This window comes from Strongylocentrotus purpuratus, unplaced genomic scaffold, assembly GCF_000002235.5.
Source record: "Strongylocentrotus purpuratus isolate Spur 01 unplaced genomic scaffold, Spur_5.0 spur5_scaffold_20, whole genome shotgun sequence".
In the NCBI taxonomy this organism is placed as follows: domain Eukaryota; kingdom Metazoa; phylum Echinodermata; class Echinoidea; order Camarodonta; family Strongylocentrotidae; genus Strongylocentrotus; species Strongylocentrotus purpuratus.
Window position 1 is genome coordinate 40302329 of NW_022145606.1, and position 144179 is coordinate 40446507.

Sequence of the window (144179 nt, forward strand, 5' to 3'; positions counted from 1 at the left end):
GCCGTTTCATTTCTTTAATTTTGCTTTATCAATTAAAAAAAACAACATCTGGATTTGTTCTTAAGAAGATGGATTTTTTAGGTAGTAAGGAGTATGAAAGTGTTTATATTCATCATTTGGTAAACGTCTCAAAACAACTGGTATAGACACGATCATATGAAAAAAATTAAGCACGATCAAGAAAACAAATTGACAAAACCATAGCTACAGCCGTCTTTCATTTTCACAACAAAATTTTGAGTGTCTAACTTTAGATAATTCTCGCTACACGTTTAATTCGATGCAGGGCGCAGGATCGGAAGATGTAAAGAGAGCTAAGCCTCTAGATCTACCTGCGATCAGCAGAGGTGAACAATTTTACAAAAAACCGTTCGTGTATATTTCAAAACTGTTGAGAGTACTTTTGCAGTACCGTGTTGACAAATTATTATGCTATAGTGTTAAACCAACTCGAAGTTTGTGACTCGGTTACTCAAAACCTTCGGGTAAGTACAGAATCTTCGTGCCTTACATGAAATTCCACATGTGGGACGGGTCGCAAAAAAAAGTTTCGTTGCATTTGGGTGGAGACTACAGTGACTTTAACAACAATTGTATAAAATCTCTGTTACGTGAATTTGATTTCAGTAACCCTGATATATATCCGTAAGCCATTTAATTGATCTAGATTAGTCATCTAAATATTTTTTGGTATAAGGTTGAGAAAATTATGATTCTTCCGAGAGTTAATGGGGGAAATTGCGGTGCCATCGCAGCCGATACGCCAGTCGGCTATCGCTCCGCGGGTGCTGGGCTAGCTGCAGACGGTAGACGGACGCCATAGCAACGACAGGGCTATTTTTTTTGTAAATCGAGACTTGAAAGAACTTATTTAAAAAGTTCATTTATGGATAAAAGATCTCGAATTAAGGCATATATCTACCGAAATGGGGTTTTGCCTCATGAACACTGTACTGGGTATATATTTTAAGGAATGACTATTGGCAAAAATGTGTGATTTTCTTGCCAATTCAACCATGAAAAGTGAAATGATCACATTTAACATAATTAATAGGGCCTACAGGATTTAAAGTCTAAGATTGGATCATATTCATGCCATAAAAACATTTAAAAAATGAATAAATACCTCGTCCCGGAGCTCGCCGAGGGCTAGAGCGACTCTCCGCACCGTTCTAGATGTAGTAGAGATGTGGATGCCATGGATGCAGCTAGTGCAGTCCATCACAGAGCCGGTGGCGAAAAAACGAAGAGCGACGAAAACCTGCAAGCTTGGTGGTAATGCGTGGTTTCTCCGGGTACTATGTTGGATCCTTCTGGATAGTCTGTTGATCAGGTGGAGGCATCCCTGCCTGCTGAACCTATACAACTTGAACATTTGTTCGTCGTCGTATAGGTCCAAGGGATGCCTCCGATCGCGAAATACCCTCTCTCTCCGGAGAGCAGCGGCGTGCTGTATGGCATGTAGTAAGGCTGCCATCTTGGAATGAAGGCTTACCGTAATTGATTGATGGTAGTTAACGCTACCTTCATAGCTGTAGTAAAGTTACCGCTGTTTCTGAAGTGCTTACCGCTAAAAAACTACGTTAACTCTTTATGCAATGGAAAGTTAACGCTAACTTTAAATTTAACGCTGTTTCTGGACTTACCGCTAAATTAGGGGCTTAACGCTACGTTAAAAGTTTTATGCAACGGGGCCCAGGTGATTTTGACAAGTTTTGAGACTGAAATTTGCATATCAAAATATATGCAAATTTATGACGTCATTAATAATTGAAGACAATAAAATGAAATAAAATAATTTTGTCTACCTATTTTTGTATAGTTTACGAAGATTATAAATTTGTTGATAAATTTGGTGGAGATTAGAGTTATATCTGCTGAGAAACAGGGTAAAATGTAAGCACATAATTCACAAAACCTAAGAAAGTGTGCAAAAAAAAGAAAAACTGACATTTCTACATATCTTCAAATAAGGAGCAAAAAACTGTGTCCAAATTAGTTTTTTTCTTGGGAACATCTTTTTTCTGATATTGAATTACTTGACTTATGCCGTCCACGCAGGCCAAGGGCCTCGTGATGGCTTCTGTATGGTGATGGTATGCCAGGTTTTTCTGTCTGCAGCCAGTCTTGATGCATCTGTCAGCCTTCTTATGGATCTTGCTTTACGGTCCTCTAAGATGCAGTCAAGCCATCTTTTGGGTGGACGGCCTCTGGGTCGGTTTCCTGTGACGTTTCCTTCAAAAGCAATTTTGGGGTATCTTGTGGGTTTCATTCGTAGGACGTGACCAAAATATTTGAGTCTTTTAGTCGAGACTTTGTCCATGACATCTTGTTCGAGGTTGAGGGATTCTTTGATGTGGGTGTTTCGGAGCTTGTCTAGTCTTGTCACCCCCATGATGCGACGGAGGCATTCCATTTCAAATACTTGAAGCCTGTTGCTATCTTCTTTCCTTACTGTCCAGGATTCTGCCCCATAAAGCAGTATTGAGAGGATAAGTGTTTGGTACAGTTGCATCTTTGTGTGGCTACTAATGCTTCTTGATGTCCAGATGTTGTTTAATCTTTGGAAAGCTCCCCCCTGCTTTCTTGATACGGTTTTTGATGCCATTTGAACTCGAGCCGCTTTTAGCTATTTTTGCCCCCAGGTACACAAAATCTTCCACCTGTTTCAGTCTGTCGTTGGCTATGTCAATGTTAAGGTTGCATTTCCTTTTGCTGATAACTTGCATTTCTGTCTTAGCTATGTTTATCTTGAGACCAAGGTCACAGCTTGCCTTGTAGACTTCGTCCACCAGTGTCTGCAGTTCCTCTGGTGTCTCTGCTATTAGGACGATGTCGTCTGCAAAACGTAGATTGTTTATGCAGGTTCCTTGGGTTTTGGCTCCTATTTGGACTTCTTCCATTGCCAGGATCATTACTAGCTCGAGGAGTATATTGAAAAGTTGTGGGGAGATGGCACACCCTTGCCTGACTCCAACGGTTGTCTTGAACCATTCTGTCAGCTCTCCATTTACTCTGACCGCACTCTGGGATTGTTCATACAGTGCTTATGGATCCCCCCCCCCCCAAAAAAAAAAAAAAAAATGACAACCAAAAAGTAGGATCATAGGGGGGTGCACGGTAGCCCCCTCTGGCCCACGGACTAATAGTACATGGGTGGAAACCATATTACTCTGAATAGATGTTGATTTTGGTATCGCCTGCGTAGAAAAAAGCGAAACATAGGCGCCGCTTTTCCGGTGACGGCGGCGGCGACAGCGTCAACATAAAAAACAATAGGGTTATCAAGTATTCCCAATCATGTGAGTAGAGTTTCAGGTCACAAAGTCAAGGTCAAAGGTCATTTCAGGTCAACAGACTTGGATTATGTTTTCACAACTTAATGTGAGAATTAATAAATCAATTTGTTTTATTAATTTGTTCATATTTCATTCAAGTTATCGATCGTGGTACAATTAATGGTAAATAATTCTTTTGATGATTCTTAGTCAGTATTCACTTCAAAATGCTGATTATATTCAGAGAATTTCATTTTTTGGACCCTACTATTTAATGGGCCACCCTGCCAATACCGTCCAACCTCAATTTTCATCATATCGAATTGCGTAATGCAGGCGAGACCGCCGACAGCGTTTCCCTTGTTAATGTTCTAAAAGAAATGTTGTATATAATCAAAAATGAATTATTGTACAATATTTTGAATGATATGGTCGGGCTGATGTAAGTAGAGGTGTCATGGTATATTGGTTCATTCACTGGAGTTTCAATCCAAGGTTTGATGGTACGGATCCCGACCTGTTACATGTACTCGCATCCTTTGGCATGACATTAATCCACCTGGCAACTGCTCGGGTAATACTACTGCATTGCCCTCGGAAAGAACCACATTAATGGTAATGAGGCTTCATTGTGTACAAAATAATAATTGTTATTATAAAGCTCTACCACAATAATAAGGACTAAAAATTATAATGTCTCATCGTCTTTGAGTAGGACATACAAATATAACACCAATTAACGTCAAGTACAGGTACATTCCTTTTTCAGTGGTTTTGTGTAGAAAAGAAATTTGAATATTGACATTTCCATCTCAATTTTCAAATACTTAGTACATGGAGGAAAGAATAGGTCACGTACTACATGACCAATTTGATGAGGTCATGGTGGGTGGATTTTTGAAACTGAATTGAACATAATTGCACTTAAACAAAAACCTATTGTCATAGACCTTTGCAATGAACAAAAGTGATTTGTTATAACTTCCATTTTTGTTAATGTTTCTGAAGATGAAATATAGGCCTACTACATAAATATAATATTGCCATGATGTGTACACTCTATTTGTGTCTATTATAAGAATTCCAATGCAGTTCAACATTTATCATTATGGATGTGTTAGAACTTAAATTTAATTGACTTTACCAACATTATGATTGTATTTCCCACTGCCTATTTCATATGTGGTATATATGGTTATATGTTATTGATCTAGCTTTAACATCCCTTGTATCGCTTCGTTGAGGTGACGTGTCGAGTGGTTATGTCACCAGACTGTGGATCACAAGGTCCGCGGTTCAGGTCATCTACATTTGCCACACTCTATAGGTGAGGTAAATTGGTACATTGTAGGATTATTACTTGAAATGCACTGTGCGCTGATAACGGCTGCTGGAGCTAAGGCTAGGGTAATAATTTCCAAAGCTCTTAGGAAGCGCATATGGACGTTATAATGTGGTATACGCTATACAAGAACGGAATATCATTTTTATCATTTCATGCAAGCAGTTGTTTGAGCCCCTATCATGACTAAAGTAATCTTTGTATTGTATTTATGCGTATAATATTGATTGTTGCTCAATAATCTTAACATTCCATATTCTATAGTGTTGGAACAAAAATTGAGTACTTCCCTGTATTTCCCGTTTTTGTCAACATTTGCTTGGCGGTATTTACTGGTATTTACCGCCTGGATTTCCCTGTCCACTTTGCGTATAGTATTCATTTCAAATATCTTCTTACCTGGACACCTGATTTTCTATCGTAGTGTAATGACCCACAATCAAGGGACCTATAGTAATTGAAAAGGAGAAATGAATGGGGAAGAAGAAACGTTGGAAATATCTATATTGTAATTATTAAATAATATTCATGACATACCATTGATATGGTTCTATTTCAATTGCCCCCCTGGGTACCTGGGGGATTTCTGGGGGGGGGGGGGGAATTGTCATCAGGGGGGACGATTGTCTATGGGGTATTTGTCCGGGATGCAGAAATTGGTAGTAGACTTAAGATTTTGAGTATAGGTTATATCATGTTAAATGCCAAGCCTTGAAAAACACATATAGTCTCAATTTGTAAACGTTTCACTTCGTTCATCATCGGAAGGGATCTATTTTAGTAGGGCTACAGGAAAAAAAAAAGTACAATGGTAGCGGCACCCCCTTCTGCGATAGGACACAGAGCGGGCTCGAGATGGCGGGTCAGAAGATGCTAAAAGGAACATTACTACATCGATTCTTTTATGTTTATTGCCCCATCGTTCCTCTAATTCATTTCACTTTCTTTTCTAGCAGGTTATATTTTACTCACGTTACTAATCTTGAATTCATATTTATTCTTTAATACTCTTTCTGCCCTGATAACCAAATTTATTTTAAAAAAAGAATGAGTTCACAATAATTTTGGTTATATTTCTTTATACCCAAACTCACTGTAAATGCAGACTATCCAATGAATTTAAAGATGCTGACGACTCAACAAGTTCAACCAAGTCTACTTCGTCCAAGCACTTTATCCCGGACAGACTTAGCCGCTGCAGGTTCTTGGTTTGTTGTCTGATTAGAAGGCCCAGTCCTCTCATCGTCTCTCTCGATACACTTTTTTTCTCTGAGGGGTGTGATGCTGCTGCTTCAAGTCTGATTGATGTGAGCTGCCTTCCTTCAGTCCGACGGAGACCAGCTGTGATCTGAGCTATCTCTCTCTCCGCATCATCGATAGTGATATCGACATCTCTCACGCCAGGAAACGATGAGAGCAGACCTGCATAGCTTTGTGACGTCACTCTCTTGGTTGATAGCTTTTTGACGGATGGAAGCTCCGAAGGAGTTGGGGAGAAACTGACAGAGGAGTTTGCTATGCTGAGCTGTTTCAGTGACGTGAAGGATCTGAGGCAGGACCACAACTTCTCGGTCATCTCAGTAGATAGCTGACAGTGCTGTATCTGAAGCCTAGTATTCTGCAATGAAATTCAAACAGACGAACTTGTCACTTGCATATGCATCAATTTAAATATTGAGACTAAACATGTTGAGGTATATAGAATTCCGTACCACTGAAGCTTAAAATACAAGGCTTGAAATAATTATTTCATAAAACAAGATTTTCTTTAATAATTCAATTCAGAGGATATCCCTTTCTTGAATATTTTAAAGCAAAACGCATGCACATGTATTGAATGATTTTACTCACCTGGATGGAGTAATTTTCGTATGGAGCACCACCTCCACTCCTACATAGAATATTTGAAAATGAATGAGGGAAAGAACATGATTCAAGCAAGTCTTGGGAAATTATTTTACACTAATAAAGAAAGCAAGTGAATTCTACATAAAGGTAATACAAAGTTTTGGGAAATATTGAAAACTGGGTAGATAGTGATTCTTTACAATTTTGATGTATTTGGATGCCCCAGTGGATGAGTTATAAGCACTAGTAAATTTAGCCCCTAAAACACTTCTGCTTTCGAGAAAAATTTAATATAAAATTTTACCGGTGCTCCCGGTAAATTTTGATAAATTTCAAATAGCGTCTACGGCCGTACAATGGTAACTGTGACCATGGCAATCTTAGAATTTGTAGTTGTGTTATATAATTTCTAAACGGGGAGAGCTAATCGGTCGATTTTAGTCGAACCACATTGTTTTATAGATTAATCAGCCATAATGTACAACTGAGCGGATGTGTCTTGGCGGAGCTCTGTCTTGTTTTTGCAATGTATTTGCCAGTTATATGCACTATTGAGGATTCATTTTTGATTTTGTACTGTGCTGTTACATTTGGAATACCTGTATCTTTGAATATTTCTGACGATCAATTTCCTGGATTGCAAAGTGGTTGTTTTGCTTTAATGTTATCTTGCATTCATCGCGTGATTCACCGTTATCATTACTGGATTAGATCGAAGTATTGTTGTATATTTGCGGATTAAACACCACTACTTTGATACAGCACAGATTAAATCTCAGAGGTCTTCAGCATATGGACGCAGATAAGGTACGACTGATTCATATGTGTATTCTTATTCTTATCTCGCCTAAATTTTGAATTGATATTGTACATTTCCAAGATGGCGGCGACCAATGCAATTTTGGCGCCAACTGATTCTGAAAGGACTAATGATGATCTGATGGAGAAGATTACCTCCAACAATGTCTTTCTAAAAGCTATAAATGACATCGTCAAAAGGAATTTGTATCCCTCCTAGACACAATTGAAAAGCTAGAAGGTCGTTTGCTTGAGCTTGAGTCATCCATTGTTGATAAAGACCTAAAGATCAATCACCTCACTCTGAAAGCTGAACAAAAATCATCACAGATCAGTGCCCTGATGCGGACCTGCAACGATCAAGAACAATACTCGCGGAGGAATTGTGTTCGCTTGTTCGGCGTTCCTGAGAATATGAACGAAGATACTACGGCTATTGTGTGCAAGACCGCAGAGGAAAAGCTTGGAATTCAGCTTCATCCTAGCGCAATTGACAGATCTCACCGAGTAGGAGCCCCAATCAAAGACCAAGCATCGGTCCGTGACCAAGAAACCTTCCACGATACCGGGAACGCGAAACCTAGTAGTCTTGACAACGACAAGAAAATGCGCAAAAAGCGATCTCGTCTAATAATTTTCAAGTTTGAGTCGTACCAAGCTAGAAAATCGGCGTTACTACAACAACGCAAGATGAAAGACACTGGTATATCGATCCATGAAGATCTCACCAAACACAGCCAGCGTTTGCTTTATGAAACGAGGAATCATAGCAAAGTTCTCAAAACATGCACATCAGATGGACATGTCGTTACACTCCTTCCTGCCACCGGTGAGAAGACAGTGACTAAGGGATTCAGAGACTTTGAGGACTTAAGAACACTTTGATATTTATTTTCAATCAATATTATGAATAAATTTGTACCGGCTCTTTTTTATGGTTAACTATCCATGCAGTAAAATGTAATAAAGCAGTAAGGAAAAACCAAAAAGCTCTTTGATGGACTTCGTGTACAAAATGGGCACATAAAGTATGTGAAGGAAGTCCTAAATGCAAATACGATGATACGAATGAATCTTTTTGTAAATTGGCAATGTACTGTATGTACTCTAAAACATTTTCCCTTTTGGGAACCAAAAGATATCTTTCCCGTAGAAACTCGTATTGGATGTTCTCATCTTGCGAATATTATACAAGATTCTACCTCGAATGCAGATAATAGATCGAATACACTTTGTGATTTTCCAAAGGAAAAGGGCATTAAATTGGCACACTTTAACTTCAGAAGTTTAAGAAATAAAGTTACATATGTAAAAAAAATTCTTATGTCAAACTCCTTCGACATTTTTGGACTATCCGAGACATGATTGAATGAGGATTTTTCAAATCATATGATTTCTATCGATGGTTCCAAAATTGAAAGAAATGACAGGGATGCCACTGGTGGTGGTGGTGGTGTAGGATGTTACATTAACGAGAAATTTAATTACTTAAGAAGAACAGATCTTGAAACAAAGGAGCTTGACCTCATGTGGCTAGAAACATTCACGCCTAGATACATTTTTTTACCGTCCTTGAATGGTTTTAGTGACCAATGTTTAATATCTTTAGTCGTAAAAGGCAAAAATCCAATGCTTCATTCGAAAATATGTAAATTTAGATCTTTTCGGAACTTTAACGAAAGCAAATTTCAAGAGGACTTGAGAAATCAAAATTGGGCTGAGTTTAATGAAGGAAATGTTGAAGTTGATAAAATGTGGTCTATTATCAAATCTGTGTTCACAATAAGGGAGTTTACAGATACAATCTGCGCATGGGCAGATAAAGGTCATTTGTACCAAAAAGTTAAAACCCACAGAGATGAATACTGGATACGCGCTCATGAAAGTTATGTAACATTATTCATTTATGCACCAACGGTACATTCTATGATACGCACAGCCAGGTGGAAGTATTCTGTTTAAGAGGGCAAACAAAAGGTATTCATGAAGCACATCTAGAACTTTGGCAGTTATTATTCTAATATGCTCAAAGTGGAACTTCTCCATGTGTAACAGATCTGTGGATATTTGGGGTCATTTGTACCATGTGCTATCTGTAAACTCCCTTTTATATTAAGTGATAAACATGCACTTTTTATTTCTGTCAGAAGAAAGCGAAATGGGGTGCCTTGGATTACAGATGAATATATTACTTTGGCACGTGACCGTGATTACTATAAGAAAAGGTATAAAAGACAAAGTGTGATTTTTGCTGGGAAAAGTTCAAGTTTTATAGAACAAAGCAAATAACCTAAACAAACATCTTGAAAAAGCGTATTACCAAAATGAGTTCTCAGAATGCAGAAATGATTTGAGCAAAAATAGGAAGGTTTTGAAAAAAAACTCTTGCCTTCAAAGCAAAAGGAGGTAAACAACACAATCTTAATTGATGATGAAATATTAACTAACAAAGTAAAGGTGGCAAGTTTATTGAATGAAACTTTTAATAATGTGAGTTCAAATCTACAAACTGGTACATGTTCTAGCATTGTAGATGATAATTTTAATTCTTTACAAACGTTATCTCAAACCGATTTTTCTTTTGAATTTCAAGAAATTAAATCAGAATTTGTTAGAAATGAACTACGCAATATTGATTGTAAAAAGGCTATAGGAATTGATGGTCTACATCCCAAGTTACGCAAATTATCTGCAGATATCATTGCAAAACCATTGACTATATTATTTAATCAATCATTAAAAACTTCACGATTTCCATTTGATTTCAAGATTGCAAAAATCACTCCGATACACAAAGGAGGAACGTTTAGTGTGGATAATTTCAGGCCCATTTCAATACTGCCCTATTTGTCAAAAATTCTACAGAAAGCCGTACATAAACATTTGTATTCTGACCTTAACCAAATAATCTGTTATCAGAACGTCAGTCTGGATTTAGACAGCTTCATTCCACAACCACATGTCTCACAGAAATTACTGATTACCTTCTTGATAATATGAACTCAGGTCAGATTACTGGAACAATATGTTACGATCTTAGGAAAGCGTTTGACGTTATTACACATAAAATAATATATACTTGATAAACTAATTTTTTATGGCATGAGTAATAAGGTGTATGAATGGTTTAAATCTTACTTAATACTATAGATAATCATTGTAGCGAGTATTTAACTGTTTAATCCGGGATGTCACAAAGGTTCTAGGCCCCTTGATTTTTTGTTTGTACATTAATGATATTAATAATTTAAAATCTCTTAATAATTCCAAAATATCACTTTATGCTTACGATACTGTCATTTTTAATAATTCTAACGTTTTTTCTAAAGTTCAAGAACATTTACAGAATGACTTTATTTTAATATGTTAATGGTTTGATATAAATAAGATGTAAATACAACTTCAGAAAACTATGGTGATGTCCTTTGGATCAAAAAGAAAGTTGGAGAACAATGGTCTCGCAATTAAATTAAATTGGAAAAACTTAAGATAATTACTCGCCTTAATCATGGAAAATAGATGTGCAGTTCTGGCTTATGATCGCAAATTGTTGTTCCGTGTATACTGTACATGTATTTTTTTTTTTTTAAACATGTTGATATTACCAGATAGAGGCTATTTTTGGATTTTTTGGTTGTGATTTAAAATCCCGTTTCCCCTTATTTCCTCATAATATTCCAGAGTTACAACGCACAGGGCTGATACAGATCATGGCCTTCTAATTTTGTTTTAAGGTCATAGGTGTGTGTGAAAGTTTGCGAATCAGTAATCATACATTTCATATCACCAAAATCGTCTACTTTTCAACTTTGCTGCTCCCCATTAAGGATGCTTTTATTTAAGACACACTCTTACAGAGCACACCATCCAAAGAAAACCCAAGAGAGGGAAACTGCTCCTTTGTCAATGACCGAAAATGCTTACGCATAATCAGAAGGCGGCGACTATGGTTGGATCAAAGAAAGAATCACGTTGAATGTCCATCCGTATTAAGGCCATGGTCTATCCATCCATCGAAGAACCCGTCAACACAACAGTGTGCGGGCCGAAGTGCCATACAATTTGTTTCTTATATTTACAGTAAATTACAAGAAAGCATTAAATAAGGTTATGAATTGTATATTTGCATATTAATAGTTCAATATCAACCAGACAGAAGCATGTGAATTCATGCATTGCAAAACAGTCAGTTGCGTAATGAGTAAAATTGTTTGGAGGGAGGGGGGGGGGGTGCAGAAAAAAATCTGCATCACCATGCACCATTCTTGCATGTTACATGAAGGTTCCAAGAAACGTTTTTCAAAGTGGGGGGGGGGGGGGGGGTCAGTTAGATCGCAGCGGGTTGAGTGTATATAGGCGTGGGGTCCACGGGTTTCAAGGGGCTATAAACCCCCGAAAGCTCAGGGGTTTTAGGCATTTAATTAGGGTTAGATGAGCATATTTTTAATACTTTATTTGTGACACTGGCAGGTCACTAATTGGCGTGGGGTCCATACGAAGATTTGCGTAGTGTTGCGTACCAACTACGCTGGCCTACGTTACTATATGCTGAGGGACGCAAAAGGGTACGCAAGATGGACGCAAACAATTCAACAACAAAAAATCGCGTACTTTCGGCGTAGAAACTTGACACAGAAAATACGCCTTTTTACGCAACACTACGCTACTGTACGCCATGCCTACGCAACAGTGCGCTACCCTACGCCAGATCGACAGAGCAGTAAAAGCTTTCCACACAGTAAGCAATCGTAAGCAACCATAAGCAAACCTGTACGCCAGCCTACGCATAACCTACGCAAGGACTACTGTAAATAGTGAAGCAACATTTTTTTCCATTAATACGCAGCCTAATTTATGCGTAGTCGGTACGCCACACTACGCAACTATACGCAGTTCCAGTGTGAAAGAGGCCTAAAGAATAACTACCGGTAGAGTTTTGTTTTTTATGAATGGCAAATAAAGTTCTTGGTGGTTTTAATTTATAGAGTCTCTATATCTATTTACATTCCTCGCCCCCCTCTAGAATCCCGCGGGTCCTGCTAGTTATAGTATAATCTCCGTTCTTATTTCCCTTTACCGGTATACTTATTTTTCTTATGTTATATAGGGTAGGTGCAAGGAATTGGAGACCGCAGGGAATTGGAGATTACCAAGCTTGAACCAATCACTGTCTGTCCGTGTTGGCTCCAATGTTGCTATAGCGCAATTTGTGGCCTTTAACAACACTACTGCATATATCCAATTCATTTCGAAGACTGGGCTGTTTCTCCGAGAAAATTGGCAACATTAACCAAGGTAACTAATTTTGATCGAAAAATTTAGCTTTGATATAAAAAACACAATTTTCACTGAATGTTGTGGTGTATGCATATATTTAGGGGTGGTTCTTAAAAAGTAGTGCTAAAATGAAGTGTATGAAGTGTGCCAACCATCACAGAAAACTTATGGCCATTGGATGTTTTGAATGGGTTTTGCACAGCACATTATGAATGGTGTCTGATCAGAAATGTGTGCAGGTAATGGGGACACCAGGTCCCAGATTTTATTATTATTATTATTATTATTATTCATTTATTGGTATATAATGATCAACCAGCAGCAAAAGGCTGAAAGGGTCAATTTACAAAGGTGCAGTGATGTAAATTATATACATGTACAATAGTATTACGAAATCTGTAACATAATGACAATACAGCAGAATTATTTTGCGTTCGTTTATGTTCCATACGTGAAAGGATGTAATAGCAGAAGATATACAAGAGCAGAGGAAGGTATATAGCTCAAGAAGCTCAAGAGCTATATAGCTCAGAGTGATCAAGCGAGTGGAGTAGAGAGAGAGAGAGGATGGGAGAAAAGAGGAGGTACAAAAAGAGAAAGGAAGAGAGAAAGAGCAGGGAATGGAATGATCATAATTAAATAAACATATTATTTATAGTAACATGTAATACATTAATGAAATTTAAGAGAGTCCGATTTCGGCGAGACAACAATAATCATCATACAACTACATGCTAGAAGAGAGAAAAGGGAAGGTTAATAGAAAACAATGAAGGAGAGAAGTTTGAGGAGAGAGAGAGATGGGGTCGTTTGTTGTGAATGTCGAGTATGCCGAGGATAGGCAATGACCCGATGTTGGTTGGTTAATTGTCCATGCACAGAAATATTTTGGGCCACATTGTTTTAAAATCGTTTCAAAATTACAGTAAATTCATTGGCTGCATATCTTTCTTTCAAAAAGTGTTTGAACTAACCATAACATTCCCATTTTAATTCAAATTGTATTTAAAATGTCTTGATTTGTAACTGTCCCTTATTACCTGCACATGTAGTTAACGAGAGACCTTTGGAGCTGACGTCATTAATCATTGTTATCTTTTTAATCAGTTACATCATGCCCACACTTTTGTTACCAAACAAAGAGAAGAAGTTACTGATGAGAATACAAAACTTTCTGTATGTGTAACATTTTTCATGTTTATGTAAATTATGTAAATGTGCTTAAGGGTCTCCAATTCCCTGCACCTACCCTATGTTTGTACTCTATATTATGTCAAATATGTCAATGTTAAGTTTTGATGAATGTTATATTTTTATATATTCCTTGTATTTGTGTATATCACAAACTTGTTATGTCGTTCTAGAGGGCGTACTTGGAAAGCAGTTTTGTTAAACTGAATGTACCTACCCTCTATTTTAAATAAAACCTGAACAAATCATAAATAAATTAATTAATATCTTGACCTTCAGAGGGAGCTATACAACATAAAGAGTTTATTATTTACAATTTCATAACTTTAGACTCGATTTCAACCGCGACAACGATCAATGAATATTGTAGGATCGCATATGCTTCCAATATGTTCATTTGAACCAAATTCATGACCATACCGAAACTTTGTATAACCTTTAACATAGGTAAATTGATATAATGCTACAATGGCAATAATGGTAATAATCATATCATAATAATGGTAATATAATAACAAATAAGAATATCCATATATGGAAATGTTAATTTATTATTTTGTGTTCATGTAGTCTTAAAAAGCGACATAAAAACACAAGATCTGAACATGAATTAAGATTTAGATCTAGATCTACTTACTCCGAATTCAAGTACGTTAGTTGTTTAGTCTTGACAAACATGTCAACCAAGGCTTCTTCGTCTCTGCCCTTCAACCCGGACACATGCAGCCGCTGCTGTTTTTTGGTTTGGTCCTCAAATAGAAGACTGAGCCCTCCAATTGACTCTCCTGAATCAATCTTCCTGTCGGTGGTGAGTCCTTGCCAGGCGTGTAGTTTGATATGAACGAAGATCTGTTTATCCCTAAGCCCGCTCTGACCATTTGGCCTGGATGTGGTGGTGATCTGAACAGAGTTGTTCGTCTCTGCATTATCGATAGAGATTTCGATCTCTCTCACACCTGGTACCGATGAGAGCACTGCTTCGTAGCTTTGCGGCGTTACTCTCTCGGCTAATAGCTTCTTGACGGATGGAAGCTCTGGAGGAGATGGAGGGAAACTGATAGAGGAGTCTGCGATGCTCAGCTGTTTTAGTGACGTGAAGAATCTGAGGCAGGACCACAACTTCTCGGTCATCTCAGTAGATAGCTGACAGTGCTGTATCTGAAGCCGAGTATTCTGCAATGAAATTCAAACAGACGAACTTGTCACTTGCATGTGCATCAATTTAAATATTGAGACTAAATGTGTTGAGGTATATATAATTCTGTACCACTGAAGCTTAAAATACAAGGCTTGAATTAATTATTTCATGAAACAAAATTTTCTTTAATAATTCAATTCAGAGGATATCCCTTTCTTGAATATTTTAAAGCAAAACGCATGCACATGTATCGAATGATTTTACTCACCTGGATGGAGTAATTTTTGTTTAGAGAACCACCTCCACTCCTACAAAGAATATATGAAATGGACAGAACGTAATTCAAGCAAGTCTTGGGAAATGATATTACATTTTATTAATGATAAAACAGCAAGTGAATTGTACAACCCCTCTTTACATAGTTATTATGAAAACAACAAATCAAACGCAATAAAGATAATAATCTTATTTTAATAATGGTAGTGATAACAAGAAATATAATCATGATTATGTTATCAATTATGATACGAATGTCCACATAATAAAATGTTAATATATAATTTTGTGTTTATATTGTCTTAAAAAGCGACATATAAACACTAGATCTGAACATGAATTAAGATTTAGATCTAGATCTGCTTACTCCGAATTCAAGTACGTTAGTTGTTTAGTCTTGACAAACATGTCAACCAAGGCTTCTTCGTCTCTGCCCTTCAACCCGGACACATGCAGCCGCTGCTGTTTTTTGGTTTGGTCCTCAAATAGAAGACTAAGCCCTCCCATTGACTCTCCTGAATCAATCTTCCTGTCGGTGGTGAGTCCTTGCCAGGCGTGTAGTTTGATATGAACGAAGATCTGTTTATCCCTAAGCCCGCTCTGACCATTTGGCCTGGATGCGGTGGTGATCTGAAGAGAGTTGTTCGTCTCTGCATTATCGATAGAGATTTCGATCTCTCTCACACCTGGTACCGATGAGAGCACTGCTTCGTAGCTTTGCGGCGTTACTCTCTCGGCTAATAGCTTCTTGACGAATGGAAGCTCTGGAGGAGATGGAGGGAAACTGATAGAGGAGTCTGCGATGCTCAGCTGTTTTAGTGACGTGAAGAATCTGAGGCAGGACCACAACTTTTCGGTCATCTCAGTAGATAGCTGACAGTGCTGTATCTGAAGCCGAGTATTCTGCAATGAAATTCAAACAGACGAACTTGTCACTTGCATATGCATCAATTTAAATATTGAGACTAAACGTGTTAAGGTATATAGAATTCCGTACCACTGAAGCTTAAAATACAAGGCTTGAAATAATTATTTCATGAAACAAAATTTTCTTTAATAATTCAATTCAGAGGATATCCCTTTCTTGAATATTTTAAAGCAAAACGCATGCACATGTATCGAATGATTTTACTCACCTGGATGGAGTAATTTTTGTTTAGAGAACCACCTCCACTCCTACAAAGAATATATGAAATGGACAGAACGTAATTCAAGCAAGTCTTGGGAAATGATATTACATTTTATTAATGATAAAACAGCAAGTGAATTGTACATCCCCTCTTTACATAGTTATTATGAAAACAACATTTCTAACGCAATAAAGATAATATTCTTATTTTAATAATGGTAGTGATAACAAGAAATATAATCATGATTATGTTATCAATTATGATACGAATGTCCACATAATAAAATGTTAAGATATAATTTTGTGTTCATATTGTCTTAAAAAGCGACATATAAACACTAGATCTGAACATGAATTAAGATATAGATCTAGATCTGCTCACTCCGAATTCAAGTACGTTAGTTGTTTAGTCTTGACAAACATGTCAACCAAGGCTTCTTCGTCTCTGCCCTTCACCCCGGACACATGCAGCCGCTGCTGTTTTTTGGTTTGGTCCTCAAATAGAAGACTAAGCCCTCCAATTGACTCTCCTGAATCAATCTTCCTGTCGGTGGTGAGTCCTTGCCAGGCGTGTAGTTTGATATGAACGAAGATCTGTTTATCCCTAAGCCCGCTCTGACCATTTGGCCTGGATGCGGTGGTGATCTGAAAAGAGTTGTTCGTCTCTGCATTATCGATAGAGATTTCGATCTCTCTCACACCTGGTACCGATGAGAGCACTGCTTCGTAGCTTTGCGGCGTTACTCTCTCGGCGGATAGCTTCGTAACGGATGGAAGCTCTGGAGGAGACGGAGGGAAACTGAGAGAGGAGTCTGCGATGCTGAGCTGTTTTAGTGACGTGAAGAATCTGAGGCAGGACCACAACTTCTCGGTCATCTCAGTAGATAGCTGACAGTGCTGTATCTGAAGCCTAGTATTCTGCAATGAAATTCAAACAGACGTACTTGTCACTTGCATATGCATCAATTTAAATATTGAGACTAAACGTGTTGAGGTATATAGAATTCCGTACCACTGAAGCTTAAAATACAAGGCTTGAAATAATTATTTCATAAAACAAAATTGTCTTTAATAATTCAATTCAGAGGATATCCCTTTCTTGAATATTTTAAAGCAAAAAGGCATGCACATATATCGAATGATTTTACTCACCTGGATGGAGTGATTTTTGTTTAGAGAACCACCTTCACTCCTACAAAGAATATATGAAATGGACAGAACGTAATTCAAGCAAGTCTTGGGAAATGATATTACATTTTATAAATAATAAAACAGCAAGTGAATTGTACATCCCCTCTTTACATAGTTATTATGAAAACAACAATTATAACAAAAGCAATAAAGATAATAATCATATTTTAATAATGGTAGTGATAACAACAAATATAATCATGATTATGTTATCAATTATGATACGAATATCCACATAATAAAATGTTAATATATAATTTTGTGTTAATGTTGTCTTAAAAAGCGACATAAAAGCACTCGATCTGAACATGAATTAAGATTTAGATCTAGATCTGCTTACTCCGAATTCAAGTACGTTAGTTGTTTAGTCTTGACAAACATGTCAACCAAGGCTTCTTCGTCTCTGCCCTTCAACCCGAACACATGCAGCCGCTGCTGTTTTTTGGTTTGGTCCTCAAATAGAAGACTGAGCCCTCCAATTGACCTTCCTGATTTAATCTCCATGTCTGTTGTGAGTGTAGACCAGGCGTGAAGTCTGATATGAACAAAGGACTGTTCACCCCTATCCCTGGTCTGACCCATAGGTCTGGAGGCGGTGGTGATCTGAGAAGTTTGGCTCGTCTCTGCAACGTCGATAGAGACATCGATATCGCTCACTCCAGGTATCGATGAGAGCACTCTTTCGTAGCTTTGTGGCGTCATTCTCTCGGCTGATAGCTTTGTGACGGATAGAAGCTGAGGAGGAGATGGAGGGAAACTGAGCGAGGTTTCTGAGATGTTGAGTGTTTCTAGCTTCGAAAATGATCCGAGGCAGGACCATAGTCCATTCGTCACGTCGGTCGTTAGAGTAGACCCCTCGATCTTTAATGTCTTCACCTGGTGTTCAGATAGAGATAGAGAGAGAAGGGACGATAGACAGAGAGAGAGAGAGAGGGGGAACGATAGACAGACAGAGAGAGAGAGAGAGAGGAGGAGTGAGTGAAAGAGAAAGAAAGAATTAAAGCCATATGGTAAAAAAGAAATCGATCGAGACGTTGGCATGACCTTATCCGAGAATATTCGCTAAGTAATGGAAGCTCCCTCGCCAACTCCTTTACATTCATAAATATTAGATTAATTTCTTCCATGTTAATTGTACAGATCCTTTATTTAACATAGGCTACATGACTGCGTCTCGTCATTTTCCCTAAATGAATAGGCATGCCCAATAACCTATCGTATTGTTGTTAATTTTTTTTATTGTTCTTCTTGTTTCTTGAATGCAGTACCTTGATTGAAGTCGTACTCGAGCAAACATGGAATGATAAAGATGAAGTTTCATACGTCTTGATCATTTTATCATGCAGTGTGATTTATCAATATGTCTTTAAAACTCTTTGAATTATAGCTGTGGCAGAGAAATGAAAACTTAAACAACCTCTATGAAATTAATATGTAAAGACATTTTGTGAAATGAAAATGTGCATACCTCATGTTTAAGTTGCTTCGGAAGATTTTGCATCCCAACGACGGTGTAGACAGTTGGTGATTTGAGAACAATACTATGTGCAGTCACGCATCTTTGAACCAACGAAGACACATTTCCTTCAGTACCCTTGGTCTCTGATGAGCAGTCAAGAAGAATGCGATATCGCTCGCTCTCATCCAAAAAGCGGTTGGAAAGGAGAGCCTCCATTATTCGTATGCAAAGGCTGTTGTCCGTGCCAGCAGTGAATCGGATAAGATTCTCGTAGTCACCGATGTTTGCTTTGATCTTGCGCAGTACTCTATCCAATTTGGAAATCTTCAATGGTAACAGAAAGCCGCTTGTTTGATCAGCGAGAAATTTCCCAGCCGAGTGTTCTTGGGCGAGTTTGTGATAAAACTCAATGGTAGTGGACGTGGTCTCGATGGACTGAGGAAGGCATGTGATGTTAACAGTCGTCTTGGATAATATTCCAAGCGTACATGCCCTATCAAGGGCTGCGGGAACTTTATGGAAATCATGAAGCGTGAAGACTAGTTTTTTAGCATCGTCGAGCAGTCCCGTAAGGGCAACTTCGCCTAATTGATTAATTATTTTCTTTAACTTTTCTGGTGTGATTTTCATACTTGAATTCGATCGTTCATTTGCATAGTGCATTAGAAAAACATTCACCTTGTCCAGCAATTTTGTTTGAGTTGTAGTATCACTGTCCAGTAGGCCCTCACTCCATACGTGGCATATCATGAGACAAAATAAGGGTGTCTTAACAAGTTCATCAATAAGTGGTTCTTCATGAAGGTAATCCTTCAGACTCTGTCCCTTACACGGATTCGAAGTCGAAGCAAAGAACTTGTTGATGTACTCGCATGAGCTCTCTGGCGAGAAGCCTTCGATCCACATCTTGGTGTATACCCTTGGAAGATCATCTTGATCGAAGAAGTTCTCTAGATGAGGGCGTGTTGTTACAAGGACTCGACAATCTGGAAATTCCTTTAAACAGACGACCTGCATAATATTGCTCCCTGAGCTTCGTTGTGAAGAAGAAATACCCGCATATTCATCTAGTCCGTCTAGAATAATGTGGCAGATGCCCTGATTCTTTCTGATGAAACTCTCCAGGCCCTCTGGGGTGAGATCATGAACATCACTCAAAAGCTGTGATTTGATGGCTTCTCCGATCGATGTAAGCTGACTTGTGTTTCGGAATTTCACAACAAACAGAAGTGGCAGGTGTTCTAATGCTGACCCCTTTTTTCTATGAACCCAGTCGTAAGCCATCTTAGCAACAGCCGTGGTCTTCCCTCTTCCAGCGGGGGCCGATATGAGAATTCGAGCTGGCAGTTTGCCTTTTACTTTCGTTGAAAATATTTCGGCAACAGAAACCTGGTGTATTTCCTCTTCTTTTTTTTCTTTTCCACGAGCGATCTTCTTCGGCAGCATTGTGACCACTGTATGCATATCTTCGATATCAGCATAGTCATTGCGATCCCATGGCGTCATTTGAATTTTGCACAGTTGATCCAGGTACTTGTTCTCCAACTTTTTGCGACATTGCTGAACAGTCATGGATTCCGAGATCTTCTCACTGTAGATATCTGAAACGATACAAGCATATAATACAAAATGTCTTATTGCACTCCTGCAATATCAGCCCCTTCCCTTTCCGACCTAGTAGGGTACCGTTAGTAATTAGTTCTTGTTCGAATACATCAATTTTCATTGTTCCGATGTTTTTCCTCTTCCCCATGATGAAACGGGCTGGAAACACGCTCAAAGGAAAACTCCAACATTAATGGCAAATTGCTCTGACATGAAGCAGAACACAAATAGAGAACCTGTCTGGCGAAATTTTAAACGAAATAGGATAAACAATAAAAGCTTTTTTAGTTTTGAAAAGTTGCAATCGCTATACGTTAATGACGAAAGGAAACTTCAAATTGGCTGAATCGGTAATGTTACCGGATGTATATTGGCGGACATCTCTCCCATTTGTTTTATCACACGGAATGACTAAAATGTCAATTTGTCGAAATGAGTTACTCGGGAGTCTCTTCCGTTTTAAAAGGAGATATAATATGATATCCATAATATATTTTGAGTAGTACACCAAGGGAAAATGCTCCTATGAGAGGTACTTGTGAGAAAAACATAAATTAATAGTATTGTTTAACGACAAACAGGAGAGTTGTCCGTAAACTACGTCACAATCCACTGATCAAATTGCCAATATGAGCTTCACAAATATATAATGTATAAGGTGATGACATGATTCAAAAATTCACATTTTCTGCTGTTGGTTCAATTTACAACTTTTGCAATTCAGTTTCTTTCATTGTATTCCGCTTTTAGACAAATTAACTCGTTTCAAAATGTGAATTGGCCTTAGTCGGGAAATATCTCTTCAAATCGATGTGAAAATTACAAAAAGTTTAAGATTCTTTTGAACTTGATTTTTTTACATTTATTTTCAAAAGATTGTTGCTTTCAAACAAAAAATCAATTTACAAGTATTTGTTTATATTTATTTATTAATTAATTAATTAAATTTATTTATTATTATTATTTATTTATATGTTTTATTTATTAGTTTTACGTGTTATTAATATAAAGATAAACCGGTGAGCAAATATAAGTACACGTTCACCTAAAATGTAAACGGAAGGCAGCACGGCCTTTCCCGGAGACAAATTATGATCAGATGAACAAAGTAAGAAACACCATTATATCATATACCGCCCAACGTGCTGCAGGAGACTCCTCTAAATAGAGACGAGAGGGAGACAGAGGATGAAGGAACTTAAAATGAACCGACCTTGTCCTTTAACAACCTCATACATAAACGAAAGAAAAGTTCGAGAGTTGACAAAAGTTTACGGATTAAATAAAGGAAGATGAAAACAGAAGGAGAAAGATATTAAGTGGAATAAAAACTGATTAGAAAGAGGCTGTTGACTGTGTATGTTACCTCCTTCATTCGTATGTCCTGAGGCCGATCTGTCTGATTGGTTGATAGACTGATTTTTAGTATCATGAACAGCGCCATCTCCGGCTACCAATCTCGTGGCGGCCACCACTTCAGGTGAAGCTTGGAAAAGAGACAAATTAGACTACGTATTACCTGATCATTTTATAATTTGTCATTTTTATGATCTATTTATATATGCATTTAATGATCAATCATGTACTCTCAATATGCCTTTTTTAATTCATGAAACTAACAAGAAAAATATACACATATTCAGGTTTCCAATAGGTAAAAGTGTTAAATATATTTTGACATATGATGATGCCGGGTCAGATTCCACTATAGCTCTTTAAGGACTGCAACCAAATTCAAAATTAGAATTCTAAGAGGATCGAGTCTTTATTTTTTAGTATAAATTTTGTTCCGAATGACGCTATTTTACTTTTGCGAAACCTGCGAACATTATAAAAGAAGTTTAATTTAATTTAATTTTAATTTAATATTCGCTTGATTTTCGCGTGAATTTGTTTGGTGGGAAGAAAGAGAAGATCAATAATTGACAGAAGTATACAAATTAAATAAAAGAAGAGGAAGACAGAAGCAGAAGCGAGAAAACCAAGTGTGTAATAAAAATTGATTAGAAAGAGGCTGTTGACTATGTATGTTACCTCCTTCATTCGTCTGTACTGAGTCCGATCGGTCTGATTGGTTGATAACCTGATTTGTAGTATCTTGAACATCGCTGGCTACCATTGGCATGGCGGCTACCATGCTACAGGAAGCTGTGAAAAGAGACCAAGTAGACCGCGTAGTACTTCATCATTTTGTAATGTGTCATTGTTATGATCTATCTATATATTTTACATACCTACATGTATTCTCACTATGCCTTTCTAATTCATGAAACAAACGAGAGAAATATACACATACTCAGGTTTTCGATATGTAAAAGTGTAAAATATATGCTGACATGTTAATTGCCAGGTCAGATTCTTCGACGACTCTTCGTGGTCTGCAACCAAAATCAAAATCAGAATTCTAAAAGGATCGAGTCTTCAATTTTGTGTATGGATTTTGTTCGTAATCACCCTATTTTACTTTTGCTGAACCTGCTAACAATATAAAACAAGGACAATTTTGCTGTGTTTATACTGCAAACGTAATTTAAAGCTTAAAGGTGTACCAAACACTGATGCATGTTTAAAACATATATAACTATATATTCATGTTGAAATAACAATTGTGTGATTAGTTCAACGTTGCATCCTTGCAAAATGACAATAGTATAATGTCCAGGTTATTTCATCAATCTATATAACTAAAGAAAATATTTCCGTGTTTCTGTGACGCGTTAAAAACTTCTTAAGAATTTGATTAGTTCGTTCGTGAAGATGTAATTTCATAACCGAACAAAAACAGGAGTATTAGGTTTGAAAACCATGGTCTCCAAAGCAGGGATAATCACGTTATTATAATGGCGATATAACAGTGACAATTGCGTGGTTTTATGTAAGTGTTTTTTAAGTGACATAGTGAAATAAATGAATTAACACACTCACGTAAATTTCAACTGTTTGAAGAACATAAATCACTTCAATTAATTCCCTTGATATTAACTTGATATCCACCTGAATTTTTTTATTGGGAAGAAAGAGAAATATCATGAATTGACAGAAGCATACATATTAAATAAAGGAAGTGAAGATTTAGAAGCAGAAGCTAGAAACAAAAGTAAAAACAAAACTTATTAAAAAGAGAGTGTTGACTTTGTATGTAATACCTTCTTTATTCGTATGTTCTGAGTCCGATTTTTCTGATTGGTTGATAACCTGATTTCTAGTATCTTTAACAGCGCCATCTCCGGCTATCAATCTCGTGGCGGCTATCACGTCGGTGGAATCTGCAAAAAGAGACCAAGTAGACTACGTATTACTTTATCATTTTATTATTTGTCATTGTTTTGGTCTATTTAAATATGCATTTTAAATGCCTTTCTAATTCATGAAACAAAAAAGAAAAATATACACATACTCGGTTTGCGATAGGTAAAAGTGTAATAAATATTTTGACATTATTCCAAGTCAGTTTCTTTGATAGCTCTTCATGAACTGCAACCAAAGTCAGTATTAGAATTCTAAGAGGATTGAGTTTTTTAATTTTTAGTATGGGTTTTGTTCCGAATCACGCTTTTTTTATACTTCTGCTCAACCTGCTAACAATATAAAGCAATTGCAATTTGGTTGTGTATACTGCAGACGTAATTTAAAGCTGAAAGTTGTACCAAACACTGCTGCATGTTTAGAATATATCTAACTTAATATTTATGTTGAAATCACAATGGTGTGATTAGTTCAAGTTTGCATCATCGCAAAATTTACACCGGTAAAATGAATAGGTTATTTTATTATTCTATGTAATTAAAAACAAATAGATCATATTAGGAATATCTGAATATTACCCTTTTCATAATGTTTTTTCACAATGGAACAGAGTCCACCGACATCTGCTCCGGCTAGGGCATCTTCAAGTTGTTTCCTGGTGACGCCCTCCATCCTTAGATCCCATTGAGATAGTAGTTCTCTCAGAGCCACGGTGGTATCCTCTTTAGACCTCTGCATGTTCGTAGCTATAGTGTAGCTTACGCCCATTTTATTGCAAAAGGTTGTATAATTTCCATATGGAAATTCTTTTGACAGTTCATCGAACAGAGCATCCTTGTCTACCATGATTATCCCTTAGATGTGTTACGATTTATAAAGAAAACGAAACCCTGTGAAAGCAAAACCGAACAATAATGAAGGTAATGTGCAAAAAGTAAAGGAAATAATATTCATTTGAAACAACAAATTGCCACAGGGTCTGACCCGATAACAAAAACAATTGTATGATTTCTCTAGTAAATCGTGTGCATATGACAAAATGAATAGCCTGTTTTTATAATTAAACATGCGTTAAACTGCTTATTAATAGTAATCTATCATTCCCTCCCAATGTGCTTTACAATATACAATTGATAATCAATGACAACACCTGTAAAATGATGAGCAGTTTATAGTGCTCTCTCAAAATACTTCGACATCTGTCATGGAGCGTTGCGATACTTGCAGCAACTGAAAGACCTCACAATGTAGAATCACTGAATTAAATAGGACGAACCCAACGTTTGTGTACGTGTTAAATCACAAGAAATCTGTACTTCGAGGCCATAACAATAAATCATACCATTCTATGCGTCTAGCGGAATGATTACCGTTTTGAATAGGTGACTCAATGAGCCAATATACATCAAACTCTGAGAGTATTTTTGTTAAAGGTACTATGTCCCATTTGCAGGCCAAACAAAATAATGAAAGGGTTAACTTTCACCTGCATTTATCTTCACACCATCATGCACGTTTACACACGCGATAAAAACCTAATCAACAAAGCCCGCAAAAGCCGTATTTAGCCTACGAAACATTTTCCTAAAGATCGAATATCCTTCATACCATACTTAACACTTTTCGATACCTGTATACAACCAATCCTCCATAACAATTCCGAAATATGGGGCTTATTGATAAAAGATACGAAAAAATTAGACAGATGCTACAAAACATTCATACCCGAATCCCTACGATTGACAATTTAAGAAGCTATCATTGATACCAATATATCAACAATGATTAGCGGCTTAGCGCCATCCTAGAGGAAACCGACGACCCCCCCCCCCCCCCTCGCACGGACAGCAGTAGCAGATGTTGTTTGCTGCTGGCATCACGTGATAAACCCCTCCGAAAAAGCTTAGTAAAGCAACCTTACCTTGAAAGCAAAATAAACTTACATCAAATATGGCATCCACATTAAATCTTGTTAAAACTTATTAGGATTCTCTCATATCTGGCAGAACAATTGTACATTTACTATCAATATGTTGAAGAAAGCTATACTGAACAAATTACAAGATAAATATATATAAGGCTGTAAGACAATCCACAAAATGAAAATAATACTTAATACTCTTCAAGATTTAGAACATGAAATCCTAAAAACAAATTACGAATTGGAAAACTATTTATTACTCGGTATTGATAAATCACATGAAGCTAAATACACACAAAAAGAATAAGCAATAGTAACTTCATGATTGAGGAAGGTTGGGGACAAAGAAAATATCACTAATATATAGAATATGCCCCATTTGTAAAACTGACATAGAAAATGAAATATAGTTTTTTAACAAAATGAACACACTTCAAAGAAACAATTTCTAAATATACTCTAAACTTAACAAATAGCACCGGACTTTCAAAACCTAAACGTCGATGAGAAATGCAAACTATTAATTTCCTATGACGAAACCAACATAAACTTAATACAAATATTTGGAATAAATCAACAGAATTACTGACAAATAGTTTTTTAACATACAAATATACAAACCCCTTCCTACCGTTAACAAAATAATCATTGTTTTTTGTTGTTGTTTTATTTTTGATGTTTTTCCCCCTTTTTTTTCCTATATGAAATATTAATTATTACCACATTAATAATTTCGCTAACATTTAGAATTGTAAAAAAAAAACATTATTGATTATCATCCCATGCTTACTTTTCCCTAAAGGGTTTTATTTTTTGGTTCATCTCCTCGTTTTACCATCATTTTCCTTTTTAATTGAAGATAAAAAGTTGCAATAAGTATTTTTAGTAATAAATGGTATTTTCATCTCTGTATTTTATTCCATGCAGTAATATGTTGATGTTTGCCTTTCCTGGTTGTTGTCATCTCGATTTCTGCTCTCAATTGTATATGTTACACTATAATTTTAAAATTGTTTATCCAATGTTATTCAACATTGAGAATGATCCTATTTGATTGGAATTTAATCAATAGCATTTGAATGGAATTTGATTTTTTGTGCAAGGGAAAGATGGGGAGAGAACAGAGGGAGGGTGGTGGTAGGGACGGGAGTACTAATTTTTTATTTATTTTATTTATTTATTTCTATTCTTTTGACAGGGTAGCCCATTCACCAACAAGTAGTGGTCTTCCATGGGGCCCTGAATGAACATATTTACATCGTTTATAACATTTATACAGAACAGTTACAAAAATAATACTCGTTTGCAAAATAAACATATATCATTAACCTAGTAAACAGTAATGTCAATAGGAAAATATCAATTAAGTCGCAGTTATGTGAATAAGTCATGTTAATATTACAGAACATGCACGTAGTGTATGTTCGGCTGAGCCATTCACAAATTACAACTTTGTTTAAACAATCTCTTAAATGAATTGACAGAGGAAGCCGTTCTCAGCGAATTATCTAGCTTATTCCATTCAAACATGGAAGAAACAATTGGGCTACACTTATAACAATCAGTGTGAAATCTAGGCACACGTAAACATCCACTGTCTATTTGCCTTGTATGATGCTCATGCACATCATTAGGATTGATTAAGCCTACCTGAAGGTAAGAAGGTGCTAAGTTATGAACGCATTTATATATCATCATAACGCGACTTAACTCAAACCGCTTGTCTAGTGTCATCCATTTCAGACTTGTGAACAAATCAGCCGACGGTGTGTCATATGTCTTGTTCAATATTATTCTTGCGGCCCTCTTTTGAATTTTTTGCAGCTTAGTTGTATGAGATTGAAATCTGTTCGACCATACAACAGAGCAGTAATCTAATCGTGGCAACACTAGACTGTTATAAAGTAACTTTAAGGATTTTTGAGGCAAACAACTCTTTGCTCTCTTTATCATGCTAATGTTTTTCTGGGTAAGTTTACTTACGTTTTCGATTTGTTTAGACCATTTCAATTCTTCATCTATCATCAATTCAGCTTTCATATTATAAAGCCTGGTACTGATGAATTTATCTGTCATGTGACTGCCATGTGACGATTCCTTATAAAAAGTACCGCAATGTCTATTGTCATCAACATATTCAATCCTTCAACCACAATACCCAAGTTCTTTTTGTAACTACCACAGCCAACACCATGGCTACCAATGACAATGATGACCAATTTGTTGCTGGGGCTCAGGGTCGAACTCATGGGTCCTTGTCAGGACCGGCCCTGAGTATCATCTCATCCAACATTGAAGGTCTTTCAGGCGCCAAACAAGAACTCTTGGCTGACCTATGCATAACAACCAGCTGTGACATTCTCTGCCTCCAGGAGACTCATCGCGGGCCTACACGAGTTCGCCCTCGTATCCCCGGAATGACCCTCATCGCAGAGAGACCACGCGACCAGTACGGAAGCGCAATTTTTGCCCGTAATGGTCTTGCTGTGGACAAATCTTCCCTATCAGATGACAATAACATTGAAGTCTTTTCTATTGACCTTATGGGAATCGCCATAAGCTCAGTGTACAAGCCACCTCTTGAGCCTTTCGACATGCCCGGCAGAGCTACTGACGATAGGGCTTAAAGGTAAAGACCAGTATTGGTAACGCCCCAATTTCAAAAAATGAAATGGAAGCTCTCATTACCAATCATGCGAAAGAATATGTTTTGACTAATACATGATGATAAAAAAATTGCCGGGAAACCGCCTACTAATTGATATATTTGGTAAATTAGAACTCTCTCGTGGTCCGGTGAGAGAGTTCCGACGGTTAGATTTCGAATTGTTTTAGGCTCTGAAATTTACCGCTCTGCCTCCCTCTCGTGGCCGCTAAATGCGCAGGCAAGCAACATTATTATTATCGATCCACGGTATTTCAGAGTACACACTTTGTTGCCTCCCTATCGTTCGCGTTCATCAGCTGTTGTTCATTGATTATATCGTCGTTGCTCGCACTCTGGTTCTACTTTTGCCATAATTATACTATCTCGATTTATTTAGAGAGTGACATTTTAACGGTTTTAAACGACTGGCTTTGCTAATACTTTTCGACATAAACATGGAAGGGAAGAAACGGGGACCGAAGCCTGCTTCTCCAGCGACGAGGAAGGCTAATATGCACACACCACTACACGTGTGTAAAAACCCAATACAAACACACACTAACACGATCCGCTCCGCTAGCCTCCCTCCGCTCGTCAAGTTGCGATTCTCAGAACGACCTGTACATTGTTTACCTAGCTACCCAAGAACGGCGGAACATAAACTCTAGGCATAAACTCCTTGGAATTAGTGGTCAACCGGTCAAGTACATGAATTGGTCATTTCATAGCTCAGATGATGGCGATAGCAATCACATTGTTGAAATACTAGTATCTGACCTATTATGTATATCAATGTCAGTCATGTATATCATAATTATAAGTCCTATATTGAATCTATAGACAATGTAGACTCTATATGTACGTGACTCAGTGCTCTGATTGCACAGCCTCCCCCCCCCCCCCCCCCCCACCACCACCACCGCTCTCATCAACGGTAACAATTAGGCTATTTTGCTAAATTACTTTTGTAGGCAGAACTGCCTCGATCGGCTCTGTTGATTGACCATAGACTGCATGCTAGAGTAAAAATGCAAGAGAGATGGTAATCACACTCGCACTGAAAAAGGTAAAAATGCACCTAAGCTGTTCATGAAATATAACGTCATCAACATTTCTACTCGGGCAAAGATCGGTCAATATATGGGGAAAATCAACTTTCAGTTTATTGAAGACATGCGTATCACAATTCACATGAATTGCTTGACCATGCATTTATCATGGAGATCTCTTCTTATATATCCATGCATTTATCCTCGTTTAGGATGTTTGGTAACTCATGGAGATATTATATCTCCATGCATAGCTGGAGTTGAACGATCGAGAGAGTCTGCCACTTCAAATTAGGGAAAACTTTATAACTATATAAACCATAACTATAAAAAAGCAGTACATTCATAAACACTGACAAGTGCAGTCTCTCATAGTACTAAGCGGAGAAGAAATAAGTGAATACATAACCCAAATCCAACTACAAAAAACACTGTGTAAAATTAAGTTCCCCAATTCGAGATAACAAAAATAAATAACTTCTTACATAATGATACAGCGCCAGGTTTCTAATCATAAACATACAGGCTAACGCCAACGGGATGAAGTAAGAGTAAATTAGTATTTGTAAATGGTCATCTAGTCAAGTCACATCGGATGACATTCATTAGTGAGCAATTAGACATCTATTTCATGGACACAAAATATAAGAACGAAACGGCACAACAAAGGCGCAAGCAGCATATTGGATTTCATTATAGATGCTAAAGCGCAGTGGATGAACGTTGATGATTGCAATCAACATGTAGTTCAAGTTGTATACACTATACCTCTCTCACATGGCGATCGTATGCCTCGTCAACGTCGGTTCCCTCGTCTGAAGAGAAGGTATATACATAATCTGAATCCATGATGGGTCAGAAAGTATAACGATATGTCAGTGAATTAGCGTAAAAACGAACGGCAATATTATGCAATAATAATATAAGTACAGGTGTCAGTGATAAAAGGGATGGTGATGAACATGTGGCATCTAGTCTAGTTCATGGTCAGCATGCCCCTTCAGTGATTTAGAGACAACAAGGTAACATGTAGATGGTAGCATATATTGTACAGCCATCAGACCCATTTCACCACTTTGCTCGTATGATATGTTATATAATTATATATTATAGGCCTATTTCATGTATTAGTGCGATCTCACCTAGTTGTATTCATTTGTATAAAACCATCAACATGGCACATAATAAATATTGTGCGTTTTATTGCAGTATTAGGAGTAAAAAATAAAGACACAGCCAAAAGGGGACTAAAGTATAGAAGACTAGTCTCACCAAGCATGGACCCTCGATGAAGTGACCTTCAGCGAATGGTCGAATCGCTCGGTTACGTAACGAAACTCCAATGAGGGTTCGCGGTTTCACCCCATCCCAGATGAACGTTCCTTGCAATATTCGTGTACACAGTCATGACAGTGTATGGTCTTCCTGGGCATACAATACTTTCAACATTACGCTAGATGTCATCGTTGAAAAAACAAGGAAAAAAACAGGTATAAATGACATCTCCCTGAACAATCTAACACACGACCGCTGTGCCATTCATACCATTACTGGATGAAGGGGCTCGTAATCTTTTCACCTCATACATACGTTTTGTGATCGGTCAGGGGAGGGCATGGAGGGGCTGCAGATAGCCCCAAACAAATTACCGTCTTCCTCATTTTCTAACTAGATTTCAATCGCCTTGAACAAAAATAGATGCATACAGTCATGAATACATATATTTGTGTGAATCACAAACAAGACAAAGTTTTATCCCTCTTTAGGAGTTTGTCTGAACATGCCATTTTTCGGCAAGGGCTGCAAATGAAGAATAAAGAGAAGAAGGAACTTGAGAGAAGGAGAAAAGAGGAGGAAAAGAAGAAGAAAAGAAGAAGGAAAAAGTCAGAACATGATGAAGAAGAAGGTGGAAATGAACAAGAAGAAGAATTAGGAGAAGTAGAAGAAGAAGAGGAAGAGGGAGAAAATGAAGAAGAAGGCTGGAGGACAAAAAGAACAAGAAGAAAAAAGTAGGAGGAAGAGGAGAAGAAGAAGAAGAAGAAGAAAAAACAAAAGGAGAACAAGAAAAAGAGGGCATAACGAGTCCCGATAAAGACCTTCGATGGTGACGACAAGTTGACATTTCCCTTGAAATATTATTGTAAATGTATACATAAAAGAAACGACGCAGCACGATTCGAGCGTTTTTTAATTCTGTGATCATGTTGTTGTTCTACTCACATACATGTTTATCCCGTCATGTTTCTAATTCCCGTTGAATTTGTCAAAATTATCTAAACGCCCCGCCCCCCAACTTCCTTATACAAGCCTGACCCCGTGTACGCACTACAAAAAATGAGAATAATCAAGATGGGCTCGTCTATAATTATTATACGCCCAGTATACAACCACTGTCTTCATACTTTGTAGGAGATTGTTCTAAACTGGGAATACGCGAGTCTTGAAACACGTCATCACAGGATGGAAACAAATATAAAAAAAATAATTCATGATCAACAGTATTTGCCCTAAACAGGAAATTATATATGGAAACCCCTCACAAAAAGTACCGCAATTCAAGTTTGCAATGAGCGTTCATTAAAAATGTTATTACTTTATAACCGTTCATTAATTTGGTACAGCTTGTTTTCTCCCCTTTTCATTGATATTTTATCGTGGAATTACATCTAAATAAATTATGTTGTAAAGTCAAACGCAACATGTTGTAAAATTCATAGATTATTGTGAACAGAATATCCTCCTTTTGTTTGGAGAATATAAAGTGTTCTGAACGATATTCAGTCTGTCATCTCATTTGGAAGATGACATGCGGGATGACAGTGGCGTAGCGTGGTCGGACTAATTGGGGGCACCTTATGTATTTATTTGTTGTTTTCCAAAAATATCCCCTATGGTCTCTATTTTTTTTTATTGGTGGGGGGGGGGGGGTCCCTCTCGCTAGCCACTGCGGGATGACATGTGTTTTTTCTCTGATTTTGAGGTGTTGCAGTAGCATTTTTGTATGTTGTTATAAGAATATTTTGTGTTTTATTGACTCATTGAGAAATTATCACTACATTTTGACTCGTACACAAAAAAGTCACAGATTATTGCAAAAACTTTCGCAATTCAAATTTTAGCTTTCACATCTCTCCTATATACTTTATTATTGTTCATACAGTTGGTATCATTGCAAAGCTTACATAAAAAATGAAATAATCTGTTGTTTGGACAATAAAAAATGCTGTTGTACTTTGTACTGTAATTGGAGTGGATATTGTGTGAACTTTCTTTGCTTTTCCTTTCAATGTAATTCCCCTCTTTTGCTTTTATAAAATGGAGAAATGGTTTATTCGGGCTTTATGTTTTTAGTACACAAAGAATTTGATATTTTGAATCTCAAATATCATAATAATGTACACCATAAGCGTACCATTACGGATTATCCAGAGGAAGGGGGGGGGGTTGCGCTGAGGTCTTTTCGCCTGGGCCAATTCTCCATTTTATAATGATATTGCAATCAACCTGAACAACAATGAATACAAATTTAATACATAATGCATGAAGAAAAGAGTTTTGCCAGTAAATCGTTAAAAAAAATTCTACTTGTAGCGGTTGTTTCTGAATAATGTCAGTTTTCAGTTTTCGGCACTCTTCAACACCAAAGTGACAACGCAGCACAATTTAATCGTTTTTTCATGCAGTTATAGTTCGTCTAGCTGAGAGCAAGGTGCTACTCACACGTCACTTTTTCATTTGCGATTGAATATGACAAAATTACCTCCCCCCCCCCCCCCCCCCCCCACCAACAGGCTCAATCATGCACCAAAAAAAAAAAGAATTATAAAAATGGGCTCTATATCACCTGATAGCTGGTTTGTTAAGAGGGTGATCTACTTGAAACGCGTCATCACAATTTATAATCACATCACATCACATCCATAATTAGCATTATTTTCCAAATTATTATAGTAAAAAAAGAAAAACACAGGGAAAATACCATTACGGCTTGTCGGGGGGAGGGGGGGGGGAGGTGCTGCGCTCTATTACGACGGGCAAATTATCGTCTACTAGATTTCAAACGCCTTGAACAAAATATAGAAGAAGAAGAAGGAGGAAATGAACAAGAAGAACAAAAGTAGGAGCAGGAGGAGGAGAAGAAGAAGAAACAAAATGAGAAAAAGAAAATGAGGGCATAATGGGTCCCGATAATGACCTTCGATGGTGACGACAATATGACGTCATAAAGTAACAACCCAGCACGATTCGAGCGTTTTTTAATTCTGTGATCATGTTGTTGGTTCTCCTCACATAAGTCATGTTTATCCCGCCATGTTTCTAATTCCCGTTGAATTTGTCAAAATTATCTAAACGCCCCGCCCCCCCCCCAACTTCCTTATAAACGCCAGACTCCGTGTACGCACTAAAAAAAAAAGTGAATAATCAAAATGGGCTCGTCTATAATTATCATACGCCCAGTATACAACTACTGTCTTCAAAGTTTGTTTATAGGAGATGGATCTAAACTTTAAAAAATGGAAGTTTGTCTTATAATCCTGTTTTATAATGTTGTAAATGGTGTAAATTTCCTTTTCGTGAGGTTTTGATCTGCGTTTTACTGATTTTTTGTAATGTTTTTATAATAACTTGTAAATATTGTGATTTAAAAAAAAAATATTATTGTTCAATAAAACACATAAAGAAAAAAAAAAACTGGGAATACGCGAGCCTTGGAACACGTCAGCACATGATAGAAAAATTTAAAAAAAAACAATCCATGATCAACAGTATTTGCCCAAAACAGGAAAGAAACCCCTAACAAAGGTACCGCAATTCAAGTTTGTTATTTCGTAAAGCTTGTTTTCTCCCCTTTTCATTGATATTTTATCGTGGAATTACATCTAAATATGTTGTATAAAGTTAGTCATACGCAACATGTTGCAAAATTCATCGATATTGTCAACAGAATATCCTCCTTTTGTTGGGAGAATAAAAAGTGTTCTGAACGATATTCAGTCTGTCATGCATTATTGCCAATGGCGTAATCATCTCATTTGGAAGGTGACATGCGGGATGACAGTGGCGGAGCGTGGTCGGACTGATTGAGGGGGCACGCCAAATTATGTATTTCTTTGTTGTTTCGAAAAATATATCCTGATGGTTTCTTTTGGTTTTTCGAAATTATCTGGGGGTTCCCCCCCCCCTCCCCCACACTACGCCGTTGCGGGATGACATGTGTCCTGCAGATTTTGAGGTGTTGCAATAAACTTTTTGTATGTGGTTATAGGAATATATATTATTGTTTTATTAACTCATTGAGGAATTATAATTACATTTGATCCTTACACAGATTATTGCAAATAGTTTTACAATTCAAATTTTAGCTTTCACGTCTCTCCTATAATATACGACTTTATACTGTAATTGAAGTGGATATTGTGTGAAATTTCTTTGTTTATCCTTCCAATGTAGTTTCCCTTTTCCTTTTTATAAAATGGAGCAATGGTTAATTTTCAGAGCGTTATGTTTTTAGTACACACAGAATTTGATATTTTGAATCTCAAATATCATAATAATATACACCATAAGCGTACCATTACGGATTATCCAGAGGAAGGGGGGGGGGAGGGGGGGGGGATGTGCTGAGGTCTTTTTGCCTGGGCCAATTCTCCATTTTATAATGATATTGCAATCAACCTGAACAACAATGAATACAAATTTAATACATAATGCATGAGTTGGTGCTGCGGTCTTTTGCCTCATTACGGGCAAACTATCATCTACTGGATTTCAATCGCCTTTGAACAAAAGTATTGTTATATAGAAGACGAAGAAATAGAAGAAGAAGAAGAAGAAGAAGAAGAAGAAGAAGAGACGGAACTGACAAAAGTAGCCAAGAGGAGGAGGTGAAGAAGAAGACGAAGAAGAAGATGAAGAAGATGTATAGGCCTTTTAGAAGAAAGTGAAGAAGAAGAAGAAGAAGAAGTAGAACTAGAAGAATTGAATTAGAAGAAGAAAGTACAAGAGTAGGAGCTAGAGGAGGAGAAGGAAAACAAGAAAAACACCGATAAAGACCCTCGATGATATAAGTCGATGGTAACGATAATATAGACAACATAGTTTTATGATGCACCTTCCCTCGCCCCCCCCCCCCCCCCCCCCCCCCCCCTCCCCCTTCCCCTCCCCCTCCCCCCCCCCCCCTTCCTATATATTCAGTGCGACGCGACCGATCGGCATGACGGTTGGGCCAAGGAGGAAAACGCGCGAAATTATAGGTGCACAATATAATTGAAAAAATACAAGGGGGGTTACTCAACAGGTACACGGGCACGTTGACGGGCTAGAATAGCCAGACACACTCATTTGGGTGCGAGATCATCGTACACAATGTGTCGTGTGTATTTCGTAATGGACAATTTGTAATGTATTTAGCGACAAATACGATGATCTAGAAATTTACGAGAAATTGCGCCGAAATTGAAGATCGCAGAACGTTTACATGAATTTTGTTCATCATGTTTGGTCTTTCCATACCTCTTTGTTGGCCTAGTTAGCCCCTTGCTGTGATTTGATTTTGACGGGGATCGACCTGGGAAAGTGGTATCACTAGTCATGCTAGTGGAATCCTATCCTTCCGATTTTCAATGCTAAATTATGATTTTTTTTTTTGGCACGGACAAAAAATACACGGAACACAGGTAAGTCCCTTTTCGTCAAATGCTAAGCCTAGTACTGCTGGTTTAATATTGTAAAGTTGTAGAATTTAGTGAACGAACTGACACGGCTCAGATCTCAACTGTGGTGGTGAATGCAGACAGCCCATGCGAGGGCCGGGCAATCCTTCCATACAATGTACAGCTGAGCCCGACGCAACACGGTTGATCACTGGCAGCTACCGCAGTCACTTTGCTAGTATACAAACCCAATGTTTATTTCAACTTGTAATCGATTCTCAAATCTCGCCATTGCAAGCAGACGACAGACATTAGCGCATGCGCAGTATAGTTACTCCTGATAGATGGCGCTGTTTGAATTTTAAAATTGTTCATCGAACGGCAAGCGACTGAACCGTTCATTCGGCCATTTCAACATTGAGCATTTGGGCATATATTTCTGCTTTTTTGAGAATTTAGGTTGAAGTATTGCGATCTAAACCTCTGAAGACAATATTCAAACAATATTGAATGGATATTTCGCACCCAAAACCCTTGAACTGCAATTTTACCATTACTGGTCTTTACCTTTAAGGTTAATGCAGTCATATTACACAAAAGAACAACAATTCATTAATGATAATTATAAGCATTGTATGATAATGGAGTCAAATAACATGGCAAAAACTGAATAGATAATGATAAAATCAACTATGAAAAATAAATTAAACATTATATGATAATGGAGTAAAGTAACATTTCAAAAACTGAATAGATAATGATAAAATCAACTATGAAAATAAATTAAACCAAAACATAGGAATACATTAACTGAATATAATTTTGCACAATAGAACAACAGTTTAGAATTAATGATAATAAAGCATTGTAAAATGGAGTCAAGTAAAAAATGAAAATGAAGTCAAGATAAAAATCAACTATGCAGAAGAACACCTTATCATGTGAGATTTTCTTTTAGAGCTCTCTTAAAGACAGCTAGGCTCTGTGCTGCTTTAAGTTCAAGTGGAAGATCATTCCAAATTTCACTCCCTGAATAAATGAATGACTTCCTGTAAAATTCTGTTTTACATTTTGGCAATCGCAACATTTTCTTATCTGTGTTGCAAGTTATTCGTTTTGAAACATCGTCGACGAGTATAAACCTGTCATAAACGATTCCGGGTGTTATTCTATTTACACATTTATACATTAAACAGCACATTGTTTTCCAGAACAATTTATCAAGAGTTGGTCAGCATAGTGACTGTAATACATCAAGGGACGGTATATCCCATGACTTATTTGATACTATGTAGGCAGCTCTTTTGTGTAATTTGTTTAAGGTATTGACATTCCCGACACTTCTGCGCGACCATACATTACAGCAGTAAAGAACATGTGGTATAATGTACCCCCAATATATATCAGATAATTGTTTAGTAGAAAAATATGTCTTTAATCTTCTTATTACACCTAGTTTTTGTTTCACCTTTAAAGACACTTTTTCAGTATGTAACTTAAAGTCAAGGCTAGAGTCTATGGTTACACCTAAACACCTATATTCATCAACACATTCAACAGATTTACCCTTTAATGTAACATGCAACTTTAGATTTGAAAATCGATGTAATTTTTGCCTTGAGCCTATTAGCATGACTTTGGTCTTCTCTGGATTGGGGCGTCGCTAGACCTTTTTCAGTGGGGGGGGGGGGGGGGTGTAGAGGCCAACGATTACCGACAAAACCAGCCACCAATTACCGACAAAATTAAATGTCCAATATCTACACATTTAACCCTATAAACCCGGGGCCGAAGGCTAAATTGTTTTTCCTATGGACTATCTGTAGTACTTGCGTATGCGAAAATGGTCATTTCCACGACGACACAAATATACGTATTATTTCGTCAACTTAGTCAGCATTCATAGCTATATATTTTAATGAAGGCGCAGATCTTATTTCAGGGAGGGGCGGTAGTGAGCAAGCGAATCGCGCTCATCAGGGAGGTGTGGGTGAAAGGCCTTCCGCGCGAAGCGCGGAACCTTAGACGTTTCCTTAAATTATTAGGAAAAGAAGACGATTTATTGTACCGTTCTCGACTGTTAATCCTTGTCTGAATGAAGTTGCCCCCCCCCCCTCCCGCGCGAAGCTCGGAAGTTTTGGCGTTTAATTAAATTATTAGAGACGGTAGTGATTCTTTGAACCGTGCTCCACTCTTATTCCTTGTCTGAATGCAGTTTCTCCCCCTCCCCCCGCGCGAAGCGCGGAAGATTTGACGTTTCATTCAATTATGAGAAAAAGCAGACGATTCGGTGCAATGTTCTCGACTCTTAATCCTTATCTGAATTCAGTTCTCCCCATCCGCGCGAAGCGCGGAAGTTTCTGACGTTTAATTTAATTATTAGAGAAAGTAGACGATTCGTTGAACCGTGCTCGACTCTTAATCTTTGTCTGAATGAAGCTTCCCCCTCCCACGCGAAGCGCGGAAATTTTGTTTGAAATATTAGAGAAAGAAGACGATTCGTTGTACCGTTCTCGGACTCTTAATAAGCCCTAATTGTCTGAATTCAGTCCCCCCCCCCCCCTTTAGCGCGAAGCGCGCAAGATGTGACGTTTCCTTAAATTTTTAGAGAAAGAAGACGATTCGTTGTACCGTTTTCGACTCTTAATAAGCCATATTTGTCAAAATTCAGTTTCCCCCTCTCGGGACGTTTCCTTAAATTATAAGAGAAAGAAAATTACGATTCGTTGTACCGTTCTCGACTCGTCTAAGTTTTCCCCTTCGCGCAAAGCGCGGAATTTTGGGCGTTTCATCACAATATAGAGAAAGGAAGACGATTCGTCGTACCGTTTTCGACTCTTACAAAGCCCTATTCATCTGAATTCAGTTTCCCTCTCTCGCGCGAAGCGCGCAAGCTTTGACGTTTCCTTAAATTTTTAGAGAAAGAAGACGATTCGTTGTACCGTTTTTGACTCTTAATAAGCCCTATTTGTCTAAATTCAGTTTCCCCCTCTCGCGCGAAGCGCGGAAGCTTTGACGTTATCTTAACTTATTAGAGAAAGTAAATTACGATTCTTTGTACCGTTCTCGACTCGTTTAAGTTTTCCCCTTCGCGCGAAGCGCGGATTTTTTGGCGTTTCATCACAATATAGAGAAAGGAAGACGATTCGTCGTACCGTTTTCGACTCTTACAAAGCCCTATTCATCTGAATTAAGTTTCCCTCTCTCGCGCGAAGCGCGAACGTTTCTTTAAATTATTAGAGGAAGAAGAGGATTCGTTGTACCGTTTTTTACTCTTAATAAGCCCTATTTGTCTGAAATCAGTTACCCCCTCTCGCGCGAAGCGCGGAAGCTTTGACGTTTCCTTAAATTATTAGAGAAAGAAAATTACGATTCGTTGTACCGTTCTCGACTCGTCTAAGTTTTCCCCTTCGCGCGAAGCGCGGAAGCTTTCACGTTTCCTTAAATTATTAGAGAAAGTAAATTACGATTCTTTGTACCGTTCTCGACTCGTCTAAGTTTTCCCCTTCGCGCGAAGCGCCGAATTTTTGGCGTTTCATCACAATATAGAGAAAGGAAGACGATTCGTCGTACCGTTTTCGACTCTTACAAAGCCCTATTCATTTGAATTCAGTTTCCCTCTCTCGCGCGAAGCGCGGAAGCTCTGACGTTTCCTTTAATTATTAGAGAAAAAAGAGGATTCGTTGTACCGTTTTTAACTCTTAATAAGCCCTATTTGTCTGAATTCAGTTTCCCCCTCTCGCTCGAAGCGCGCAAGCTTTGACGTTCCCTTAAATTATTAGAGAAAGAAGACGATTCGTTGTACCGCTCTCAACTCGTCTAAATTAAGTTTTCCGCTTCCGCGCGAAGCGCGGAATTTTGGCGTTTCATCACAATATAGAGAAAGGAAGACGATTCGTCGTACCGTTGTTGACTCTTAAACCTTGTTTGAATTTAGTTTCCCCCCAATTTTTAAAATTCTGATTTCTTTAGCTGATATTATAGGAAAGTGAAACTTCGAGAAAATACAAGTATTGTAGTTGTAGTCACTCTCGAAGTCGTCACAGCAGATAAAAAGTCACAGTTCGTAGCGAAAAAAAACTTGTCGGCCGACCGACAATATACATCTCATCGACTTCAAACTTCTGCATTGATATAGAACACGAGGATCGAGCAAGAATACCGACACAGCTGACCCGACACAGCAACATATTTACCCGTGTCTTTCTTGCTCCCTCGACGAGACGACTCCACCCAACAACCCCCTTCTCTTTTTTACTCCCACTCCTCCTCTCTCAGGCTCTTACCTCCCCCTCTCTCCTCCTTTTCACCCCCGTTTTCTTTTCTTCTCTTTTCTTTCCTTTCTTTTCCTTTTTTTCCTTTTTTTTTCCTTTCTTTCTTTTCTTTTCCTTTTCTTTTTTTCTTTTCTTTCCCTTTCCCTCTTTTTTTCCCCTCCCCCTTTTCTTTTTTTCCCCGACGGCAGCGCAATTTTACCGACAATATCCTGACAAGTGGGGGGTGTCGCACCCCCACACCCCCCTTTGGCGACGCCCCTGCTTCTTGCATTACATTGTTAAGCTGGATTTCTATATCTGTTGGACTGTTTCCATAAACGGATATTGTCGTGTCATCTGCGTACATATAAACATTCCCTTTACTTATATGCGTGGGAAGATCGTTTATCATGACTGTAAACAGGAGGGGCCCAAGGATTGAACCCTGAGCCACTCCTGTGTTGACATTCATGATGTTTGACTTTTTATTTTGCATGGAAACAGAATGTTTTCTGTCATTAAGATAGGACCTAAACCAAGTGAGACATTTATCAGAACAACCGTATTTAGCTAATTTACTTATGAGAATACGGTGATCTACCATGTCGAACGCTTTGCATAAGTCTATGAGTGCTAATCCATTCACGTACCCTTTATCAACATTCATTGCTAATTCATCGACCATACAGATTAGGGCGGTCTCACATGAATGATTAGGTCGAAAACCGAATTAAGTAGTCGTTTTTCTGACAGATATTCAAGGAGATTCTTATTCACTGCCTTTTCTATTATTTTGGATAAGACAGGGAGAATGGCTATCGGCCTATAATTACATACTTGAAATTTATCTCCACTCTTAAAGATGGGTTGTATTCTTGCTATTTTCCATGCAGCAGGAACTACACCCGTTGTCAGTGACAGATTGTATAAATACGTCAGAGTATCTATGACAATGTTAATGTTACAAACATGTTTCAAAATCTTTACACTTAGTCCATCATTCCCTATAGCCTTGGTTATCGGGAAACCCTTAATTTCTTTCTTTACAAACTCGCTATCAATGACTGGCAGATCAAACAGTCCTGTGGGTTCCGACCGATTATCTTCGGCTGTACTGCATTTTGTGGTTATCAGTTCATCACCTGATGCTCCGAAATTGTCTGTTAAACTTTTCACAGCACTACTAAAATAATTACTGAAAATATTTGCTACTTCTTCTGAATCAGTTATTTCGTTTCCCGAGACGTGTAACGTTATCTTTTCAGACACGTTTGCATTTGTTAAACTCTTTAATGTTTTCCATAGGGCACCAGGATTACCCTAATTCTCTTGCAGAAGAGAGTCAACATAAGTCTTCTTTTGTTGATTAACCATCCTAATGACTAAATTTCTGTAATGTTTGTATCTATTCCACATTAAATCACTTTTGGTTTGTAGAGCTTTCTTATGAAAGTGATCACGAGTATTCATCAATTGAATGGTGTCACCAGAAACCCATGGACAAGGATTCCTACGCATACGTTTACTTTTAAGTGGTGCAGATTTGTTCACAACTTCCATTGTTAGGTTATACCATTTCTCCCACGCTTCATTGACATCTGTAATTTGAAATATGTCGTTGAAAGGCTTTTGTGTCATTGAAACTACAAATCCTTCATAATCAAATTTGGAGAAATCCCGCCAGCTTATTAAGTTTTCCAAGGGTTTGTGGCAACTCTCACCATAAATTGTAAAAGTTAAGAAATGATCGCTAAAGAAGGTTTTATATACACCAGTGACAATATGTTTGTCTGGGTTGGTAGAATAAATATGATCGATTATCGATTTTGATGACATAGTGACTCGGGTAGGAACATTAACTAATTGTGTGCATAAGAAACCAGTCATCAAAGATGACAAATGTTTTGCATCTGAATTTAACCTATCCTGATATAAATCACAATTAAAGTCTCCCAGTAAAATCATTTCTACATCGTCGCTAATCGCCCTTTCCATCATACAAGAGATTTGGTCGAAATACTCTACTGGAACATTTGGTGGTCTATATAATACACAAATCAGAAGAGTTTCGTTACGAGATACTTTGACCTTTACACATATGGCTTCCAGTTCATTTACATAGTCCAGCCGTGTATAGTTAATGTCTCTTCGTATATAAAGAGCTACACCTCCACCGTGTCTCGTTCTGTCTTTACGAATAATGTTGTAGTCCTCTATTAATAGTTTGGGGTCTGGTATGGTCTCATCACAGTGAGTTTCTGTTAAAGCTATAACATCGAATGGATTATATTTTAGAGTATATTTTAGATCATCTATCTTGGCTGGTAACGAATTGATATTTACATGGCAAATTTTTAGACCATTTCCACTAAATGGCTTGATATATCCGTTTTCCAGACTATAGTATGCATCATTTTCATCTGCAGTATTCGTAGTTAATAGTATTGATCCGTGTAGGGGTATCCTCTCCGAGTCTCCAAGTCGTCCATCCAGACGCGTGGAAACACTGCTCCTCTCGGTTTCCACCGGTGATTGGTTGTTTGACGATTCTGAAAAGAATGCTGTGGACTGCGATAAGTATCTGGCCGAAGATGTCGTATTATATTCTGCGCAAACATAGTGACCCCGTTTCTATTCAAATGAACGCCATCTATAGAGAGATGAACATCGGGGCGGATCTCATCGTTGTCAATAATCGCCCATCCACGCTCATTGGCCAGAAGTTTTATGTGGGCGTTCACTCTGTCCACAAAGGCGCCATCTAGTGGGGATTCATCTCGGCGGTGGATTATGGTTGATATTGTCATCGATTTGACATCAGTCTGTGTCACAATTTCGTGACATAGCGACGACAGCTTCGCAACAATTTCGTCTTCATCATCATTGTTTAGGTTATTAGAGCCGAGATGAACAATAACTTCCTCGGGCTTAAATTGCCTTGCCAGACCATCAATAACTTCATACGCGTCCTCTATTTTGGCACCAGAAAGTGTTTTACATTTCACTGTTGTTCGCTTTGAAAGTTTAGAGGGTCTAATACGTCTAATCATTGAGTCTCCGACAAGTAGAATTTGAGCTTTATTCTCTTTTGGACTATCATCAGGATTAGAATTGTTAGGTATTGACCTAAACGATTGCTTTTGTTTATCACGATATTCAGCCAACTGGCGTTCAAAGGGCATTTCGTCAGCGACCTGGCTGCGGCCACTCTCCGTTTGAATTGGGTCACTGTCCGGAGTCTTATAAGCCGTCTTTTTAATCAGTGCATCAATGGTCTTTGACATTGTTTGTATTTGTTCCTTTAATAGCATAAGCTCAGGATCCATTTTGTTACATATACAAGCCTTGTTCACCTCCCTTTCGGGTATTGTTAAGATAGGGTCATGATCCGTTGGCGTACCCTCATTGGGATCAGGATGGTCGTGTAGAGATATGAGTGTGAGGTATTGTGAATGGATATTTGAAAGCGTGTTCACTCGTCACACAACATAACTCTTATGTTTATTTTAGCTACGAGGAAGCAAGGTTGCACTGATAATAAAATACATGAAAGAAAGTATTCCCTTTTCGCTATGTTTATTGAAGTATAAATATGATAGACTTACACTTGCAAGTGAAGTCTGGTGAATAAATGATTCGGAATACGAATCACATGAATAAGAATTGTAGATATTGCACGGAGTTTAAATGGTCATATAATGATGAATAAATTCAATGAAATGAATAGAGCTTACGACAGAGTGGAAATGAGGTCGAAAGTCCAATGAAGATGAAGAGAGATGAAAACGAAGGAAGGGGCTCACGCGATGATGTGCGGAGGCTTGATGGCGGAAACGCGACTTCGTTGACGTGGTTGAAGAAACCGTGAAGAACGCGATGTCGTCGCCGACGCTCGTGATGATGATGAATGTAGATGGAGCTCTCGGGCGAGAATAGAAGAGAAGAGAAGAGATGTGTGGCGCTCGATGACGAAAGCAGTGAGTCGCTTGATGTCGGAGGCCAAGGAAGAAAATGCAGACATCAAAGCCGGTAGTGGTGCTGAGCAGTGAGTCGCTCGATTGATGAGCCGAACTTTGATGATGAATGTTTAGATGAGCTGCGGTGGGTCGAGCTCATGTGAGTGAAAGGCTACCGGTGAAGAAACTGGCAGCTCCCAGCGGATAAACAAGCACCATATATGTCGGATCTTGATTTTAACTGTTCCACTGGGAAACTGCCAGCCCGTTGAAGACGGCAGAGAAAGTGAAGATGTGCCGATAGAGGTGATAGGCACGGTAGAATCAAGCCCGGAGAGGAAATCATACAGAGACGTGTTGACTCAACTGAGATGTAAGCAGGAGTTTTTGACTCGACCAAGATGAGAGCGGGAGTGGAGAAAAACCTCGTGGCGTTGAAAATACGCGGGTGAACGATGGGCGGAACCACGATGCTCGATTGGAAGGAAAAACACACGTGGTCCGAATAATGAATATAAATAAGTAGCGTGATGGAAAAATACTGGTGACATGAATGTACAATGAAAGGAGGGCGAATGTAAGAGCCGCTACAGTCGCCTTGTAGTTCACATGAAGAGTCCTGGTCTAGACTGTCTTGAATCTAGATAACGTCAGTTTCACTGACAGGAATATGATGTTTTACGCCGGCTTTCCTCCTCCGAACAACAGTTTTGAACACTTTACCAGACTTTTCAAAGTTGGTATTCTTAATTATGTCTATGACTCGCAAATTCAAAAAATGTCTTTGCAGACCATACCCCAAAGCATGTAGAGATTTCTTACTGTATGACTCTCCATTTCGCAATTTCACATCAGTATAAAATCTCTCCAACAGTTGGTCTAGTGATTTCAAGTCCATGCCGGACAGTTGGTCACAATTGATGTTTCTTGCAGCATCGCAATAATCTTGGAATACTTTCAGGCTGAATTTAAGTTGTCGCTTTGTATTCTTGCTTTCGCTGTCAAGCAGAAAACTGTCTAATTCGTCTCCACTTAGGAGCTCAAATCTAACTTGTTCCGCCATTTTAGAGCAACAAATATTAACACTAACACAGTTACACTAACAGTAACAAACAGCTAGCAAACGTAACGAAGACTATAATGTATGAAATTAAATTTGTAAATCGTGCCGCATCACAGCGGTGGCCTTGATCGTCTGTTGTGTTGAACTTCAGTGAAAGGGCGTTGCACAGTGTAAATAGTATTACAATATTCAGTGAAAGTGCGTTGCACTGTGTAGATAGTACTTCTATATTCAGTGAAAATACGTTGCACTGTGCAGATAGTTCTACTATCTACACAGTGCAACAAACTTTTCTTCTCCCATGTGATGATGGGCGAACTATCTTTCATCACGTGATTTATTTTTGACTAATCGTAGCGCAAGATTCTTGTATGTGGAATATAATGTAAACTATTTCATCATCATTGTGTACACGATTGATACAAGCATTCTATCTTGCAAATATTACGTTTTCATACTCACGATGGTAAATCATGCACTTCAAAAGACCAGTCACTTACAAACCTGTGAAAACGTTGGAAAAGAGGCCTTAACTTCATCATCCTTGTTTTCAGTTTTATATTTATTGTAAGATCTTGAATCTGTAAGATTACTGTATGGGATAAGTTAGAAAAAACGTGTAAATAAGTGGCGTAGCCCAAAATTAGGTGGGATAGGGGGCGGACTCCATTACCAAACAACAAAGGGGGTGTGCATTTCTCCGATTATATATTGAGAGAGAGAGAGAGAGAGAGAGAGATAGGGGGAATAGGGTGATAATCCGGGGCTCAAATTCAGTTTCCTTTCAAACTATTCAACCTGGTACTGATAAAAGATATCTGCCATGTGGCGATACAAACAGGTACCACAATTTCGTTTATTGTCATACAAAATATTCAAAAAGTATTGATGAGACGATGACGAAATAAGAATAATAATAATACATCGTTGGTATCGTGAGAATATGCTTTTTAGCTCTCGGCTAAATCCCATGAACAAATGGACCGGAATCTATTGTGATACGAATTATTATGAGTTCAAGCTGAATGAGTGAATTGCCACGTCATGGTTGTATTAAAGAGCAGCAATGGCCAATGATTGTTGCTCAAATTCATCAACAATGTGAATATTGCTTTTCCCTAAAAGGCACCATGAGATATTGGGTCAAACTCCTTTCAGTAAAAGTTTGTCGGTGCAAATAAATTCAGAAATGAAATAAAGTTAACAAAATAATGAAATTACTATTAGAATCAACACTTTAAAAATAAGAATACTTAACAACGTCTTACAATATACAAACTGATGATAAGCAATCGAATTTTAATACATAAAAAAATTGTACAGGAGGTAGCTAAAAATAGTGTATACCTTATCATCCTTTTTTAAAGGGGCAATTTTTTTGTCTTGTTATTCTCTTTTTACAACTGTTAGACTAACTAACTAGAATAAGCTAGATAACATTGTAAATTACTGGCGTAGCATCAAGGAGGGGGATGGCAAGAGGGTACTTATATTTCTTTGACCGTACTGAGAGAAAGAGAGAGAGAGGGGGGGGGGGAGGGTGGCTTAATGGCTCGGGGTCCGAATTCAGTTTCCTTTCAAATTATTCAACCTGGTAATAATGATGACTTTATCTGCTAAGATTTTCATGTCATTTTCCATGAAATAATCACACCATGTTGTCTATTGTAAAAAAAAATCAAATAGCATTCAATAAGAACAATAATAACTGCGAAAATATTCCACCCCTCTTTCTCTCTCTCTCTCTCTCTCTCTCTATATATATATATATATCTGCTTAATCCTTTGAACAGTGGAATCAACAGGGTAGAATCAATTTTATTTTATGTGTCCAAAATGAAAGAATGAATAGCCACATTTTTTTTTTTTTTTTTTTTTTTTTGGGGGGGGGGGGGGCGTTTCATAACATTTGGCATAATTTTGTTTCTTTCTTGTTTTTATTTTTTTTATTAAAAAAAAAATGACAAAGGGGGGTGTTTTGCTCCAAAATACACACCTGCGTACGCGCCCGGACGGCCATGTGACGGTTCCTTATAAATAGTACCGCAATGTCTATTGTTATAAAAAAAAAAATCAAAATGCATTGTAGTGACGATGAACAAATAAGAAAAATAACACATCGTCGTTCACTCCGAACGGTGGAATCAACCAAGCGGAATCAACTGTGAAATGAATTATTATGAGTCATATCTGAAAAAATACATTGTCACCTCATGGTTGTATTTAACGGTGAACGCTTGCTGCTAAAATTTAGCAAGAAATGTTGATAAGATTGCTTTCCCCACAAAAGTACCATGAGACATAAAGCTAGATAAAAACTGAACCATAACAACCGATATTGTTTGGTAAATATACACACAACATTGAAAACAAGAGGAGGGGGGGGGGGGGGGGGGGAGAGGGCTTTTCAGTTAGTTTCAGCACATGTACTATTACTGCAATTGTATGTGACAATTGCCATATACGGAAACATGTGCAGTGTTTTCCACTCAAAATGCGCCTCCTGTAAAAAAAACAAATTCGTTTTGGATATCATGAAATGACTTATCAATCACATTTTTTGATAATTTCTTTTCTTTGCGTCGTTTAATATCATATATCATACATCTTGTCAAGAAAATATGTTTTACAATGGGCATATTTATGGTGTGGTAAAAAAAAAAGTTACATAATTTTAATGACATCCATATAAGAGTAAACCATACTTTTCAGTTTAATTGCGCCTTACACATGTGTGGTATATCCAACTTTAAAATGTATATTAGACAGTTTTATCACCTCAAACTCATGAACAAAATCATGTCAACTGAACATTCAGAGATGGTACATATGTGAAGAAAAAAACATACAAATCAGGATGTCTTACATTCTATCAAATTGTGAGCACAAAAATACAAATGTTTGTCCGAAAAATGTGCTTAACATCAACCGACATCATAGGCATTATAAGGAGGACAAGTATCGAAGTCATAACCACGAGCCGGAATATGTACCCCCTCCAAAACACACACACACACACACGAGAGAAGAAAGGGTGCGGCCACATGTGCGTGTCTGTGTGTATATGAGGGGCGCATTCACATTATTTCTGGGCAGCCCAAATTGGCACATCCACTGCCATGAATGCAAGTTCCGTAGACAATTTTCACTGCACATTAAAGTATTTTGGGGGAGAGGTGTGGCGGCGGGGGTGTACGCCGGCATCAACATGCACGATAAGCTGGCCGGGACGAATGAAGAGAGGGATTAACTGAGGCTGTGCGTCAATGGAATGAGTTTGTTTAATCGTTTGATGTGAATGCAAGAAATAGATCAATAAGAAAGAGGGAGAAACAACAAATATGAGCGAGTGGGAGAGCAAAACAGAAATGTATTAGTGAGTAGCTTAGAGCGAGTGGGAGAGAAGGAATGTTAAAGGGATCGTTTAACAATGTTAAATCCGTGAAAATATAAGAGGGAGCTAAGGGAACAAGCGCGTGTTTATTTTTGCGATTTTTGCGATGAGGGCAAGACAACATGTCTGTTTTCGTTTCTATTAATTCGGTTTTGCAGTAACTATTATCACCTTAAAGGGATCGTTTAACAAATCTGAGATACACGGTCCTACATGTTACCAGTGTCTGTGATATGGGGTAATATTGAAGCCCTAAAAAAAATCGCGCTTCAAAATGATCAAGAAGTGCCTCAAAAAAGTAAAAAAATCTTTGAGTGACCGGTTTTACCATACTCGTCTTTCCCAATAGACTGTAGTGTTATGAAAACCGCTCGGCGAACGATTTTCAAAATTTGTAATTCCAATCATTAATATCTTGATAATCAGACAGGCGATCGGCTTGTAAAAGTCATGGAGTTCTTGACTGACCTAAAGGTTTATAATTATCATTGCAGCATGATCTAAATCAAGGATTATTTCTAAAGGATCTAAAACAAAGTTACCAGATCCCTTTAAAGAAATTAAAATATCAAGTGTGTGTGAGAGAGAGAGAGAGAGGGGGGGGCGGGAGACAGACAGAGAGAAAGAGAATGACTGGGTGGATGGCTGAAGGAGGGAGAGAGAGAGATTGTCATTGTGTACCAGTTATTTTGTATCCGAAAGGCGAAAAATAAATCGTAATTTGTCATGTATCGAATAGTTATGAAAACGAGTGTTAATACAAATATATAATCACTACCTCACTAACCTACACAAGCAATCAATTATGGGTGAACCATGTGAAGAGCTAATCTTTTCAGGTGACATTGCTGCTTTTGCATTCTTCCTCTCTTAGGCCAAGTTAAAATTATTCTAAGTTTCCCGTCCCTGCAGGCATTCTTTTGGCGCCCACTTCCTTTGTTCCGTGGTTATGTTGTTATATCAAATTTAGTTTAAGATGAAATATCAATTCAGTGATGTCTTAGAATAAACGTACACTTAAAATAATTTTAAGAGAAAATGCATAGTACTGATAACTTAAACGAAAAATCTCATATGTCATTTTATGTATCAAACTGTGAACTGAACAAAGGTCTTAAAACATGCATGAAGTTTATCACGATACCCTGAGTGTTAAGTCCCATATGGGTCAAATGGTATAGTGTCAAGAGTAGATCTCCTGAAATTACTGGCATTTTTTTTTTTTTTTTTTTTTGGGGGGGGGGGGGTTCGGTTCTTAACCAGAAAATAATAGAAATTAGTTATATTTACTCAATTAGCATCAATTTCTTCCATAATTAGTCTTAACTAGTGGTATAATATCGCAAACTTAAGTGCAGCGCGTTGCTGACTCGCCAGCTGCTTTAGCTGTAGGGTGTGCGCAAGAAGGCATTGCAGCCAGAACTTCGGGGAGGAACCCTAGAGTAAAGAGGCCATCTTAACACGGTGCAACTCCACTATTTGTGAATCTGGCGACAAAATCGTAGTAATAAACAGCTACCTTTTTCATATGTTGAGGGCATATTACATGTATTATTTTGTTATGAACTTATCATTACATATTTTGGTAAGATTACTGACAATGTCTTTAACAATTCAAGATGGGATGTGCAATAAGGGTAGTTTTCCGTTTTCAATTAAGTTACTCCTTTTTTGTACGGGTATATAAACTAAAAGGCAAATGTTAATGTAATGAGTAAACTCCATAATGTAACCTACTGTTTGGTATTGAATTGTATAAAGTTCAGATTTAGGCAATTTAGTTTGTTACTTTGTCTATGATACATACTTTAAAAAAAACATGAAATGTAACAATAACACCACCAAACAGACAAACATGACAACTTTACTGTTTGGTATTGCATGGTATAAAGTTCAGATTTAGTCAAGATGGTTTGTTACTTTGTCTATGATACATACTTAAAAAAAAAACATGAAATGTAACAATAACTACACCAAACAGACAAACTTGACAACTTTAAGAATAAATTTTCCTTCACTCTGTTCTGTATTGGTTTGCTTTGATTTCCTCACATTCATTCAAATACAACCGCTTCCCCCAAACCACATGTACAAACCAACACTCACATTAACACACACACATTAACTAACAATAACAAAGCCCTCTAAATTGAGGTGGAAAAGAGCCCTTCTTTTTATACCCCAAAATACATCATATTAAAACAGTATGAAATACTCACTTTATTTGTATAATCAATCAGTAGGCATTTAAGTGCAGGTCAATGACGTGATTCGCTGGCTTTAGTTTAGGTAGAAGATGAGTTGTTTAACTGGTTATGACTCCTAAGGATGTTGTCCGTGATAATATTCCGTGTACTATATCCACGCTCAACGCGTACGACGTTCAATAAACGGCTCAAACTGGTGTAAAGTGTGAGAATGAAGAAAACTTTAACAAGAGTATTTTGAATCACAATTCCAGCCAAATACTAAAGTGTCCGATTTTTCCTTGCATTAAGAGTCGAATTCGGAAAATGCGATGTAACTTGCTTTAGTTCAGAAAGTATGAAAAGTTATCAAAAGTCGACTCCCTGTTTCGAAGAGACCGACATGAAGCAGCCTACGAGGAAGTACTAACACACAGCGTCAACAAGTCTAGTTGAACGCGATCAGGTCGAGGAAATGAAATATAAATTTTGAAAATACCTCGCTTGCATGAATAAGCATTATGAATATAAGTATTCGTGTCGGGTTTTGACGTGGCACTGCAGGGGTGGCGGAGAGTCTTTCACACTCGGGATGCACTACCAAAAAAGAAATGGGACACTTATCAGAAGGGAAAAGTCCACTCAGCAAGAAAAAGGGACACGTGTCAAAGTAAAAAGGGCATTTATCAGAGATGTCAAAACGGACACCTCTCGCATCCGAAAGGGGGCACTTATAAGTAGGGTTAAGGGACATTTATTACAAAGGAAAAAGGCACTTTTCAAACTGAAAGGCTACTCATAAGATATGTAAAGGGGCACTTATTAAACTGGGAAAGATGTACTAATAAATAAGGGTAAAGGGCGTTTATTACAAAGCAAAGAGACACTTGTCAAAGTAAAAGTGGCACCTATCATATTTCAATATGGGGCATTTATGAGGGGGGAAAGGGGCACTTCTCAAAGTTATTAAGTAAACATTGAAAAAAGAATGTGTCAGACATAAATATGATAATGCAAACAAGACAGCATGCTAATCTCCCTACACCAACTAACTAAGCAAACCTTGAACAAGATGCAAATAAGGATATACTCAAAGACAATAATTTGTAACATTTTGCCTATTATCAAGACATTTGGTGAAGAAAAAAAGTTAAACCCAAGGGATAATAAAAGGATTGCAGGCCCTCAATAATTAGATAATGATATTACCGCTAATGACGCTACCGGGTGTAAACTATTTCATCATCATTATTTACACGAATGATTCAAACATTCTATCTTGAAAATATTACCTTGGCATACTCACTATGGTAAATCATGCACTTTAAAAGGCCAGTCAATTTTAAACCTGGAAACAGGTAACAATATTTTTGTAATAATATATACATAATAATATTCCGCTTTTATATAGCACTTCATACAACATGTCTCTAAGCACTCTACATATTTATCATTACAAAACATTTCAAACATCAACTTCATCATCCTTGTTTCATTTTTTTTTTACTGTCTTAAATAAATTCGTAAAGCAGTTGCAAATATGTTGGGGTGGGTAGTAGTAGTAGTAGTATTTATTTTCGTATAAAAAACATAGTAAAAATGCATAAAATACGATGGATAGCCCACATTCAGCTAACCCGACATGGGAAAGCTGGTCTTCCGTGGGGTCCGGAACAATTACATAAACAAAACAAAACATAAATACATTATATGAACAACAGTAAATACATTTTGAAGAAAGAACAAAAAGAAGTAATATAAGATAAAGGGATTTAAAAAAAAATTATAAAAAAAAAAAAAAAAACATTTCCTAAAAAACAAGTAATCATAACAAAATAAGGAGGGGGACCATGTGCTACTGTAACAGTTCTGCAATCTTAGATTTGAATGTATTAACACTAGGGGAAGATTTGATATGAGGAGGAAGTGTGTTGTAGGCCTTTGCGTTTCTATACTTGAATGATCTTTTGAGGTAATTTGTTCTCGGTTTGGGTAATTTTATTTGAGCTCCAATTCGGGAAGGGTAGGAATGGGTTCTCAACTCAAATTCATTTCTTAAATACTCGGGGGTTAGATTATTCATTATTTTATACATAAGAACAAGGGAATGATGATTTCTTCTTTTGTCCAAGAGTTGCCAATTAAGAGCGTTATGCATTTCCAAAACAGAGACATGAGATTCAGGTTTTATTTTAAGTATAATCCGGCCTGCCCTATTTTGCAATTTTTGAAGGCGATCTGTATATTTCCTGAAAGCTGCACTGTAAATAACATCACCATAATCAAAATACGGAAGGATCAGTGAGCTATATATTAATTTCAGTATCGATTCACTTAGGAATCGCCTTAGTCTTCCTAGAAAGCCTACCATTTGACCAATTTTCTTCAACATATTGTCTATATTTAAATTCCAGTTTAACTTTTCATCAACTAAGACGCCAAGGTACTTGACATGATGAACTTGATCTATGGAGATGTCATTCAATGAAACTCGGAGGACATTCTTTTTAGATATCATGTGGTTGCTTCCAATGAGCATACAAACTGTTTTTTGACAGTTGACACTTAATTTGTTTTGGCACATCCAGTAATACATATTTTCTAGGTCTGAGTTCAAAGCTAATTCAATTCTATCTATAGAAGGATGTGAGAAGTATAAAACAGTATCATCAGCATACAACTGAACTTGACAGGTTTTTATACATTTTACTAAATCATTTATATATACGATGAAGAGCAGTGGCCCTAGAAGGGAACCTTGGGGCACACCACACTCAATAACTGATTCGAAAGAAAGCTCTGCATTAATAAGTGTCCTACTGACTCTGTCTGACATGTAGCTTTTAAACCATGTACATGGAGTGCCAGAAATTCCTATGTTATTGAGTTTCTTAATAAGAATATCACAATTCACGGTATCGAAGGCCTTTCTTAAGTCCACAAATACAACCCCCGTATACTCTTTCTTATCAGTTGCGTGAAGCCAGTCATCAGTTACTTTTAGGAGAGTGGTAATAGTTGAGTGACGTGGCCTGAAACCAGATTGGGCGGCTGACAAGATATTGTTCTCATGTAGAAACTCCAAAACTTGTCTTTGGACAACCCGTTCCAGTATTTTAGATACGCAGGGCAAAATTGAGATGGGCCGATAATTTGAAGGAGAGCTCTTATCGCCACTTTTGTGAATTGGGATAATCTTGGACCTTTTCCATTGTTGAGGAAATTTACCGCTCAACAAAGAGCGGTTGATCAGGTTAGAAATACTCTGTGAAATCTCGGTAGCACATGCTTTTAAAACAAAAACTGATATTTTATCTACACCTACAGATTTAGTATTTTTCAATTTGTTTATAACTCCCAACACATCATTTTCGGTTACAAGGGTAAACTCAAAACTCTTGATTAATGGTATATTGTTTTCTATAGGGAGAGGCGTATCAGGAATTTCTTTTGCTAAATTACTTCCTACTTCAGCAAAGAAGGTATTGAAAAGATTAGCAGTATCCACATTACTTTCTGAATTAAGGGGATTAGGGGCAAAAGGTGGGGATTAGGGGCAAAAGGACTAGAGCACTTTTCATATCGTATTGCAAGAGAGAGGGTTAAAGGTCACTTTCTTTCAAATTATTGAAATGTATTATTGTATAAAAAAGCAATTTTCATCATCATTATGTCATTATGTAAACGAATGACAAAACTCCATATTGATACTATCTTGTTTTTATCATGACTGTGATAAATCAAAAGACAAATAATTCAAAAGACCAGCCAATTACAAACATTGGAAAGGATAGCCATAGGAGGTATTTGCATGTACTTCACCGTCCTTGTTTCTATTTTTATTTATTGTAATACCTACTTTCTGGAATCATAAACTATGTATGAAGGAGCTAAATCCATATTTTATCAAAACAGAGTTTTTTGTTTTAACATAATGATTTCCTACATGGGAACAAAATGCACTATATCATAATCTAAAATTTCACCATGAAGTATGAAAATGTGTAGGTACAAAAATTATCATGTTTCATTCCAAAAGGAGCTGAATCCACTTTCGGTACTTTCCCTATAGCCATATACCTTCACGTTGTTATATATATTAAAGGTGTCGCCCTGGACCAATAATATATTATTTTTAAAAATCTACCAGTTATTTCTGATTTTTACTAAATTTTTAGATTTTGTGGATCTAGCTCCTTTTGGAATAAGACAGGGATTTAGTTCCTTTTGGAATGAAAGAGATTTACCTCCTTTTAAGATCAAACTGTGATTTGTTGTTTACTTTCTTTTCAAAAGTTATTCTTAGTTGTGATTTCACTATCATTATTTAAAAGGAAAGGTTTGCTACAAAACTTTAGTAAATTTCAGTGACTTTATTGAGAAAATATATTAAAATTTCAACAGGAAGTATTACAAATTTTTGTTTCATTCCAAAAGGAGCTAAATCCACAAAAAAAAAGAAAATCTAAAAATTTAGTTAAAATCAGAAATAAGTAGTAGATTTTTTCTTATCATTGGTCCAGGGTGACAACTTTACCATATATAACAAAATGAAGGTACATGGCTCAAGGGAAAGTGGAGAAATAAAAAAAAAGGTGATTTACTCAGAAGTACCTAAAGTGGATTAGCTCCTTTTGAACTGAAATTCTTCATATATCAAGTTTGTGGTAAGTCATTGGCGTAGAGCCAAAGAGAGAGGGTCAAAATGGCACGTTTATTTCTCCGATCGTATTGCGAGAGAGAAAGAGAGGGGGTGGGTATTGTCCAGGGTTCAAATTCAGCTTCCTTTCATATTATTAAGCCTGGCACTGATGAACCTATTCGCCATGTGACTGCCATTTGACGGTTCCATATGAATGGTACCGCAATGTTTATTGTCATCAAAATTTTCAAGTATCATTGAAGAGAAGATGAACAAATAAGAGGAATAACTCATCTTCGTTCACTTATATCGCAGTCTATGTCTGCCTTATCCTCTGAACAGTGGAAACAACCAAGCAAAATCAACTGTAACACGAATAATTATGAGTCCTACCTATTAAAAGGCCCGGTCACACAGTGGGGACGCATGGGGGACGCACGGCCAGCGCATTAGAAATTTGCAATTTTGGCCAGTGCGTTGTCGTTCGTTACTCGTTCGTCGAGCGCGCTGGACCCATGTTATGCATTCGTCGTCATTCGCTGTGTGCGTTGGGATTTTTTGAAGTTGCTCAAAAGTTTGCGCGGAGCTCGACGCATGAGTGTACACGCCACAGGCACGCAAGACATGCACGGAGCGCGCTAGACCAGCGCCAGGCATACGCGGTGCACACGCCCTGTATACGCACAGCGCGCTAGCTACACGCTGTGCATTTTGTGTCAGCTCGCTAGCTTTTCAAAAATCATGACAAAAGTTAGGCACTCGGCCTTTCCGATTTCCAATGCGCGGGGCCGTGCGTCGTCTATGTGTGACCACGTTTGTTGAGACTGCGGTGCATGCGTGGACCATTCGTCCAGCGCGCTAGCAACACGCAGTGCATTTGGTGCCAGCTCGCTGTAGCTTCGACAAAAGTTGGGCGCACGACAACGCACTGGCCACAATTGCAAAATACCAATGCGCTGGCCGTGCGTTCCCCATGCGTCCCCTCTGTGTGACCGGGCCATTAAAGAGGAAATTGCCACATCACGGCCGGAACAATTGGCGAACGATTGTTGCTTATTAAAAAAAAACGTTTCTTAATTTTTGTTCCTAATCTATACATAAAGCTGGATGAAAACAAATGACAAAAGCTGATATATTGTCTTGAAAACATAGGTAATAAAATAAATAATAATTGCTGTTTCTTGTTTTGATTATCCTCTAGTACCAAATAGCGAAACACAACACGGGAAATGCAAATAAGGGTCCTAACTGCCAAAAGAACTTACAAAACACTATAATTGTGTCTGGGGGGGGGGGGGACTTTCAGTTGTCTGCCCATGGACTGAGTAAATGTGAGTGAGAGAGAGAGGAGCCCGGGGAAGAGATTTACTTAGAGCAAAATTAAAATATGGAGTGAAAGAGATAGAAAAAGGGAGGGCCGGGAGATCGACAGTGAGAAGGAGAATGGCTGAAGGAGCGAGAGAGGGAGAGAGATTATTAAATAACTGTTATTGTGTACCAGCTATTATGTATGCCAGACGCGAAAGAAATTGAAATATGCCATGTCTCGAAAAGTCATGAGAGCGATTGTCAATATCGAGATTTTATCACTACCTTACTACACTACACCAGGTAAATCATGCGTGAACCATTGAGGAGATATTCTTTTCAGGGGACATTGCTGCTTTTGTATTCATCCACAGTGAGGCTAAGTAAAAAGTATTACTACTTTATCTTCCCCGCACGCAATCTTTTGGCGCCGGCCTCTTCTTTTTTTTAGGGGGGGGGGGCAATTTGATATTTTCAGTTTCAGATTAATATATAATTCAGTGATATCTTTAATGTAGATATGACATAAATTTAAGAGAAAAGACATAGTTTATACAATTATTATCCAATTGTATTGAGAGAGGTAAATAGAGAGAGACAGAGAGAGAGGGGCAACCAGAGAGATTGAATGAGTCAGTCGGAGAGAAAGAGAGAAAAAAACGAATGAGTGGGTATGTGAGAGAGAGAGAAAAGGAGAGAAAGAGAAAGAGAAGGAAATAGAGAGAGAGAGAGAGAGAGGGTGAGGTGTATGACCCGGGGCCTTTAAATTTAGTTTTCTTTCTTTCTTTCGGGAGCGCCAGGAGGGTCAAATCTGACTGACATGAGCGCTATACAAGAACCCACGATTATTATTATTATTATTATGATTGAGAATGGTACTGATTATCTGACATGTGATTAGCATTTTAGGGTTCCACATTGTAGGGCTGTATATTGCACTCAAAGTTAACCTTTGAAGTTCACCTTGTTTTCCTAAAAGTTGTAAGTTTAATGGTTGCTTTAATTAGCCTTTTCTGTAGACTATGTTTCCCCTATTCACCACCAAGTGTGTTCTTAATGATTAGTCATTGGATGAGAGCTAGTAAGGGGGGAGAAAGAATATGACTAAAGGGAAATTAAAATATCCAGTGAGAGAGATAGAGAGAGAGAGAGAGAGATTGAGAGAGATAAGGGTCAGGAGACAGACAGAGAGAAAGAGAATGACTGGATGGCTGGCTGAAGGAGGACGAGAGAGAGAGAGAGAGAGAGAGAGAGAGAGAGATTGTCATTGTGTATCAGTCATTCTGTATGCCAAAACCGAAAGAAATTTAAAAATATGTCACGTATCGAATAGTTATGAAAACGAGTGTCAATGTAAAGATATTATCACTACCTCACTACACTACACAAGGAATCCATTATCCTTGAACCATTTGAAGAGCTTTTCTTTTCAGGGGGCATTGCTGGTTTTCTATTCTTCCAAATTAAGGCCAGGTAAAACTGAACCCTTGATGTTCGCCCCCGCAAGCATTCTTTGGGCGCCCTCCTCCTTCTCTTTGTGGTTTCTTGTTACGTTATGATTTTATTTTAAGATGAAAAATTAATTCGGTGATGCCTAAGATGTAGATCTAAAATAATTTTAAGAGAAAAGGCATAGTACTGATGATTTAGAAATAATAATAACAATAATAACCTAGGCTTTTATAGCGCATTTCTTCTTGAGGGAAAATAACAATGCGCTTTACAATAATGAAACAACATTGCACATAACTACTAATTCATGAACTAAAGAAATATCAAAATAAGGACAAAAATATGAAAAATGGTCTATGGTGGTGTTGGGTTTATGATTTCTTTACGTTTTTGTAACATTTTTGAAACTATCTACGAACCACTTGAAAAGATATATTATGATAACAATTAATTGTTATTATCTGTGTATAGTGTAGGCTCTATAGATCTACTTAATTATTGTTTATCTTTAGATAACATTTTATTTGACTCCTTATTATTTTTGTCCCAAATAGTTTGCTGTAGACCACTAAAATCACAAGTTAACAGGGAGCCATGGCTATTATTATTTGTATGAGCGGTAATCTTATCAAAATATCAATTATATATATTGAAAAAAAGAAAGACCAACTCGTCATTTTCGAAATCCGGACGAGAAACTAGGGATTGATTTGACATAGCCTATAATTAATAGACCAGATTCTGTTCGTTGTAAATATTATACCTTTGATCGAGTGCATGCAAGTGTAGTCATGCAAATAATTCACCTACCAGAAAAGAAGAGGAAAAAGGCGTTCATACGGTTGTAGTTGTTAATATAGCTAGTATTACTACCATTGTGCTACTACACGTTAGTGGTAGTATTCTGTGAAAATGGTGCTTGTTAGAATGGAAAGGGGGCATGTGTCGAAAGAAGGAGCACTTATCAGATTTTAATAGGGGCATTTAACAGTGCTGAAAAGCGACGTTTATGAAAAGGGGAAAGGTTTCTTATATTTCAAGAAAAGGGTCATTTAAATTTGTCAGAAGAATGGTTTTCATCAGAAATGAAAATGGGGCACGTGCCAAAATAAAAGGGATTATATCAGGTGTAAAGGGGTATTTGTGAGAAGGGCTATTAATACGAAGCTAAAATAACTGAAAAGATGCACTAATAACAAAGAAAAGGGGCATTCGATGAAGAAAAAGGAGCACATATTATATTCCAATAAGAGCATTTAACGGAGGAGAAGGGGGCACTTATTAAAAGGCAAAGGACTCTGATATAAAACAAAATGGGGGCAATAATCAATAGGAAATAGGCACTTATTGGACAGGAAAAGAGGTACTTATCAGAGGTAAAAATCGGCACTTGTTAAAAGGGGAAGGGGAATTATTACAAGGAAAAGGAGCACTTGGGAAAGTAAAAGGGGAACCTCTCATTATTCTGTAGAGGCAATTATCAGGGAAAATGTATGCACTTTGGGGTCCCCCCCCCACCCTCCCTGGAGTACCGCCTCTAAAGTAAAAGCACGCAGCGTCAGCAAGTCTAGTTGAACGTGATCAAGTTGAGGTTAATCAAAGAAATGTAACAATGCCTCACTCGCATAGATGAACATTATAGAAATGTTTTCATCTTGACGGGACAGTATCATTTGTTGCGAGGCAGGGGCAGCAGAGGCTTTCAAAGTAGGGGTTCACTGATAAAAGAGGGCACTCATTGCAAAAAGAAGGAGTACCTACAAATTGACTTGGTTTAGAATCCGAGACCTACCGGTTTTGAGGCCACTGCTCTGCCACTCAGCCATTTCGCCTCCTTTCTTTAGTCCCTTTACTTTCTTTAATTTGTTCTGGAAATGTTCTCCAGACCTTTCTAACTTGTTTCTTTTCATTTTTTGGAAAGTGGAGGGGGGGGGGGTCGCAATTGTTTTTAAGACAAAAAGGAGAGACCAAAAGCGTTTACAAATTGTGCAGTCTATTTAAGCACCCTGATCTCCAATGTATGGTGAACGGTGACAAACATGAGACTTGTATTAACGCTGCATACTTTTGTATAAAGGGGTATTCAGTTTGCTCTCAAACTTTGCACGGGAATATTACAAACACATCCAGTTTTTTTATTTAGCCTAGCCATCACCGCAAAGTACAGCTTACTCTGTTTTACATATATAGGATATCACAATGAGAGTAGTAGGCAGGGTCAGAGAAAAAAAAAAAACCTGTATTACACATCCAAGATCAGAGAAATATAGCCCACAGAACACCGTAAGAGCACAATTTTAGGTGAATGCAACTTCAACATTTTAAATCATATATAAAAAGAAAGCATACTATTTCAGGAAAAGCTAAAAAGTAACATTTGACTATGATAACAAAAAATATTTTTGATGAGTTGTAGCTTAAATTCTCACCATGTGTTATTTTCGTGGTTATGTGGTGCCTGGTCACATGTCATTTCTTTTCGAAAATCTAGTCGTAGCCTATTTGTTCTATAGCGAGAAACACAGTGAGAGGGCCGTTGATTATAGGAGAGTTTGGCCAACCTGGATTGAGTTGGGCTGAATATGACGAATACTGTTTTGTTGGGCTAGCACACACACAAATGATGTATGCAATGTCGTGGCCAAACTCTGTGTATAGATGGTTGGAATCCTTTCAAACATTGAGAAGCCCCCCTTTGTGCGTATCCGATTAATCGGTTTCTTCAAGTAATGTTCTAGATCCACTCGACCTCTATGAATAATGATTACATAACTTGCATGACCTCATACAAGTTGTCATCTCTTCGCGTTTGGTACTAATAACATTTTTCTACCCATGCGCAGATAGTATCTACGGACCCCCCCCCCCCCCCCCACCCCCCCCCCCTCACACTCCGAATGGTCGTACGTATTGTGCTGCAAAAAGGTTTTAATCTAGGCCGTTACAAGTAGTGGATTATTGATGTAGGCAGATGCTCACGTACATGTTACGGGTAATTTTATGTATCTTATAACCAAAGAAAAACATCAGTCAGTCACTCAATAGTGTCTGAAGGTGAAGTATAGAAGGTAAACGAGTTTCCTTGCATACTTTGAATATGAGGACACTGCTTATGTTTGAATTTCACAGATAGGACGAACATAAAATATTCATAATTCCTGCAAAGTTCTACATGATTTGATGTTAGCTTCTAAAGGGACATCTTTCAAAATTGTATTGAACGGGGAACTTAATTAAAGTCTCAGACCATACACAAAGTTTGATCACGATATTATGAGTAGTCGAATCCATCTAGGTCGAATGTTTTACTCTTTTCTCTTTTGTTTTAGTTACTATATTACTATTACTATATTTTGTTTGGGGGGGGTGGGGTAATTTTGTTCTTGAGTGTCATTATTTAAACCCCAAAACGATACACACTAGTTATGTGAACTTTTTTCTCTCTCTCTTTGCCTCTTAGAGGTGTTTATTCAATATTCAAACAATAACATAATTTTGCTTACAATTTAGCAAATCATTGGAACATCAATAATACACAAATTATTTATTCAAATATAACTGAGCAAATTCGAAAGAAATATCATATTTTGTACTTTGAAATGTTCGTTAATTTTTATTCTGTTATTAATTTCTCTCTTAAATAAATAAATCAAATTAAAATCTCTATTATCACACCCATACTTATTAGGAAAATAATTATTTTATAAATAGAACAAAAAGCAATCGTCATTATCAAATCGACTTCGGTTTGCGAATTCATTTTGAGTAATAAAACAATATCTATCTCTATTTTAAGATTGCAAGCATGTACAACTAAGTCCTTTAACATTAGTTATGTGAACTAAATCAGCCTGAATTTTCTCCTTAATTAGTCTTAAAAATGGTAGAATATCGCAAATTTAATGCTGCGCGTTTTCAGTGGATGTGCCCTCTGCTTTCAGCTGTAGACGCCCTTCAGCTAAAGAAGAACTTTTTAAGTCACTTACTTTTTTGTTAGGGTATAGAAACTAAATGGCAAGTGCTATTGAGACAATTAATAGTAACTGTTTATGCAGGCCTACCGTTTCATTTTGAATGATATAGAGTTCAGATCTATTGAAGATAATTTGTTTCTTTTTTCGATAATACATATTTTCAAACAACCTGAATAGTAACAATAACACCACCAAACAAACACATTAGAGACTTGACATATATGAGTATATATATGTATAGTATATGTACATAAAAACATGCTTTTGTTATTGTTCTAAGTTGCATTGCTTTGATTTCATCACATTCCTTGAAACAACGCCTCCCAAACAACATGCACAAACCCACACTCACGTTCAGACACAAACATCAACTAACAGTAATACAAAGCCCTCTAAATTGAGGTAAACAGGAGCACTTCTAATACTAACAAAATATATCATTTTAAAAACAGTTTGAACTACTCACTTTGTTTGTGTAGTCAATCAGTAGGCCTTTAAATGCAGGTCAATGACGTCCTATGCTGCCTTTAGTTTAAGTACAAGATGGGTTGTTTAGATGTGAAGATACTTGAGTCATACATGAACTGGTTAGGACTTCTAAGGATGTTGTCCGTGATAATATTCCGTGTACTAAATCCCCGCTCAACGCGTACGACGTTCTAAAAGCGGTTCAAACAGGTGTAACGTGTGAGAACGAAGAAAACTTTAAAAAGAGTCTTTTCAATCACAATTCCAGCCAAATGTTGAAGTGTTCGATTTTGCTTTCATTGAAATCTGCTCATTCTCAAAATGCAATGTAACTTGCTTTAGTTGAGTAAGTATGAAAGTTTTCAAAAGTCGACTCCCTGTTTCAAAGCGACCGACATGAAGCAGCCTACGAGGAAGTAATAACATACAGCGTCAACAAGTCTCGATGAACGCGATCAGGTCCAGGAAAATAAATATGAATTTTGACAACACCTCGCTTGCATGATCAAACATTATGGCCCGAATTCACAAAGCAAGGTTTGAGCTCAAACCTCCTTTTGTTCTTTACAAACCAGGTTTGTAAAAAAACGCGTAAAACGCGTCATATGACGTACGAAAACCAAGGTTTGTCGACAAACCTCCTTTGTGAATTCGGGCCTCTAAAGATAAGTATTCGTGTCGGGTTTCGACGTTGCACTGCAGGGGTGGTTGGGAGTCTTTCGAATTCGGGGTACACCAACAAAAAAGAGCACTTTCTTAAAACATAAGATAGAACCAAAAAATGGAATCGTCAGAATATCTCAATGTATAGTTCAAAGGGTAAATATTAAGTGTAAACAATACAAACTTCTCATATTAGAATAGAGTAAGGACATCATTTGAAAGCGTTGAAAACAAGCACGATTATATTCTATAAAGGGGCACACTTCGCACTTTAAGGATGTTCTGCCTTTTGCCTCCTCGGATATAGGATATCGGATATCGTAAGCCTGAATCCAATGACCGGGGTGATAATATACTTATCTGTAAAGCGCTTTGAGAGGGCCTCCGGTCCTGAAAAGCGCTATATAAGAACGAGCTATTGTTATTATTATTATTATCTTCCTGGTGGTAGAAATATAGTACATTTTACTGCGCAAATCTGCTCCAATTCTTTTAAACTAGTAACGGCTATTTTTATATGAACGCAAAAGCATGAATTTGGTAATCGACAATGGGAAATATTGAGAAATACACTATTAAACGGGAGTTATATAGAAAGGAAAAGTTAGGGTGATTTATCAAAAGTAGGTAGATAAACTGTTTCACATTGATAAATAGTCAACTCAGAAAGGAAAAGAGGCACGTGTCAAGTAAAGGAAGCCTTCATCAGAAAGGGGAAATGGACACTTCTGGCAACTGAAATGGGGCACTCATAAGTAGGGGTGAGGGACATTTATTACAAAGGAAAGGGGCACTTTTATATCTAAAAGAGGCACTCATTAAAGATGTAAAGGGCAATTATTACACCGAGAAAGAATCAGTAATGAAACAGGAATTGGGCATTTAATTCAAAGAAAAGAGGCACTTGTCAACGTAAAGGTGGCACTTATCATATTTGAATAGGGGCATTTATGAGATGGGGGACCCTTGTCAAATTAAAAGGCGCCTACCAGATTTGGACAGGATTCTTACCAAAGGTGAAAATGAGCACATATGAGGAGGGAGAAGGGGCACTTCTCAAAGTCATTAAGAAAAAATGGAAATAGAATGTGTAAGAAATAGATAAGATAATGCAAGCAAAATATTTATTTTCATGCTAATCCTCCAACACCAACTAACCAAGCCAAACTTGAGAAAGATGCAAATAAGCATTAACTCCAAGACAATAATTTGTGACATTTTGCCTATCATCAAAACATTTAGTTTAAACAAAGAACGCTAAGCCCAAAGGATACCAACAGGATTGCAGGGCCCACAATAATTAGACAGCAATATTAACACTATTGACGCTACCGGGTGTAAATCATTATACCTCACACATATGTTTTTATTCACTGATCGGTCAAAACTATATCACACGACAAGAAGCATGTCGATTAATCATTGCGTCACTTGAACTAGGCCAATTGATAGAACGCCAATAACATGTGATTGTAGGCCAAAACCACGTGATAGTACGCCTATAACCCCTCGGCGACCATGTCTAAATAAACGGGGCACATATCAGAGATGAAAAGGGGAATTATGAGAAGGGGAAGGGGCACTTATAAGAAGGAAAAAGAGCGTGTATTAGAAAGGGAAAAGGGACACGTGTCAAAATAAAAGGGGAAGTTGTTTGAGGTATTATGGGGCACTCATCCCAGATGGAAAGAGCAATTATCGGAGGTGAAGGAGGCACTTATCTCAAGTAAAAAGGAGTAACTTCTCGTACCTGAAAAGGTTCATTTACCATAGATGAACAGGGGCACTTATAATAATGTAAAGGACACTTTTCATAGGTTAAAAGGGGCATTCATGAGAAGGGGAACGCGCTCTTATTTTTTTAATGGGGGCACTTACCGTAAGGAAAAGGGGCACTTATTAGAAAGGAAAAGAGGCACTTATTAGAAAGGAAAAGGGGCATATGTTGAAAATAAGGAATTAAAAAGGGGGAGTCATTAGGGTGAAGGAGCACTTCTTACTAAGGGAAAAGGGCACTTGTCAAAGTAAAAGGGGCACCTCTCAGAATTTACAAGGGCAATTATCAGAGGTGAAGGGGGCACTATTCAAAAGTGGAAAGGGGCACTTTTTGTACCTGAAGCAGGGCACTTACTAGAGATTAATAAAAGCACTCATGAGAATGGAAAATCAACAATTATTGCAAAGGAAAAAAAGTAAAAATTGTCGAAGGAAAAGGGGCACGGGTTAAAAAACGGAGCACTTTTGGTGAAAAGGGGGAGAGGCATTTTAATAATGGAATAGTGCCACGTTTCAAAGTAAAAGGGGCACTTTCCCATGTAAAAAGGGGCATTTCTTCCAAAGTTAAAGGGGCACTTTTCGTATGTAAAAAGGGGCACTTTTGGGTTACATGAAAAATTTGGGGCACTGTGACCCCACCCCTCCTCCTGGAGATGGCAAAGACCAAGATCCAAGAAGATAAACCCGAGTGGTATGTAAAAATCAGCTGGGAGACTTTACCAAGATCATATCTGAAAAAGCTGAATGTAGAAAGTACACAAACCACGCCGGCTTCGCTACGAGACACATCATGACAGTTTCAGGCCATCAATCAGATCAATACTACAGTGAGGCCCAACAAGAAGGTATGTCTGATGCAATTCCTTCAGCCCTCGGTGTCAGGCCACCTGTAGATCCGCAGCCTGGGCATAGCAAAGTTAGGTCTAGTCCTACTCCCAGGACCAGCTCATGTCCAGCCCAGTACGTTTAACACCGTGGGCTACTACTCCTACTAGCATACCGGTCTATGAGTGATAGCCAGGTTGAACTTCTCCTCAACGCCATTGCCGAATCACCAGCAATGTTGCGAGACATCACAAATTTTCAGGTGACGGTCACATCAAGAAACACATCTAGATCTAACACAAATTGTTATTTTCATGGATGTGTTTAGGACTGCAAAGATGTTACCGTGTTGCAAAGCAGAGACTGTAAACGGGTAAATATCTTACTGTCTGTGAAGAACAAAGATGGTTTATGTTGGATTTATTTTAGCGTTTGATTTTTTTTTACTGCAAAAGACTGTAAATATGTTAGTTAATGAATACTACTTATGTGAGGAGCAAATGCTCTTGACTTGGATTTTTCTTATTCTGGTGAGTAAATCCTTTCTATCTCGTTTCCTGTTTCTTACTAGTTAAAGCTAGACCTACAGCTAGACCTATTCATGAGTCAATCTAAAGGATGAGGTACATAAAACAAATATGGACTGCTCTGTAATCGGATGATGATGGAAAATATCACTTCCTCGTTGGTGTTCATACCGGCCCTACTATCACCCCCTCAGCTTCGCTTCGCCTCAGGAGGGGGGGGGGGGGTTATACCGAAAGGGTGGGCAGCGCGACCATTCGTCCAAACTCCAAAGCCCCCCCCCCCCCCTCCCCGGTTGTGGGTGTAGCCTCGCGTCGCGTTGACTGGAACGCGACCAATTGTCCAAAGCCTCCCACCTCCCCCCCCCCCCCGGTTTTGCCGAAAGGGTGCGTTGACTAGTGTTCCACATTAGGCTTTTATAATATAATTTAAGGAAAAGAAATTGAAGTCGTTTAAATTCAGGTAATCAAAACAAAATGTCGAAACAGATTAAGAATTCAATGACAAAAACAAAATTCCTAGTCTTGCAGATCAAGCGTTTATTACAAATTAAATAAATTAGTAAATTAAATAAACATTTCAAAATGCCAAATAAAACACATATCTGCTTCTGTTTATGTATAGAATTCATGTTTTGATGTAAACTAGTCATGCATAATAGTCTTTACAAATGAAATAACAAATAAAAAAACAAAAACGGAGTAAGCCTTAATGCACCCATTCGGGATAAACGGGCGGAGGGGGAGGCTTTCTGAAATCCATATATAGAAAGAAATGGATATTATTTGTTGTTATGTTAATAATGAATGACTGATGTGCAAGACTAGGTAAACACCTTTATTTAACATTTTTAAATATCATAGTAAATTATTTGATCGTGTTTCTTGTTATTTATTGATTTAAGTCTTATAAACGCCTGATCTGCAAGACTACGTAAACACCGGTTCGATTCAATTTTGTATCTGTTTCTTTTTTATTATTTGAATTCAAACGACTTACATTTCTATTTTCAACGGCTGATGTGGAAGACTAACAGCGACACCAAAACTACTGTTGACGCTACCAAGTGTAAACCTAACATTATTTCATCATCATTATGTAAACGAATTATACAGATATCCATGCTGAACATATCATATTTTCCATCATTAATGTGGCAAATCATACACTCCGAAAGACCAGTCAATTACAACCATAGCCATCTAATGTATTTACATGTACGTTATCTTTACTTGGTGTATATTTCTATTATAATACCTACTGTGTGTAATAAACTATATAAAGTTGTAAATCAGTGATGCAGTGTCAAAGAGGGGGGGGGCAGGGCTCGTGCATTGTTCAGATGTTACTGAGAGAGAGAGAGAGAGAGAGAGAGAAAGAGAGAGAGGGTGTGTGTGCGGGTATGGTCCTGGGTTTAAATACAGTTTCATTTCAGATTATTTAACCCGGTACTGATGAATTAATATCTGCCAAGCGATTTCCATGTGACGATACATGAAAAAAAGGACAATAATATCGTTTGTTGTCATAAAAATAGTCAAAAAGCATTGTAGAAAAAGAAGATTAATAATCGTGATAATATATAATTTTCCCTCTCTCTTTCTCTCTCTCTCTCTCTCTCTCTGTCTCCCTCTTTCTCTCTCTCTCTCTCTCTCTTTTAAATATTCCAAACAGTGGAATCAACTGAGTAGAATCTTCAGAACATACACAAAACATCGAACATAATAATACATAACACAAATGTGATCATGTGCACAAGTTGATTCTTTCTCGTTCATGTTAATCCTATATTACCAACAAACACTTGCCAGATGCTAATAAGCATATACTTAAAGAAAGTATAAACAAATAATGAAGCATTTTTAAATTTTCCAGACATTTAATAACAAAATCTAAACTCTAAACGCGGGAGATAATAATAGGATTGCAGGAAATTCACGGAGAAAACAACGTTAACACTGTTGACGCCATCGCGTGTAAAACAACAATTATTTCGTCATTATTTAAACGAATGATACAAACTCCATATTGAAAATATCTCATTTTCATCATAACTGTGTTAAACCATGCACTTTAAAAGACCAGCCAATTACAGACCTTGGAAAGGGTAGCCGTAAGAGGTATTTGCATGTACCATCCTTGTTTCCATTATTGTTTTTTATTGTAAGACCTACTTTCTAGAGTCAGAAACTATATATATAAAGTTTGTTGTAAGTCAGTGGCGTAGATCCAAAGGGAGAGGGGGCAAAAATGGCACGTTTTATTTCTCCATTTGTATTGAGAGAGAGAGAGAGAGAGAGAGCGAGAGAAAGAGAGAGAGAGAGAGGGTGGTTGGTTTGCCCAGGGTTCAAATTAAATTTCCGTTCTTTTGAATTTATCTTACATGCGATTGCCATGCAACGGTACGTAAGCAATAGTACCACAATATCGTTTATTATTACCCGTATCAGACATCTGAGCTGGTCATTTACAAAACCGTATTGCCCTAGTAAGCAAATATTAATCGACTACGAGGGTAATGGTACCAACTACAATGGCCCATCAAAAATCCGGATTTTAGTTATCTGGATTATTCGTAGCCTGTCTGTCACCAGTCTGTCACCGACGTAAATGAAAAAAAACTAGATTTCTAAAATCTTGTTTATTCAAGATGGGTCGGGGTTTTTCTGTGTGACACCGCCTACTGTTTGCAGAGTATCGAAAATTTCGTCAAGCATTGCTGGTTGACAAAGTTTGTTCAGTTCTTTGATATTGTCATGGTTGATGTATGTATTTGCTCTAGATGTCTGATTAGGATAACAATGCAAATATTTACTGGCTGAACTTTCGAGAGATCATTACAAGAGCAATATTGCCCTCGTCTTTGACTCGGACCAATATGAGTCTAGTTTGGGCAATATAATTTGTATCTCCCTCAAGGCCAGTCAATATTATATAATTGTCATCCAAATATTTTTTTAAATAGCTTTGAAATGACGATGAACAAATAAGAAGAATAATACATCGTGGGTAATTGTGAGAATATTCTTCTATCTCTATCTCCGCTAAATCCCCCGCACAGTGGAATCTACAAAGAAGAATCAACCACGTGAAACGAACCATTGTGAGTCCTAGTTGAAAGAGTAAAATTGCCACATCATGGTCGTGTTAAAGAGTAGCAATGGCGACAGACTGTTGCTAACATTCAGCAACCTTGCCTTTTCTCTAATGACCAGAAAGATATATTCGCCAGTGGATGTGAAATATAGGGCGCACTATCTTTAATCAATTATACAAGCAGGTTATCGTGACCAAAATATTTGTTTTAAATCAAGTAGCTAAACTTTACTTCTAATTTCTAACTGCAGTTATTAGAGATTGCTCCATATTCTGCCCAAATAAGCAATCTATCCTTTAGCTTGATGGATAGATATAAAAGCATTTTTTCTTCATCCTTGTTTCGGTTTTATAAGAATATATATTATTTAGTTTATTGTAAGACCGACTGTCTTGAATAAGCTCGATAATGTTGTAAATTAGTCACGTAGCTTCAAGGGAAGGGTTGAGGGCTATGAAGAGGGCACGCCTTTTCTCCAATGGTACTGTGAGAGAGAAATAGTGAGGGAAAGAGAGAGAGAGAGAGAGAGAGAGAGAGCGAGGCGGTGTGTATGACCCGGGGTTTAAATTCAGTTTTCTTTCATATTATTAAGCCTGGTAATGATGAATTTATCTGTCATGTGATTGCCATTAAACACTTCCATATTGTAGGGCTGTATATTGTACTCAAAGTTAACCTTTGAAGTTCACCTTGTTTTCCTAAAAGTTGTAAGTTGATTGGTTGCTTTAATTAGCCTCTTTAATTTCTGTAGACTCCGTGTCCCTATTCACCAGCAAGTGTGTTCTTCTTAATAGTGAGTTGGAGAGAGCGAGGGGGAGAAAGAATGTTACTATGAGTGAAATCAATAAATCAAGAGAAAAAGAGAGAGAAAGGGAAAGAGAGAGAAGGGCCGAGAGACCGAAAGAAATATAATGACTGGATGGATGGCTGAAGGAGGGAGAGAGAGATTGGCATTGTGTACCAGTTATTCTGTATGCCGAAACCGAAATAAATTTAAAAATATGTCATGAATCGAAAAGTTATGAAAACGAGTGTCAATATAAAGATACTATCACTACACTACACAAGGAATCAATTGTGCGTGAACCATTTGAAAAGCTATTCTTTTCAGAGGGCTTTACTGCTTTTCTATTAGTCTACACTAAGGCCAAGTAAAAATGATTCCCGGCTTCTCGCCCCCGCAAGCATTCTTTTGGCGCCCGCCTCCTTCTTGTTGTGGTTTCTCGTTATGTTATGATTTTATTTTAAGATGAAAAATTAAACCGGTGATACCTTAGATGTAGATCTCAAATAATTTTAAGAGAAAAGGCATAGTACTGATGATTTAGAAATAATAATAACAATAATAACCTAGGCTTTCATAACGCAATTCATCTCGAGAGAAAAAAGAACAATGCGCCTTACAATAGTAAAACAATAACATTACACATAAGGCGAGGCGTCAAAAATAAATATACCAGCCAGCGGCAGCTAACTGCACTTGTGCGTCCTGGCTGCATTTTTTTAATTAGCTCAGCCGGCTACCGCTGGCGGTAGGACCCTCAATTAACTCATGATGTCATCATAATGGTCTCCGAACAAAAGCATGCGCCGGCTGCCGCCTTTCGAATGGAAACCGAGCCTCAGATCCCAGCCTGGCGCAAGCCGGCTGGGCTAATAAGTGAAAAATAATTGCCCCAGCCAGGCTTCGGCCGTAATTGCAGCCTCGATGCGCCAATACGTGAGGCGGCAGCCTGCTGGTATCGATATTTTTGACGCCTCGCCTAACTACTAATTCATGAACTAAAGAAATATCAAAATAAGGCAGAACTATGACAAAATGGTCTATTGTGGTGTTGTTGCTATGATTTTTTGTAACATTTTGAAGACTATCTATGAACTACTTAAATAGAAATATTATAATATTTTTTTTTTATTTGTTATATTTTAGACTCTATAGATCTACTTAATTATTGTAGCTCTTTTAAAACAAACTTTGGTTTTACTCTTTATTTTTTTTACACAATAGTTTTCTCTAGACCACTAAACGGGCAAGTTAACAGGCAGCCATGGCTATTATTATTTGTATGAGCGGCCATCTTATCAAAATATCAATGATATAAAAAAGAAATTCATTTTCGAAATCTGGACGAGAAACTAGGAATCGATTTTACATAGCCTATAATACAAAGACCAGATTCTATTCGTTGTGAATATTATTACCTTTGAACGAGTGCATGCAAGCGCGCTCACCCGACGAATTCACCCACTAGAAAAGAAGGAAAAAAAGGCGTTTATAAGGTTGTATTTCTTAATATAGCTATATAGTATTACTACCATAATGCTACTGCACGTCAATATGTAGTATTCTATGATTTCTTAGAGGAAAAAGGACACTTGTAAGGATGTAAAAGGGGAAATTTTCGAAAAAAAGAAGCACCTATAACATTTTAATAGGGGCATTTAACAGTGCTGAAAAGGGGCATTTATGAAAAGGGGAAAGGTTTCTTATAATAAAAGAAAACGGACACTTGTCACAAGATAAAAAGGTTTTTTTATCAGAAATGAAAATTGGCCACGTGTCGAAATAAAATGGGCTTATATGAGGTGTAAAGGGTTTTTTGTGAGAAAGGGATGGGGCTATTATTTAAAGGGAAACCAATGGAAAATGGGCACTAATTATAAAGAAAAGGAGCATTCGTTAAAGAAAAAGAAGCACCTATTATATTTCAATAAGAGCATTTATCGGAGGAGAAAAGGGGCATTTATTGGAAGGGGAAAGGCTCTTATTTCAAAAGGAATGGGAACACACATCACAAGGAATTAGACACTTATTAAAAAAAGGGGCTACGTGTCAAAATAAAAGGGGCACTTATCAGAGGTAAACATTGGCACTTATTAAAAGGGGAAGGGATTCTTCTTACAAGGAAAGTAAAAGGAGAACCTCTCCTGAATTGTGTAGAGGCAATAATCAGGACAAAGTGCATGCATTTGGGGGGGGGGGGTAATTGTAAGGGGTATCCCCACCTCTTCCACCCTTTCCCCCAGAGTAGCGCCTCTGAAGTAATATAACTCAGCGTCAACAAGTCTAGTTGAACGTGATCAAATTGAGGACAATAACATAAATTTAACAATGCCTCGCTCGCATGGATGAACATTATAGAAATGTGTATTCAGTTCTTGACGGGTATCAATGTTGCACAGTAGGGGCATCGGAGGCTTTCAAGGTTAGGGGTGCACTGACAAAAAGGAGCACTCATTGCAAAAAGAAAGGGCACCTACAGATTGACTTGGTTTCGAATCCGAGACCTACCGGTTTTGAGGCCACTGGTCTGCCACTCAGCCATATCGCTTCCTTTCTTTTATAGTCCGTTTACTTTCTTTAATTTGTTCTGAAATGTTCTCCTTTCTAATTTTGTTTCTTTTATTTTTTTGGAAAGGGGGGGGGGGGTTCGCAAATGTTCTTAAGACATAAAGGAGAGACAAAATTTCTTCATTCTTTTGTTTACTGTTCTTTAAAAAAGCGTTTACAAATTGTGCAGTCTATTCAAGCACTTTGATCTTGAATGTATTATGAAAGGTGACAAAAATGAGACTTGTAACGCTGCATACATTTGAATAAAGGGGTTTTCAATTTGTTCTCAAACTTGGCGCGGGAATATTAAAAACACATCCTGTGTTTTTTTTAGCCTAGCCATCACCGCAAAGTACAGCTTACTCTGTTTTTACATATATAGGATATCAAAATGAGAGTCGTAGGCAGGGTCATAACGAAATTAAAACCTGGGCCCCGTTGTAAAAACTTTTTCTTACCATAATTGAAACTATAGTAGCTACCATAATTGGCTGGCGAATTAATGGTAAGCTACTATAGATGGCATTTTCCATTGCATAAAAAGAGTAGTAAGCTACTATAATAGCAACGTCATTGAATCGATCGAAACAAGCAGGCGCATGCGCAGATCGGCGAGCGGGATGTTTATTTTTTGTCGACCGTCTGCTACTGTTCCGAGAAACCGAAGTTCAGTGTGGTGCAATGGCGTCCCCAACTAACGTAAGTTTACGCCTTTATAATTTATCGATCCACTTTTGTAAACTGCAGTACTTCAGAAATGAAAATGAATTGTTGTTAGTCATGTTGACTTCGTAAATAGTGCGAATCTCTTCAAATTTCATCGAATATAATGACGGTTTTTGTTACGGTGTCGGTGATGAATTGTGTGGTGTGTTGATGCAGCTGTGCCGAACGGGATGGCCCCGCGAATCTCCCCCGGAGCTCTGGGGGCGATTCAACGGTATCTGGGTGTGTGTGCGTATCGTACATTGCTTGTTGTATACGTCCCCGAAGCTGGTCTGCTATTAATTAATTTAAATATCGAAATACATCATCCATGGTATTTCAAACGACTAACAATGCTCCTTACGATGCAGAGTCACAGTTCGATATATTTTCCTTGATTATTTTTCTGTTTCTAGACCTAAGTTCAGCAGTTGATTTCAAGTTGCAATTTTATTATTTTATTAATGAACCACTCACTCAGTCTCAGCTCACTGACTTAGTCCTATTGATGCAGGTACTTGGTACTTGGTAGGATTCCTCCAAAAGATGCCGTAAAGGTGTTTAAACTGGAGGTGTGTCGTCGTGTGCGGCCACCAACTTAAGCCTAAGGTGCTGGTAAGTGGTTTAAAGTTGGTTTTCAACTTGATGAGTCATTGACATTGAATGACAGACTAAAAAGAATGATAACCGAATTCAAGCTGACTCTGTCTGTGTTGTTAAATTGAATTAGTGATGTAGGCAAGTTGAGTTAGACCCAAAACTAAAAGCTGAATAATATGCTGCTTTACTTAGTTTAGTTTAGTTCAAGACTCGAGAGATTTCCATAGCTTAGTTTTAACAACAGCTACAAATGAGCTAGGCCTGCTAGTGCGTGTGTTGTGTCAGTTGTGACAGACATTGGGCACTATACATGTAGATCTTGGTCTACCCTTCTAGATTATATTGTTGCGTATATAATGTAATTGCACCTCTGTCAAAATAGAGGTTCAGGGGTTTGCGTGAACTCCCCCCCCCCCGGCCCCCCCTAACGATATTTTGTTTTGTTTTAATATTTAATAAATTTTGCTCAAGAGGAGGGGGGGGGGGTGTTAATTTTTAAAAAAATATGGTGCTCTATACCCCCCCCCCCCCCCCCATGTTGAGCAACAAATTTATTTAAAAAAATGATTTCTTAACAATGAACGAATGAATAACACTTGAAGGTTAATGTAACTTTGGTCTTTGCAGAAACAAACAAAGAGGAGAGGAAACTACAGCGATTGCCAAATCGAGCATCTATGCAGGTTTGTCCAGGGAAAATGTGCCATCCTATTCGGCAAGGCAGGAAACTGCAGCGAACGGGTAAGATTTCTGAATTGATATGATAACATTTTACGTGCTAATAATGGTACTTACATTCCCTCCTAAATCAATGACTTTATTTTGAGGTGAGACCCTCCCCTTCAGATTTGAGGCGTGAAGAGACCAATCACTGCAAAATATAGAAGGGGCATTTTGAAACTGAAAAAAATATAACTGATGCTTTTAATTGTATTTAATATTTGTAATGTTTGTAGTATTACGGGATGATTCTTTTTCACATTTAGTAGGGTCTAAACGTATTTTTGCAAGGATTAGAACTTTAATGACATAAAATGTGCATCTGCATGAGTGCTATTGCATTCTTGTTCCTGAAACTATAATATTACCTCCAATCTTTATTTTTATTTAGGTGCAGGAGAGGAAGAAAAGGGCGTGGGAGGAGGCAGCCATCACCATGGCGGGCATGGGTTGCCCCAACCGGTCGGGCAAGGACCTGAGGTTGTTGTGGAACGACCTCAGGTCAAAGGCCAAAAAATATAGAGACAGCCGCAATAAGACGGGTGAGTCTTTTTGCTTAAAAATAAAAATTACGATGTGAAATAAAATCTGTGCCACTTTACAATTATTTTGTTGTTATCTGTCTTTGAGTTTTGCATAGAAATTTATTACACAGCTCAAACAGAATTTTTTTAAAGGCCAAGTAAATATATGCTTTTTATTAAGCAATCTTTTCATTGCTCAGGGTAAGGTGTCTATCTTGACAACAATGCAACTCTGCAAATCTTTCATGTCAAATACATATCACACTAAAATTGCCATCATCACTGTGATGCCTACTGTAGTCTAATTAAAGGTCAGTGTAATTGTTTTGGTTTAAATTAAATACATATGTAAGAATGTATTGACAGTCATTGAATGATTCTCAATATTTTTCTTATTTAATTCTTAAAAAAAAAAAAAAAAAATTATATATCTTTGAGAAGTTCTATAATGTGTTATCTATTTCTTCTTTTCTTGTTTTGTCTTCTCAATCTCCAGGGGGAGGAGCGTTTGACTTCAATGCAAGGCATGATATGGTGCTGAGTGCCATGACAACACAAGTCAAGGAGGGGATCTTGCCTCAGTCCAGCGAGACTGGAGCTTCAACACTGCCGGTAAACATTGATTATTACAGGAGAGTCAAAAAAACTCTCACATAAATGTAGAGGGTGTATCGGAATTTACAATTTATCAATGTAATTTTATTTTTTCTTTAAAAAGGTAATTTGATCAAATATTTCCTGTATTTGTTATATTGTTTATTTCACAATTTTACTCCATGTATAATTGTCATACATATTTTTATGCCTCCGCCACCGAAGGTGGTGCCGGAGGCATAATGTTTTCGGGTTGTCTGTCCGTACGTACGTACGTCCGTCCCGTTTGACCGTTATCACAATATCTCAAGAACCATTTAAGATTTAAACTTAAGATTTGGGAATAGTATTTATCACCATAGGAAGACGATCTGATTAGATTTTGGAGTACGTAGGTCAAAGGTCACAGGTCACAGAGGTCAACTTATGAAATTCCTTGTATTGAGTTTGTTAGCGCGATATCTCAAGAACCATTTGAGATTTAAACTTCAAACTTAAGGATAGTATGTATCACCATAGGAAGACGATCTGATTAGATTTTGGAGCACATATGTCAAAGGTCAAGGGTCAAAGAGGTCAACTTATGAAATTCCTTACATTGAGATTGTTATCATGATATCTCAAGAACCACTGGAGATTTAAACTCCAAACTTGTTTAAATTGCTCTATGGCGGAGGCATCATTTTCGCGCGCAGTCAAAATTCCATCTAGTTTGTTAATTAATATAAAAAGAGCAACTGCTCTGAATTTCTTGAGAATAAGCAAAACACCTAACCATGCAATTTCCATTTCAAATTTTTGACCAAAAAAAAGGAATAGTATTTACAATTTAGTTTTGGCTTTGTTTTCATTTCTTCTTCACAGTTGTCTCAAAATGCAGGGGCCGTGGAGCTTCTGCAGAGCATGGGGGAGGAGGCAGGAGCGGTGGAGGAGGAGGTGGAGGGGGATGAGGTAGAGATGGTTGAGGAGAGGGAGCCCAGAAGGGGGAAGATGAAGACAAAATTTGGTGGAAAAAAAACAGTGAAAAAGTCTAACGGGGTGTCGTACGAAGAGTACCAAGAGCGTCTCCTGCGAGTTGAGCAGGAGAAGCTTGAAGTGATGAAAAAAAATCATGAGTTGCTGAAAAGTAATCATGATTTGATGAAAAGTATGCTGACAGTCATGTCAGAATACTTTTCATCAAATCATGATTGTGCAAAATGATTTTTTTTTTTTTTTCATTTTTAGAAAATTTACCGTTATTTGATTTGATTCCATTGACTTCAAACATTTCAAGATTCTCCTGCTCAATATTTGGTAAGACGCTTTTGGTATTCTTCAAACTATGTACAATTTCACCTCCCCCTTTCCATTCTCTCTCTCCTAACCATCTCCATCTCTTTCTCTTCTTCCAAACATTATTGGTGCCTTTATTGATGCCTCCATTTGTCTTCCCAATTTCACTTTGTAAATCGCTCAACTTTCATCTGTGTACTATATGTAGGGTAAGAAAAATACTCCCCAAAGAAACTTGTAGCCATGCTATTCGATCGCTTGTGCTTAGTAGGTTAGGTTACTCAAACTCCCTATTTATTAATGTGAATAAAACAAATATTGAGAGATTGCAGGACATCCAACATCATACCGCCATGATTGTTTTGAAAGCAAGGAAGCAGGATAGGGCAACTCCTTTATTGGAGCATTTACATTGGTTGCATATTGAGAAGAGAATTCGTACAAGGTTTCTTTGATTGTTTATAAGTGCCAAATTTCCCTGCTGAATTCAAAGGCTATTTTCAGGAATTTCCTCTTCTACCATATAGCAGATAAGCTGATGTGACAGAGGACCACTCAGCAAACAATGTATTTTAGATTTTGACCAGAAGGTAATTTGTACATTTTGCAGACAAAATCTAATTTTGTCATCTGCGGCATGAATCACAATTATGTCAGATTATTCCTGTCTGTTTAAAGTTGATAGTGACCTAGAATCCAAATGAAACAAAGAATATTGGTAATTTTTAAGACTTTATTGTCAGATTCCGTTGAGTGCATGATTCAATTCTTTTTCAAAGTTAACAATACATGTGAAGAGTACATTTGAATATGTGCACATCGTAATTCCACCTCTTGCAATAACCAAACTGAAAATGAATCAGTCTTTACTTGGCACAAAACATACCACTGTGCGTACAAGTATCTGAAATATTAGAACCTAAGTAGAAACACTTCCACAAAGACAATTCCAAGTTCCGATATTTTTAAGAGGAACTTTTAGATGGTTTTATCATTTGATTACTCTCAGATTTACACATGTTTATATTTTCAGCCTTTAAATGTATACTCCACCTTTAAGGGAAGATGGTAAATTGCACTGTTTTGCAAATTCCATAGATCAGTTAGGTACAAGTCAATCTTTAACCTGACAGAACCTTGTTTCTTAACCAACTAAAATTAGTTAGGAGGTCAGAAAACTATGATCACTGTATTTTGTTGTTATAAAATACAGCATTAAAGCTATACATTCACATTTAAATATACTGTATAGTGCTTGCAAACAAGTTATGACATTTATGAAAAGTAATTATTGATGAGTTCTGCTCGAAGAGCAATGCCAGTCAGCTGGTTCTGATCTGCAGGGTGGTGTGGCACTTCATCCGGTTCCACTTCGATGGCTTGTTCCGGTTCTTTAAGGTCTTTGGCGATGTTAAAGAGCACGGCACAGGCAATTATGATGTCGCATGCTCTTGGTGCAGACATCTGGATCCCTTGTCCCATCAGGCACCTGAATTTGTTTTTCAATTGCCCATTCAATTGTTCTATGGTGACACGTGTTCTGCAGTGTGCCCTGTATACATAGTAGTCAGAAATATTATAATGAATAAATAATCAAACACTGTAGTAATCAATTTTTGCAAGCCATCGTACATGCTACATCTCTCAGGATCTTAACCCAACTTACCCTTCAAGAAAAAGCATTTGTAAATATCGATATAAGATATGCTATTATCTTGCCAAGACCTTTTCTTCCTTTATTACATCATTAACAAAGACTAAAACTACAATTGTATTCATTTTGTACCAATATAGTTATATACTATTATAAGATCTAAATATTTATTTATCTTTTTTAATTTATACATTATTTATATTCAAATGAACATAATTTATAAATGTATATAAAGTATATGGTATTATGATCTATGTGCAAATTTTGAGATTTACTTTGTACAAATATAGTTGGTATTATGTTATTAAACTGATACATTCCATCACTTTTAATCATTGAAGGGCTCTCTGATTATTTGTAACACTTTAAAGATTTGAGTGAACGTGATTGATTGAGTACTTGCCTGTTGTAATTTCTTTCAGCATTGCCTTGTGGGTCCCGTAGTGGGGTGATTAGCCAAGGCTGGAGGGGGTAGCCGGAATCTCCAACCAAGATGCCAGGTAGCTCTCCGTCTGCGAAACGCTCTCCAATGCGACTGTTCTGTGTATTGAATTATGAAGAAATGTATCATTATTATTATCTTTGCAAAATGTGATTAACAAAACAAAACAAATACAGTTTGGGCTTCTCTCAGTCCATAGCAAACAAATTGAGAAAGATGTCAGAGATTACATTGTACTTTAATATATTTCTTTAATATCAATGTGACATTAATTTGTTTAAATTAAAAATTTAAATTATTAATATAGGCTTAATGGATGATTGATGATGATAATGATGATGGTGATAATTATTTCAATGATGAGTAGGATGATAATCATGATATTGGCAGTGATGATAATAGTGATCAGAGATGCTGATAAAACCATCACATACCCTCAATACTCGGCTGTCGTGAGTGCTCCCAGGCCATCTTGCACACACGTTGGTTATCTTGTACCTCGCATTGCAAATAAGCTGGACGTTTATGGAGTGCTTGCCCTTTCGGTTAGTAAAGATGTACTCGTCGTCTAGAAGGGGAGCCCCATGCAGTTCAACGTGAGTCCCGTCGACGGCCCCGACAACGTGGGGCATTCCAGCGAGGTTGAAAAAATCGACCTGTGCCGTTCCGACTTCTTCCAAGGTTTCCGGGAACTTGATCACCTGTTGGTAAAGAGTATATATGTGTTAAATTGTTTTCATATATGTCACACTTTAGGCAATGTTCAAATTCATAGACTGTAAATAGCGTTAATATTCAACAACAAAAAAAGTGAATGATTTTTCATCTAATTTGATATACCAGTGATGTTTTATTGTATAGTACTATTTCTCATCATAGTCAATTCACTATAACGAATTGTTATGATAAGGGAATTTTTTTCAGGGGGAGGTAATAAGTCAAGTGTTTCATGTTCAATTATTGATATAGTTCAAATAAGACATTATATAAACAGCAGTGATTTGATGAAATTAGAAAAAACTCCCACTATGATGCCATATCACGTGTTTTAATCCAAGATAACTTTTTAATTATGTATCCTTTATCATATTTAATGGCCCATTTTTTATTACAAATCAGCCGTTTCATTTCTTTAATTTTGCTTTATCAATTAAAAAAAAAACGTCTGGATTTGTTCTTAAAAAGATGGATTTTTTAGGTAGTAAGGAGTATGAAAGTGTTTATATTCATCATTTGGTAAACGTCTCGAAACAACTGGTATAGACACGATCATATGAAAAAAAATATGCACGATCAAGAAAACAAATTGACAACACCATAGCTACAGCCGTCTTTCATTTTCACAACAAAATTTTGAGTGTCTAACTTTAGATAATTCTCGCTACACGTTTAATTCGATGCAGGGCGCAGGATCGGAAGATGTAAAGAGGGCTAAGCCTCTAGATCTACCTGCGATCAGCAGAGGTGAACAATTTTACAAAAAAACGTTCGTGTATATTTCAAAACTTTTGTGAGTACCTTTTTAGTACCGTGTTGACAAATTATTATGCTATAGTGTTAAACCAACTCGAAGTTTGTGACTCGGTCACTCAAAACCTTCGGGTAAGTACAAAATCTTCGTGCCTTACATGAATTTCCACATGTGGGACTGGTCGCAAAAAAACGGTTTCGTTGCGTTTGGGTGGAGACTACAGTGACTTTAACAACAATTGTTTAAAATCTTTGTTACGTGAATTTGATTTCAGTAACCCTGATATATATCCGTAAGCCATTTAATTGATCTAGATTAGTCATCTAAATATTTTTTGGTATAAGGATAAGAAAATTATGATTCTTCCAAGAGTAAATGGGGGAAATTGCGGTGCCATCGCAGCCGATACGCCAGTCGGCTGTCGCTCGGCGGGTGCTGGGCTAGCTGCAGACGGTAGACGGACCCCATAGCAACGACAGGGCTATTTTTTTTTTGTAAATCGAGACTTGAAAGAACTTATTTAAAAAAAGTTCATTTATGGATAAAAGATCTCGAATTAAGGCATATATCTACCGAAATGGGGTTTTGCCTCATGAACACTGTACTGGGTATATATTTTAAGGAATGAATATCGGTAAAAATGTGCGATTTTCTTGCCAATTCAACCATGAAAAGTGAAATGATCACATTCACATAATTAATTCAGGATTTAAAGCCTAAGAATGGATCATATTCATGCCATAAAAACATTTAAAAATGAATAAATACCTCGTCCCGGAGCTCGCAGAGGGCTAGAGCGACTCTCCGTACCGTTCTGGATGTAGTGGAGATGTGGATGCCATGGATGCAGCTAGTACAATCCATCACAGAGCCAGTGGCGAAAAAACGAAGAGCGACGAAAACTTGCAAGCTTGGGGGTAATGCTTAGTTTCTCCTTGTACTATGTTGGATCCTTCTGGATAGTCTGTTGATCAGGTGGAGGCATCCCTGCCTGCTGAACCTATACAACTTGAACATTTGTTCGTCGTCGTATAGGTCCAAGGGATGCCTCCGATCGCGAAATACCCTCTCTCTCCGGAGATCGAGCAGCGGCGTGCTGTATGGCATGTAGTATGGCTGCCATCTTGGAATGAAGGCTTACCGTAATTGATTGATGGTAGTTAACGCTACCTTCATAGCTGTAGTAAAGTTACCGCTGTTTCTGAAGAGCTTACCGCTAAAAAACTACGTTAACTCTTTATGCAATGGAAAGTTAACGCTAACTTTAAATTTAACGCTGTTTCTGGACTTACCGCTAAATTAGGGGCTTAACGCTACGTTAAAAGTTTTATGCAACCGGGCCCTGTATTGCACATCCAAGATCAGAAAAATATAGCCCACAGAACACCGTAAGAGCACAATTTTTAATAAGTTAATGCAGCTTCAAAATGTTAAATTATATAAAAGAGAGCATGCTGTTTCAGGAACAGCTAAAAACTGACATTTTACTATTCTAATTTTTTTTTTGATGAGCTCTAGCTAAAAATATCACTATGTGTTATTTGCATGTTTATGTGGTGCCTTGTCATATGTATTTTCGAAAACCTAATCGTAGCTTAATCTTTCTATAGCGATGAACATAGCAAGAGGGCGCTCGACAACAATCCCTTGTAGAGTACCTATATATAGAGAGTAGCGACATAGGGGGACCGGAATTTGATGGTCACGTGACTCCTGGCGCCATTTTGTTTCACTCCGCAGCGCAGCGCTAGCCTAGCCTGCGCGCAGCGCTTACCGCGACCGTGATATCAAACGAGCTCGAGCTGACAGTCAGTGATTTAAAGAACACGACAAAATGACAGGTTGTTGCGCCTTCGGGTGCAGCAATAAATCGGAGAAGGGGTACAAGATGTATAGGTTCCCCGCAGATCCACAAAGACGAAAAATATGGGAGAACAAAGTGAGCAGAGTGGGGTGGAAACCAACTTCTTCATCTTGTTTGTGCGAGGTAAGAAGTGCCATATCGGTCCCATGTATTAATATCGGTGTAGGTTATGTATGTAAACTTGAACTTGCAGAATAGGCATGCCTTTCTTCTGTCTGAATTGGTCTACAGAATTCAACCAGAACTGAACAGAATGTTTATTAAACCTTAAAGAACAACCGACTTTTAGTCTTAGATTGTATAAACACATGAATGGTGAATAATGGCAAGAATTCAGATGTTATTGTTAAAAAGCTTGAGAGTGGATTCGAATTTCTGGGTTCTTGCACTGCCACTGCCACTGTACTGACTACTGGCCACTGCCACTGAAACGTGTCTGCTGCACTCTTTTAAAACAGACACAAAATCACTCTAACCAAGATTTAATTAAAGAAATTGCTAGGTAACCTGATTCAGGGTCTCTTGAACTCTTACTAAGACAGAGTACAAATTTGAAGTTTCAGAGTTGAAAGTGAAATTTAAAAAAAATATCCTCTCACTCCAGTCTTATGAGCTAACTTAACTTGATTGTTAACGTTAGACTGGCAGTAGAGTTGAAAGTCAAATTTAAAAAGAAATGAATATCCTTTCACTCCAGTCTTATATGATCTAACTTAAACCTAATTCATAATTGTTAACGCTAGACTGGCAGTAGAGGGGCACGGCCGATTTGGGAGACTGAACAAGAGGACAATAAAAACAAGTCAACGCCAACAATAAGGCCCTTTTTCTCAGCCAAATTTTTTCCTCTCTAAAATCAGAAGCCCATTTGTTTGATGTGGGGATCATGACAAAAAATGTTATGAAAACAAAAGTAGACAATCAGGTGTAATTTTTCATGAAGAATCTGCCTATCACATTTTCATTTTGACCCAGTTTTTTTACCAAAAAATATGTCAAAAAAAGTAATTTAGATCTAGGCAAAAAAATGAGTTTCAGAATTTTTTAAACAACAAAGATGTTTCGGTCTTCATGGTTCCGTTTGTAATTCACATTTGAAAATGGTGGCTTTTTACTTTAGCGTATCCGCATGTGCTGTTGGTGATGCAACAGAATCAAAACTATTTGATGTGGAATAGTGAGATGTCTGATAAAATCTAGGCATTGGTGCTAATATCTGGGTCTCAACAAAGAGATTCTGTCATACAAAGTATGCACTCCAAAGGAGGACGAGAGAAAACTGCTCTCCTGAATTCCGACACTAGCCCTTGTTCATATATGATCAAATCTCTTTCTTGAGACCCAACATAGCACCACTGGAGATTTCATCAGAGATTCTGTATTTGTCAGTGTCACTAAGTGTAGTTAGTTAAAGTAGATTAGGGGATTTTGTATTAGAGTAATCAGCATGTGTATGTCGATGAAAAATTATTAAATTTCAGACAATGAGAAGTTCAACTTTAATATTCTCCCAACTGACCTAGTGATGTGAAGGGGGGGGGGGTGACAAGATGCAGTGACATTTGTTGAAATCTATAGCACTACCTACATTTAGGACCAGGGAGTAATTAGAATTAACAAAATTGTATCTTCTTTTCTGCAGATTCACTTCGATGAATCACAATTTGAAAATGGAAGAGCAGATGGGAAGAAAAAACTGAAATGGCAGGCGGTACCAACCATATTCTGCCATCGCAGTGTGCTGAAGCCCAGGCGACCTCTGAAACGCCTTCCCTGTACACCAAACGCTGTTAGTGCTACCAAGAAATTGTGCGTTTCCTTTGACCATACCTACTGTATTAACCCAGCAGACAAAACAACATCAACTTCAAGTTCAGGTACGTACTGAATCAATGAATCATTTTCATCAAACTACTGTCGTTATTTTAACTTCCTTTGTCCAAACTACAGAAGGGCAATTCCATGGTTACTCACGTTACATTTAGAGAGATATTGAGTAACCTCTTAATCTCCTGTTCTCTGACTATAGGTGTTTAAAGGTAAATGAGTTTTATTCACAACACTGCACATACATGTATATATTAGAGTAGTAAATGCAGCTTCAAAACTTCAGAAGTTGGTTACTCACATTCACTATTTTGGACCAACCAGTGGAATTGCCCAGAAGACAAAATGTGTGCCTTCATTCTGTAGGATTGCATGTATGCAGTTTATCGTAAGTACAGGGGAGCATTTTATGAAGAGTCTTGTCAGTGATTTTCACTAACAAAGTTGCTCTCAGCCAATCAGATGCATGGATTTCAGTAGCTTATAACAGTTGTCACTGAAAATCACTGACAAGACCCTTCATGAAACACTCCCCAGGGCTGTATAAAAACATGTGAAAAATTATTTGTCTTACATAAGGGGGGGGGGGGAGGAGACTGCTTTTGTTATACTCAAAAACAGCTGCATATTGTTTTTCTTATTCATTTAGAATGTTCATTGAAATCAAATAGATAAATGCCCCCCCCCCCCAACACACACATACACACAAATAAAAAAGATCAATAATTTTCCATTATTTGAGATGCTGTCCCTTAAATCTGTTTTACTACAACTAGGGCCTCTTTTTCATTTGTTGAAAAATACAAGTTTCCATGATTAGAAAAAATTAGCATTTATTCTATTTGGAAACTGGTATGTGAAATTTCCATTAATTTCATGAAATTATGCTCATTCATTTCTTGGAGGATTTTGAGGTATAAAATGCCTCTTTTAAGATGTTCATGCTAGCAATGTGATTTAGAAAAGGGATTAACTTGCATAAGTTTGTCTCAAAATGAAGGGTACAAATTACATTTTGTTCTCTTATTATGTTATTGTAATTTTTTCTCTCCTCTGTTATTTGTTATTCCAGTTGAAGACACTGCCACAGAAGACGAGAACTACCCCACCACATCAAGTGTACCACCAAGTAAACCAAGAATGAAAATGCAAGGGCGAATCAAGGCCTTGAAGACTGAACTTCGGAAAACAAAGAAACAGTATAGAGCTATTCAGAAAGCTAAACTGAAACAGGAATCGCGGACAGCACGAATCTTTGGGAAAGATCAGCTAAACGCTATGTCACGACGGGCTATGAATGGGGTACAGTGGTCACCAGCCACAGTTAAGAAGGCCCTACAGCTGAGGTTCTCATGCGGATCTGCAGGATACAAAGTCCTATTAAAACTGCAATACCCACTACCATCGGAACGCACACTTCAGAGGAGGTTACAGTACATGTCTTTTCAGCCAGGTGTATTGACGCAGGTCTTTGAACTGCTGAAGCTGAAAGTTGATGGTCTGACTAAGGAAGAACGACTTTGCTGTCTTACACTAGACGAAATGTCTCTGACACAAAAAGTCGAGTATGATGTCACTAGTGGTCACCTTGTAGGCGATGTGACATTGCCAAGACACTGTGGCAGTGCTGACCATGCGCTTGTGTTCATGCTCGGTGGAGTTACCTCTCGCTGGAAGCAAACGATTGGCTATCACTTTACAAGTGGCTCAACAGATGGAACCGTCTTCAAGGACATCATTCTGGACATCATCAGTCGTGCAGCAGACACCGGCCTGCATGTCCAAGCAGTAACAAGTGATATGGGTAGCGCCAATCGGGCTATGTGGAAGTCGTTTGGGATAATATGCGGTAAACATTGCCAGACAGTCTACAGAATCCCTCACCCGCATGAAACAGAAGGTTGGCTGTATTTTCTCGCTGATGTTCCTCATTTGTTCAAAAACATCAAGTCAGCTCTAATAAGTGGGCAGAATTTTGTTCTTTCCAAAGACACCGTAGAGCGCCATCATCTTCGCTCATCCATCGTCAGTGATTACCCCCTTCATGACCTTGCATGCTTCCAAGAGCACCACGAGTTGAAGCTGGCACCAAAGCTTACCAAGGCCAAACTTGCACCTTCTCACTTCGAGAAAATGAAAGTGTCCAGCGCTACACATGTGATCAGCCATGATGTGAGCAGTGCCCTCATCTACCTTGCAAACAAAGAAAGCAGGGGTGCAGACCATCGTACTGCAGCTTGGTTTATCGAAATGGTGAACCATTGGTTCGAGATCATGACAAGCCGTCATCCTGTTTTGGCCCTTAGCAAGATGAAGCCAGATAAATACAAGGAAACTCTGTCATTTCTTCAAGATGTCATAGCTGTGTTCAAGGGGATGAAGATAGGTAAAGGTGACTGGAAGCCATGCCAAACCGGGGTCATCTTGACTACTACATCAGTTCTTAGCTTAGCTGAGGAGCTTCTTGATGCTGGTCACAAATACCTTCTTACAGGTAGACTAACACAAGACTGTTTGGAAAATCTGTTTTCTGTCGTTCGCCTGAGGAAGCCGGTCCCATCCCCACTAGAATTCAAGTTTGCCCTGAAACTCATCAGCACTGCCCAGTTTCTCACGCTGCCACGTTCAGGGAGTTACAGCCAAGATGATGGCGAATTCCTTGCTGATTTCCTGCAACAGGACGTGCAGGTCCCAGAGGAAGTCGAAGTCTCAGGCATCATCCTGTCAGACAACCCCGATGTCAGTTGTCTTCCTCCAGCAGAGCGCGCTAGCCTCTACAATCTTGTAGGCTACTGTGCCACCAGTGTTAAGAAGAACGAGACAACTTGCGAAACTTGCATGAGTGAGGTGACAGCGGAAGACACAGAAGACACACATCCTGATGCACAGCTCACCATGCTGAAAGAGTTCAAAACTGGATGCCTTCTTCGTGTGTCAGACAAGACATTCAAGATGATATTGACTGTCGAAGCGATGTTCCGCGAGGCTGAAGACAAGCTCATGGATGAAAAAAATGTGAAGAGTGTGCTTCTAGAACGAGCGCAAGAGCTAACTGAAGATGTGAAGTTTGCAGACTGCCATAACATCAAAAGGAAACTTCTTGCGAAGTTTATCACATCGCGGCTACATTTCTTTTGCAAGAAGCAAACCGGCAATCGTAAGAAAGAATCATCAAAAAAGTTTAATGAACTGGGTAGCAAAAGCATGACAATGAGGAAGCTAGCCGCAAAAGTAAAGTGAAATGAATCAAGCATGCAATAAGTAATTTCCATTCTAGTTTTGAACACTTGAAGGGGTGAATATACATGTATGAGGGCAATTAGGCAATGAATATTAACTTTTATTTGAGCTAAGTACACCATGTAGGTATACATGTAAAGTGTATCCTTATACTGGATTCAGGACAAACAAATGTATATTTCTACAAACTACTTTTTTTTTAAGTATGCAAAAATATTGTGATACAAGTCATTGATATCACTCTGATTATCTGTTCCCAAGAACAGTCTGAGAGTATTGATACAAAGAGGATGTAAATCTGTACCTTTAATTTTTTACATTATAATTGCTTTAAGAGAAATCCTGATATAGTATTTAAAAGGAGTGTTGAAAAATGACATTCTGATGTGAAAAGAATGTTCTTTTAATAGTGCTATCCTAAATATTTTGCAATTCTGATCACATTTTGTTAACTTTTAGAGCAAAAAAAAAGTACTTTCAAGCGTTGTAAGGGAATTATTCTCACAAAGACTTATGGTTTTTTTTTTTTCCCTGTATCTCAAAAATTATTCTTGTATTTAACATTTTAAAGGTATTCATAGAATATACAGTAAAGGTGTTTGCAGTGGACACATTCCCTTTAAATACTTGATGATAGATATATCATATTTGTAATATTTATTTGCCAGTTCTTTGCCATGAAAGAAATTCAGTAGAACCATCTTTTTCATTTAGAAAGCACAACTTATTTTGGGAACAATATGCTACAACCTCCTTATAAAGAGCACTGTTAAAAGAAACTCTAATTATGAAAAGGTAATTTTGCTGGTCCTGCTTATTTGTATTCTATTCTTTTTTAACCCTGATATAACAAGGTTTCGATATAAAGAGGTACAGTTAACTTTGCATTAGTCAAATCTGTTGGGATCACAAGAAATAGTTTGACTTACATGTATGCAAAATTTGACATAGGAAATGTAAATAACACATGTTTTGTATAGTTTGGTCAAAAAATTTGATTTGAAAATTGACTTATGTGACTTCGAGTTATGCAAGGTTAACTGTAATTTCCTTGGTCCCAAGGAGTTTGTTATAATGAGGACCCACTGTACTGTACTTGGGCATAAACTGAAGTTCTTAGTTTCCAATTTCAAACTTGGCCAAATAGACTTGTTTCTGTTTGTTCATTTTGTGAAATAACCATTCCAATGATGGAAGATTTCCTTGAGCAAGTAGAGATTGACCCATTTTTTTGCGCTGTTGCTTGCAAATTGCAGTAGGCCCATGTGTTTTGTTGCATAATTCATGATTATGTACATTTGCTTGTTTAAGCAAAGTTGAATTATACATTTCAGATAAATAATGATACCCATCACATTCCAGTTTGTTATGTTTGGTAAAATTTTTAGTAATTGATGATCCTGACAGTCCCATTGTGTAATGTCTGAATTTCCAAATTTTTAAGTTGTTTTGTCATGTCAGGGATGTACATGTAGACATGAGTTTGGAGCTTGCCTGGAGAAAATCAAGTTGATGCAGGGCGAGCATATTTTTATACCGCTTTTAAAAAAAGGGCACAATGTATATCTATACTGGAATGGTATGGGAGAAGTTGTGCAGTATCTGGAATTGAAGAAGATGTGCAATGGTATTCAGATTTTCTATTCTAAGTTTAAATTGAATCATCACTACGTGTAGAACTAAAGTACATGTTCAGGTAAAGTTGTGACACTGGGCAAGGATAATATGACATGATTTTCATGGGGAAATACATATATCATTGTCTACATTGCTCCCCCTTTTTTTCTTACATATCTTAATACCATACCCATTATGTATTGTTGAAAAGGATGTCTTTTCGAGAAGGAACATGTATATGTATTATAACATGAAATAAATTGAAGAAAAAAAAGCAACAAACAAAAGAATTGCCCAATTTCAAAGTTACTTTGTGTGAAATTTATACTCGGAGCTCTGTGTGTGTGTGTGTCGAGGGGAGGGGGGGGGGTGGTATACTTCTGTGTCTGGAATTGTGAGTAAACAGATGTATGAGAGGATATGTTTATAATGTGTGTATAGATGTGCATGGATTTTTTTTAATTTTTTTAAATTCTCATTTTTATGAGCGAGATGGGCATTGTCTATGGAAAGGGAGGGGGGATGGGTTGGATTGTTTTTGCCAGTGATGTCTTTATTTTATGATGTGGGTTATGGTTGCATGCTGATTAACTCCCCCCCCCCCCCCTACCCCTCTTATGAGCAGCAAAATTTTTGGTTTGGGGGCTGCAAGCTAGGTTAGCTTGTATATGGACATACAGCCCCCTCCCACTTTTCCATATACGGGGGGGGGGGTGTTGAGATACAGTACAAACAATAGCGCGAGTTGCTTTCTGGCTCGCACAGTTGTGTTTGAAATGTGGCCGACACAACACAGTATATGCACTTCAAAGTTTATACATGCACTGCGCGCGCGCGGTAGACCGGGCGCGCGAGTGAAACAAAATGGCGTCAATGCGCAAGTTGTCGCTACTCTCTATATATAGGTACTCTAATCCCTTGTTAGTACCCTTGATTGTAGGACAGTTTGGCCAACCCGGATTGAGTTTGGCTGAATATGATGAAAACTGTTTTGATGGGCTAGCACCAAAAAATATATATATACGCCATGTCGTGACCTACTAAAAGCAAATTTGCCAAATTCTGTGTATAGATGGTTGTTATCCTTTCAAAAGATCTTTTAAACATGGATAAGTCCCCCTTTGTGTGCTTCCGAATACTCAATTTCTTCAATTACCCCCCCCCCCCCCACCCCCCGGCCCCCATTCCTGTATATGTATTCTTCTAGATCCACTACTGGCATCTATGAATAATGATTACATAACTTGCATGACCTCATATCAGTTGTTATCTCTACGCGTTTGGTACTAATAACATTTTTCTACCCATGCGCAGTTAGTATCTACGGACTGGAAATCCCCCCCCCCCCCCATCACGCTCTGGATAAACTATATTTATTACATCATTCCTCCAATATGGGCAAGGGGAAGGGAGCAATCCAATCCTCATTGCAATGACAGTAAACAAATTAGCCAATCTCAATGGCAAACGTTTGAAATAAATCTCGCCCATAATGAAAGAGTTATGAAAGTTTGAAATAAGATAAATGCGTTTCTCAAGTCAGCACTTTTGCCAATAGATTGTGACGTAGTTATTAGGACAACTGTCCTGTTTGTCGTGTACACAATATAGTTTTCACCCATATGCCCTCTCCCTTGGGGCACTGCTAAATATCCATCACAGATATCTTATTATTACAAATCCTCTGAAAAAAAAAGATTCCTCTCAGTCATCCATTCAACAAATAAATGAAATGTTCGTATTTGTTTGTGTTGGAACGAATAGGAAAATTGTATATCACTACATCACAGTGACATTACCGGTGTTGCCAATTTGAATATCCCCTAAGTGTAGTGATTACAACTCTCAAAATGTTATAGCTGTGATACCTTAGTGAAGATAAGAAATGCACCAGTCACACGTTGTCTCCCGGGTATCGACTGCACAGTTTTTCATGTTGGTTGGTTCTTCGTTTAGATGGCGCTCTTCAATCTCAAAGATTATTTGCGCCAGTCAATTTCGTGTATAGTTTTGGCGTGGGCTTCGGAAATCAAGCCCACGAGCGACTTTCCTCGGTGAAATGAAATTAATAGTGATATGGTTTTATAAAAAAAAAAAAAAAAAAAAAAAAAAAAAAAAAAAAAAAAAGCTGCAATATTAAAATTGCATAAAATGCACATAAAAGGCGAGATGGGAGTTAGTTGCAATTGTTCATGGAAAAACCGCAAATACTTCATTTTATATATTATTACAGGATCGACATAAGTTAAGGGGATCCCTGATAGCTTTAAAAGCTATCTAAAACGATTAGTATCGTATATGTAACCCAATAATTCACGAGTAAAAATTGGGTTAGACATCAATAATTGTTTCAGATTGGGGTTGTTCAATTTAATCCTTTCTTTTAAGAGACGTCTATCTTTGTCGTATTTTGTACAATAGAAAATAAAATGTTTAATTGTTTCATCTTCTTGACAAACTTCACAAAGACCAGTATCGTGTTGGTTAATTTGAAAAAGGTAATAATTTAAACTACAGTTACCTACTCTTAGTTGTTGTATCAAGCATTCTTCTCTGCGAGATAGGCCTTGTCTATGTATGGGCTTTGAAACGTCGCTATGCAAAGCATATACAAATCTACCGTGTTCTGCATTGTCCCATTCTGCTTGCCATAATTTGTTATAATGGATCAAACGAGAGGCTGCCAATTCACTTCTTGTATTTGGTATAACTATGTCTATACACCTTTTCATGGCTCCTTTTTTGGCAGCCCGATCTACGATCTCATTGCCCCTAATATCGCAATGTGACGGAATCCATTCAAAAGCAACACAAACATCCTTAAACTGCAAAATATTAATTATGGATAAAATTTCATTTACAATAGCACATCTAATAAAGTATGAATCGATCATTTGTAAAGCTGACAAAGCGTCGCTAAAAATTACCACCGAAGAGGATTCAATAAATGTATTAATCCACTCTAGTGCCATTAGTATGGCCACTAGTTCTGCTCTCATAATACAGACATGGGATAATCTAAAAAAAATTTACCACATTATAATGAGACACATAAAATGCGGCTCCTGTCTTCCCATCCTCGAGTTTAGAACCATCTGTATATATATGTAAAAACCCATTCCATGAATTTCCAATGCTATCTAGAACAATCGATTTTATTTCAAATGGAGGCATTTCCTTTTTTTGCACTTTGCCATGGTGTTCGAAAGACACTTGTGGTCGTGCTAACCGCCATTCTGGGATTTTCGGCAATAAGTTGGTTTGCCCTTCCACCACTACTTCGTCTCTAAAGGATCGCAGTTTAAAAGGTCCTTCTCCTATCTTCCATTCTAAGTTATTTAAATCATAGTCATGTGGTTTATTACTAAAGCAGTCACAAGGTGGCGCTAGTACAACTCATCCCTTCTTAATGAAAGAGTCATCAATATTATTGTTTATACATCTGTGATAACATTTATATTTGCTTTTACCGCAATTTCGGGAATAAAGTACCAAATTGATTACTTGCTATAACCTAATAACTCAATGTTTATATATCTTCTTGTACATACAGTATATCATACGTGTAAGTTTTAATTGTCGAAGAGTTGTAATGAAATCAATGTTTACTATTTCCATTGTATCTTTATGCCTTTGCTTTGTTTCTCCTATTTTCCTTTTTCAGAACACATACACATATGTATTTATAATATTTTTCCTTAAACCACCACGATTAAAACAACATTTGTTTCCAGCTTACATTTTGTTTTTCCTTTTTTTTTGTATTGCTGTTACGCCGCATACAAAATCAATTTTATATCATATTTAAATCATTAAATGAGTAAGATGTGTACTGTATTTGCGTGAATTACCAATGACGCATTCTACTTCATCTATAGGGCAATCCCATACTTAATACAAGTGTTATCGAACAACTCGTATACACTCCTAAAATTATCAACTACATATTTTGGTAAAATGCGTATCGATAAAGAATAAAATATTAAAAATTAATAATGTTACTTGAGTATCGTATGCAGCTGTAAAGATTGACTGAATGGAAATATCACTTACAAAAGCAATTACTTTCAGACACAATTACTTAATCTTTCAACACATGATGCATCTTTTGTATGAACTTCGAGAATTTGTTCGTCTCACAAACCTATTAACAATACAATAAATAGTGCTATTCTAGTTGCAATCCAAGGTGTAGTTGTCGAACTAATGAATGAACTAATGTGTGTATGAATATACAAGGTATAATTGTCGGAATAATGAATGATATAATGTGTGTGTGTGTATTTATATATATACATATATACATGTAGTACATTTAATATAACAGTTGGTTCATAATTCAGATACGTTCATTTTTACAACAAGTACATTAATTAGCTACATGCATTCCATTGAACTCATTGGGTATAATCTCTCAAATGTTAATGATGATGTGAAGTACTGATGTAAATTGCATTTTGTTCAATATAAATGTTCCGACAATATAATGAATAATATCAAACGTAATACAAGGCCATTAACAAATATTTGGCTGTATAACGATATAACCGTAATTGACCACAACCAAAGAAAATGAGACAAATGAACAAACATAAATATTGCACTAAACGGACCAAAATACTTAACAGAAAATAATATTGTACTACTGTATGTTATACCGTAGCCTCTCAGGGCCGTTGACTTATCTCTCGCGCATTCACCCTTGCCACATGTACTCTCATTCCACCTATTTAATTATTGATATATTCTATTCTGCAATAAAAGAAGTTTAAAGGCCCACTGCACTACTGGTAGCTACTTGCGCCCTCTATATAACTAACAATGCCTAATCGGTGACCATTGGTCCCCCATGATCCTCTTTTTCTTATGTTAACTGAAAGCTGAGTTGATGAGATAACCACCTGTCCAGTGACCTTGCAGAGCGGTCTAATCCCTCCTGTAAACTACGGCAGATAAGCTTTAATTCGGTATAATAAAGTACAATTTGGAAAATAACAAAAAAGGTCAGATTGATTCAGAGGAGAGGAGGTCGTTTCAATAAAAGTAGAAGTAGTAGTAGAATGGTTTTTTATTAGACAACTTCAAAATGGTAGCTCGAAAGCTAAATTACATTGCAAGTTTTACATGTATTAAAAATCATTTCAACAAACTTAGATAATATGGACAAGTACACATAATACACAGTCGGTTAGATCATAACTAATTACATATTCCCTACTTACAAACAAATTGATGAAACAAATAAAATAGATTCGGCGTTACTTTTTTTCTGTAATCATTGTTAAAAGTGGGAAACGAGGTTTTGTAGTAAGAATTGAAGTGCTTAGAATAGGACATAATTGTACGGCAAATGATAAAATAAACTGGGTACACTTGGGGATTCTCTACCAGTGGTGTAGGGTCGGCTCAGTCATGGAGGGGGGGGGGGGGGGGGCACCAGGCTTTCTTTGGTCTATTGGATCAGCGTTTTTCAACCTTCTTCTGGTTGTCAACGCACCTTTTTATATGAGTTAAACCGTTTTTCGTCACCCCAATCCAAAATGATATTTGTTTTCTATCTCTCGTACAGATAGGCGTATGGGCACGTCTTTGCGTGAAAACCGGAAGTGCCTGTTTTCCTGAAAAGATACTACATGTTTAGTTCACGTTTTGTTTCTCATTTATTCATCTCTCCCACAATCGATTGGGGGGGGGGGGCTATTCAGCGTTGAGGGCGTGTAAAATAAAATATGTTTAAAGATTCACAATAGCTATAACTTATAAGCATGCATTTCCTGCAGTATTTCGTCATTAAAATCATCTCATATACAAGTTTCATGTTTGTACAAAGATTAGAGAAATTGTCTCATTTCAGTTTTAAGTAGTTTTCACACGATTTAGAAAAAGCAAAACAAATTAACACAAATTATTGAATGAGTTTACCTAAAACCATATTAAACTTTATAAAAAAAAAATATTCGTACGTTTCCAAAATTCTCACAACATTTCCCAAACAGCTGGGTTTTTATGAATCTACATCGTCGATCATCATTACACTTTATTCATAAAAAGTTTAAACTAAAGATATTGACATAAGTGTTTCTATAAAATGTAAAAAACAACCTGCTGCTTAGATAATTTGAAAAACTGTAATAGAGAGTGAAATTATTCCAAGTACGATGATGGAAATTCGGCATGAGTTACATTCATTAACATGATTACCAATGACACTGCATTAAGCTGGTTAACAGGGGCCTACATTATCTAAACATGAATATGAAATAAATTTAACTTCATTTTTCATCGAAGTTAACACGTTGACTACTGATTTAACATATTCCTCATAGGTTTAATACAGAAACAAGCCGGTTCAAGTAGAGAATGGGTTAACAAATACCAGGAAGTAGATCAGGTATATATCAGGTATGGGGCAATGCAGCGTGACAACTTGACCGGATAGAGTGTAGTCATCACTGGAACTCATCCAATGTGAGAAAAAAAAACTTGATGTCAGGTACAAGGCAATGCACTATGTCAGCTGCAGCTGCACTGTAGCTCAATCAGTGTGGGTAATGTAGTAATCACAAACATAACTGCAACCATCCTGAACGAGAAAGCATAATGGAATTACGATAAGAATAATAATATTCAACGACATAGAAGTGTATTGTTAACATATTCACCGGATTTTACATATAAATGATGTAATATTCTTTGTACCTCTGGGTTATGATAAGACCAAGAGCGTTGGTCTCTTAAAATCTGTATTTCAAAGATGTCCCACTGGGAATACGTCTTATTCTATTGTTCATATTGACAACTGTCAGTTTTGTTGATGAATTCCTGTTTCTGGTTCTTATTTTAATCTAGGTAATGATGTATATTATTGTAAAACATCAGGAATTCTTTCCCAAAGGCATCATTGAATTCAATCATCCTCTATCTGGGGTCTGTTGACTAAAGATGAATCGGGACAGAGTGAAATGGGTAATCTTCATTCCAGATTAACATGTTTTTTTTAAATATTTCCTATACATGAGTTATAATGAGGTGATAGTAGGAAACCGTTTACAGAAAGCAGAAAATGACTTGTAAGAAACAGTGAACCCTAATTTTGTTATCAGTATATAACACGAAGCTTAACTGATAGACCTTAGTAACATCATTCTGAAAAAGGAAGCAATTTTCAGACATCATTACATCAACTAGCGAATTTACTATTTCAAGTCCCTTATTTAATAATGATGATTGTTAATAAAGACAAAGCTATATGTTTTGTATTAGTTAGCATTATATGAAAACACAGGGCATCACTTTAATGACGTAGCATGGGTCTAAGCACTAATAGTGGCATTTCCCCTCTTATTATTATTTTGTTTGTTTTGTTTGGGGGGGGGGGGCTCACCGGGACACCACTCTCACTAGATGGATGAAATGCAAATTAATAAAGACAATTTTGAATAGGGCAGGATAGGGAATGTTCTTCTTTTTCATCATCATCATCATTGTCTTCTTCTTTATCCTCTTCCTCCTTTACACTCTTATTTCTTCATATCGCCTTCTATCTCTTTCTCTCTCTCTCTCTTCCTATCTCTCTCTCTCTCTCTCTCTCTATCTCGCTTTCTATCTTTTCACCTGCCTGTCTTGAGATTGAAAACTTCTCCCTTTTATAATATTGGTATTCTTGAACATAGTACGATTGATCGCCTAAGCAGTCTATGAAGTGAAAATTCATGGGTTTCACATGGTAAAAGGTTTGAAGAAGCCCACTTTAGCAGTTAAGTAGAATATGTAATGGTTGTTTATAAGGGCAATTATTTCAGTGTGAAAGGGCGAAATTTAAAAAAACGGCACAGTTCTTATGAAATTCGGGACATTGTTCCCTTGCCCCATCCCTTGCTCTACTGCCTTTCGTTGTGGGGGTATAAATAGGGTACTTGATACGATACAACAAGCTGCTCACATTGTTTAAAACCAAATATATAGTTCTTTAGATGACCGAAAAATGGCAAACTGTGTAAAGACAATGGGAAATGTAAGTAAAAAGGGGGAATTATCAAAGGGCGATTATTATCAGAAAGGAAAACAAAAAGACACTTATCAAAAGGAAAAATGGCACTTATTAAATAGGAATAGGGGTCATCATATCTTTACGAACATATTGAGCTTTACGGCAACATCCTAGAAGAAGCTCCGTTGACCGTATATACTTCGTTCATACGCATTGCACTAGAATGATGTGCTCCCGTATGGCACCTCGATATCACCTTGCGACAAAGCCATAGCATAGAAATGATCCCGAAAAGGACCTTGCAGATCATTTTCTCTGACCAGTATTTTAACAATGCACCCATAAGACTAAGCTTAGCGATGAAAAGAAACACAAATTATTATGCCTAATATTTGCAAAATCCCTTTAGACAAGTTTCAAAGGCTGGTTGCCCGAGACGCAGATCATAAACAAGGCGCAGATTTACAGGGGGGGGGGTGGGGGCGTCGGAAAAACATGTACACAAACCTTAAATTTTACATTAAAAACAAGGGCTCAATGGAGGGGAAGGATGTTAAGTAGTAGTGCTTAAGTACCCCCCCCCCCCCCGCTCATTCGCCGGCTGGCTGATTCGGCGCTAGATTTTTTCTCACGAATTGGGCAAACAAATTGATCCAAAGTCCGTTGCCGTATATACTAGACCGCTACACCTCTCCCCTCTCTCTTCATCTTTCTCCCCCTCCCCATCTCTTCTCTGCATGGAAGAGACGTGAAATTCGATGATCCTATATGATCTGTCATGGTCGCAAAATATATAACTAAAGATAATGAAAACAAAACGCTCATCCGATTTGAATTCGTTAACGGTTTTTCTGTCATTTTCAGACGGTTGCGCAATTGTTGCAAAGGACTATAACACATTTTTTTTAACAGCTGCTCAATATTGTCTGTAAAAGTAAAGTATATTACTAAAGTATATTATAGTATAGTATATTATTAAAGTAGTTATAAGAGTTGCAGTCGAATCGTATCGTACAAATACACCATGTCCCAAATCTTTCTTACTTCTAACTTTCCTCAACCCCTTCCCTTTTTTCCCTCCCCCATCTCGCTCACCCTCTCTATTCCCCTCTATTTCCCTTTTATTTCTATACCTCTCACTTTTCCTCTGTATCCTTCTAAATCTCATCATATTCCTCTGCTAGTTTTCTCCTCCCCCTGTCCCCTTTCTGTTTTTCCTCTTCTCCTCCCCTCCTTCTCCCCATTTATCTTCTTAACTCTAATTCAATGTTACATTACTTGAACAATTCATATTACATTGATGTATCTTGTTTATATATTCTTTGTACGTAGCAAAATTATGAATGAATAATAACATAGCAAACTATTTATTCCTATGATAAACCAATACATTTTTTTTTCTCTCTCTCTCTCTCTCTCTCTCGCTCGCTCCAGATTTATCTCCCTTGTCGCTTTCTACTTTGTCTCATTCTATTCCTTTGCTTGTTTCCCTCTTTCCGCTTCTAACATTCCTGTTCTTCCTTCACCCTATTATGTTCATTTCATTCCTATTTAGTATTCCAGAACTGTTACAATACTTCGCCTGTTATATACATTATATTCCGTGTAAAGACAGATATGTAATGTATAACAGCTATGACCAATGAATTAACCTATAGTGTACATACCCTCTCCTATCAACCCTCTTCTACCTCTCTTGCTCTCCAACTCTTTTCCTTTCTCGGTCGCTCTGCTTAGCTCTCTTCTCCTCTTTGCCTTTCGCTTCTTCTCTTTCTCATTAATGATGAATAATTTACATGGTCTATATAATCCTTTTGACAATTTGAAACATTTGTTTGTTAACACGTGCATGATTGTAAGTGTTATCCATGTCAAGGTAGTTATATGATTAAGATCATGGAATGTTCTCAATAAGTCATTCATTCAGTTGTAAAAAAAGGCATACATCAGAAATGAAAATGGGCAGTTATAAAAACGGGAAAGGGGAATTCATAAAAAAAAAAGAAAAAGGAATTTGTCAAAGTAAAAGGCACCTTGCAAATTTGATGAGGGGACATAATAAAAGAGGAAGGGACAATTATTAAAAAGGAACAGCGGCACAATAAAAATGAACACTTTTCTTGAAAAAAGAAAGGGCATTGTGCCCCCTCCCCATGAGCGCCGACTCTGATGCAGATAAAGAACGCCCCAAATAGAGAGAAAGAGACAAACGGAGAGCAAGATGGGGGAGGGGGCAATATTCAAACGCATACAACATTAAACACAGAAATAACCTATGGTACAATTAAGAAATGGTTTAAGAGTGGTAGCACAACTGAAAAAACGTAAAATGTAAAATGAACAAAAACAAAGCAAATAAAGATCAAGTTAATGAGCTTATGGTATAACGATAGTAGCAAACCCCCCCCCCCCCCTCGAAAAAGAGCCAGCGATGAAGTGATTAAAGAAATAACCTTCTCAATTTCATGCAAGGAATAAAGATAGTAAATCATACTAAAAATCGTACCACCAAAACAACACCGAAAACAAAAATAATATTTGATGAAATATTTGATAATATTTGATTAAAAAAAAAAGTCCAAATATAGACAGAAGAAACAGTGAAGTACGTGTAAAAAACATTACATGAACACATGGGAGAGAAGAAATATGAATTAAGTCATTTAGCAACGTTTCAATATTCTGTTGAGCATGTGGTGTTTAGGAAATGGGATAACAATCATAAACAACAATAAAGACAGCGACCCGGGACAGAAACAAACGAATCTGATACGAGAACTCAAAAGAAAAAGAAAAAGTTTGGAAAACTAATGAAGCAGAAGGAAATAATTTTGCAGAAAAAATATAACAGAAAGGAATTGTTAACAAATAAAATAGGCCTAAACATGGAAATATATTTAGAAATTAGATATAGAAAATGACAATACTAAACAATATTAGAATCATAGCGGTTGTTATACAGATTAAAATGAGAAATAGTGAAAGTGTAAAGTGCATACAATGTGGAGCAATACTTACATGATAAAGATACACAGAGAGGATGCCTCTTGACGATGGTTGAAGACTTTTGAGATAGGATTCCAGTCTGCCGCCCTCTCTTGTTCCACAGTGGTGTAACCTATGTTCAGAAAACAGAGTGATAGAGGTATTAGGTGAGTTGGCTGTTAGAGCAAAGAGAACAAATCAGAAAGAGAGAGATAGAGAGAGAGAAAGAAAGAGCGCGATAAAAGGGGGATAGATAGAGAAAGAGAGAGAGGGGAAAATATATAGTAGAGAGACATACAAAGAACTAAGAAATTAAGAAATAGAAACAGACAGAGAATGCGTAAACTATGATACTATTAGTATTTTCATGTTGGGATTTATATATCTGATTTTTTTTTCTTTCCATGAACGGTTTAGTTGTGTAGGCCTTATTTAATGATTAGCAACAACATACACATACTCTTGGAGGTGGAGAGGGAAGGGGATAGATCAGGGGAAGTTTCATTAGGCCTTGAAATTGATATTAAAATTAATCGGATCAATTTTAAAGGCCTTAAATTGTATTTGATTTTAAAACATGTTTCATAATGAAATTTTAAAAAAAAGATTGAAGCTTTAAAATAAATTTCAAGATAAATTGTATCATTTCTTTTAAAATTCCAGAGATGGTTCTTTTCAGGAGTAACAAACTAAACGAGTAGTTCAGCTTTCCCGTTTTAATTATCTATCTTCGTTTCGAAAGGAAATATGTAATATTGCTTAAGCTGGTCAAATATCTATACAAAAAAATGTTTATATAATGTTTGAAAAAACGTAAAGACATAATCCATGATATCATAGGTAATACGTATTCAAACTTTGTTTAATTTCCTCTGTATTTTTGACATTTAATTTGTCCAGGGCCTCTCAGGAAATGACATTTAATACTGAGAGAGTAACCCTGTTCAAAAGAAAACGGACGAAAAAAATATCCTACTATTAATCCAATACATTCAGCATTGATTTGCTTGAAAGGCGTAAACGATGGCCGACTTCAATTTGCTTAAGTATCGGAAAATGGAGAATTCTTTACGAAATTAATTGCCATTTAGGGGCAATTAATTACCATATTTATTTATATTTGTGCCCTTATTCTATTCATATAATCTCTCTCCCACCCCCACCCCCATTAACACACAACCACACTCCCATTTCAACTCGTTTCATCCCCCCCCCCCACAAAAAAAAAGGAAACTAGAAAAGAAAAAGGGAACAAAGGAATAAATGAATAAAGTAAAACTATATAAAAGCTTTGCTAGGTTATTCGAATACTCCCCATCAAACAAACACACCATCATTGAATCACATCATTTCATGATAACTATCATGCGTTAGCGTCCAATCTCATCCATTCATTCTTTTCCCCAACTCCACTTTTTCTTTTTAAATGTAAAACAGTACATTGCTTAAATAGAAAATATAATTCATACAGATTTTTCAGGCTTTAAAGTATAATCGTTTTTATTTTGCTTGAATGCACGAAAATCTACACTTTGTATATGTTGAGCAATAGCAAATTAATTCAAGGGATACAATAAAAACATTTTCAATGACACAAATGAAAGTACTGCTATTGAAGTACAGTGTCACGTGAGTGACTTTTTTTTAAATTATTTACACTGCTACCTCACCAGAAAACCACACCAGAACACAATTGTATAAGTTTAAATAAAGGTTTAATATTGAGCCAACAAATCGTGGCGTCAAAAAAAATCAACAGCACATAAACAATTTAATGGAACATAACTTTGTAACAGTGCAGCTTCCATCTCGTGAGTCCCTCCTGGTCCTGGTCGCTTGGCCAGTCTCTAGACTGCGTAGAATCCCCGTCGACCTGACAGCTTATCTCAATCTCTGCCGATGACTTCCCTGGTCGCTTGGCCAGTCTCTAGACTGCGTAGAATCCCCGCAGACTTGACAGCTTATCTCGCCCCGACGTAACAAGTCTTTCTCAAGAATAATGTTTCTGCCACTAAATAAAACTACCTCGTGCATTAAACATCTGCACCTTAGCACTGACTTGAAGGGTTCTGCCCATCATTCTACAGCAACTTCCCTTTACCCTTTCTTTTCCAGGTCCTTAACATTAAAAACCTCCTTGGCATCCAGCTATTTCTATTTCTCTCTACATTCAATAGCCAACCCAAAATCATGCATATCAAAACCCCCATATACTGTGTGTGTTAAATGTAAATGTATGCAATAATGCATCCTACGCTTGGCTACCTCTAATTGACCTTAGAGTAGTACATTTCCTTTGAGTAGTACATTTCCCTTCTCGCCTGGATAAAAATTCCTTTCATGACATACAGCCAGTTGTAAGCCATTGCAGCTAATAAATGCCACTGCCTACTCGGTGTAATTTGATGGAGATTAAAGGAATAACATGTGTGCTAAAGATTGGTCTTACCTATATGGTTGTTAATCTAAGGCATATACACATTCTCATGTGAGGTCATGCAGTTTGTGAAAATGTGTTTTTATGATATACCAGTTTGTCTATATGAAGTTAATTATAGATTTTCTCTATCAGATTTGAACATTTTCTAAGGACAATATAAATCCGAGTTGATATAATTTCCTGCCAAAATGTTTTCACTGCAGTAACATTATTCAGTTGTTTATTTTGATGCTGTACGCGTTCTTAGGCAAATGATAAAAATATTCAATTGAGGCATCAACAGGTAATCATCAACACATGGTCATGCAAACAAAACCTCTAGGGAGAGTTCCAAATTGGCCCTCAAATTTCCGATTTGATATTTTAAGATTCATCACCATGAACGGATTTGTCTATGTAATGTAAGTTTAAAAACAATAAACCTCCATGACAGAATCATTGATTTTAAAATCAGCAACAACCCTTAATAAGATATTTCTCGAAAGTGCAGGCTGAAATAGCAGCGCTAACTTAATATGGATAAAGACTTTAGTTTTATCCTTTATCCTATAACTAGTATTTTGATCTTTCTTCCGCAAGATTCTGACATTCTTTTTAAAATAATAGAATTCTTGGAAGTATCATTGAAAATCTTAGTTCCTTTAGACCTTACTTGATGAATTCTTATCAAACCAATAATCTCATACTCATGGCAAACTGATGGCAAACCCATGGTACCCTGACTGAAGCATTTTTAATAGCTTTAGCTGAATTAATTTGAAAGTCTGTTTCATGGAAAGTCGTAGTTGAAAAAAGCGACATGTCCACGAACTGTTTAGCATTGTGGTCCCTCTTGCTTAGAGCTGGAAAGGGAGCTTGTATCTGTAGGCTGGCTGATGTTCCACATGAAGCATAATGTTGCAGGGAATTCAGGCTCTGCAGTCTAGAATCTGGAATAAAAAGTTATGCAATAAAACAATTAATAACTACTAGTTTAATTGTTCAATCTTTCTACAACTTTTGTATTTCTGATCATGTCAATTTCTTTGATTGGAAATGAATAAAGTAGAATGATATAAAACATTCTTTGAAAATATTGATACGAAAGCAGTTCAAGTTAAGAAAAAATTATAAATAATTTATTTTTAGGCTTTGGAAAAGAAAAATCTCATAACCATTTGTGTATGTTTTATACAATAGATACAATCTGAATTAGATCTCTAACAAGGACTATGAAAACTGTACTTACTCTTTCGGGGTTTTTTTCTCTTTCATATTGATTACTGTAGAGGCATGGCAATGATGACAGGCACAAAACATACTAATACGATCAATTAATTTTACTGGTAAACCCTTACCCTTACCTTTTCAACTTGAAGAGATGAATAAGACCTTAGGTATGAAAGTCCAGATGCCATGAGATTTGCAGTTCATGTAGATGCTACAGCTCTTTACTTTGCAACCTAAGATTTAAAACGGTGATAAACATATTTCATGAAGAGAGCAAATATATTTCTCAGAAAAATTGTTGTCACTTTACCTAATTTAATGTGTTCAACTGAACAAAAGCAGATTTTCGTCAGTGATTCTAATTATAATTACAATATTTTTGGTCCAACCCATTATATGTTAAGGTGGACTTGTGTAATGTAGAAACTATTCTTTCTAACACACATTTTGGACTTATGTTGCTTTTGACTATGATCCCAAATATTTCTTTAAAATCTTGATCTTGAACTAGAGCTTTTATTTGCAATATCAAACTACAACAGTCAAATCTTAATCGTGGTTACTCTGATCTGAAACCGAACCATATTGTACAGATTGATTAAAACTACCCTCTGGGGAAAAGAAGGAAAAGAGATACAATGGTATATAACAAAGATAGCAGCTTACATCATGCTGTACGCTCATTAGAGTTTGTTCAATCACATCTTTATACTTTCACTGTTGCCCTATTCTATGCACAATTGATCAAAATCTGGCTGATCAAGTATCTATGTTTTTGACCCGCCATGGTTGGCTTCCTATTAGATTAAGAACACAACATTTTCAGTTTGTTATTGTAAAATCCAATATTCGGTATCTAAACCCTTTATCATAAATGAATATAAAAGACTATAAACTGAACAAAAAGTTAGTACTTTATTTCTATGTAGGTCTAGAACATGAAGAAGAAAAAGAACCTCACCCTTATTTCATGTCGGTGTTCAAACTTTGCTAAGATAATCACATCAAAAGGCCACTTAGTATGGTAGGATCTTGCAGTACACCTTGAACCAGATTACATTATGCAGATCCATATCCTTTCCTCGGGGCAGAGGTAGGATGAGAAACGTTGAAGACTATAGAGGTCTATTTCTTGGATATGACTCAAGAGTCCATGTCCACTCCATCTCTGACTCTGAAAGAAAAATGAAATGAAGAAAAACAAAATATAGAGCTCGATACATGAGCCTACTACATAACATTCTATATCTAGTCTAAAATCGAACTTGTTACTGTTAGATGAAGACTAGATCTAACTCCTGTTTAATTTAGATCTCACAAACATACAAGTAGTCTAGCTGATCTAGGACTAAGGGACTAACTCTAAATTCTGATGTATCTAAGTTAATCCTGCACAAAAGGTGCAGTGTAGAGACTAGGTCTAGACTACATCGACCCTAAGTCCCTAAATCTAGTATAATGATGCAGACCAAATCTACATTAAGATCTTATTCTTAATCAAGATCTAACTTGGTCTTGGGTCTGAAATTGTGGAGACAATTTTTTTTCTTCCATAAAATGTTAACGTTGAAACAATGACCCCGTCGATTGTTAATGTTATTATCAACATGAAAAAGGGGCTACCGCACTGCCTACCGGCAAATAACAAAGTAGACTAGGCCTAGTCTAGATTTGGAAACTGAGCCTTAACCTCAATTTATAGCCTACTTAGGCCTAGATTCTACGCACTAGACTTTTTATCGGCGACCATTCAACGCGATGATTTCTAAAGCCGTGGTGGACTTATTTATTTTGTCATCAAACGCAAGAATAAACTATATTTCCTAATGAATTCAGACCTGTCATAACCAAATATTCAATGTCGTTAGACAAGTAGAGTTGGACATGCATGGATGTAATGAATGGGACGGAAATGCATGAACCAATGCAATTCGTCCATCTTATTTTTAGCTCAGAAGTTGGGGAACGCTAGACCCTATTATTACTAGTATTGACAATTATGTCAAATATCGTTCGGTTAAAAATGAGAAGAATACTTTTCTTCCACCAAAATTTGTTTTCAACAGAATGAATATTTTAGAAGAAAATGAAATAAACTCACTTTTTGAGGACCTCTCTTGCAGTAGTTTAGCGACGCATTTTTGTGGTTGACCTACATGTAAGTTAGACTAAGTAACATCGACTAGCTTTGATCACAGAGCCCTTTGTTTAACCTAACATTTATCAAGATCGATTAAATTTGATTCGATGAAACAGCTCACGAGCATCAGTTTAAAGGCAAAAGTGATTCAGCCTTTAATAAAACAAAATATTTTCAAAGATATTCAGGCACGTAGCCACGGGGGGGGGGGGGGGGGGGCTTGGTTGAACTTTGTTAGACCCCTCCCCAGGACGTCGATCAATTATGTGCCCAGCCCCCCCCCCCCCCCCCCCCCCCGCCCCCCCCCCCCCCCCTAACATCAAACTCTGGCTACGGGCCTGAAGATATTAAAATCGAAATAGAAATTAATTTTAGATGATGAATCAACCTCCGGCGGTGGGGGGGGGGAATCGTGAAAACTAGTCATTTCCCTCTAGATTTGGCATTGTTTAAGCTTCGAAAATTTACTAATTATAAGTCGAATTATGGTCTAGAATGCTACGATATTTTCGTAATAGAGTCTAGGTCGAATTATAATAATAATAATAATAATAATTCATGATGATGATAATTAATTTTATAAGGATAGAAAATCTAAGGTTTGTATTTTAAGTCAACATGGACCCCGGGACATGGACTTACATCAATTTAACTTCCGACGGTGCATAATCCTAATAATAGTATTCAACTGCATATTTTCTAGACCTAGATCTATTAAAATTTTGGATTTTTAATACAGGCATTCAAATTATATTCATTGCTAGTGACTAGACCCTAGTCTACTTAAAAATTATAAAATAAGAATTGAGAGCGATAATCAAACAAAACCCATCTTAACTTTCAGTCAAAGACTTGGAAATTACACCCACGTTTTAACCTTTGCATCTTTTCACGTATTTGTATCACTAGACTCTATGCTTTACTACTGCAAAGTATCTGAATAGAATAATCTAGTAGGATTTTAATCTATTTTATACACGATTTGAACAAGAACCTACCACACGCATAACATCGTCTTCACCCGTCTGCAGCACTCGATGAGGTAAACCAAGTCTTCCTCGACTGTGCACTTCACTCTGAACAGGGTTAGCCACTCCAGGTTCCTGGTTTGTTCTCTGATCAGAAGACCCAGTCCTCTCATCGTCTCTCTCGATACACTCTGCTTCTCTGATGGGAGTGATGGCGGTGCTGTAAGGTCGATGTTTGTGAGCTGCTGTCCTCCGGTCCGACGAAGACAAGCCGTGATCTGAGGTATGTCTCTCTCTGCATCATCGATAGTAATATCGATATGTGTCAAGCCAGGAAGCGATGAAAGCAGACCTTCATAGCTTTGTGACGTCACACTATCGGCTGATAGCTTTGTGACTGGTGGAAGGTCAGGAGGAGATGAAGGGAAACTGAGAGAGGAGTCTGAGATGGTGAGACGGTTCAGTGAAGTGAATGATCTAAGACAGGACCACAACTTTTTGGTCATCTCGGTAGATAGCTGGCATTTCTCTACACGGAGTTGACCATCATCCTGGAATGAGAAAGTAGTTTAATATGTAGAATTTAAAGAAAGGCACCTTGGTATATTAAGTTGACATTAGAATTCAGAAGCCAAAAATAAATAAAAATTATATTAAATACTATACCTGTCCTTTAAATAAATTACTGCCCTCTCCCCCTCAGGAAACGAGTGTTCTTTTGTATAACTTCTTCAACTCTTTCCTAATCCATTCATCCCTTTAAAACTTTATCCCAGAGCTAGAACATTACGTACATACTAAACACACCGGGATACTCTACACTGTAAAATATCTTTAGTTATTGCTCACCAGACGACTAGGAGCCGCCCGTTTGTTCGATGCGATTGTAGAATTCACATTCCAAACACATCCATGAATACACAATCTTTAGTGACATCCATCATACGAACCGAGCTTTCTCAAACGCGCCGAAAAGGGCGCACAATAAGTGTGTAGACTTTTTACATACACGTACTCTCCACTTCACGAAACCATTATCTCCCTAAATGTATCTTTCTGTAACAAAATATCTGTTCTAATTGAGTGCCCTATGACAGCTATTCTACGACAAGAAGGTTACGGGTTGTAATAAAAAGAAGAAAACAAACAACAACAACTTCAGATCCACGTAGCCAGAATAAACATTACACAAACTTTACACAAAATATAAACACATTTGAACTTTGCTGTGATGAAGTCCCAACGTACAATGACTCCACAAACATCTTTATGTAGTATAACTCCCTCACAATGTCAATATATTAATTAAGCTGTAAAACGATGTTTCTTGATTAAAATCGACCGATAAGCTACTCCCGTTTGAAAATTATACGCAAAATTAGCAAGTCACAACATTCGCCTGTGTAACTCAGGCAAAATATAATAATGGATTTCCGTACGAAACAATGGAATCACTTAAATGCCGAGCAGATATAAGTCCCATCACTCAAATGTCTCGCTGCCTTTCTCTGTTTGTTCCTTTCTTTCTAGCTCCTTCTCTGATCTCTTTCACCCCCCCCCCCCCCGTGTATTATGTTAAGTGATGTACACTTTTCTAGAGGCATCCGTTTTAGCTGACTCATGTTTCATGTAATACCCACGTACATTGTTCTCCCTCCCCCTCCCTCTTCCTCTCTTTCTCTCTTCTCCTCTTTCGCTCTATCTTTACCAGCTTTCTTTGCTTTTCCTCAATCTATCGCCATCTAATATTCTCCTGCGTATCACCTCATTTTGTTTTCAACGGCTGTAATCAGTTATTGGACAATTAAATAATTTACCGACTGAATGTTTTGATCATACTATATGTTCAAAATTAGTGACTGTTTACAATATCTTGAATTCATAATATTATATCTTTGTTATGTTATTAATCTTTGTTTTCCTTATCTTTGTTTAGTACGCTATTTATGAGTTAATCAGGTCGACACATATATTATATGCGTTGTTTTATTGTGCAGAGCGCTCAGGGATAGCAGTTTTTAAAACTAAAGAGGAAAGCCTGCTTTAAATAAAACGGTAAAGATGATATAAATAAATATGGCCAATAGATCAATCTCTTTGTATTACAAACATTAAATTTTGATCTGCGAATGGCTTATTTTTTCATGTACACAGGCAACCTGTCTCTTTATTGCATGATATGACGGAGCGGTGGGTTGGTGGATGGCCCTGAACATACCGGCAATTCACGGTTTGTTTTTATGTTTTCAATTTTATTGTCAATCTTTTGTTAATGTAGGGTCATCGAAAGCATAATCTTATAATATTGTAGTTTACATGTACATGCAGCACCTACATCCAATATATTATAACAATAAAAAGGATGCCACTATATTTTTCAAGCACGATATACACATGATATACATTTAAATAAATTTATGTTACACTGTTTAAAGATGTACTTGCATTCCGTATCAGGAAATTTACCCCCTAATCAATCACGCCCGGAAAACCACCCCCAAGGACAACATTCCCCTAAGGACAATTACCATCCGAAAATTATCCTCGAGGACATTTACCCCCTACCTCTGAAAATCAGCCCCTATGATAATTACCCCCCCCCCCCCCTGGAAAATTACCACCTTTAAAGTTCACCCGTGATAATACTTCGGTTTAAATTGTTTCGGGGGTTAATTGTCCTAGGGAGGGGATGATTGTCCGAGAGTGTAATTTTCAAGGGGGGGGGGGGTAATTGTCCTTAACCCTAAAAAGGCCGGGCTATTTGAGGTCTTAGTAGGGCCGGGGGGGGGGGCATTATGGCCCCCCTTAAGATCTCATTGTTTTTTAACTTATGTATTTCATTGTTTTTTTTAACTTACGTATTTCATTGTTTTTGTTGTTTTATTTCATTTCTTACTACAATTCAACTATTTTGACTTCAAAAACAACCACCTAAACTTTAAACAAGACCCACTAACCCATGTTTGATCTGTTTTTAGGAAAAATGACTTTTCAATATGTTTTGTACACAAATCACGAAAATGAGCAATTTTCAGGCCGACATGCAAAGACAAAAGGTCACGTGACCTTGTAACCGTAGGTCCGATTTTCAAAAAAATTATTTCAACAGTTGCGCAAGACTCGAAAGAAAAAAGTCAGCGAGCGGCGGGGCGCCATCCATATGCGTTCCCGAGCAATCGGGAAAATCGTGGAGGGGGGCATAATGGCCCCCCCCCCCCGGCCTTATTAGGGTTAAGGATTAATTGTCCCGTTTGTAATTGGCCGGGGGATGATTGTCCAATAGTTAATTGTCCCAGAACCCTTGTATTCATGTAGCAATTGATATACTTAGTAAGTAACTTACATGCAAGGCAATCACCCCGAGTGACTTCTTTGGATTGTGAAGACCAGTGATGTGACGGCTTAGTCTACCGTCTGCGTATGTACCACAGCCAAGAAGCCTGCAACATAAAAATAATGTGTAAATTGAGTTAAAAAGAGAGAAATGGAAAGAAGATGTTAATTACATCCATTTGTAGATGATTACATGAACGGTTAAAGTGTACCGATCACCTGAATATTATTTATGTGTTTTGTTATGAATGTACCTACCCTCTATTTTAAATAAAACTTGAATAAAAAAATAATAAATAAATAATTTTTTTCCCCCCTTCCACAGGGTTCTTTATTTTCAAAACAAATTTCATCATATACAGAACATCCATATATCATATACAAATAATTAAAGAAATAATTTCCATACATAATGGCTTGACACAGATAATAATCATCACGGCCAAAAACTTTTGTGGCAGATAAAAACAAACATTTATGACAAAATTAGTACTTTAAATATATAATTTAAAAAAAATACCAAACATAAAATACATGATCATGTTTATGTTAGCACATTTCCAACACTCTCAAAATATTTTCTAAAGTGAAACCATTTCTTTTTTAGTTTATTCTCTCTGAGATTTGTTTGGTATATATATTTTTCCATTTCATAATAACGTTTTACAGCTGATAAAATTATATCAAATGATGGTAGTTGATTTCGTAATTTAGCTGAAAATATTTCTTGTCTTACAACCATCAGAACACAGTTGAGTGCATTATTATTGCTACCGCAAAATCCAAACAATTTATTTTGATTTGTAAATTTGATCCTTTCCCCCGTATTACGAAATATCCAGAACTCTAACTTCGACCATACTTCATTAGAATAGTTACAAAAGCAAAAAACATGTATGATAGTTTCATCATTGTTACTACAAAAAGTACACTTCTTGTCAGCCACCACACCAAATCTTAACAAACTGTCCTTCATATATAATATTCTATTTAAAATCTTAATTTGAAACCACCTCATGTTGATATCTATTGTTGACTGAAATGGAATTTGACAGTACGAACCCCAAAGTACATCTTGAAAATCTAAAAAACTTTTCCACTTTGTAAGGGCTTTACATTCTTTTACTTTGTTTTTTAGCAAAGACTGATAAATATGTGAACAACCAACATTTGATTTCACCACAAGGTGCACGGCTTCGGGAATGATAGGTGCTAAGGCCTTACTAGGAGCTACATGTGTAGTCATTTTAAAACCTGACCGAATTGCATTACAAAGACCATAGTACTGGAGGAAATTTGTTTGTATGTCAAATCTCCGTTGAAACTCAAAATATGAACAAAAAGAACCATCTATTTTTAGGATGTCATTCACAAAACGTATTCCTCGTAAATTCCAAGCCCCCCAAAATACTACTTTGTCATTTATTTTAATGTGGGGGTTATTCCAGAGAGGTTGACTTGCAATGTCGTCAATAAGAAGTTCGACCAAGTCTGACCAAGCGAAAAGGACCTCTTTCCAAAATGGATTTGGAGTCAAGTCTGCTAATTTTCTAAAATAATGTGAGCCCATTTACAGGTGAAAAAAATAGGTTTGGGGCAAGAATGAATTGAACATGTGAAAAGTGAAACTTTCTATCTGAGAATTAGTTACAAATCTTCTAATCCATGATATTTTCAGGGATTTAGCATGAATGTAAATATCAATCATCTTAACCCCACCTTTATTATACAGTTGACACATTTGTTCTCTATTGATTTTATCTGGGGAGGATTTCACTAACGCGCGCAATGCATCGCTAACCCTGCGCAGGGGCTTGAACCCATCGCAACCTCACCGAACCCATCGCACATGGACGATGAGTTGCTTATGGATTTCACTAAGCGCCTGCGACGGGTTAACCCGTCGCTAACTCATCGCAGCTTAGCGGATGCTCAAAGGGTGCTCGCAGAGCTGCGATGAGTTCAAAAACGTAACTTCCTGTCTCAAGGTCAAATACTGGCGCGAAAACTTTTATAAGTTTTTGTACACCGGTACGGTGTATGGAGGATTTCGGTTGTTTTGCAAGGTATTTTAATCATGGCTCGCCTTCTTTACATAAATAACGCGAGAGCACTTAATAGAGAGCGTGTTTTTAGGGATAGGACTAATCCATTGGATACATTAAACGATAAAAAGATGCACAAATATTATAGGTTTACGCGACAGGGTGTGATGAGAGTTATTGACTTGTTGGAGGACAGAATTGCGCCGTTGACTCAGAGGAGTCATTCTATTGATGCGAGGTTGCAGATTTTCGTTGCTTTAAACTTTTACGCAACCTCAGATTTTTATTCCAGTGTACTGAAAGATCATGGTGTTTCAATTTCAACTGTTTGTAGAATAATTAATCGTGTGACAGAGGTGCTTGCTAGTTTGAAAGAACAGGTAGTAACATGGAGGCCGGCGGGTGAGAAGCAAATGGAATTTTTGGAGTTGAGTGGCTTCCCGATGGTCGTCGGAGCCATCGACTGTACTCATGTATGGCTTGACGGCAGTCCACTAAAGACAACCGAATATGCGTACGTCAATAGGAAGGGGTGGCATAGCATCAATGTGCAATTTGTCACCGATGCAAATTACAATATAATCAATGTCTGTGCCCGCTGGCCAGGGTCTGTCCATGACTGCAGAGTATTGGAGAATTCCTATGTTGGGCAGGATTTCCAGCGTGGAGAATTGGAGGGAGTTCTCCTCGGTGACTCGGGCTACCCCCAACGATCATGGCTCATGACCCCTTTCCGCAACCCCCAAACACATGCTGAACGTACCTACAATAGGTAAATCTATTTTACTAAATTGAATTAGGTCTACATCATAATACTTTAACCGTTGGAATTAAAAAAAAAAAAATACATATACCGTAGACCCTATTACCCTCTGGACAATCCCCAGGACCCCCCCCCCCCCCCGTCAAGCTACTTAGCTTATTTCTGTAGCCCTCTTGCATCTAATTTACTTAATAATGCATTCAATATATTTTTTTAATTTCGTTTATTATCTGTATATCAAACCATTATTATGTTCATGAAAATGTATGATGAAAAAAAAAGAAAAAAAGATGCAGAAACCAAATCAAATCAAATCAAGGAAACCACACCCCCCCCCCCCCCTGGAAAATCAACACAAAGTCAAATTCCCCTCGCTGAAAAATTACCCATCCGCTCCCAAAATCTATTCCCCCCCCCCTTGTTCATGAAAGGGGAAGCCTACCCTGATAATCCCTTCAAAAAAGTACCATGGTAACCACGTTTTTTTTTGGACCAAATTACCATCCACCATGTATTTCATTGTTTTTGTACCATGATAACCATTAAAAAAAAATCATGGTTACCATGGTACTTTTTTTAAGGGATTATTTCGTTTTGATAAAAGCAAACTTTTTGTGGGGTAATTGTCCTCTTTTTTCATTTCATAGAGGGTAATTTTCCTCTGGGGGGAGGGTAATTGTCCTTGGGAAGTGGTTTTCCTGGGTAGGTTTTTTTTTCTTCATTTCATAGGGGGTAATTTTCCTCTGGGGGGGGGGGGGGGGGGGTATTGTCCTTGGGAAGTGGTTTTCCTGGGTAGGGTTTTTTTTCTTCATTTCATAGGGGGTAATTTTCCTCTGGGGGGGGGGGTATTGTCCTTGGGAAGTGATTTTCCTGGGTAGGGGGATTTTTTTTCATTTTATAGGGGGCAATTGTCCTTGGGAAGTGGTGTTACTGGTGGGAGGGGGTTTAATTTTATAGGGGGTAATTGTCACGCTGGCAATTGGCGGGGGGGGGGGGGGAGTTGTCAGGGGTCGCTTGTCCTACAGCCATATGTTATACATGTTTGTAGGTCTATGTTCATGTATAAGATTATTTTTGATTTATACAATGTGATTCATATTACATGTATATGACCCTTGACCTGCTTAATTATTACCACTGCTATACTGCAGTGTTATGTAGTACATCTTCTTCATTAAAAAAAATAGATTAATGTAGTTGCATTGCCGTCCTCCATCAACGACTTGTTTTGATTGATGTAATATGTTACAATGTAGAGTTTTCTGAAAAATTATGGCATATTAAATTCAAATGGAAGAGATCCTGCAGTGCTGCCACATAAATATCAACAATCTATTAACAAAATATTATGTCAATTATGGGAAATTATTTTATAGTGTATCTGATATACAAATATAATTATTGGTTATTTTTTCAATTTTTGCAATACAGGGCTCACATGAGAGGACGAGTAGTTGTTGAACAGACTAATGGACAGATCAAGAAGAAATTCCCTTGTCTGAGAAGAGGCCTAAGAGTAAAACCAAAGAAGGCATGCCAGATCATCATTGCGTGCACCGTGTTGTACCGGTTATCAAAGGACTGGAAAGAACCCTATCTTGGACGAGACCATGAGCTTCCTGATGTTGGTGTTGATGACTTTGATGGCCCTGTCAACAATGAGGGATATGCAGCACGAGCCCAACTGGTTGCCAGATGCTTTACTTGAAATCTGCTATATCCAGAGACATTGCTTTTCTATTTTTAAAGTACTTAGAAATGCATTGCTTATTGATGATGGTATATGACCCAGAGTCTACATATTGAACATATCCATGTACATTATTATTTTGATTTACTTGAACATTGAAGGTGGCAATGGGATTTGTATGTAAACTGTTTGTATTTTATATACTGTAAATATTATCTTCAAAGGTTCAATGAAAAAAGGGTAATACATGTTTGTATAATGAATATGAACATGTTATGAAGATATAATGTTAAACCATATTAAACTTGAAAATAAGAGATTTTAAGTTTTAAGATTTAAGTATTATTCCAAATTAAGGAGATACTAAACACACAATAAAATGGGTTCAAAATGTTGAACATTCTTTATTTATATATATTTGCAGATTTCTTTCGTATAAACACTTTGAGCATGTGATACATTAATGCCTGTGTCACCCTGTAATATACACAGAATGTAGCAGGACAGAACACTTTAATTATAATGTCTACTGCTCAGCATGCGTTTGGATATCTGCAGCTGTAGATTGGGGAGTGGCAGTCAATATCTGCAGGCACCCATGAATTCCTTGAAGGGTAGTGAGAATCCCTTCAAGAACCTTGACCTTTCTATGCTCGTTTGCAGCCATAGTTTTGTTGAGGGAAAGTAAGTTGACCTCATCTGTCTCTTTTTTCGCAGCTTTCTTCCCCTTCTTCCTCTTTCTCTTTCCTTCCTGCTGAGATTCCTGAGACTAAAATTAAGATATAAGATAAACAAGATTAATAACGGTATTAATAAATTATAGATTTTCTGTTGGAAAAATAGAAGAAATTGAAGAAGCAAGATTTAAGTGTACATAAGGGGAGGTAAAAAACAATTGTTCTATGTAAATAAAGGACATATGAAAGTGCACTGCGGCTCAGTGTTATGAATGTGGCCTCGTTTCCAGTAATGATGACTGCCTCTTGTTTCAAGTTACATGAACCCTTTGCTACTAATATCACTTTGTTTTTTTGATAATCTATACATGTAAGTAATACCTTAACCTGTAGACACGATCATTTAAGTTCCAAATTGTTATCCAAAATATGTATCTAACTATCTACTATATATAGATTTGAGATGAACCTCCTTTTCTCATTCTTCATTTTGACTTGGTGCTAGCCTGAAGACTTGAATACCAGCTATACTGATTTACTTGTATATATATCGGATTTTACTAGCATGCATATATTTTCTGTGAAAGTAAATATGAACTTGAAATTTACACTTACATCTTCGGTTTCCGTGTCCATTCTTGTGGCAGGCCTCTGTTAGAACAAAAATACTGTGATTGAACATTTCAAAAATCAAAGTTTAAAGTTTTATTTCATTTCATGTTATACAGCCTGAAAAGATTATGTATCAGAGTCATTGGCATCTATTGATGTAGATGTATTCAATTTAAATATTATAAGAATGATGAAAACAATAGTTTTAAAACCCCTTAAAAAATGGGCTGGCAAATTTTCACTTAAAATTGTATCATAATGTGAAAGAGGATGTCATTTAAGGCACATTTTTGCAAGGATTTTTAAAACATATGTGTTTGAAGTCAGTTATTGATGAAAGAATACAAATTTAGTCTTTCTGCTTACAACAGAAATTTTTAGCCAGTGGGGGGAATAGTTTAAGTGAAATTTTACCATCAAATTAATTTTGGGCTCCCAACACTTTAGAGGGGCTTTAACAATAAGATTTGTATATGTTTATTAAAACAATGGAAACAGATGTTAGAAAAGACAATGTCAAGGGGTAAATGACTGGAGATTAGTTTCATGAAATGTATGAAAACACTGATGGATATCTTTCATGGACCGAGTCTATACCTTCCTAACAGTCTGTATAGCTCCTTGTAGTGAAGTCACAGTTGCTGGTACTCGCTCAATAGAAAGTGCAGCGTGTTGCTGCAGAGAGACATACAAGACCACATTAATGCTATGCAATCATTATGATCCTTACCCAACATATAGTAACCCTGATGTGTAATCATACAACCCCCCCCCCCTCCCCACTTGTTACAGGGACTATAGGGGGGAATTGGTGTCAAAATCTAAAGAAAACCCGGCCACATGATGGAAAAAACTACTCCCAATACTTTTCTGATTTAAAATCAATTTAAATTTTCTATTAATAAATGGTAGCATTCAAACCTAAAAACATTTATCAAAACAGTAATAAAAAAGGGTTATAAATGTGTATATATATTATATGATTATATTATATAAAGAAAATCGTTAAGAATGCACAATTAATGAAAAATGTACATGTAGTACGTAAATGCTGACATGAGTGGGGTATGACTTTAAGGATAATTAACATCTTGGTACAACTCTTTTCAGCAGAATAATAAAGTCAAATGAGATTGCTAAAGAGAGTAAAGGGAAGAGAGTGAGAGAAAAAGAAAGAAAGATAGAGAATAGGAGAAAGAGAGCGAAGGGAAAATAATATGAGAGGGAGAACTAGAGAGAGAAAGGGGAAAAGGAGAGAAAAAGAGAGAGAGAGAGCGACATTGATCATGGAAAACTGAATCTTACCTTCCTTACATTCTCTTGAGATGTTTGTGATGAAGTCACAGTAGCTGGTACTACAGAAACTTCTGCATGTTGCTGGAAGGAAAACGCAAGACCATATAGTGTTATTCTATTATGTTTATTGTTTTAGTCACTTTGTATATTAAAGGTATAGTCTATGCATTTAAGCACATCTTACTACACATCCACCCCACCCCCTTCTAGAAAAGAAAAAATCCTTACATCAGGCCCATGTGTAAAAAAAAAAATGAAATTACACCACAGCTTCCATAATTAGGTTTCCTTTGTATTAAAGGACGTTGACATCCCAAAGATGAAGTAAGAAGAGATAAGGTCTATTCCACCCTTTCCCCCAAAAAAAAAGGTTTAAATATTTGCATTTTCTGGAGATGCATCACAACACCCCCCCCCCCCTTGGGACACACTCACACTTCAACAGCACTATGAAGATTGTTTAAAACTTTTACTCTTTATATGCTGTAGCATAATTAGCATTCAAAGTGGAATTTTGAAGAAGAAAAAAATTATGCCTTGCTATGATCAAATTCATAAAATTAACAGCAAGAGTAGATGCAAATTTAATGTACTTGTAGACCCTCTTTTTATTAATAATCTTACCTTAACAACTTCTACACCGTTCTTGTGTGATCCACTTGATGGGGCCTAGAAATATGAAAAATCATGAATACATGTGTTTATCAAATCTTTCTCTTAGTCACTGAGTCATTTCGTGGAATTAAGAAGCATTATACACTTTGGCCTCTTGTATTGGGTACACATGTACTTCTTGGGCTTTGTTGGAGTCAGTTGCAGTTTGCTGTTGAAAGTTTGCATTTTAAGTTTTAAGTGTAGTTGTTAGTTTCAAGTAGCAATTTATTTTGATTATTCCTAAGTCACTCAATATAATGGGCAGTTATTCTTGTTATTCATTCTTTTACAACAATGTACTACAGCTAGGAGCTTATGTTTTAACATACTTTAACTACTGGTGTTGTTTGGGGGGGGGGGGAGACTGCAAATTCATGAAGCATATGATGCTTTCATAATAACAGGAACTTTGTTTCAATTTTGAATTAACATCTATTGTAATAAAAGTAAATAGGTGTATTATTTAAGAGTTGAAAGCTTTTTGATATATTCAGAGCCAGAATGGCATTAACTCTATAAACAATAAAGTAGTTAGTGCATGTACTTTTGGCTCTCAACAGACGATTCTCATTCACTTACAGTTTCAGCCATGTCAATGGGAGCTATGCCGTCCCTGAGCTCATCAGGCAGTGCCTGCAGCACCAGCTCGTAGAGTCTGTGGGCCGGCACAAAGCCTCCTCCACCTGTGACAGTTGAGAGAAATGCATGTACATGTATATCAATTAGAGTTTATGTGATACGATGTTGATTTTATCAAAATGCCAATGTAAAATATGCATTTAAAGTCAATAGTCAATATCACGAAGGCAATTTTAAATACAAATTATTCACAGAAGACAATTCTATCTTGAAGTGTTTCTCATGTACTATTCTAAAGGAATTTGATTGCTAACATAGATCATATAACATACATTGAGATTTGCATGAGAAGACATTCCATGGATCAGTCAATTAACCTTTTTCAAGTGTAAAAGGAATAATTATGTACTTTTTTTTTAAATAATTATTTTAAAAACAAAATCCCAGAATGATACAAATCTAATAAAAGTTAGTGCATGGTGGTTTCCTTACTTCCTTATACTTCTTGTCACTTGCCCACAAGAGCCTTTCTCCTTAAGTTTAAGACAGTCTGATTTTATTATTAGGTCTAGTCTAAATTTTTAATTACTAAATCTATGTGTGTGTTGTACATATTGTGAAATAAATCAAGAGAAACCTACCAGTTCCATGCACTTGCTGCTTCCTTTGTGTTGAGTATTTTTTGGCCTTAGAAGCCAAGTCCTGCCATTTTTTCCTCAGCTTCGCCCAGGACCTGTCTGGGCGACCCCCTGCTGCTACTATGTGCCTCCGGCACTCCTCCCAAGCATCCATCTTTTGGCGCTCCACGCCCAAACTTCCCCTCCCGCCACTCCCAAAAAGACGGGATGCGTGTGAGCCCACGAAGCTGCAGAGGGCCACCACCTCATGGTCCTCCCAGGGCTTTCCTCTCTTCTGAAATTTAAAACAAAAACAACAATAGATCAGTGGGAAAATTCATCATTTCCAGTTCCAATCCACTTAATCCACAGACTATTTTAGATCTAGACCCTAGGGCTAGGCTAGACCTAGAGTCTAGATCTAGGTCTAGATCTAGATCTAGACGTAGATTTCTAGACCTAGGCCTAGATCTAATTGATTTTTTTTCTTTTCCATTGTCACTGGGGGGGGGGGGGGGGGGAGATTGCCTCGTTGTTGTTGTTGTTTTAGTCTTATTAAGGGCGTGTGTCATTCAATTATAATTTTTACTCGGCTGGTTGTGCCCTTAGCCTATAGATCTAGGGTCCAGATCTAGATCTAGATCTAGATCTAGAGATCTCTTAATTTATCCTGAGAAGGTGATAGCCCTAACTTAGGCTTGCATGGCCTAGAATTCTACTCAATAAATGAGGATCACATTCTACGATTTAAGTTTGAAAATACCCTTCCCCCACGTTTTGCATATCATCGACATCGCCTAGATTCTAGGCCTTATGCATTAGACCTAGATCTAGGCCTAGGCTATTATTAGTAGCCTAGAGGTCTAGGCCTAGATCTATTTAGAATGCAGCTGTTGTCTTGCTGAGCAAAAAAAAAATGATAGATTCCCTAGACTAGATCTAGATTAGACCTAATTAAACTGTTAGACCTTAACTTAATTGTCTTGGGCTGGCGTGAACCACTTTTTTTTGTCTATTCTGACAAAAATGCTATGAATATTGTTAAGTTTTTGAGGGGCTGTATCTTTTGATAGAAACATCGGTGAGTCTTGAACTTTGAAAAGTATTATTCTGATTACATTTTTTACTCAAATATCCAACAAAAATGGTGACCGGGTTTTGAAACAGTGTGTGCCATCTTAACATCTAATGTAGATAGCAATGTATTCGCCGCGCACGTTCATAGACTAGATCTATGCACAGGCGCAGCAAACCCACCACGAAAACTTGGCGATGAGCCATAACAAAAACAAAATCGTAAACTCCTGTGTTGATGAATAGTTTTGAAAAACCACAATCTAATAGCAACGAAACTTGTAATTCTAAATTAACTTACGTCACTGGCATCATGCATGTTGCTTGAATCCATTTTCAACTTTTGTTGGTGAAGTATCAAGTTGTTGCAGTTAAAACTGGCGGGCAAAAGGACGCTAGTATATAGCGATGCGATTGACCTCATCCTCGTTCACGAAGACTTTACTCATTAAAAATGCATCGCTGCTGCGACGGGTTTAGTGAAATCCTCTGACTCTACTCAACGCAGCAGCGATGAGTAGAGTTCGAACGATGGGTTGGGCGATTAATCGCTCGGCAATGTTAGTGAAATCCTCCCCAGGTTTGTTACCCCATATAAATGCATACAAAGAACGATTTATATCTTTCATAATTTGCGAATTCGGTTCTGGAAGTGAAAGCAACAAATAGTTCAATTTTGGCACCAACAAAGATTTGACTACAGTTATTCTTCCGAGGACAGTTAAGGTTCGTTTGGACCATGAAATAATTTGGCGTTTTATATCTTTATTTTTTTCAGTATAATTATGATTTACCATCTCTACTAAGTTAACCGAAAAATCTATTCCTAAGTATCTCGAATAACCTTCTGATACCCAATTTAGTTTGTGCTCTGGCATTAGCTGTTTTTTGCAGGCTCTATTTTTCCCAATCCATATCACATGAGTTTTTGTAATATTGATCTTTAGGTTTGACATTTCTTCAAAATCACCCAATATTTTTAGTGAGCTCTGTAAATCTTCTTTTGTACCGTTAAGTGTCAAAATGGAGTCATCTGCGTATTTTAGTAGTTTACAATTTTTTCCCTGTAGATGCAAGCCAATTAAATCATTGGAATGTCTAATCAAAATTCCTAATATTTCGCTAACAAGTAAAAACAGATATGGAGATAATGGGTCTCCTTGACGACACCCTTGTCCTATAGTAAATCTTTCTGTGCAAAAACCATTTACTGTGACACAAGAAGAAGCATTTTGATAAAATAGATTAATCCATTTCTTAAGCGATGGCCCCAAATGAAAAAAGTCAAGGACATTGATTAGAAACTTTTGAGATAAACAATCGAAGGCCTTTTCAAAATCAATCATCAACAACATGCCTGGAATATCATTAAGTTCGGTATATAATAATATATCATGAAGTAAACTTATATTTTCTCCGATAAAACGGCCTTTCAAAAATCCTTTTTGATTTTCATGTATCACGCGGGGCAATACTTGCTTTAATCGATTAGCTATGCACCCAGATGCTATTTTGTATATAACATTTAAAAGTGAAATAGGACGCCAATTCTTTAATAAATGTCGAGGCTTGTTTCCTTTAGAAATTAAAGTGAAAATTCCTAATTTTTGTGACTGCGACAATTCTCCTGTAAAATAAGCAAATGTTCAAAGATCTGATAATGAACGTTTTAAGATATTGCCAAAAGAAACGAAAAAAATCAACGGTGAAGCCATCTTGTCCAGGGGATTTATTATTTTTCTTACTTTTTAGCAACAAACAAACCTCACTTTCACTCAAAGGACCTTCTAATAATGTGGACAATTCTGGAGTTAACTTAGGAATATCTGGATAGTTTAATAATGTGTCTATGTCTACCTCTTCAGTGTCTTTCGCCTTATATAGGTTTGAATAAAATTTAAAGATTTTGTTAGATATACCATCTTGTCCACTAATAACATCTCCATTTTCTGTTGACAATTGCCATATTTCTTTATTTACTTTATTCTGTTTTTCCAAGTTTAAACAATATTTTGATGACCTTTCTCCCAGCTCCATCCATTTGATTCTAGATCTCATGATAATTCCATCATTTACTTTTAAGCGATAGGTTTCAAGTTGTGACTTTTTGTCACTTAATTCTTTTATTAATGCGGTCTTATCATTCGATGTCACTAGTCTTTGTTCTAGTACTTCGATATTTTTTTCCAGTTCCTTTTCCCGACTGATGTTTTGTTTCTTAATGAACGAGCCATAGGATATAGATTCACCCCGCAATAGCATTATCAAAGGTTAAAAAAATAATTGGTCATTGATAGACAATTCACAATTTCCAACTATGTTATCGTTTTCATCAAACTCTACCTCATCTTTTGCATAAAATGTAATTGTCTCTTTTTATAGTTTTTATAATTTTTGACACAAAATTTTCATCTTTTAATTGAGAATTATTAAATTTCCAAATTCCTGGACCCCGTTTAATTTTATTTAAAGACAAGCTAAGACGAACTAATGAGTGATCTGTTCGATAACCAGATAAAATATCAGATTTATGAACTAATGATAGTAATTCTGATGATATATAAAAAAAGTCTTATCTACTTTGTTTAAAAGGGTTCGGCAGGCGCCACGTGCAATATTTTTTCACAGGATATCTAATTCTCCATGGGTCACATAGATCTAATTCGTCCTTCATATTTTTAACCTGCTGTCTCGCCCTAGGATTATTTACATGAACGTAATTATGAGTATCAAGGGTCTGGTCCTGCACTAAATTCCAGTCTCCACAAATAACAACATATGGATTTTCGAACTCTGTTATGATACTTTGTAAATCAGTATAAAAAGTTGAATTATCAGTGTTCGGGCCATAAAAAGACGCCAGTGTAATGTCGTACTCATATAATGTCAAATCTAAAACTACTAAGTTTCCACCATTGTCTATTCTACTTTGATTAACTTTGACCGGAATAGCATCCTTAAACAAAATTGCTACTCCTCTAGAGCTGGATGTATGATAAGAGAAAAAACACTTGCCTCCCCATTTGCGACATATTTCTGTTTCTATGTCAGGAGTGAAATGGGTGTCTTGAATAAAACATACATCATATTGTTTAGATTTCAAATATAACAAAACATCTTCTCTTTTCTTATCATTTGCTAGGCCGTGAAAATTCATTGAAATAAAAGTAATGTCACCCTGCATCAGACGAGAGTACCGAGGCGAAAAAAGACGACGAACTACCTGTGGAAGATTTTTTCAATATAAATACAACTAACACACATACAAAAACACAAACATCAAACACAAAGGTCGAGTAACGACACGACCGACAAGCCACGGGCAACAGCACTGTGGCCAAAATAAATCCTCTCAAGACCCTTTAAAATACGAGAGCAATGATTTACATTAATTTATATAGCAGGGAGTGTAACAGAAAGAGAGATAGAGATAGATGGTGCAACATCTTAAGTTCAAGAGTTCAAGCAAGTACATTTCTATAAAGGCTTATTGAAATTTACAAAGGAAGACACCTGTTGAAGGTATGCGCATGGTTTCTAATGAGATCTACAGTGTACATCTGAATACATTCTTTAGCGTTGCCAAATCCTGCATCCAGAACCAAACTAAAAGTACTATTCTCCACTGCCAATGAACTTAATGAGTGTAATGTTGCTGTCTTGCAAGTCAAAAATATGACTTTTAGAATCCTCAGATCCTTAGAATCCTTCACAAAAACGAATACCTCAGTCTTTTTTTTTTAAACATAAGAAAATTAAAAGATAAACAACAATTCAGAGACTGGAAGTATAATGAAAATTTACTTCTGGCAACTTTGATTTATAATCTTTCCCTTTTTAGGGGTACTACAATAAGTGCAAAAAATGAAAACGTATCAAAATCAGAACATCCTCTGAACATAAAATTTGCTCTACCTTCCTTCTTTTAGGAGTACTACAATAAGTGAAAAAATGAAAACGTATCAAAATCAGAGCATCCTCTGAAAATGACATTTTCTATGGATATAAGGAAATTTAAGTTCAAATCAAAAGAATGTTTATGTTCATTACACTCTAAATATCTTAGACAGACAAAATCTAAATGCAAGGAATTATCTGCCTGATTTTCGAACTGTTTTACAGTTATATCCACATTCTCTCCTTTCATTATTTTACATAATAAATAATTGCCCCAGTGACTATGGCCAGTCTAATAAGTGCTATTTTCGTTCTAAGAAAGGCCCCTTATCATCCCTGATGAGTGCTGCTTTCTAGGTATGAGAAATGCCCCTGCTGAGATTTGATAAGTGACCCTTTAACTTTGAAAGATGCCCATTTCCGTTTATAATAAGTCCACACGTGATGTGTTTGCATAACACATGATTTATGCTTGCAACAAATGGACTCAAAGAACATGTGATAAAAAATATTAAAAAATGCCAATGGATGACCTAAAACAGGTGACGTTACCCCACCCCCTCTCAAAACGGAACAAAATTTCGGGACCAAAAAAGAAAGTGTCCTCTCCCCCCCCCCCCCCCCCCCCCCCCTTATTAAGCGGCTGGCTGAGTCGTTGCGAAATTTTTGACCTCATTTTAACCCCCCCCCCCCCCCTTGAAAAAAATCCTTCGTACGCCACTGTTAGTAACAGAAAAAGCCTGATCAGAACAAAATGTAGCCCTCCGTACAGATTTTCTACTACTATGCGGAGTACAATACACGCAGAGTGGATATGAACTACCAAAGTGAAATACATTATGAGTACGAACCCCAACGAACGAAGCTACATGCACTTCTTTCAACAATAATATGTTCGTTCATATAGGTTGACCCTTCTACATGAAAAGACATGCGTTTCGGCTTCATACTAATAAAGTAATTTTGTCATAATATTAACAATTGTATTATTGTCTTAAGATCATCACACCACTGATTAAATGTGATATTCTCAGTTATTACTACTAAATTAAAACAAGATTTTCTCCGCGGAAAATAGTGGTCAATTCAGCTGCAAACAATCAATTATTGAGGAATTAAGAAGGTCATTTAAATAGATCAGAAAAAAGAGTAGGGCCTTATGTGATAAACAGAAACAAAATAAACCAGCTGAACACATGCAAGAAAACACGATGATCGTTAATAATTAGTTTTGTTATATTTCCGGCTCATTTTCTTCGTGAAAATGATATATATACTAAACATAACGGCATTCAGACCGCTTGCTAGCTTTGAGAAATTTACATCATCTATATACGATTTCATGAAGAAGAGGTTGGCAAATTTGCTACTTTCCAGCTGACAGAATCTTAATCTTCTCTTTAAACCATGAACAAAGTTATCAAATCAATAGTAAACATCCAATAAGACAGGTACATGTATATTTAAAATGAGTTCACCAAACATAATTAAGCGCCTTTAATGTAGGCTAGGTGTCAATTGCCCATTGTAAACTAGAGCGAAAACACCATTTGAATTTCAAGATGTTTGATACCCTTAGCATTAGAATCAGGTTATCATTAATGGTTATTACCAGTATTATAACTAGTATTGTTAATTGTATTATTATTGTTATCAATTATTATTACTGGGGCTACCAACACTATGAGTATTATTTGTGTTATTGACTGACTAAACATTTGTACCATAAACTCACATTAGATGATTCATCGTCTTCACATTTCTGCAACACTCGACAAGTTCAACCAAGTCTTCCTCGTCTGTGCACTTCACCCTGGTCAGAATGAGCCAATACAGGTTCTTGGTTTCTTCTCCGATCAGAAGACCCAGTCCTCTCATCGTTTCAGTAGATACACTCGTCTTCTCTGATGGGAGTGATGGCGGTGCTGTAAGGTCGATGTGTCTGAGCTGCTGTCCTCCGGTTCGACGAAGACCAGCCGTGATCTGAGGTATGTCTCTCTCTGCATCATCGATAGTGATATCGATATCTCTCAAGCCAGGTAGCGATGAGAACAGACCTTCATAGCTTTGTGACGTCATTCTCTTGGCTGATAGCTCTGTGACGGATGGAAGCTCAGGAGAAGATGGAGGAAAACTGAGAGAGGAGTCTGAGATGGTGAGATGGTTCAGTGAGATGAAGGATCTGAGACAGGACCACATTCTGGCAGTCATCTCAGTAGATAGCCGACATTTCTTAACCTGCAGGACGGATAACACAGAGAAACTAGATTTTTACTTTCACGTAAATGCTATTATGCCAAACCGGGTACATAATGAGACCCCCCTTTTAATTTAAAGCATAACGGTGGACATTAAATGAATAATGATAATATCAGTATAGATGACTGGTAGGGCGCCCAGCGATCTCGGGATTATGATAGCGCGTGAAAATATAACTCCCTTGTGATTTTTTTTTTTTGTGTGTAATCTTTTTATCTAATTAGTATAATATAGCCTTGATTGCACTTCGGTAACAGAAATTAATGGCAATTGTCATCTCATGCCTTGTGGAGTTTTTTTCTCGAGCCGTCCAGCCTTAGTTTCAAATGGGCGCTGCTGTGGCATTGCAAACAATACACTAATTTGACCATAATGTTCAATATAACCATCGACAACTGACCGGACGAGAAATATGCCAATTACAATCCTCACCGTCGATATCACGTGACTAGCTGTGGCCCGATCACACCTTTGTATCTGTAAGAGTTATTTGTGATTGTTTAACATGAACAAAAAGTATGTTTGCGTTTTCCCGTCAGGCGCAAATAGTAATTTTCTTTCCTAAATATTCGTAGTCGTATTGTATTAGTTTAAGATATTTGCTTACCTGGAAACCAGATTTTCGATCGTATTCGAAACATCTACCATCAAGAGATCTATAGTAATCGAAAAAGAGAGTTGAAAGCGAATACAAGAAAAATAACACAAAACTATGGGAATTGTGTTGGGGCAGTGGCGAATGTAGGATTATTTTGTTCAAGGGGAGGGTTTTAAATGTGAAAATCGCGCAGATTGGGGTTTACCCCCCCCCCCCCCCACCCACCCCCTCCGTACGCGCCTGTCTGGGGGATTCATGAAATATCGGAAACGGCCTGTGAGTACCGTTTGATACAAACATGCAGAAGGTCCTAGTGAGTTGAATATGCATGTATATACATATTATAAAGAGATCATTAAGATTTTAAACAAATATAGCATGACAAACAATGGCAGGCGTTGTGAATAGTACCGCTGGGAAATGCGAGTTGAAAGAAAATAACTGCCTAAAAATGTATAAATGTTTACATTGTCAGTATGGGATGGAAATAAGTAGGGATATGAGAACAATATAATAATGATACTCCAAGACCCCCACAATACACAAATCCCACGAGAAGGCCTTGAGCTAGCTGGGGTGGTTAGAGGATTCCCATGGAAAACTATCGTATTGAATATTTGATAGTATTTACATGCCCCCTCCTTTTATCTTACCAATTTCAAATATACTTTTAATTTCAAGCAGTTTGTGTAGTGTGTTTATTTTTACTGATCTTGAATTGATAGTTCATAATACGTGCAAAGATGTTAACATACAATTTGATGAAACAAAAGCACACAACAACTAAACTATTATTCGCCTTTAGTAGTTTATAGTTTGACTTCCTGTTTGATTTTGTCTACTTTAATTTCATTGATAAATGTATGAACATCTACTCGAACTCACTGTAAATGCAGACTGTCCAATGCTTTCAAAGTTGACGACTCGACAAGTTCAACCAAGTCTTCTTCGTCCAAGCACTTCACTCCGGACAGACAAAGCCGCTGCAGGTCCTTGGTTTGTTCTCTGATCAGAAGACCCAGTCCTCTCACCGTCTCTCTCGATACACTCTTCTTCGCTGATGGGAGTGATGGCGGTGCTGTAAGGTCGATGCGTGTGAGCTGCTGTCTTCCGGTCCGACGAAGACCAGCCGTGATCTGAGGTATGTCTTTCTCTGCATCATCTATAGTGATATCGATATGTACCAAGCCAGGGAGCGATGAGAGCAGACCTTCATAGCTCTCTGGCGTCACTCTCTCAGCTGACAGCTTTGTGACGGACTCAAGCTCAAGGGGAGACGGATAGAAACTGAGAGAGGAGTCTGAGATGGTGAGAGTACGTAGCTCCGAAAAAGATTCCAGGCAGGACCATAGTCCACTCGTCACGTCGGTAGTTAAAGTAGATCCCTCGAACTTTATAGTCATAACCTATTGTAATTATAAAAAGGTAGGGAGATTTAAAAAGCTTAAGCGAATTAAATAACATTTATTAGTTGATCTCTTTTTCTCTAAATGAATAGACCCTACGACCTTTGTATTTTGTTACTATTTTGTTTCAAATTATTGTTCTTGTTTCTGTTATGCAGTACCTTGATTGAGGCCGTCGTTGGGCAAACATGGACTGCTAATACGTAGTGATCGTTGTGTCATGCAGTATGATTTATCACGATGCGGTTTATGAATATGAATACATTTACAACAAATATATTAGCCATTTCATTCATAGTAGCAGCAGAGAAATGAAAATGTAAACAATCTTCATGAAATAATTATTGTAAACATATTTTGTGAAATAAAAATGTGCATACCTGACGTTTAAGTTGCTTTGGAAGATTTTGCATCCCAGCGACGGTGTAGACAGTCGGTGACTTCAGAACGATCCTCTCTGCATTGACACATCTTTGAACCATCGAAGATACATTTTGTTCAGTACCCTTGGTCTCTGATGAGCAGTCAAGAAGAATGCGATACCGCTCACTGTCATCCAGACAGCGGTTGGAAAGGAGCGCCTCCATTATTCGTATGCAAAGTCTATTATCCGTGCCAGCAGCGAATCGGATGAGATTCTCATAGTCACCGACGTTTGCTTTGATATTTCGCAGCAGTCTGTCTAACTTAGAAATCTTCAGTCGTAACATATATTTATTTGTTTTAGCAGCAAGGTATTTCCCAGCCGAGTGTTCCTGAACGAGTTTGTGATAAAACTCAATGGTCGTGGAAGTGGTTTTGTTGGATCGTGGGAGCCTTGTCGTTGGAATCGTAATGTTGGATAACAACCCAAGCTCACATGCCCTATCAAGGATAGCTGGAATCTTTCGGAAATCATGGGGCGTAAAAACTATTTTTTTAGAGTCGTCTGTTAGACCAGCTAGAGCAACTTTACCCAGTTTACGAATGATTTTGATAAGTCCTTCTTTTGTTATTTCATCTTTTGATTTTGATCTGGCATTGGCATGGTGCATCAGAAAATCATTCACACTGTCTAATAATTCTGTTTGAGTTGCAGTTTCAGTGTTCAACATCCCCTCGCTCCATAACTGACAGACCACGAGACAAAATAAAGGTGTTTTAACAAGTTCATTAATCAGTGGTTGGTCATCAAGGTAAACCTTCAGACCATGTCCATGTCCACGACAAGGATTCGAAGTTGAAGCAAAGAACTTGTCGATGTATTCTCGTGAGCTTTCTACCGAGAATCCTTCGATCCACATCTTTGTGTATACCGTTGGAAGATCATCTTGATTGAAGAAGTTCTCTAGGTGAGGGCGTGTTGTTACAAGGACCCGGCACTCTGGAAATTCCTCCCAGCGGATGACACTGACCATATTGCTCTCTGAGCTCCGCTTTGAAGAAGAAATACCGGCATACTCATCTAGTCCGTCTAGTATGATGTGACATATTCCCTGATTCTCTCTAATGAAACTCTCCAGACCCTCTGGTGTGAGATCATCAACATCACTCAAAAGCTGGGATTGGATTGCTTCTCCGATCGATGTACGCTGACTTGTGTTTCGGAATTTCACAACAAACAAAAGTGGCAAGTGTTCTAATGCTGACCCCTTTTCTCTGTAAACCCAGTCGTAAGCCATCTTAGCAACAGTCGTGGTCTTCCCTCGTCCAGCTGGGGCCGAAATGAGGATTCGAGCTGGCAGGCTTCCGTTTACTTTCGTTGAAAATATTTCAGCAACAGAACCCTGGAGTTTTACCTTCTTGTTCGTGGCTTGTCCACGAGCGTCCTTCTTCACCATTGTGACAACCGTGTGCATATCTTTGAACTCAGCATAATCATTTTTATCCCACGGTTTCATTGGAATTTTGCACAATTGATTAAGGTACTTATTCTTTAACTTTTCGCGACATTGCTGAACAGTCAATGATGGCGAGATCTGCTTACTGGAGATATCTGGAATGATGCAAGCATATAAGACAAAGAGACCCATTGCAATCCCATGATCTCAGCCCTAATCGTTCGTTATTATTTTTGTTATAATTACCTCAGGTTTCATTGTTCCGACATGTTCCCCGTTCCCAATGCAGTAAAGATAAGGAAACACACGTAAATGAAAATTAAAACTTAATACTGCTCTGACATGAAGCAGAAACAAAAAAGAACTAGTCTGGTGAAAGTTTAGAGGAAATCGGACAAACAATAATAGCGTTTTCAGTTTTTTAAAGTTGCAATCGTTATATACCTTAATGACGCAAGGGAATTTCAAATTGGCCGCATCGGTAATGTTACTGTAATGTATAGTAGCGGACATCTCTCCCATTTGTTCCAACACACGGAATGACTAAAATGTCAATTTGTCGAAATGTGTTACTGAGGAGTATATGTCTTCCAGTTTGAAAGGAGATATAATATATTATATGCCATTCATTATATATCGTAAGTAGTGCCCCGAGAGAGAAGGTACTTTCACACAATTTAACTCATTACAATGGGTTAACTGCACTAAGTCGGGAAATATCTCTTCAAATCGATATGAAATTTAAAGAAAGTTTAAATCTTTTTGAACTTGATTTTTCTAACATATAATTATATTAAAACGAGTGCCCTTTTTTTAAATACAAAATACAATTTACAAGTACGTTATTTTTATTGAAGCCGGGTGCTTTCTTCCCAACTGGTAACATCTTGGGATTCAGACTATTTATTAGTTATACTTACTATTGAGAGAACGATAAACCGACGAGCAAATATTAGTACACGTTAACCTACAAATATAAACGTATACAGGCAGACACGGCTTTCCCGGAGTCAAATTATGATCAGATGAACACAGTAAATAGCATCAATACATCATATACCCGCCCCAACGTGCTGCAAGAGACTCCTCTAAATAGAGGTGACAAAGAGACAGGAGATGAAGGAACTTGGAATGAACCGACCCTGTCGTCTACTAAATTCATACGTTTCGTATCAAACAAATGTGCGCATCGTTGGTAGCTTCTAAATAAAAATTCATAACATATTTGACATCGAATCATATAAAATGGTCAATGGTAAATGGCAATTAATACCATATTCGGAATTGTGCTGCACAGATTATTGAGCAGCAGGCTTTTCAAAAAGTGTTGTCAAAATTCTCATGTACCACGTTTGGGCTGAGGCAATGAACGTAGGTCAAAAGCCATTATTGTGTTACCTCAGTTTAAAAAAAAACAGTTGCTTACTTAATATTTACATTGACTAATAAACAGTGGATATGAAAAATATTAATTTCTAATCGAACCCAATAAAATACTGATTACAAACTAAATGTACGATACTTTCTTCGTTATGATTATAATATAATCATGACTTCATTCGCATCCCTTGTTTTAGGTAACCCGTTTCATTGAGTGATACAACATGGATTAAGTTTATTTGGGACGTTATTTTTAATGAAAGTTTACTGTCAATTTCTGTAATACCTATCACCATAATATCTGTTTTTATTGCATTCGGGTTTAGTAACCTTGAATTTACTATTCGTGAAATGCACAATATGCACTTTACTTGTGTGAAATGGCGCAGTTGACAAATTGGCAGAGATAATTTAGCTATCATGAGACATGAAGTTAGTAGAACGAAAAAGCGCATGCAATATGGTTTGACCTACATTAAATCTGTCATGCCAAGTTTGGTATCATTTTGACGACACTGTTTAAAGACCCTGGTGCTCAGTAACCCGTGAACTAAATATATAACATGAATAGGGTATCATTGGACAGAAACAAATTACTTTACATCATAAATTAGATTTCATGAAAATGTTCTAATTTCATGTTTTCAATTTGTTTCTACAGGTATAATAGGTGATATAAAGCACTATGTATGGCACTATTAGACCCACCTGGAATAATTGGTGTCCTCTTGAGATATGTACCAGCAAGCATGACCAGCTCAGCGTCAATGAGAGCTTGTTTCAGTCTGACATGCTGGTCGCAGGGCTCCACGGTCTGTCTCCATTCAAACAGCATGTCACGTGTTCCCTTACAAGTCACCCGTCCTTCTATCCTATTGGTCTCTGTGTATCTATTGATGTCTGCGACCCTGAATCCGAGTGTTCGTCCTAGGGCCTCCATCTGCTCACCCGTCTCGATGTCTTCAGCCAGCTTGAAGAGAAGATCGTCGGTAGTACCTTCATGAGCCGCCATACCTTTGAGGAAAATAAACAAAAGTAAAGTTTAAGAAACGAATTATGAACACAGCCTCTTTATAGTGGGACAATAAATCAATGTTGTATGTCAGCAGGGCTGCATTCATTATGGAAATGTAGCAATTATCTTTTTATCAGTGTGTGTGCGGGGGTGGGGGCTTCGAAATGAAAAAAAAAGTTTCTTTGTTGTGCTTTAGCAGAGAACTGTGTCTTCAGCTAGTGATATGATAGATAGATAGATAAGATATATAAATGGATTTTATTATACCTTCGTGTCTGGCAGTTAAAAACTAAAATGAACATGAATTACATTACAAATTTCCAAAGAACATTCACATAATAATATGAGATACCAATAGGTCACTTCCGCAATGTACTAAAATACAATCGAACGGAAATACCAACGAGCTTCCACAGTCACCCGCAGAGGGACACTGTACTCCAATAGCCAGAACGCGGACCGCATACATCAGCCGCCGCTAGGCCGGGCAAGCTATAATGCTCGTCAAGCTCAGCAACGACTAATGCACGCAATCCGCACCCCGAACACCAAAACACAATAAGCCTCGACAGGCGAATGCGATCATTCATCTCCAGGCACTCCACAAACACATGCATTTAATCTAAATACATTAGAGAATGGTATCGAATAAAACATTAAAAATATAAATCTGAGGGTTGTTTTTTTTTAAGACAAAAAGTTTAAAAAAATGTTTAGTTCATACTAATTAGGGGATGAATACATTGTATTCTTTATTGCAATGTGTTGTATGCTGTGGAAAATCATGATATACAGGCAATACATACACTATTCGAAAGAAATTGGGAGGGGAGGACGTGTTTTCTGTGGGCTCCCAAAATTACATGCGTAACTTACAGTAGGTTAGGGCGCACGAAAAGAATTAAAATTTATATCGGAATGTGGATAACAGCACTGGGAATGCGATCATGAGAAAATCTGGAATTTTATATCATCGATGGACCTAATTTTATAGCAAAACATTCGAAAACTTTTCATTTGTTTTTCTTCGCGTATTCCTGGGTATTTGTTTTGACTGATGACGCGGAGAAGCACCTGCAACGCAGTATCAACTACATACGCGCAACAACAGTACAGCGCGCACTTTTCATCTCAGCTGAGTGTGACATCATAATAACTTTCAGCCAAGTGCACATATCCTTTTCTTGAATGTGAATGTTGATGTTTCGATTTTTGTTGTTGTTTTTTGTTTAATATATGTACTTTTTCGTAGATCGATCAGGTGGGTGGTACAGGCACAAAACTACTTATCATAGGTTTTGTTTAAGCTTGGATTGTTAAAGCTCTTGTGAGTAATGTGCCGCGGGATTCCATTCCTCAAACTGCTGGCGAACAGAGCAACAAGACCAAGCTCTGTAATTATCGTTAGGATTTCTGTCTAGTACTGTAGTAGTGTCGTGTTTGTGCCATCGAACTGGATCAACTGAATCAATTGATTCATAATATATTATAATCAGTTACTCAATTTACTAATCAAATTAATTTGATATCGTAAGGTAATCCGATCTGCCCTTAATCTCCTTAATATTCTTACACTTATTTCGAGAAAAAAAGTCTTTGTTCTCTACTATAATCAGTGTTTTTATCACAGCACTGAATATACATAATAAAGTAGTTAAAAGTAATATTTGGTTGGTTCAATTAGTACTCTTATCATGAGAATAATTGAAATCGCCTCATTCTTTTCATAAATGTTAATTGTTTTTGCAATGCTTAGTTGTAACCACTGCCTTATGGTTCAGGTTCTCTTTAGAATCTAATTAAGGCTAAGGGAGCAAACCCTAACAGAAAACAATGCCACCGTGACAGCATTGAGGGCACTTGACGATACGGAACTCCCGACATCCTTCGTCCAGTCACTGGAGGGTCTATTAGTTCACACCCGTCCTGCTTGTCCTCGCCGGTGTGAAGCTGCCACCAATTCCCCGAGAGAGTGTCGGTAGTAACTTGCAAGAGCTATACCGGTACTTATCCATCTTTGCAAGCAGCCTTCATTATGCGCAACAGTATGAAACTTCATACCGGTTCGGTCGTCTTCCGGATTAACAAGGACCGCGCTGTTAGGTCAGGACTTCCGTCGACAGTGCACATACACACGACACTACACATTCTTCTGGAGCGGCAAGCCGGACGGCGTACGACGATAGGCTGGAGTGGGATTCGCGATCAGAAAAGAGATCTTAGCGAAGCTCACAGAAATGCCTAAAGCGGTGAATGGTAGAATTATGACAATGACAGTACCACTGACGAGGAAGGGAAATGCTACTCTCATCAGTGTGTACACACCAACCATGACGAGTCCGGATGAAACAAAGGAGAACTTCTACAATTAGCTTAGGCGAACGTTGCGGGACACCCCCGGACTGACAAGCTGATATTGATTGGAGACTTCAATGCCCGGGTAGAACGAGACTATGAGAAATGGCAGTCAGTGATAGGCAGACATGAAATAGTAAATACAACACCAATGGTGAGCTACTCCTAGCGCTGTGCTCTGGGTTCGAACTCCTACTGATAAACACCGTGTTCAAGCAAGAACACAAAACCACTTGGATGACCCTCGCTCTAAGCATTGGCACCTGATTGATTACATCTTAACAATATAACGAGACAGAATGGATGTTCACAGCACAAGAACTATGCGTGGAGCTAACTGCTTGACCGATCACCAGCTACTAAGATCAAAGATTGCATTTGCTTTACGTTCAAAGAGTAGGAAGCAAGGAGCTACTAAACTTGCAAAGCTGAACACAGACCGGCTACACGTCAACACACAACGGATAAATCTAGAGCAAGATCCCGGCCCCCCCACTCAGAGGTCGGAATGACCGCATGCGTGTTGCCAAAATGTCCGGTAAAGGGGTACTTTTCGTGCGACAAAGTCCGGCCCGAGAATTGTAAAAAAAAGGGGTGTATTTGACTTTCACCCGGAGATTTCTTTAAAAAGGGGGTGTTTTTCTTTTTTTCTCTCATCTCTTTGGACTCCTGAGAAATTATTCCGAATTTAGGGGGGTACATTGAGCATTTTTCCTGATTTAGGGAGGTCTCCAAGGCAGGAAAAGCCCGCGAAAAGCCCGCGAAAAGGGGGTTCGAAAATGTTGGCAGTCCTCAGATAGGGGGTGCTTTCAAAAAGAGGGTACGAGCATATGCGTACCCTAAATAACACTGAGTGGGGGGGCCGGGAGCAAGATATGGAGAAAGCTCTGACGAACTGGGGAGTGCAAGAGGGAATGACAGTTGAGCAGACCTGGGCATCACTCAGCAAAGTAGTATATGAGACAGCGAGCAACACCCTCGGTAAACCAGAGCGAAAACACCAGGACTGGTTTGACCCAGAAGACTCCGAGCTTCTGATACTCATGAAGAAAAGGGATGAAACACACCAACGTGTATTACAGACTAGAAGCACCAGGGGCCCGTTTCATAAAGCATTTACCGCAGCGGTAAGTCCACTTTTCAGCTGTAAATTCCAGTTTCAGCTGTAAATTCCAGTTTCAGCGGTAAATTTGGAACCAGCGGTAACTTTCCGTTTCATAAAACTTTACCGCTGACAATAACAGCGGTAAGTGGTCATGCTCAAAATGCACGGGGGCGGTGGGCGATTCGCCCCCGTGAGCTACAAAATCGCCCCCGTCAGGTTGCTCACGAGGGCGATTGCAAAATTAAAAATCGCCCCGGTGGAATTATAAAATAAAGATAATCTTTTCTGTTATAACTTTAACACAATATTGAGTTTCAATTTTCAAACCTTAAACCAATGAAATGGAACTAAGATTAGCGTGCAAGATTTCTCGTTTTATGAGTAGGCCTATTACCGATTCAGCTCGCAGTGCAGTGCCGCCGTCAGCAGTGGTTATAGGCCTACTGCGCCGTAATTAGTAGCGGTGCGTGTGCACGCTGCCGCGCCATGTCTGCTGGAGCTGGAGGCGATCGGGCAAGGGCAGAAACATGGTCATGGCCAGGAGAAGTTTTTCGTTGTCAGCAAATAATGAACCTCCACCAGTAAATCAATATTAGGGACTTTTAGATTTGCACGATGAGAACAAAGTGTGACCTCCTTTTAAGACACTGCCAGTGCTTAAAGCGATGTGATTGCCAGTGCCTTAAAAGGACGCAACACGTCCACGTCCACGCAAATCTAAAAGTCCCTTTTGAGGAGAAGAGGAAGACCAAAATGTCGTGGAATGATATGGTAACATGGGCAGATCTACGGCGGGGGAGGAGGGGGGGGTAGGGGGTTTAACCCCCTCCTCCCACCCCCCGGCCCCCTTGGGCTGCCAGGTGAAAATGTGATATTAAAGCGGGGGGGAGGGGGATTCTGGAGAGGAGGACTACTAATCTATTTTATTTTTTCGGGGGGGGGCAGGGGGAAGTGAAGCGCCGTTTTAGCATGACTTTCTTTTTAACTCTTACTTTCACCTATCTCACATAACCCTAAGTTTTTGGTTGCTGCTTTATATGTAGTTGATAATGCATGATTAAGATAAAGAGAGAGAGAGAGAGAGAACCACCATCATTTTGCAATGGTTCAGGGTTCGTGTAATGTACATTTGAAACCATTTCTTAGCGTCTCAACCCTAAAAAAATAGCAAAATTATTTTTGAGGAAAAGCATTATACTGAATTAAATAAAGAATAATAGCTTTATATTGGATCATACTAATACTGATACGGGCTAAAGACAATGTGGTATTTGTATAGAGGTATTCCAAAATGACATTCTGATAATCAACATTTGTTCTGGTATCATATGTATATACGCATAATACAACTGATCTTTATGATTTCTTAATGTGACATAGCTTCTTCTCCCTCTGCAAACAAAACATAAAACAAGGTTATTTAATAAAAGGACCATGCGACAAATAATCATTGTGATTCAAATTGATGCAAGGATTTTTTTGAATAAGCAATGCTTTTCACCAGAATCTTCTTTGTAAAAACGACTTTTACAAATCCCAGCCATGCAATTCTGCCACTGTGCATCACTTTGAGATTAGGAGAAGTGTATTATGTAATACAATACAATACAATGAAAATGTAGGGCGCCATTCCCATAAGGGTATTTTAAATTGAATGGAACGTCTCAACTCAGTAAGCATAGCTGAGATTTGTAAAAGTTGTTTTTACAAAGAAGATTCGGGTGAATAGCAGTGCTTATTTAAACAAATATTCGCATCAATTTGAATCACAATCATTTTTTGTCGCTTAATCCCTTTTAATGACCATGTTTTCTTTTTCGTTTGCAAGGGGAGAAGAAGATATGTCACGTTAAAGACATCATAAAGATCAGAGTTGTATGGGTATATATTATATACACAGGCCAGTAACAGCTATATAGCTTGTAAATTTGTAAGAGGGAAAATGCTGATTGAAATGATAATGATGAAATAGCAAATAATTGAGGAGTATCATAGGTACCAATTCAATGGATATTTGTATAAAAAGAGCCCCCGTCAGTAATAAAAGAGCCCCCGTGAGAAGGCTCACGGGGGCTCTTTTTTCGGGGGAAGAGCCCCCGTGGACAAAAAATTAATTTGAGCTCTGGTCATACCAACGGTAACATTTACCGCAGCTCCATGAGGTGCGGTAAGTGTTGTTATTGCTATGTTTTTCCATAGACCTGTGTACAAAAGAGTTCAAAGAAAGCATTTTATTAATTTCCCATAGGCTGGTGTACAAATTTAGTATATTCTTCCATTATTACATAAATCAATGCTTGAACAAGTGTTTGTTACTATTTGTTTAAGCATGACTGGTCGAGTTTTGTGCAGTAATGCTACATGTATAATGCAATTAGTCCACAGTCAGGAGGGTCACAAACTCCTCTACCTCCATTGACTCATCTTGATTCCTGAAGAGCCATGTCTGATTAGAGATGAACTTGAGAGAAGTAACCAGTATCCACATTGTTTTGGAGTTGCGTGCTCCTTCGGCTGACTGCTCCTCTTTAGCCACTACTGAAGACAAGTCCACTTGCATCTTTGTAACCAATTCTGACAAGCTGGCTGTTCATGAACAAAAGATTAGTTGAAGAAAAAAAAATCAAATATTGTGCAAGCATTTTAAGATGTAAAGCTGACATCATCAGTGTATTTCTTCTACTTTTTTTCTTCTACTTCTCCTAGTAATCTTCAAAAGGATATTATTAGTTCTATCTAATGTTGCAAAATTGTTTTGACTTTTTGATGGTATAACTCTATTATCAAATGAACATTTATTTTACTTGTATTAAAGAGAACTGTTGCTGAGCTAGCGCCATGACCGTCCATGATGGTGTGTGCTCTCTATAAATTTACACTGTTATTATAATTATTATCACTAACATACTGTTGGCTCGACAGGAGTACATTCTTATTTTTTGTGTTTTTTTTGTTTGTAAACAAACGTATTTGTTATTTATCACACTTCTGGGGCGACTATCTCCAGGATATAGCCATATGCGATAATTAGGCCTTGTATTGCTAGGCTGAATGCCCCCCTTCTCATAAAAAATATTATAACAAATTTAAAAAATAATAATAACTATGATAATAACAATAACTAATAAATAATTTATAAAAATAAATAAATAATAATAATTTTAATTCTAAAAAAATCAACAACAACATTCTATATAGGAGTATGAAAAAGGAGATTTAATCGTTTTCTGTAGCCTTTTTTAATCTATAAACCAAATGTTGATTGTAGTTTACTGTTGTCTAGAGAACATATTGTGAAAGTGGGATGGGTTGCAGGTAGCATGGATGGGTTGGTTGACGATTGCGACTTACAACCCATCCCAATTTCACAATATATTCTGCTCTTCTATTGGGCAACTTACTTCAGACACTGTCATCTGGCCTCTGAGCTTTACACAGCAAGGTCCTTGTCTTGTCTACCATATCACCATGAGCTTCTCAATTACATGTACAGGCACCTGTTTGTATAGAGACATACAATGACTTCACTTTTATGGTATGTTCATGAAAGCAGTGTAAAATAATAATTATAAAGTGAACAACAGGGTATGTTTTTGCAGAAATGTTAGAACTTGAAGTAAGGGTGTTATAAAATATCAACTTTGAACAATACCAGTATGTAGAAAGGGATTTAAGGTTACCTAACTTTGGGTCTGGCAATTTTTTAATACATTTATGTTTTGCAATAGATCCAGGATTAAGGTTAAGAATTAATTTTGTGTTACAGCATAACCAGTAAACAATTGCCAATGTCGTAAAAATTGCTTACTTCTTTAAATTGGTAATACAGTGCTACAATACATGTTTCACAAACTGCAGGTCAGTTTTTTTTTTACTAAAGCTATTGTAAATGACGGAAAGAAGTCTTGTATACTATTTTCCCTTCCACTCTTCATCATGTTTAAGCTGCTATCACAATACAGATGATGAGCAACATACATGCAGCTTCACCAGCACCTGCCAAATTGTGTTGTACGACACTTCCTCTAGAGACCACAGCTCCACATCAATTTCCTACACTATTAAACGAAATATTTAACATTATCCCTGGACCAAACACTAGACCAAAACCTAACCATAAACCACCTCAATCCCAATTGCAGCCCTCGACCGAACCCTACACCTTTGACGAAATAAAGCCTGGAGCAGTTGTTGCAGGGGCAAATGTCGGGTCACTCAAAATGCTATGACAGGCTCAAATCCTATGGTTTTATCTCTATTTCTTTCCCAGATTGGTTAAATAACATGTAATATTTATTATGAATTACCAGTCCATTGTGCTTTGCTCCTACAAGAGACCATCGCTTAGAGGTAAAAAGCAGAAATTCAAGGCTGGAACCTCAAGGCACCCCATGATCTCTTGACAGGAAGCCCTCCTTCTCAATTCCTGGAACAGAATTATAAACATTTCAATACATATTGACAAAATATGTAAGAAAATACAAATATAATAACATTATTAAATATTGCTTGCCATTCCTTTTCATGTATTGACCCCCCCCCCCCACCCAACCACTTTCTACATAAGCTTCAAATGTTAATTCTAAAAAGAGATACATATTAGAAGTTAAAATACACTTAATGAACACTACATCAACTTGTTACTAGACATTTTGATGCATAGCCACCTCTTTGCATCCCCACAGGTTCCTTAAGTACCGTACATGTTTCAAAGAGAAACCATTTTCAAAGGAGACAAAAATGTGGTCTTTATAGACAGGTGGTCACTAAAGCAGGTGTGACTGTATATGCTTACCTTCTCTTGTGACGGTCTGTTTTCTCCAGGTCATTCTTGTTTCAAGCACATACTCAGAGGTAAGCATTTGGTACTGCGACAAGTCTCTCTGTACATTTTCCTGTAAAAATGAGGGGGAATTTATTTTTTTAAGACTGAAAACTGAGTATATATGACCATTGAAATATTGATGAGCATTTGCAGAATTAACGTGTTTTAATTTGTATTTTACAAAAAAAAACCTCCTTCATTAGGCCAACTTACAAAAAATGGCGAGTTTCTGGTCCTTTATATTTTTAAAGGAGGCAGGGCATTACTATAAATAATTATCAATTTTTTGCTATTTTTGTCCAAGATGACGTCATGTTAAATATAGCTGGCCAAGGTATATTTATTAACAGATATTGTGCTCAGGCGCGTACAAAGAGGGGGGGGGGGTCCCCCCCTCAAATATTTTTTGTTGCGTGTGTTATAGAGGACCCCCCCCCCCATTCCATTTTTTAATTAAAAAAAATAAAATGTGGGCGACCCAAAATACCCCCCCCCCCCTAACAGATCGAAATAGCGATCAGCCAAATTTTCGGGACAAAAAAAAATAATTAAAAGGTGCCCCTCCCCCCCCCCCGCTTATCCAGCGACTGGCTGAGTTGTTGGGGGGTGGGGGCTAGGTAGCACTATTTGTTTGGTCCTCGACAATTTAAACATTTGCACCCCCCCCCCCCCAAAAAAAAAGGTAAAAATCATGTGTTTTTACATGATTTTTTTTTCTCAAGGGGGGGCACCCCCCCCCCCCCTGTATCCGACACTGATCTACAGGAGCTTTAGTCTCTCTAGTCTTAAGTCTAGACCCTACGCAAACATTAAAGATCTAGACCAGACAGTAGACTAGACTCGTCTCTGTCTAGTCTAGTCTAGAGTCTACTCTACTCTGACTCTAGATTATTACATTCCTATTTCTCACTAGACCTAGTCTAGATCTAGACTAGAGTCTATTGAAATCTAGATCTAGACACTGTTTGGGTTCTTGCAGTTTACTGCAGGAGTTGCTGTTTTGACAATTAGGATAAAATAGAACTGTAATTTTTTTTTTTTTTTTTTGACAGCTCAGTCACTCCAGACAACAGCATCGGAGGACTGATGCAAAAGTGCCCGCCACCATACCGGGCGTTACACGCAGCTTCCGCTCTCGGTTCGGCCGCACGACATTTTACAAACACTCGCATACGAGCTCTCATAATCAATCTTTGTTTAACCGCTGGAAAAGTATTTCAATATAAATAAGCACACAGATGTCGAGTTATAAATATAATTCTTCGTATTAGGAAATAAATATGACATGTACTTACGGGAACAAAACATTTCAAGCACCGAAGTTGGGTTCATTGTCACAGGTGATTGCAGACGACGGCAAAGAAAATGGAGCTATTGCGCACGCGCATAATCGTAATGATCGTTTTTTAAACGATCACTTTGTTATTAGTTTTATGAAACGGATTTTCACTTCAATAACAAGCTACGATAGTCGTAATCAGATTTGTCATAGATACCAGATTTGTTATAGTCGTAAGTCAAAAGCTTTATGAAACACCCCCAGGTCCACCACCACCGCGTACAAGGAAGCCTGCAGACACTTGCAGAGGTACACAAGGAAAATGAAAACCACCTGGTGGGAGAAAAAGGCAGAGGACCTGCAGCGCTCCGCAGACAATAATAACATGAAGTCCTTTTACACTGGACTGAAGGAAGTCTGGGGCCCCCAGACAAGGAGTACAGTTCATCTCAAGTCCCTGGACGGCAACACAACCTTTTCAGACAACAAAAGAGTGCTTGAACGATGGTCACATCATGTTGAGACCAGGGGCGTAAATCCCGGGGGATGGGGGGGGGGGGATCCCCCCTGGCTCGGAGTAGGGGGGATGGCCTGTACAATCACCCCCCTGATATTACAACAACAAAAAAAGAGAAAAAAAGGAAGAAGAAGAAGAAGAAGGAAAAAAAAATGTGATTGTTTCAATTTTAGCATAATACATGAGAAATTAGTTGTTTTTTTTTAATGTAAGTATAACTGTATAGCCTACACGGATATAAGTATGTCACCATCATTAAGAGTAGTTGCGCGACGTGCGCGAACAAGCACTTCATAAACTTTAGAATAATTTTTCGTTATTTTGCAAGGTATTATTATAGCCCAGACGTAAAGACGTGAGCCCCTGCATGAACCCATATTCGTTCAAATATATCACGTTGTCTTCCTCATTACTACACATTTCCCTTTTATTATAATTTATGCAACGCCAGTGCGGTTGCTAATTTCCACGAAGGATGTAAGTTTTAGATAATTATTGTCCAGCGCTTTTTAAAATGCATAGAAATACATTTCTCTGGAGCATCGTTATTTTAACTTTTTGTTAGTCACGGTAGCCTCTTAAGAAATGAAAAGTTTCTCCCAAATCCCAAAGTATTTACAGATTATTAATTTTGCATGACTCTGGCTCTCGTCAAGTGCTATGTACACACGTATGGGCATATTTAAGAATAAAAAGTACTGTATGCGGGCACCTTGCCGCCAAATGTACATAAATAAAAAGTGATGTATTCGGTAACGATTTCAAAATGATTTAACGTACACGAAAACATATTATACTTCAGTATGACAACAGAAATAATAGATAACGTGAGGAAAACCTTAACAATGGATCATGGCATAGATGAATCATGAGGGCCCATTATACATACTAAGACAGAATACACGATCGGCTGATTAAAAAAGTTACAGAAGATGCATATTAAAGGAAATCTTACATCCTAATTTCTTTGTTGTGCCATTGATGGTGAGAGAGGTTGTAACGCGTACTCATTTGCGCGCAATGTATTGTTCAATTTCTAAGAAATGTAATTTCTGTTCTTTACTCGGTAGCAAAACTACAGGGAAATTAGGCAACCTCCACCCCACCCCATATCAAATTGAATAATTTGAAAAGACTGAAATGAACTTCATAAA

General features: G+C 37.5%; 9 protein-coding genes and 1 long non-coding RNA gene across 10 annotated transcripts in view; 3 read left to right on the plus strand and 7 right to left on the minus strand.

Moving 5' to 3' along the window:
- Nucleotides 1-1477, minus strand: part of LOC115927725 (putative nuclease HARBI1) — a 3356-nt gene extending 1879 nt beyond the window's left edge. The window contains exon 1 of the mRNA XM_030993945.1: nucleotides 1127-1477. Within this exon, the coding sequence (XP_030849805.1) occupies nucleotides 1127-1477 (351 nt within the window). The remainder of the gene's footprint in view (nucleotides 1-1126) is intronic.
- A 14326-nt stretch (nucleotides 1478-15803) lies between these two features.
- LOC105438533 lies at nucleotides 15804-17191 on the minus strand. Its single transcript, XM_011666463.2, has 3 exons — nucleotides 16660-17191; nucleotides 16285-16324; nucleotides 15804-15980 (listed from the first exon to the last, which is right to left on the minus strand). The coding sequence occupies exons 1-3, from the start codon at nucleotides 17151-17153 to the stop codon at nucleotides 15804-15806; spliced, it is 711 nt and encodes a 236-aa protein (XP_011664765.1). The 5' UTR covers nucleotides 17154-17191.
- A 613-nt stretch (nucleotides 17192-17804) lies between these two features.
- Nucleotides 17805-24516, minus strand: LOC105438532. Its single transcript, XM_030993946.1, has 5 exons — nucleotides 24357-24516; nucleotides 23679-23798; nucleotides 19606-20528; nucleotides 18937-19251; nucleotides 17805-18344 (listed from the first exon to the last, which is right to left on the minus strand). The coding sequence occupies exons 1-5, from the start codon at nucleotides 24514-24516 to the stop codon at nucleotides 17805-17807; spliced, it is 2058 nt and encodes a 685-aa protein (XP_030849806.1).
- A 48902-nt stretch (nucleotides 24517-73418) lies between these two features.
- Nucleotides 73419-75672, plus strand: LOC105445165. The gene is made up of 3 exons (XM_030993354.1): nucleotides 73419-73663; nucleotides 74897-75010; nucleotides 75381-75672. Exons 1-3 carry the CDS (start codon nucleotides 73646-73648, stop codon nucleotides 75567-75569), a joined length of 321 nt encoding a protein of 106 aa, XP_030849214.1. The 5' UTR covers nucleotides 73419-73645; the 3' UTR covers nucleotides 75570-75672.
- Nucleotides 75673-75693: 21 nt separating this feature from the next.
- LOC105437423 lies at nucleotides 75694-78601 on the plus strand. Its single transcript, XM_030993947.1, has 3 exons — nucleotides 75694-76125; nucleotides 76972-77202; nucleotides 78596-78601. Exons 1-3 carry the CDS (start codon nucleotides 76045-76047, stop codon nucleotides 78599-78601), a joined length of 318 nt encoding a protein of 105 aa, XP_030849807.1. The 5' UTR covers nucleotides 75694-76044.
- Nucleotides 78286-81813, minus strand: LOC115927726 (putative nuclease HARBI1). Its single transcript, XM_030993948.1, has 4 exons — nucleotides 81718-81813; nucleotides 79913-80179; nucleotides 79440-79576; nucleotides 78286-78934 (listed from the first exon to the last, which is right to left on the minus strand). Exons 1-4 carry the CDS (start codon nucleotides 81811-81813, stop codon nucleotides 78658-78660), a joined length of 777 nt encoding a protein of 258 aa, XP_030849808.1. The 3' UTR covers nucleotides 78286-78657.
- A 21416-nt stretch (nucleotides 81814-103229) lies between these two features.
- LOC105445982 lies at nucleotides 103230-105218 on the minus strand. Its single transcript, XR_973577.2, has 3 exons — nucleotides 105083-105218; nucleotides 104256-104354; nucleotides 103230-103841 (listed from the first exon to the last, which is right to left on the minus strand). It is a non-coding gene; the product is annotated as an uncharacterized LOC105445982 (long non-coding RNA).
- Nucleotides 105219-107255: 2037 nt separating this feature from the next.
- LOC115927727 lies at nucleotides 107256-111580 on the minus strand. Its single transcript, XM_030993949.1, has 3 exons — nucleotides 111576-111580; nucleotides 110573-110669; nucleotides 107256-107780 (listed from the first exon to the last, which is right to left on the minus strand). Exons 1-3 carry the CDS (start codon nucleotides 111578-111580, stop codon nucleotides 107256-107258), a joined length of 627 nt encoding a protein of 208 aa, XP_030849809.1.
- Nucleotides 111581-112329: 749 nt separating this feature from the next.
- Nucleotides 112330-116351, plus strand: LOC100888339 (putative nuclease HARBI1). The gene is made up of 2 exons (XM_003727850.3): nucleotides 112330-113379; nucleotides 114802-116351. Exons 1-2 carry the CDS (start codon nucleotides 112640-112642, stop codon nucleotides 115076-115078), a joined length of 1017 nt encoding a protein of 338 aa, XP_003727898.3. The 5' UTR covers nucleotides 112330-112639; the 3' UTR covers nucleotides 115079-116351.
- LOC105446320 lies at nucleotides 115587-121145 on the minus strand. The gene is made up of 8 exons (XM_011682937.2): nucleotides 120871-121145; nucleotides 119520-119790; nucleotides 118879-118982; nucleotides 118270-118314; nucleotides 117655-117726; nucleotides 116947-117024; nucleotides 116353-116388; nucleotides 115587-115829 (listed from the first exon to the last, which is right to left on the minus strand). Exons 1-8 carry the CDS (start codon nucleotides 120991-120993, stop codon nucleotides 115587-115589), a joined length of 972 nt encoding a protein of 323 aa, XP_011681239.2. The 5' UTR covers nucleotides 120994-121145.
- Between the last annotated feature and the right edge of the window lie 23034 nt (nucleotides 121146-144179).

Excerpts from the sequence above, each read along its gene's own strand:
- LOC105438533 (XM_011666463.2), bottom strand. The coding sequence starts at position 17,153 with ATGACCGAGAAGTTGTGGTCCTGCCTCAGATTCTTCACGTCACTAAAA. Across the intron at positions 16,325-16,659 it reads CTAACGTACTTGAATTCGGA|GAGTGGAGGTGGTTCTCTAA; the intron begins GTGAGCAGATCT and ends TATTCTTTGTAG. Across the intron at positions 15,981-16,284 it reads ACAAAAATTACTCCATCCAG|ATTCTTCACGTCACTAAAAC; the intron begins GTGAGTAAAATC and ends GTCCTGCCTCAG.
- LOC105438532 (XM_030993946.1), bottom strand. The coding sequence starts at position 24,516 with ATGCAGAGGTCTAAAGAGGATACCACCGTGGCTCTGAGAGAACTACTA. Across the intron at positions 23,799-24,356 it reads GAAAAAACATTATGAAAAGG|ATTCCACCGACGTGATAGCC; the intron begins GTAATATTCAGA and ends CTCTTTTTGCAG. Across the intron at positions 18,345-18,936 it reads CGAAGCAACTTAAACATGAG|GTGAAGACATTAAAGATCGA; the intron begins GTATGCACATTT and ends TCTGAACACCAG.
- LOC105445165 (XM_030993354.1), top strand. Across the intron at positions 75,011-75,380 it reads CAGGAAACTGCAGCGAACGG|GTGCAGGAGAGGAAGAAAAG; the intron begins GTAAGATTTCTG and ends ATTTTTATTTAG.
- LOC105437423 (XM_030993947.1), top strand. The coding sequence starts at position 76,045 with ATGGTGCTGAGTGCCATGACAACACAAGTCAAGGAGGGGATCTTGCCT. Across the intron at positions 76,126-76,971 it reads CTGGAGCTTCAACACTGCCG|TTGTCTCAAAATGCAGGGGC; the intron begins GTAAACATTGAT and ends TCTTCTTCACAG.
- LOC115927726 (XM_030993948.1), bottom strand. The coding sequence starts at position 81,813 with ATGGATTGTACTAGCTGCATCCATGGCATCCACATCTCCACTACATCC. Across the intron at positions 79,577-79,912 it reads ACGACAGCCGAGTATTGAGG|AACAGTCGCATTGGAGAGCG; the intron begins GTATGTGATGGT and ends TTCAATACACAG. Across the intron at positions 78,935-79,439 it reads GCTGAAAGAAATTACAACAG|GGCACACTGCAGAACACGTG; the intron begins GCAAGTACTCAA and ends CTATGTATACAG.
- LOC115927727 (XM_030993949.1), bottom strand. Across the intron at positions 107,781-110,572 it reads TCGGGGTGATTGCCTTGCAT|GATGATGGTCAACTCCGTGT; the intron begins GTAAGTTACTTA and ends TTCTCATTCCAG.
- LOC100888339 (XM_003727850.3), top strand. The coding sequence starts at position 112,640 with ATGGCTCGCCTTCTTTACATAAATAACGCGAGAGCACTTAATAGAGAG. Across the intron at positions 113,380-114,801 it reads GCTGAACGTACCTACAATAG|GGCTCACATGAGAGGACGAG; the intron begins GTAAATCTATTT and ends TTTGCAATACAG.
- LOC105446320 (XM_011682937.2), bottom strand. The coding sequence starts at position 120,993 with ATGAGGTCAATCGCATCGCTATATACTAGCGTCCTTTTGCCCGCCAGT. Across the intron at positions 118,983-119,519 it reads GCAGCAAGTGCATGGAACTG|GTGGAGGAGGCTTTGTGCCG; the intron begins GTAGGTTTCTCT and ends CAACTGTCACAG. Across the intron at positions 117,727-118,269 it reads ACGGTGTAGAAGTTGTTAAG|CAACATGCAGAAGTTTCTGT; the intron begins GTAAGATTATTA and ends TTTTCCTTCCAG.